The sequence below is a fragment of the Coenobita brevimanus genome, chromosome 63, assembly GCF_032717465.1.
Source record: "Coenobita brevimanus isolate Jiangsu-jjx chromosome 63, ASM3271746v2, whole genome shotgun sequence".
Lineage (NCBI taxonomy): Eukaryota > Metazoa > Arthropoda > Malacostraca > Decapoda > Coenobitidae > Coenobita > Coenobita brevimanus.
The window spans coordinates 45,637,948-45,769,682 of NC_137016.1; the positions used below are offsets into that span (position 1 = coordinate 45,637,948).

The 131,735-nt window shown below is 41.9% G+C and overlaps 2 protein-coding genes across 2 annotated transcripts in view; one reads left to right on the top strand and one right to left on the bottom strand.

Annotated features, from left to right (window-relative positions):
• LOC145404454 (uncharacterized) overlaps window positions 1-12,490 on the top strand; it is a 36,062-nt gene extending 23,572 nt beyond the window's left edge. Inside the window, exon 7 of the mRNA XM_080275972.1 lies at window positions 7,432-12,490. Within this exon, the coding sequence (XP_080132098.1) occupies window positions 7,432-7,614 (183 nt within the window). The 3' untranslated portion in view covers window positions 7,615-12,490. The remainder of the gene's footprint in view (window positions 1-7,431) is intronic.
• Window positions 12,491-57,597: 45,107 nt separating this feature from the next.
• LOC145404364 (mediator of RNA polymerase II transcription subunit 24-like) lies at window positions 57,598-103,179 on the bottom strand. The gene is made up of 21 exons (XM_080275887.1): window positions 103,059-103,179; window positions 102,690-102,815; window positions 102,049-102,150; window positions 99,795-99,878; window positions 98,105-98,255; window positions 95,945-96,047; window positions 95,559-95,733; window positions 90,551-90,713; window positions 88,785-88,977; window positions 82,906-83,041; window positions 79,842-79,973; window positions 79,486-79,590; window positions 77,673-77,839; window positions 69,676-69,853; window positions 67,932-68,041; window positions 66,366-66,455; window positions 65,164-65,356; window positions 64,697-64,838; window positions 62,650-62,753; window positions 60,760-60,975; window positions 57,598-58,199 (listed from the first exon to the last, which is right to left on the bottom strand). Exons 1-21 carry the CDS (start codon window positions 103,167-103,169, stop codon window positions 57,846-57,848), a joined length of 3,135 nt encoding a protein of 1,044 aa, XP_080132013.1. The 5' UTR covers window positions 103,170-103,179; the 3' UTR covers window positions 57,598-57,845.
• Between the last annotated feature and the right edge of the window lie 28,556 nt (window positions 103,180-131,735).

Below are 131,735 nucleotides of genomic sequence, written 5' to 3' on the forward strand. Positions count from 1 at the left end.
ACAAAGATGTAAAACAGATGGAGAATTTTACCCATTTTGGAAGTGTGGTTACAAATAAACATAGCATTGATGCAGAAGTCCTTGCACGAATCAGCCAAGCCTCCCTCTTTTGGATGACTCAGATCCTGAGTTTTTGAAAATACCAATTTAAAATCGAGACGAGGGTATCAGTATATATGGCCTCTCCACACTCTTATGCGTGCTACCAGCTTCACATTAAACAGCTTGAGTTTTACATCCAGTGCTTACAGTGCATCCCTCACTCACAAATTCTCCAGCAGGCGAAGTTGATAGCATAGCAACTATGCAGGCTAAAAAGCAGCTGATATGGGATGGACACGTGTTCTGCGTGCCTGAGCACTGCCTTCCGCACCAGGTTCTGTATGACCAACTTGCCCTGTAGCACACTGCAATCCACGGGGACAAAAGAAGAGATATATAGATCATATAAGGACAACTCTGAAGATAAACATCATACCAAAAGATCTTGAATCCAATGCCTCAGACAGAAAACAAAGGCAAACCCTATGCAGTGAAGGAGCCATTCATCTCGAAGAAGCTCAGAACCTGGCCAGGGAAGAGCGTAGACACAGAGGCGCAACGGAATCAGAGTTCTTCCTGCAAACTCAGGCGTGACATGCCAACTGTGTGGCTAAGTTTGCAGATTTAGTACTGGTCTGCACAATTACACACGTTGGCACCAAAGATAATAAGAAACCCACCATACTTGTGGGTATAGTAAACGTCGTCTTCTGTAGCAGAAGGACAACTTTCAGTGTGTGTGTGTGTGTGTGTGTGTGTGTGTGTGTGCGCGCGCACTTTTAAGTGCAAGACTTTGACAGTGGCAAGTTTAGGGCAGTGACTATATTATACTGTAAATATGTATGAATGTCACAGTTGATGGGTAGTTAAGTACAGAACTGGACATGTGGAATGGTTGTGGGAATGGGTGTGTATATCTAGATATGAATGTAGGTGAATGATTGGGTGTCTTTGTTACTGTAGGTGCAGTGCAGGGACATGGATGGAAGTATTGGGTATTGAGATGTGGATAATAAACATGGAAGAAACGTAAGCAGTACTGAAAATATAAAAATGAATACTGAAGAGTGAAGGAAGTCACAGGAATAAATGTGGGGACAGTTTGGGAATTAAACTGGCATGCTGTCACTGATCATGTACCATGGATGAGTATTTGGTGAGCAAGACTAACACATGAAAACATGTACTGCACTATACATCTTTCAATAAGAACAAATGAATAAGGGTGTGAGGTAATGCACAAAACTACGACAGTAGTGTGCGTAAGGATGATGATGCTGTAGGTGAGAATATGCAGAGGCAGATCAGAGGTGGAAATGTGTAGGGTGGAGTTGCCTTGGGTAAATGCAATATTTCCAGCATACTGAAAATAAGAAGGGGGGGCGGGCAGCATTCTGTACGAACCTCTATACAGACCTAGGGGCACTACCAAAACAATATGAAGCAGGCATATAAACACATAAATCAGTTTACTTTCTCATGTCTTGGAAAACAGGAAGAAAATATTATACTGGAAAATCGTGTTTCTAAATCATAGTCCTGGACATCAATGAATATTGAAATGAGAAAGAGCGAGGAGAAATTTTTATTAAGCCAGCAATTCTTTTGGGTGCTCGTCTGGTAGGTGTGAGCAGAACTTTCTCCTTACTGCCTGTAATTACTCCTTACTCTGAAATAGATGGGAATACAAAGGTGTCCTTTCCCCCCCGACCTCTTGCTGAACCTGAGATACGTCATCATTCACGACAGGCTTCTTTTGCCCACGCCATTTTCATTTTTTATTCTTCCAGATTCATTATGTCAAAGCACACGATTAACTATCTTTCTTCCCTTCGCCTGCACATTTATTCTGGTATAATTAGTGCACTACATTACCTATATTTAAATATGTATCACGAAGAACAGAGAGGTTTTTGGAAGGGAAGAGGTTGTGTAGATCAAATATTCATCCGAGGGTGTTTAGTGGAATGGTTTCTAGAGTAGGGAAAGAAGTTGTATGCAGCCTTCTTGTATTTGGAGAAAGCATATGACAGAATGCATTGACAAGAAATGTTGAAAATAGTAAGAATACATGGAGTAAATGAGGTGGTTAATGCTGTGAAGGGGATGTGTCAGGGCGTTAGGGCTGCAGTTCATATGGATGGTGAACTGAGTTAATTTTTCCTATCTGAATGTTGGATTGAAACAGGAATGTGTCATGCCTCCATGGCTGTTCAGTCTGTATATAGGTGGGGTTATAGGGCAATGGATGTTGGAGCGGCCTTTATGAGAGAGGGCAGCGTTTGGAAACTTCCTGTTCCGTTGTTTGCAGATGATACTGTATTGTTAAGTCAAAACACTGGGAACTGCAAGGCTTGGTGAATGAGTTTAGTTGAGCGTGTAAGAAACAGAATCTAAAGGTGAATTTAGGGAAGAGTAAAGTTGTGGTCTTCGAGAGAAATGAAGTCAATGAATGCACAGCGAGGCTGGATGGTAAGGATACGAGAAATGTGAGTGCATTTTAGTGCTTGGGTAGTGTGATGAGTATGGATGGAAGTTTTGAGCATGAAAGGGTACAACAGGGAAGGAAGGTTGCTGGTTCACATGGAGAGGATGGAGAGTGAGATATTAATGGGAAGAGTATATGTGAGTGGGATGAAGGGGTGGAGAAGGAGGGGGAGATCGAGGTTGAGATGGAGGAATGGAGTGTAGAGGTACATGAGAGTGGGGGTGTGAGTTGGGAAGAGGACAGTATAATGGAAGGGGGCAGGGCGACATGGTGGCGATTGGTTTGTGGCCACCCCTTACGGGATTAAGGCATCTGGCAATAGATTGATAGGCAGATGTATCAAGTGATAATAAATAAATAGTCATGAGTCTTCATACAACTACACAAAGAACACAAAGATAATCATAGACACAAGTTAAGTGTAGATGTGATGTACCATATATGGGTCCAATCTACCGTCCACGACTAAATTGTCACGTGCCAATCATGACTCACATTTTTTTATGCAAGGGAGAAGGAACCAAAGGTCAGGGGCCTGCAAATTGCTTCCTCCAAGAAAAAACAAAAACATTATAACTGAGAGCCAAATTCAAATACAATTCATTTCGAGATGCCTGGACACATTCCGTTTGAAAAACTGGATATCATTGGCAGTAGGATAAACAGACAGAGGGAGATAGTTCCAGAGTTGACTTGTTGCATACATGAAGGACCGAGAGTAGCAGTTTACTCTTGCATTAGAGAGTTGGACAGAAAAGGGATGAGAGTTTGTTGCTGGATGGGTGCTATGTGCCCGCCATACTGGTGGAGGGATTCAAGCAGACAGTTCAGAGGAGTAGTGACCATTGAAGTAGCGATAGAAAAGAGATAAAGATGCAACAGTGCGGCGAAGAGACAGAGGTTGAAGGGAGCCAGTAAGAGGAGAAGAGTTAATGAGACGAAAAACCTTTGACTCCTCCCTGTTGAGAAGAGCTGTGTGAGGGGAGCCTCTCCAAACTTTGAACTTTGAGAGTTCTACTCTACACGGGCAAATAAAACCCGTGTACAAAGTCAACAACTGTGCAGGAATGGTGGTGCGAGGAAGTAAGTATGGTTGTGGCCGAGAAGAGACGTGTATATGAAGTGTGGCTGCAGTGGAAGGATGAGGTGTCATATGAGAGGTATAAGGAAAAGAGAAATAGAACGAGAAGGACATTGCGTTATGCTAAAGTGGCAGCAGATGAAAGGTGGGGTAGGCAGTTGACTGAGAATTTTCAACAGAATGAGCATTTGTTTTGCGAAAGGGGGAGTCTAAGAAGGAAGAGCGAGTAAAAGCAGAGGATGGAAGGATGTTGATTGAGATGGATGCAATAAGGAAGAGGTGGGCTGAGTATTTTGAAAGACTGTTAAATGTAGAGGAGGAAAGGGAGGCTGAGATTGTGACAGATGAAAGGGTGCAAGGAATAAATGTGTTGGGAGAGTTGAATGATTCTTTGATCACGATGAAGGAAGTGCAGGAGGCAGTAAAGGAGATGAAAGCAGGGAAAGCCGCAGGTATGGATGGGAGTGCTGCAGAATGCCTGAAAAGTATTGGAGTGACAATTGTTGAGTGGTTAGTAAGATTGTTGAATGTGTGTTTTGTGAGAGATGGTGCCAGTTGACTGGGCAAGTGCTTGTGTGGTTCCGTTGTATGAAGGTAAGGATGATAAGTATGAATGTACTAACTTTTGGGGTATAAGTCTGTTGAGTGTTGTAGGTAAGGTGTATGGTAGTGTTAATTATGAAAGTTAGAGAGGGTACAGAGGGACTGATTGGTGATGAGCAGTGTGACTTTAGGAGATTGAGGGGATGCGTGGATCAGGTGTTTGCTGTGAGACAGGTGTGTGAATAGTATTTAGCAAAAGGTAAGGGTGTGTTTTGGGCATACATGGATTTAGGGAAAGCATATGATAGAACTGATGAGGAGGCATTGTGGACTGTTTTGAGATTGTATGGACTTAGATTGTGGGTTGCTAAGAGGAGTGAAAAGTTTTTATGTAATTAGTAGAACGTGTGTAAGAGTGGAAAATTCTGTGAGTGATTGGTTTCCTGTGAGGGTAAGGCTGCGGCAGGGATGTGTGATGTCGCCTTTGTTGTTTAATATTTATATGGATGATGTTGTAAGGGAGGTGAATATGAGAGTGTTAGGTGGAGGTTTGAGTCTGGTGAATTTTGATGGTAGAGAGTGGACTCTGAAGCACCTGCTGTTTGCAGATGATATTGCATTGGTGGATGATTTGGAGGAGAGATTGAGAGAGTTGGTAGAGGAGTTTGGAAGGGTGTGTGAAGGGAGGAAATTGAGAGTAAATGAGACTAAGAGTAAAGTGATGAAGTGTACGTGGTTGGTAGATCGTAGGAGGACAAACCTAGTTTTGAATGGTGAATTGCATGAGAGTTAGAGTGTTTTAAGTATTTAGGGTCACATGTTGTTGTGGATGGAAGAATTGATGTAGAAGTGATGTTTATAATGAATGCAGTAGGAAAGGTGCTGGGAGGAATGAAAAAAGTGTTTATATGTCGTTCACTTAGAATGGATGTAGAGGGCTGTATGACAGTGTAGTGGTACCGACTGCATTATATGGGGCTGAAACATGGAATATGGATATAGCAGAGAGGAAAAGTTTGAATGTGATGGAGATGAAGTGTCTGAGGACTCAGTGTGGAGTGATGCATATGGATCGAGTGGGAAATGATGAAGTGCGAAGGAGAACTGGAGTTATGCGGGAGATGGCTGATGGAGTTGAGCAGAGTGTTGCGATGGTTTGGGCATTTGGAGAGAATGGATGATGAACGATTGGTGAAAAAGATAGCTGGATTGGATGTGAGAGGTATAAGGTTGAGAGGAAGACAACGAGTAGGATGGATGGACATTGTGAAGAGAGCATTAGATGCGAGAGGGATGTCTGTTGAGCAGGGAAGAGTGACTGCTCGTGATAAGAATGATTGGAGAGAAATTGTGAGTGAATAAATGGTGACAGGGCCCCAAGGGAATATTCTCCCACATTTGATCTGACCAGCTGATCGGGTCAGGTGCGGGTAAGGGGATGGGTCCAGTCTGATGTGGCAGGGGTGAACCAGCTCTGTTGTCGGGCCCTGCCGCGGATGTCACTGATTCCACTGAGCAGTTGACCCTCGTGCGGTGTAGTGCAGTGAGAGTCTGTTCTTTCTCCCCTTGGGGCTAAGATATGAATTAATAAATGTGTGTGTGTGGTTGAGTGAATTGGGAGTGTGTCGTCTCATCATGGCAACCCTCCTTTCTTTGGAGGAGGCAGCCTAGGTATATGTGTATATATATATTATGGCGCAGACTTCTGTGGCACGGTTTTCTATGAAATGGCAAGGTGCCAGACCCCCCCAAAACGAACCACACACATAAACTACCTATGGCGCAAGCGCAGCTAGGTTTGAAACACCTGGGCAAATTCCCTTTGCGGTCGGCGCGCTGCCCTGTTTGTAAACAAAGAAAATGGCAACCACTTAAGCTCCACCTGTGGACTTTTTTCTCTCATATGAAGAGGTTAAACTTCACCAGATTCATTGTGTTAAGTAAGTGTTTGGAAACTCCCTGTACTGTTGTTTGCAGGTGATACTGTGTTGTTGAGTGAAGACGAAGGGGAGCTGCAAGGCTTGGTGGATGAGTTTGGGAGAGTAAGAAACGGAATCTACCGGTAAAGGTGAATGCAGGGAAGAGTAAAGTGATGGTCTTTGAGAGAGGTGAAGTCAGTGAATGTACAGCGAGGTTGGATGGTGAGGAATTGGAAAATGTGAGTACGTTTAAGTACTTGGGTAGTGTGATGAGTAAGGATGGAGGTTTGGAGGGTGAAGTGCTTGAAAGGGTACAGCAGAGAAGAAAGGTTGCTGGTTCCTTGAAAGCAGTGATAAGAAACAGGGAAGTGAGCATGGAAGTGAAAAAGTTACTACATGACAGTATTGTGATGCCAACTCTAATGTACGGAAGTGAAGCTTGGACGTTGTTGGAAGGACACAAGTCAAGAGTGAGAGCAGTGGCAATGAGTTATTTAAGAGGAGCCTGTGGAGTATATGAGAGAGGGGTGTGTGAGTTGGGATCAGGGCAGTGAATTGGCAGGGGACAGGGCGACTTGGAGGCGATTTGTTTGTGGCCACTCCAAACGGGATTGAGGCGTCTGGCAATAGATAGATAGACACACACACACACACACACAATATATAGTGGTAGGTGGGGGTGCTCAAAACCACTCACTCAGTGCAGTGCTGCTCTTGGGTGCCTGCCCTTTCCTCTCTTCTTTCCACTTCTTTCTTTCATTCTTTCTTCCTCTTTCTGTTTACGGGTGACACTACACTGAGTGACAGGCCAAATGGTTTCCTGTACACCAGGAAACCATTTACCACACTGGGTGGCAACCACATAGCCTAACCAAATTATGGCACCAGGTGGTTTACTGTAGTGGGTAATTAAGACACTCCATTCGGATTGAGCCAGTGAAGGTTTATATCCAAGGGGTGGTTGGGGTTTATTGCTCATGTAATGCCACTCAGGGATGAATGAAGCTGGTCACTCTCATTTTAAATGTCAAGACCCAGGCTCCTACACTTCTCATGGGGCAACATAGGATTGGATGATGGGTGGATGGATATATGCTGTGTATATGTATTTACTTATGTTTTTCATTATTTATTTATTAGTCCAGTATAGACTTAAGTTATGCTTTGCTAGTTTTAAATTATCTTCATGGAAAACTGGGTAGGAAGGTGCTTCTTTGTTTGTATATATTATACCTGTCAATACCAAATTGAAGCATTATTATTACTACCTATTATTTTAATCAGAGTGAGGGAACAGTGTTTGTTGTTATACATTCAGTCTGTGCAAAAACACAACTGTTGTTCATGTAATTATACAGAGTGTGGTGAAGAGCAGTGCAGTGGACCGACTGACAGACACCAAGAAGTTCACTGGCTCACACAAACTACGATTTGATAACACTGGGAAAGGGAAAGGTATTGCAGGCCGCAAAGATGTGGTTGACGCCTCAGGATACGTCAGTGGCTACAAGAACAAGAATACTTACGACAAAAGTCACTAGGTGATGATGTTGCCAGCCCCATTAAAGCCTGTTTGAAGAAGACAGTACTGGAAACTTAAACTCCTGGTATCTGACATCTATTTTAAAGTTTAACTGTACTCAGAGTACAACTAACATGACAGGTTTAAAACTACAGTAGTCCGCAGAACACACAGAACAAATTTTTCCTAAAGGGCCACTGTAGTTTGTTTCATATTAACCACATTATATTTTATAGACACAGTAGTCAGCAGTTTTTTAGAGCAAATATAGAAAGCAGCTTTTTTATGGTAACGACAGAATAATAACAAATGCATCGTTAGTGATAACTGATAAACTACCCAACTACTGATTAACAGCTTTTGAAAGTAAGAGTCATTACAGAAGATAGGCTTCGGTGTATTATGTGAGTTTTTCTGAACAAATGAAAATGCAAATAACATGAACACTACAAGCCTTCCTTTATTTTTGTAGGCCTGGATCTGCACTGTTACATTTTGTTTTTGAATATTTGGTAAAGAACAGTCCAGCCAAGACCATTAACTTTCAAGGTCTTTCCACTGATACATTGGAGCCTTTTGGTGATGTAACATTTGGCAGCACTGATTCAATTACTGTAGAATAACAGCTAATTACAGTACAGAGCAGTATCCACATGGAAATTTGTTCATTAAAAAAAAAAAAATGTGACTCATAACACTGCACACCCAGATATTTACAGTATTAGTTGAAATGGTTAAATCAGTGCAAACAGAATTATTGCTGTTATTATTATTATTGTTATTATTGACATCAACACAGGAAATATCTTCTTACACAGTAGTAGACTGAAACAAATTACAGTGCTGTAGTGAGGCAGGGTGAGAATTAGGTTGTCATTATCTGAGTACCATATGTGTGCTGTAAGAATTTACCTTTTCATTTAAATACTTAGTGATATTTTGACCATTTATAACAGAACAGGGTGCCTCTTGGAGATTTTCCATCAATTAAGTTTTTTATTTAATGTGAAAACAGTACAATACATGAATGGTTAGCATTTCCTCCATCTTAATCAGCTGAAATCTTTAAATTATCTGGTCACAAGTATATCACAGGCAGACTTATAAAAATGCCTTCAGAGTTCATTAACTTAGTGTACAATATATGATAAAAGAAATGTACAAGTCTCTGTATATGTACTGTACCTTCTACATCCATCTGTATAATGTTTCCCTCTTGTCTTGATTACTGTGCTTGTGTCTGTGTGTCCATCTTAACTGTAAAGCAGCTTAATGTAGTTGTGATAAAATTGGTGTGATGGCACAAGTAACATTAACCTCGTTGTTACCAAACATCATCTAGACTTAACATTAACTATAATAAAAATTGATATCAAATAAATAATTATATCTGTAATTAAAACATTACACTACAAATACTGTGCTCTGCTAAGGTTTTCCATAATGCTTTTGCATACCAGTGAATGAAGCACTATAGAGACACTGTACAGTATATTTCAACCATATATAGCAATTGACCTTTCAGCAAAAATCAGTAAGCCTTGCAGGAAATGCAGCTATAGAGCACAAAACATTGATTTCCATGGAAGAAACATGAATAGTGTGGAGAAACTGTGGAATATTATTTAATGGAGAAGTGAAGAATTTGCATGTCACGTTTGACATTAATTTACAATGAAAAATTAGTTAAATGTTCCAGTTCCTTTAAAAGTTCATAAATGATCACATATATAAGAATGTATGATGGAGATGCAAATAATTCATAAAATTCATTATCACTCTTGCATACCTTATAACCATGCTGTTGCACAGTAATTGATAATCCATAAGAAAATACTGTATTTCTACTCGCATTATAATTAAGGAAATTCTTACATCAAACAAAATCTCTCAAGATATCACAGCAAACATGACGATCAGAATGTTTACATTGCAGATAGATGGTTGAGGTAACAAGAGGGTTAACAGTTTAACCTCATCATGACCAGCCTTGCCATACAACCACAACAGTAAACATATGAGAACAAGACAAGCCATACAACCACTACATCCAATAATTTTACAGTAAACATATGAGAGCAAGACAAGTGAACAAGCAGATAACTTGTTAAAAAAAAAAAAAAAAATCTATGACTACCTGCCAATATGCTGAAAATACAATGATCCCTTGGTTATAGCTGTCCTCATGATCACTGTGAGATGAAAATCTGCACTCCTGTTGTTATAGCACAATTTTTTTTTACTAAAAAACATCATTACTGCACACCCGAGCTGGTTTCTGCTGACAATGGTGGTGCAGTGTCTGTACTGGTAGTTTCTGACAGCTTTGAGGAATTTAAAGGTGAGGCCCTACTCAAGGAGTTAATCCCAGGTTGTGGAGACCACTAATTCTCCACCCTTAGCCTCAAGAACCCTTACCTCAAACCTATATCAGGTCTCTCTGTGGTATGTGTTTCTTCCTTACTGTGCCCTTTTCATTGCTTTCTGTTAACCTATGTGTTTCTGGTACAGTACTTATCATTAACAGTATGTATATATTTAGTGGGTCTAAAGTATTATAGAAGAAAAAATTTGGGCTTGCACTTGGGATGTCTGATACCAGTTAGGATTAATGCCATGGATACTGCACTTTCGTTATCATGCTAGTCCTTTATCATGCACCATGTTCATCACCAATACTGCACAGTAACCAAGGGATCACTGTATAAGATTTAAGGGTTTTAATAATACAGGTACATCACATTCAAAATCATCGGTTTTCTAATTTCTAAGTTGGCTGCCTTCAGCATTCCCTCTGTCTATCCTCTTAAATTTTCAAATACATTTCTGCTTGACTAATGCTAAGTATTTTACTCTGTAAGTAACTGTACATTACACTTGCCCCTCAGCCCTCCTCTAACTGCATTAACTGTAGCAACCGCAGTTTACAGTTCATATACAAAAACTTTCAAACATCTATTTATGTGCTCTCAAGTTAACACAAATCGCAATATATGTAAGGAAGAAAATAATTAACTGTAATCTTTAGTAGAAATATATTTTAAAAATTCCAGTTGACAGTAGCTTATATTGTATATACAGTTTAAGGAGAAAGAGTCTGTCCTGATTTTTTTTTTTTTTTTTTTTTTTTAAAGACAGGCACCCTTTCCATATTTTCTTATTCTGAAAAATATGTAATATATGTCATTGTATAACATGGATGGGTTCAGCAGCTAAATCTTCAAATATTGTGCTACTAAGATGGGTTATTAGTTACAATATTTTTACTCAAGCAGCACAAATTTTTCTCCATTCTTGTACTTATATTTCACCATGTACTATACATGTTATTCCGTTCAAATTTAAGTATGATCATGGCATCTAATGATTTCCAAGTGTACACATGATATAAAATGTCCCTACTGAATAAACTGACTGTAAATGGCAGAAACAGTTCATTTATATGCAATGGTCCACTAAGAATAGAAGTGCAAAACCAGATTAGATCTTTTTACCAGTTTCACTGAGAAAAGTTAAACATGAAGCCTTTTTGGAAACTAAATATTGCATGGCACTCAACCACTGTTATCTGTGAAATTATGACCCAAACTCAAAGTAGATTAAATAAACCAACTAACTTGCAACCAAGAAGAAACAATGCAACAAGCTGCCATTTGTATCATTTCCTTGTCTAGCTTTGCTAAACATCATAAGAGAGAAATGAACACTAATGAATAATTATTATATGTGATATTCATTTGATCTCATAACTGGTAGCTGCCATGCTGTATTTCATACTTAAAAAAAAAAAAAAATCAAACTGCCAGTTATTACACATGAAGAATTAATGCATAGTAAAGTACCTTATAATAAAACTGCTTAGCACCACATCTTTCTCTTTAAAAACGGATAAGCCACCATTAACACCTTCGGGCTCATGAAACCTAAACTTGCCAAAAGTGTCCTGACCACTTTTCCTCCACATATATATTACAGTATCTCTTTTTTATTTTTATTTATTTATTTTATTTTTCCACCCAAAGAATTGTTCATCCACATAATTCTGGCATCATTTACCCCTTCTCTTGAGGCAAGAAAATGTGGGCAAAACTACAATACGGCACAACACCATTGTACGTCATAACACTAAAAATAATCAATAGAAAGCCTCCTTACTTCATAGTTCAGCAAATTTTCTTATAATGATATGGCATGCCTCCATGGTCTTAGATGTGGAAAATCACAAGCATTCCACTGGTGCAAACCATTTCTTTTTGCAGCTAATAATTTTGGCATTATTAACAAGAAATAAAAATTGACTGGCAACAGTCAGTCCTCATATAACCTTTTTCAGGGTGCAGGGGACCCAAAGGAATAATTTTCTGTGGAAAAACCATATATAACCTTGTCTTCCTAACCACACTTCCCACTTATGTATGGAAGGAATCCAGAAATAAGTATAGGAGAGCATAAAAAATATGAGACTCATTAATAAAGATTCCAGTAAAATTAACCACACATCCAATAACGTATCATCCACGCCATCAAAATCCTTAATTCAACCTCAGAGGAAAGTAAGAATTGAATAAAAATAAAATGATGACCATTTCTTCGAGTAACATGCTATGAACAGTATAAAATTTAGATGCCATAAATAGCTTATGACCAGAGGAAGAGAACAGCCAAGGCTTGCTGTTTTATGAATTTTGAAGGGAAAAGAAAATTACACTTGTCACTTTCCATACAACCCCGCATCTCAATTTTGTCAATGGATTCCACAGTACCTCAATTCAATATAATTATTTCTTACCTACAACATGCAGAAAAACACACTTTTCACCTGTGCAATGTGTTTCATGCTATCAGTAGTTTTGCTGTCATTACTGTTGTTAACCCGTCTGTCTGGTCAAGCACCTCACCACAGCGAGGTGCAAGAAAGAGCGTGAAGGTTTGGTTCCTAGATGAATGACGCATTTGTGTCTATCCACCCAGTTAACATGGGCACCATGGTAGGCTCCACCTCACCCACGTATTTGGTAACATGTTTACCATCCAGCATTGTAAATAGTTTCCTGCATTATAGGAAACCATTAGGCTTGCCATAATGCAGTCACCTGAAGTGGAAGGTAATAAGGGGTAACAGGAAGGATGAGAGAAAATAGGACGAGTGCAAACACAGACAAGGAATTATAAATGTCAAAGATGAAGTAGGCAGCACTACATCGAGTGAGTGGATGATGAATTAGTGCTGAAAATAGAAAACTAGACAGATTTTCATATTTCTAAGTAACTGTTTTACAAACAATATCAAAATTTGTTGCCATGCCGAGTGTGATTTAAAGAAGAAAAATGTGTCACTGGTAATTTCATGATCACAAGATTTAAATCCTGGCAAGGGTGGACAGGTGGCAGGAAGTTTTAAAGGGGCCCAAGTGTGACATTTACAGCTTGACTGTTGGGTCCATATTCTCATTGGTTAAGGAGGCTCCTAGCACCTTTTCCTTACCAGCTGACTTTTGTATCTGGTATCTTTAATATATTCCTGTGTTATTTTTACAAATCCTGTTGATATAAATGGGGATGTTAACAATATAACAATTAGTATATATCTATATCAGTATCTGTCTACCTATCAAGATAGATAGATAGATGGACAGCCAGATGATATAATCCTGAAAGGGGTGGCCACTTGTGTTTTAGTTGATTGTTTTACAGGCAGGGGCACTAACCTTCCACCAACCCACTTGTTGACACATAGGGTACATGTGTGGGTTGGTTATATGGTTACCGTCCAGCACTGTAAATGGTTTCCTGACTCTCAGGAAACCATTAGGCTTGTCACTCAATGTAAAACCACCTGGGAAAAAAAAAATAATAAAAAGTGACAGGAAAGATGGGAAAAATAGGTAGAGAGGAGGGCAGACACAGAAAAAGAATGATAAAGGTGAAGGAAGAAATAGGCAGGACTACATCAAGTAAGTGGATAGTGGTTGCTACAACCTACCACTAACATGATGTGCAAAATAAGTCACTAAGGAAGAGGTATAATAAAGCCTTCCTAAGCGCATGAAAATATGGGCCTTAAGGACAGACTGGCAATTCTGGCCTCTGTTCTCAAAAACTCGTTGCAGTGGAAGCTATCTAGCAACTTACCTATGAAGACTTACTCTTCCTCCAAGACACAACTAACTTTAATGCAAACTGAATACCAATTATATATATATATATATATTTTTTAGTAGCTCTTTTTTTTAACATCACTCATACAAGCGTCACTGTAAGTTTCAATTAAAGCAATTACCATACTTCTCAGCAACATGTGCATGAAGGTGTTAATATTTTGGATACAAGATCACTGATCACGAACAGTACAGTAGCAAATATATTTGCGCAGTACCCTAGAAATAAACTAAAATAGGCACAAAAAAGTACTTCCACATCAGCATATTACTTGAAGTCATTGTACTACCAGGTGGCAACCAGTTGTTTGATGCATCATTGCAGTTTCTGATGCCATATTATACTGTTCTCTATCATGAAACACTGCATACAATTTGTTAAAATCACCTGGTTAATATAGTTCAGACTGGTGATACAGTACATGTAGAATTACAGTACAGTACTTCAATAATAATGTAAATGACATCTAAACTGGCAGTTTGTGTAGTTCTAAGTTACAGTTTAAAAGTGTGCATATGTACTATTTCTACAAGTACACCAAAGCAATTAATGTATAGTAGTCAGTCCATACAGTCTGACCTGAAACTGAGAACACAAACCTTACCGACAGCTAGCTGGCCACCCAACTGTTGATGACCTGTTTCTGAGGCTGGACAACTTACTGAGGCTTTTCATCTATAAATGCATGTTTAATACCTGAATGAAGCTGTTGGTGATTTATGTTGCATGGTGCAGCAGTCTTACAAACTTAAAGATAAATATATATCTACATGTACTGTAAACAAAGTCTCAGCAAGGCAAAAAGAATGACATTAAAACTGACAAAGTTGTCAAGTCTCACATTACTGGGTCACTGGCACAGGTAAACTGATGGCTTTTCATACTTTTGCACTCAGTTAGATCTGCTAGCTGTTGTCACTCTGTGAATTATAAAATGTCTATGGTTTACATTACATTAAGACTGGATTGAGGTTTATATGTATGCATATACATACATGTGTACTGATACACTGTATGTATGTACTGTAACTACAAAAAATAAATAAATAAATAAAATATTCAGTCTTCTGTTTGAACTGTTCTTATTAAAGTACAGTAATGAAGTGATAACATTACCATTGTACTTTTTAAAAACAAAAGTGTTAATATCATTTACAGCAATGAGAAATTTATTGACTGTCTGCTACCATTTTACTAGATAAAAAGTGTCTGCTTTTGCTCACAAAAAAACCTTGTTCTAACATACAGACTGTGGAGAAAGGCAGTCCAGTAGAAGTGACTGTCCATTAGATCCCGTTGTTGCCAAAACACCCTACGTAGTACTATTGAATAAGTAATATCATTCACACTGCATAAACACTGTTATGAAAGAATTTACAGGATATACAGTACTATAGAACATTGTATACATATCACAATACTGAGCATTGACTCTACCAGACATCTGTAAAATCATTAATATCTATCTATCTATCTATTGCCAGATGCCACACTCCCATAAGGAGTGGCCATTTGACTTTTAGTTATTGGTTTTACGGGGAGGGGCACTAACCCTCCACCAACCCACTTGTTGACACATAGGGAGCACGTATTGGTTGGTTATATGGTTATCACCCAGCATTGTAAGTGATTTCTTGGCTTACAGGAAACCATTTGGCTTGTCACTCAATGTTTTGCCACCTGTAAAGGGAAGAAGAGCAGTAAGAAGTGACCGGAAAGATGGGAGATATAGGAAGAGAGGAGGGCAGGCACAGAAAAAGAATGATAAAGGCTAAGGAAGAAGTAGCCAGCACTACATCTAGTGAGTGGATGGTGGTCACCACCACCTATAGTCGGCCTTGCGCCCGTTTGCGCGTGTGGTGTGGCCCGCACCTGTGTACAATGGTGCCACGTTTCCCCAACTTGCGATGTGAAACGGAAGCTATTTATGTACAAGGCATCACAAATTCAATAAATTCAGATGAATAAAACTTACACTTGTGTATTTTGATGGATGAATCAACAGTAATCTTATTATGCATAGAATATTTATACAGTAACACAGAAACATGGCATACATATTGTACAGTGTTGCTAAAAGAAATAGCAGTCACTTTTAATGTTTTTTAGCGTAGTTTTAGGGTGGTTAATAATATTACAGTTATGGATATAATAGAATGAGCCTGAAAAAAGAAGAAATATGCCAATATCCAAAGTAAAAGAAATAATTCATATAATTCTTGTGAGTGGCAGCACTGACAGATAGCTTCCCTACAGAGAGAGAGAGAGAGAGAGAGAGAGGCAGGAGAGGGGCATGCATTGAATGCATTGTCGGCATCACTAAATATAACAAAACCAAATTAACAAATGAAAGCACAATTATAAATAACTTATAAAAGAATCAAAAGTACTCAGGGTGGCTCACATTTCCCGCCAGGAGAGAGAGAGAGGTGTGTCACTGCCTTCTTTGTATTCATTTGTTCCTTTGTACATACTGCACACACTGATATACATTGTTCCTATTGATGCACATATATCTATACACGTAATTTCTCTCTCTCTCTCTCTCTCTCTTCTAATACTGACCACGTGGTAGGTGAATCCAGCCCCCCCTTCCCCTTCCCTCCCTTCTTAATCCCTCCTGGGTGTCTCAGGTCAAATCCCCCTTCACACTTCCCCTACCCCCTGGACCACCACCCCAACAAACCCACATCCACACTCCCACCCACACCTACACCCACACCCCACTACGTCGGGGTGTATGAATCAGTAACGTAACAAACCTCTCAGCAGACAGTAACTTTGACACTCCATCTACTACTAAATATAACAAAACCAAATTAACAGATGAAAGCACAATTATAAATAACTTATAAAAGAATCAAAAGTACTCAGGGTGGCTCACATTTCCCGCCAGGAGAGAGAGAGAGAGAGAGATAACGGTATAGAAAACGTGGCAACACTGTACACAGGTGCGAGCCACACCACAGCCGCAAACGTGCGCGAGTCCTACTATACCACCTGTAAAATCATTAATAACGGAAAAAATTTCACCTTAACAGACCACAATTTCTCTCTCATCTCCTTGTCTCTCTTTCTTCCACTCTGCTGCACATGTCCATACATCTTCCTTCTTTTGCATTTCCTGTTTCTTTCCTTCTTCTGTTACTTGTCCCTCTCTCTTGTTCCTTTTCTTAAGTCACATCTGTTAGAAGAAAGCGATAAAAGAAGAGTATATGATGAAATTTAATAAAACAGGAGAATTAGAACAACCCAAGTCCCTCTCCTTATCAGTTGGAAATGTCACATGTTTACACAGGCACATACACACTCAGTACTGGCCCTTATGTGACTAATGGAAGGGTTTCTCTCTCTCTCTCTGTAAATAACCTGTAGCTATTTTTGCTTCAGTTTTTACGTTAGAAGGTACTCACAACATGGCAAGACTAGCACTGGCCCATCAGATGTACACCTGAGGAGGTGGCAAGAAGAACTGACACATCTAATCTGGATACACACCTTCCAAGGACTCTTGAGATGCATGACCAGGTAGCTCCTTTACTTGCAGAAATCTTAAACAAGTCACTGCCGAAGACTGGAAACTAGCAAATGTGACCCCAGACTTGAAATGAGGAGATCAAAAATGTCCTGAGAATTATTGTCCAATTAGCCTGACCTCTACCATAGTAAAAACTGTTAAAAGGAATAATTTTAGACAAGATAGTCAAACATCTGGAAAATCACAACCTGATATGGATTCCCAGCATGGGTTCAGGTGACAGATCATTCTTAATCAACCTGCTCAAATTTTTCCACAATATTAAGCGAATATGATGGGAATAAACAGTATACATTCTTGACTGTCAAAAGGCATCCAACAAACTGCCCTATCTCAGAATAATGTCAAAACTGTGCGCTCAGTACAGTATTAATAGGGAGGTTACACTCTGAATAGGAAACTGGTTAATGGATAGGAAGCAGCAAATAGTGATCAATGGAGTTTCATCTGATTGGGCTTCAGTCATTTGTGGAGTTGCACATGTTATATATATATATATATATTTGGTATGTAAATGTATAGTATAGTCTATCTATCTATCTATAGCCCGACGCCCTAATCCCGCAAAGGGTGGCCGCAGACAAAACGCCTCCAAGTCACTCTGTCACCCACCAGTTGACTCCCCTCCCCCCAACTCACCCCCCCCTCCCTCATATACCTCTCAGCTCCATCCCTCCACCTCATCCTCGGTCTACCCCTCCCTCTCCCTCCCTCCACCTCACCTACATACACCCTCTTAGTCAGTCTTTCATTCTCCATCCTCCCCACATGTCCAAACCACCTCAGTGTATTTCTCCTAATCTTTTCAACCACATCCATATCTACCCCACAACGTTCCTTCACTTCTTCATTCGTCAACCTGTCCCTCTATGTCACTCCACATGCTCCTCTCAAGTAACTCATTTCCACTGCTCTCACTCTTGACTTGTTCCCCTCTTGCAAGGTCCACGCCTCGCTTCCATACGTCAGGGTAGGGTATAGTGCCTTCATTAATTATGTTTATTAATTATGCTATTTTTACCAAGGATAATATGTTTGGGCTTGTTAAGTCAATAATGTACTTAGGCTCGTGGTTAGCAAGACAGTAGAGATGGAAAACTCGATTCACTTTGGTGACTCGAGTTTTTATGAGTCACTCACCGAAGAGAATCGGGTAGTAGAGTCACTCGATTCACCAAGTCAGTAACCTGGCTGCAGCTACCGCTACTTCTGCCAGCCGACTGGCCGAGCAAGTCGGCGTTGGGTGAGGGAGTTTATCTCGCTCGCTCAACACTCGGTTAATCATTGAATGTTGCCAACTCCCTCCTGTTCATTATTGACTAGCGTTTAACTATGGACCTGATGCAAGAAAATTTTAATTATCGGGGTAAAGAATGAAACACCTATATTACATAATTAAAAAAAAAAACTTTACTATTCTGTTAATGAAATTGAATAAATGACGTATTTAGAGCAAAAACAAACATAATCCATTAAACTGTGGCAGTTAAATTCTATCTATCTATTGGCCGACGCCATTATCCTCGATGGGGTTACTAAGACTGAATCGTCTCTAAACCAACCTTTCTCCCGCCAGACATGACCTTCCTCCCACTCAAACCCACTCGCCCTCATATTCCTCCTCACTCCATCCATCCACCTCATTCTTGGTCTCCCCATACCACTAATCCCTCACACCTCACTCTCAATCTTTCACTCTCCATACATTTCATATACTCTCTTTACAAATTAGCATTTAAAAAAACAAGTTCACGGACCTTTATTGCTAGAATAAAACAGAAATGAAAAACACAGCGACCTGTTATTTAAAATCCTTCCCAATTCGTGAGTCACCAGTGACTCGATGAGCCGGTCCTTGGCCGGGCTCCACCGCATCTGTCCGGGGTGGCCTGAGTCATGTAATTCGAGTTCTACGAAATCTTGTTCACACTCAATAATCGAGGCTGGAACACGCTGCCTGCAAGTGGTCCTGTGCTATGAGTGGTGATGTGTGCTCACACTACTGTTCATACCAAGCAGTGGTGTGAACACTGAGCAATACTTATACCGCGACCGGGTATTTCAAACTCGTGAGTGGTGAGCCGGGTCGGGCCCCGCCACATTTGCCCGGAGCGGCCGAGTCAGTCGAGTTCTAAAGTTATGTCACTCGTGACACTCGTGTCCATAACTCGAGGCTGAAACCCGCAGCCTGCCACGAGCTGAAGGTCTGGTCACTTAGTCAGTGTACAGCCAGTGATGGTGTGGTATGAGTGGTGGTGTGTCCTCATGCCAGGCAGTGATATGAGCAGTGATATCGCACATACCACTCTCGAGTCTCAACCGAAATATAATGTTAGAATATAAACTAATACTAAGTGAACTAGTTAATGAAAACAATGACTCGATACACCCGATTCAGCGAAATGAATCGTTCGATTTGAACGATTGACTCGCGAGTCTCACATCACTACAAGACAGTCAGAATAAATCCACCCAAGAGCAAGCGTGTTGGTGGCTTCCCTCCCTCCATAGAATCCCTAAGGATACTACACTGGCGACGAGGATGGGATTGAAAAGGTGCTGTTGACGTCATTTATGAGAGGGTGACTACAACAGGAGGGAAAGCTTCTCTGGAGGTGAAGGACTGCAGTGAATAGGGCGACCATGACTGGTGTGGGTGGATACATCGGACGTGTGGGGGAGTACGACGCAGTCACGTCATATTGTGAGAGAATGGACCTTTTCTTTATGGCAAACGAATTAATGGACGATGGTGGTGATGCTGAAAAGAAGAACGCCCTTGAAGAGAAGAGGAAAGCAATCTTTTTGACAGAGGTGGGGGTTACTGTTTATTCTACTCTGGTAAACTTACTTGTACTCTGTGACTGATCTGTGACTACCACATCTTCACGGCAGTCAGTTGACGCATTGAGTGGATGCTGGAGAACATCATCTTTGACCTCATCACCTTGACAATCATCCACAGCTGTATCAAGATCATCAGGTTCTGCTGCCACACTGATCTCATCATGTGCATGAATGATGTGATCTACATGAACATATCTTACTGAATTACTACACTTTACCAAATATGTCCTATCTCCACACACTTTTTCAATAACACCAGTTATCCATTTGGCATGTGCAGTACCAAAACCTCTGGTCATGTTCCTAATCCTCACTCTATCATTTACCTTGAACACTCTTTCATGGGAACTTTTGTCATGATGCATCTTTTGTTGGTCTTGTTTCCTTTCTACAACTGCAAGCAGACTTGGCTTGACTAAACTTAATCTTGTTCTCAATTGTCTCTCATCATTAACTCTGCAGGAGTACATCCTGTCACACTATGTGGGGTAGTTCTGTATCTGAGTAAGAAATTTGCTAGTCTGTGTTTCACTGATCTTCCAACTGTTCCTTGAATTACTTGCTTATACAGGGCTTCCTTTACAATTCTAACTGACCTCTCTGCAGCACCATTAGAGGCAGGATGATAGGGTGGGGTCAGTACATGTTTTATACCACTGAGCCTCATGAAGTTTTTAAACTCTGATGAATGAAATGGAGGTCCATTGTCTGACACTACCACCTCAGGTAATCCATGTTCAGCGAATATTAACCTTAATTCATCAATGGTTCTACAAGCATTGGTACTGTACATGTGTTTAACATCAATCCACTTTGAATGACTGTCAATCAATACCAAAAACTTGTCTGTTCCCTTATCACAGAAGTCAATATGTACTCTTTGAAAGGGGTGGGTAGGCCATTTCCGATCTTTCAAAGGTGCACTGGGTGGCATACTCCTAGCATTCTGACATACACAGCACTCCCATACCAGTCTTTCTATTTCATCATCCAGTTTAGGCCACCACACAAAACTTCTGGCCAGAGCTTTCATAGCACATATACCTGGGTGTTCAAAATGCAGTTCATTCAAAATTTGCCCTCTAAAACATGGTGGAATTAACACTCTCATACCCCACAGCACACACCCCATTTCTACAGATAATTCACATCTCCTTAAATGATATGGTTGAAAGTCTGAGGATGGACAGACCTCTGGCCATCCATTAAGTGTATACTCAAGGACTCTTCCCAACACAACATCTTTCTTAGTCTCATGAGCGATCATTCTGGAAGTGACTGGAAAATCTTCTGTTACCATGGTTACAGCATAAACCTTAGGCTCTACTCCATCATTTGATCCACTGCAAGGCAACCTAGACAAAGCATCAGCATTACCATGATCCTCAGAACGTCTGTACTGTATTTCATAGACATATGCAGACAATATCACAGCCCATCTCTGCATTCTTGCTGCAGCAAGTGTAGGAACAGGTGATTTAGGACCCAATATTGCCAAAAGAGGCTTGTGATCAGTTACTAAGACAAATTTCCTACCATATAAATACTGGTGAAATTTCTTTACTCCAAATATAATAGACAAAGCCTCTTTCTCTATCTGAGCATAGTTTTTCTCGCTTTGGGTTAGTGTTCTGGAGGCATATGCAATGGGTCTTTCTTCACCGTTATCCATTACATGGCTTATGACAGCACCTATCCCATAGCCTGAAGCATCACAAGCAAGCTTTAGTGTTCTACAAGTATCATAATGGACCAAAACATCAGTACTAGACAAAGCAGCTTTACAATCCTCAAATGACTTCTGAGTTACACTGCTCCATTTCCAAGGAATACCTTTCTTTAACAGTTCATGCAAAGGGGCCAAAACTGATGAAAGTCCTTTAAGGAACCTTGAATAATACTGTATCATTCCCAAGAAGGCTTTCAATTCACTGACATTTTTTGGAGCAGGTAAATTTACTATGTCTCTTACTTTATCTTTAACTGGTCTCAGCCCTTCTGCATTGACCTTGTATCCAAGGTAAGTTACTTCTTTAGCTAAAAATGAGCATTTGCTCTTATTAAGCCTGACATTGTGAGCCAGTAATCTTTCAAATACTGTAGCTAGGGTTTTAACATGATTTTGGGAGTCACTGTCAACAATGAGGACATCATCCTGAAAACATAGTACATTTGGAAGACCCACAAGAATTTTGTCCATGATGCACTGAAACAACTTGGGTGCACTTTTGACCCCATAAGACAACCTTTTGAATTTATAGAGTCCCTTATGAGTGTTGATGGTGAGGTACTGTTGACTTTCAGCATCAACACTGACTTGAGCTTATGCCTGAGACAAGTCTAACTTAGTGAAAATGGTTCCACCTGTCAGTGCAGCAAAGAAATCTTGAGAGGTGGGTAAGGGATACTGCTCATCCTCAACAGCTTGATTGATGGTAACTTTATAATCACCACATATTCTAACCGATTTATCAGCTTTAGGTACAACTACTATAGGAGCAGCCCAACTGCTTTTGGCAGTTTTCTCAAGAACTCCCTTGCTCACAAGTCTGTCTAATTCTTTCTCCACCTCCCCTTTCAAGGCATAAGGAACGGGTCTAGCCTTAACATACATGGGTGTAACACCTTTGTCAACAGTGACATGAGCCTCAAAGCCCTTTATAGCTCCCTGTCCCTTATCAAATAACCTCTTGTAGTGTTCAAGTAGTTTCTCAAGGTCAGGAACACTGTTACATGTCTTAATACTAAATATCTCCTTCCAGTCCATCTTAAGCTCACACAACCAGTTCTTGCCTAACATAGTTGGTCTATCCACATAACTAGCTACAATTAATGGCAACTTCAAGTTCTGATTTTTGTACTTGACGTCACACTCCAGCTTCCCTTCTGTGTCCAAAATCTCTCCAGTATATGTTTTCAACTTAACCACTGAGTCTTCCAAAGGAACATGTGCAAATAACCTCTCATATGTATCTCTACTCATTATAGAAAAGTCATCTGCAGTATCTACTTCCATAGTTACTGGAGTATTGTTAATACGCAAGTCCACACTATACTTATGTCCATGTTTTCCTGCACTACTATTGCAAATAGTGAACACATGCGCACTCTCATCATTATGAGGTTCAGAACTGCTGATACTCTCATTAATAATGTTTTCTGTTTCCTTTTCAGCACTTTCAACGACATTTACTCTACCTTTACCACTTCTGATAGGGGCTGTGCAGACAGAAGCAATGTGCCCAACACGCTGGCAATTGTAACATCTTAAGTTTTTGAACTTACAATGAGAACTCTCATGTTTCCCTAAGCATCTCCTACATTTCAAATCAGAATGTATGCCTTGTTTGGTGGCTAGGTTCTTCTTTCTGGCCACAGTCACTTTGCACACAGAGCCACTACTACTAACATATTCACCACCAGTATTTGGAACAAATTCTCTGGTATTTTTCTCAGCTAGTTCCATGCTAGTGGCTATCTGACATGCCTTTTCAAAAGTTAGATCCTTGTTGTGGCATTGAGAAGTGTAAATGTAGTCAGGCAGCCCTCCCCCCCCATCCAGCACCAATACACTAGGGGTTAATTAAGATCCATATTGAACTCCTCCACAGACAAAAGGATTAAGTTTGAACACACTTGAGATTATCTCCTAAAACCTTGCCTTATTTTCAGGGTCCGTCTGTGTTACTCAGGCTGCTGTTCCTGCGATTGCTGAGTTGGTGCTGCTGTGCTGGCATTGATCCTGGTGGTGCTGCCGTGCTGGCGTTGATCCTGGTGGTGCTGCCGTGCTGGCGTTGATCCTGGTGGTGCTGCCGTGCTGGCGTTGATCCTGGTGGTGCTGCCGTGCTGGCGTTGATCCTGGTGGTGCTGCCGTGCTGGCGTTGATCCTGGTGGTGCTGCCGTGCTGGCGTTGATCCTGGTGGTGCTGCCTGCTGCAGTTGATCCTGGTGGTGCTGCCTGCTGCAGTTGATCCTGGTGGTGCTGCCTGCTGCAGTTGATCCTGGTGGTGCTGCCTGTTGGAGCCGGCGGTGCTGGCTCAATTTTTCTCATCAATGCAGTGGCTATACCCAAGGGTGGTTGGGGTTTATCGTTAACGTAATGCCACTCGGGGATGAGCGTGGCTGGTTACTCTCATCTTGAATGTCGGGGCCAACTTGCCCAGCCCTGGGGTCTTTCGCTGCTCATAGAGTGATACAAGATTGTGTGGTGAATGTTGAAAAATACTCAGTGGCCTCAAAACTCGGGAAATACCTGTGATAGATATAGAGGTTCCGTTGATCCTGAAAACCTTTCTACATCTCAGTTCCTTCTACTACAACTACAGCTACAACCACCCGTCTGAAATGTGAGTTAGAAAATTTTTGGATGGTCCACCTTGACTTGGCAGAGAGGTTTGTCTTTGGCAGCCTAATTTCATCGGCCAGAAGCAGAGTAAGACAAGGCTAGCAATACTGTGGCTCTGCATCCTTTCCAGATCACTTTTAAGCCAAGTTGAGATGGACAGAGTATAACAGTTGCTTCCCTACTTACGATATTTTAATAGAGAACTCCTGACCTCATCGTTGGGTGGGAAGAGGAGTCAGGAATGATGATGATAATGCCTAATGATGATTTTAATTATGATCAGTGGCAGTGCTGGGCTGCATAACTAGATCATTCCACCACTAGGGTATACAAGCCCAGTTAACTTAGTCAAGGTACTGAATTTACTTGCCTATTGATGACGACGACGATGATTGATGATAGAATAGTTAGTGCTAGGCTCCATAACTGGATCATTCCACCACTAGATATAGAAGGCCAGTTAACTTAGTCTAGGTGCTGATTTTACTGGCCAATCAACGACGACGATGATTGATGATAAGCTAGGATGATGCAGTGCCAGGAGTCAATCCCTGGCACTATCAGGCTGGCAACCACACAGCCGAATGAAATCTCAAGCCGGTAAGTGTTTAATCTCAACAGCAATTCTTCTTAGCTCTTGTTCGTAAGTGGGAGAGCAACTGTCTTTATTCCAACTAACACCAGATGGTTTTATTCAACTGAGAGTGATGCATTGGGGGTCTAAGGATAATAATGAGCTTTATTTTTAACTTATTTTCATCTTAAATGTCAGGACCAACTTCCCTAGCCCCGGGTTCCTACGCTTCTCTGTGGGGCGACGTGGGATTGGATGATGTCTGATTGGATGGATTTTTAACTTATTTATATTCGTGTATGCTCAATTATCATACTTCTTGCACTGTAACGTGGCCTGGGATTTGTCCATTCACCTGCTTTTTTAATATATCTCTGTGGTAGAATAACACAGTACTACATGTCTACATCCATCCCACTGCACTTCTTCATGACTAGCATTCTGCTTGATAAACTATTGCTAAGATGCTTATTTTATGCCTGGGTAGAGTAACAAGAGTACAGTAAGTAAATTCCCCAGGTTTACCAGTAGCAGATAGTTTTGAAACCTTTCCCCTGCACTTCATGATTAGCATGTCTCCTTGCTAAGGTGTTGCCTCAGCTCAGCAATATTTCAAGCTGATTGATAAAGTACACAGATAGGTAAACACTACACAGATACACATAGATAGTAGATATATTGCAGTAAGTGTTAGCTAGGTAGATACCCGGTATACTGCAAGAATTTTGTGATGGAAAGGTTCCTCATGTTATTTTTGATGCTTTTGACTACTAGTAGTGTTTCTCTCAATTGAACAGTGTCTGGTGTTAGTTCAGTCAAAGTGGCTTGTCTTCTTTGTGGCTGGGGTGATTTCCTAACGTGATTTCTTAGCAAGCCTCCTGAGCCACCTAGAAGACACCCAAGTGAAATATGCATATGATTATTGCTTGATTATTATGTTGATGTTTGTATTGTAATTGATGCACAGTGAACAGATTTTTTTATGGCCATGGCCAGTTGTTTGTGTATATTGTCGCTATGTTGTCCGTTTAAATCACCCACACCAATCAACCCTGCAGTTCTGGCGTTACTCATTGTTTACGTACCTCGGCCCGTCGATTCCCCTGTGTGGAAGTTGGAACGCTAAGTACCGGTATGCTTTTTAAAAAAATTAGCGCCAAGTCAAACTGAGGAGATTAAAGTTTTGCGCCGGCAGTAAATGATCAAAAAGTCTGCATTGTAAAGATAAACTTTAAAAATTGTGCGCCGAATTAGTTGCCATAATACTGTCGTGTAGCGTGGCCCCAAGTCCCTTTGCTACTAGTGGGGTTTTGGGGGATTGGGGATGCCTGGGGGGTTGGGTCAATACTTTTACGGCACACACAACCCACCATTGTGTGCCATGACATATGTTCGTTTTGACGTGGGTAATGAGGGCTGTCGGACAGTGAGAAGGAGTCCAACTGGCCAGCCGTACACAACCATTGGCCATGAAATGTTTTGCATAAATCCTGTCCTGAGCATGAGCAAAGTATGTAGACACTTCTCTGCCAGCTGTAGGAATGGAAGGTGTTGTTTGAAATATTTTATGTGGTAAGGACTGCACATCAACGTTACTATTCTTTCCTAGTCCACCATTCTCCTGTATGGGGATAGTAAAGGAACTGAAGGCTGTTATTTTAATCTGACATGCAATATCTGATCATTGCCATATGAAGGTGTCTGTTCCAGGCATCAGGAAAACAGGCAACAGAAGGAATGTTACCCTCTAGTCATTTGGGGAAGAGTGGTAAATATGAAATACAAGTTAGTGCTGGCAGAGTATTGTTGGCATACTTTTGCACATGCCTGTACATCACAAACAGATGCAGTTAAGTCCTGGTTATGTGCCAATGCTAAAAAATACAGGGTGATTCATATATAACATGTCTGATCCCATGTGTTTTGTTGTTGCATTTTGAACCATACCGTACCTTACCCCATCCTTAGGTGGGAAGAAGAGGCTGGGATGATGATGATGATGATGATTGCAGTGATGATTTTAATAATAATGAATGATGATTATTATATTGATTTTGATTATTTGATGATTGATATGGTGGAGGCTCAGTCGGCTTTACCATCACTACCCTGCATCATTTTCTGTTTCCCATAACCCTTTCTTACTTGACAGTGATTGCTTGTTTGCATCCATTGGTTGCATTTTTTTATCAAGTAATTTAATATCTCCTCTTGCATTTTCTTCAGTAATTGCTTAAGGTTCACTCATTTTTGTAAGAAGAGATTTTTACCCTCCACTGACTTTTATCTATTGCCAGACATCTCAGTCGCATAAGGGGAGGCCACAAACAAATTAACTCCATGTCATTCTGTTATCTGCTATTTAACTGCCCTCTATCCAACTCACACCTCCCTCCCTTGTATCTCTCCACTCCAGTCTTCCGTCTCTGCCATGGTCTCTCCTCCTCTTCACATCATACACATACCTTCTAGTCATTCTCTCATTCCCCATTCTCTACATGGCCAAACTATCTCAAAGTATTTCTCCTAATAGCACCACAGCACTCTTCCACTTCCTCTTTTGTATATCTGTCTGTCCATAAAATTCCACACATTCCTCAGGTCATTTCCACTGCTCTCACTCTTGTGCCCTTCCAACAGGATCTAAGCCTCATTTCTCAACGTCTTATCACAGCTTTCAGTGATCCAGCAACCTTTGTACCCTGCTGTACCCATTCAAGCACATCCTTCCATCCTCACTCATCACTCTAAAGTACTTGGATGCACCTTCATTATCTATTTCCTCACCATCCAGTCTCACTTTGTATGCTGTGATTTCCCTCAAGACCATAACTTTACCCATATGTATATTCTCTTTAGGATTCTGTTTCTTACATCCTCAGACTCATGTTCACATTCATCACAATACAGTATCATCAGCAAGCAACAGCTCAGGAAGTTTCCACATCTTACCCTCCCTCACTAGATACCAATATATTCACATTCCTTCCTATTACCGCTCTTATAATTCATCCATATACAAATTGAACAGCCACTGAGACATGACATGCAGAAACACGACACACTCAGACATGACACACAAAAGCATGGCACAAGGTATGACAGAGACAAGATTTTTGTCCTTATGCAGATTTATTTCCCTCACGTCACTGGCAGAATAAGATAGCACTGTGGCCCAACATCCTTTCCATAGAACTTCTTCATGACTAGCGCCATATTAGTCATGTTTCAACTAGCATTTACAAAGGAATGATGGTAATTTAATACCCAGTTAAACGGAGCATAATTAAGTTGTCAAAATACGTGCTTCCCCCATACCCGTAGACTGAGCCAACAACATCAGATATATATGGACAGCCCTGTATTTTGGTGTAGTAAATTGTGGGCTGCTGTTGCTGTGGTCCTGTATTCCTGGCTAAGTAGGACAGTGGCAGGTGTTTGGATATGCCTGTGTAGTAGTGCTGTAATCAAACCACTTCTCTGAACCAACATAAGCATCAATTTCAGCATTTTTGCCAGTACAGTATTTGCTGCCTAAGTAAAACAGTGTCAGTTGGTTGTAGCTTATCTGTGTGTGCTGATCATCTACCTTCTTGAATCAGATGTGGCTAAATGAGCTATGAAACTTTGCTAAGGATATATGCATGTCATTTTCCAGAGTAAACTCCTGAAAGATGCACACACATGTCTGAAGAATATTAGAGGATAATCTTGGTTGTAAGAATTTTGGAGCTCCTATTGCCTCTTTTCTTTGATTAAATTCGAGTATTTAGGTTCTCCAGCATTGACTCTGATTCTTAGTAATTAAAATGAGCCAGGGACCACCACAACAGCAGGTATTATCAGCCCAAAAGATCGTAAATAACTGTGGCAAATAAAAGGACTCTGCAAAAAAGCCATAGTGCTTGTTTACCCAGCAATAAAAATGGATGTTTTGTACCGTATATATTATCCCTCCTGAACTGTTGATGTTGGCTATTGTATTTGTACGCCAATTGTTATGCCCATTTTCTTGTTATATTTGCATTATTATTATTACCATGTCATTGTGATGTAGTGCACAGTCAGCCACAGATGCTGAAAAAAATATGTACTCTTGTCCTTCTTTGGTTGATTGTAATTGGCAACAGGTCAACTTGAATTTATATTTCTCAATCTCTATTTCCCTCTGCTTGTGACCTCCAGTCTTGTAAATGCAATGTGTGCAGGAATTTCAGATGTAAGATATCTTGCATTTGGCTCTCTTTTGTGTATTATTTCTTGCACTCTTCAGTTTCTGCTTCTGTGCATTAAAAAGAAAAATGTATTGTCCTAATTAGCACTGAGATTTTAAAACTAAGAAGCATCCTTAGTTAACGACCATTTATGTTAAAGGTTGATGAGCAACTTGAGTCGTTTCCCTTCATTTATATCCAAGAATAACGATCATTCTGAGTTTATTCCCCTCATTAAACATAGCAGTTGATTCCCTTCATTTAGGTGAGAGATTAACGAGATTTTTCCCTGCATATATACGAACATTTATCGTTAATACGGTTTATGTTTTTTATATCTTTTTTCCTGTGGCTGACTATGTTTTATATATTGATGTGGGTGTGTTTTTTTGGTGTCTTTATTTCTGTTGATTTATTCTATAGTCAGTTTGCTTCACCTGACAGAGATAACCGTTAGCTTTATGGCCAAGTGTAGTCAGACTTTGACTAGTAATCAAGGAGACTCATCCGTACCCCATCACTAAGGCATACTGAATTTTGTACATTAATGATTTAGTACTGAAGTGATAAAAGTTGCCTTGTTTTGTCAGATGGAAATAAACTGACTATAGTTATATGTTGAATTGGAATATGTTATACTCATCGATTTGGTGGAAAATGTGCCACGTGTTTGAAATTTTATAACTATATGGATTAGGGCGTCAGGCTATAGATAGATTGATAGATAGGTAGGGAGAGATCCTAGGGTGCCCATAGACTAAAGTATTTTGATATATCTCTTCCTATCACACAGTCATTTGCCATATTTTCCTAAGCATGAGCAAGAACCAATTTGCCTGTCAGGTCTCTATCGTCTTTCAACCCAGGGCATCTCAGAAATCAGCAGTATTATGTGTTGAGCAGATAATTTTGTGCAGTATGCCTAGCCCTGGCTTCCTACGCTTCATGTGGGGTGACATAGGATTGGATGATGGCAAATGATGTATAAAGTTGCAAAGTCTCCAACATCACAGCCAATGGTTGATACGTTTTTAGAATTACTATCGTTGTGCTGATTCTTAGGCTATGCTGTTGATATTTCTCCTTCATTGTTGCATTTTCTTGGTCTGTGTATCGTTTGGGTGTTTGTGATGGTGTTGATGTCTGTTGGGTTGGGTTGTCGTGGTTTATGATTAGAGAGAGCAAGGATGTGTGATGTCCCCATGGTTTTGTGTGTGTGTGTAAGATACTAGGATTTGAATGGTAAGTGAATGAGTGTATGAGCCATTTCATTGGGCTTGCAGTTAGTTTCACTCTCTCTTGGGTTTCCTCTTTGCTTTATGGGCCCTATGCATTTTATCCATGTGTACAAAAAATAAATAAACAGAATAGGAGTGACTGCTTGAAAAAGAAAAAAAAATGGTTACGATGATTGAAAAATAATTGGTTACGAAGATGATGATGATGATGATGATGATTAGTCCACATCACTAGGCATGGTACTAATAGTTGGCCCCCTTAATGCTTGTTTATTCTTTGTTCTTTGCTCCCACCTCAAATACTTCTGTCATGAGAGATAGAGAGACCCTGTTGTTGTAGTGCTAAAATCATTACATGCCTCTGACCCTCCTATCACCTGTATTGGCCGTCATAATCTTCCCTTCCAGCAAATTAATTTTCATGATAAATTGAATTCCTTTGTCAGTGGATGATAAACCTATTATATCAAAATTATGCTGTTTTGAAGAATATTTGCTATTTATTAGTAAATTTTGGCTTGTAATCCCACTTGACTGACTACAGAAACCCTGGCAGCCCCAAAGGTATATGTTGAAGGATTGTCTGTTGTGGTAGTGTGGTGTGGTGTGTGGGAGGAGGCCTACACTGTGGTACATGTGGTGAGTGTTTGTAGTACTGTGTTGTGGTGAGGGGGGGGAGGCCTTACACAGTGGTAAATGTGAGTGTGGTGTGGTGTGGCAGGAAGCATTACACTGTGGGCATAGTGCATTGTGTGTGAGTTGTGTATTGTGTTGGCAATGAAGTAGAGAAAGATGATGATTGTGTTGAAGTCTGGGTATACTCATTTCACTCTAACTTGGCACAAATTTTCATGTTTTGGTAGTTTTTTTTTTAACCTGTCCCACTGGCAGCAACAAAACATTAGACCTGCATTCACTCCATAGCTTTTCATTGTGACAGGCTTTTTTTTTTTAATGCCTGTTTACTGTATTCCTACAATTCAGCATTCATGAGAGAGCATGAGCCATTTTTAGACCAAGTTAGAGTTGTGTTTCTCTGGGTATGGTTGAGTCTGAAGGGTGGGTGTCTGGTGATGGTTTTTGAAGGTTTCTGTTGTATATCTAGGTAGTAGCTATGTACCGTCTGAAATAGTAGAAATAAAGTTTAAAAAGAAAGAAAAAAAGTGGATGACGGCCACAGCCACTTGGCGGACTGCCCTTGGGCAACTGGACTGCACTTAGGCCACCGGTATTGCAGATGGTCGGAGCCAGTGACCTGTACTGTGAAATTCCATATGCTTTTCACAGCACAGTTCCTTTGGAATGGGGGCCGTTTTAAGGGGGTAGGAAAAAATATGTATCCTTCTGAAAAATAGTGTTGGGTATAGGATGAGAAGAGGTAAGTACTCTTTGTAATGTAAGTTCTTATTACATGCTTTCCATAGCTGTTCTTCAAAACCAGCATCATATTTTAGTGCTTATATACTGTATTCTTACAATACAGCATCCATGAGAGAGAGCACAGGGCATTTTTAGATCAAGTTAGAGTAAAAAGAGAGAGAGAGTATAGGTTGTGTTTTTCTGGATGTGGTTGTGTCTGAAGGGTGGGTGTCTCATGATGGTTTTTGAAGGCTTCTGTTTGGCTGTAGTGGCCATGTATATCTAGATAGTTGCTATGTACCATCTGAAGTAGTAGAAATAAAGTTAGAAAAGAAAAAAAAAAGTGGATGACGGCCACAGCCACTGGTGGATCTGCACTTCGGCTACAGGTATTGCAGGTGGACGGAGCCGGTGACCTGTACTATGAAATTCCATATGCTTTTCACTGTATGGTTCTGTTGGAATGGGGGCCGTTTTAAGGGGGTAGTAAAGAAAATATGTATCCTTGTGAATTTTAGTGTTGGGTATAGGATGTGAATATCTATCTATCTGTCTGCCTTCTGCCAGCTGCCATAATCCCATAAGGGGGGGGGGGGCATTTGACTCTTATTTATGGGGAGGGGCACTATCCCTTCACCAACCCACTTGTTGACACATAGGGAGCACATATGGTTTGATTATATGGTTACCACCCAGCATTGTAAACAGTTTCTTGGCTTGTAGATTTTTTAAAAGTACTTTTTGTAATGCAAGTTTTTATTACATGCCTTCCATAGCTCTTCTTCATAACCAGCATCGTATTTTAGTGTTTATATACTATGCTTACAACCCAGCATCCATGAGAGAGGCGATACGTTTGTGGCCATCCCGTACGGGATTAAGGCGTCTGGCAATAGATAGATAGATAGATCCATGAGAGAGAGCACAAGGCATTTTTAGACAAAGTTAGAGTAAAGAGAGGGTGAGAGAGAGTAGGTGTATTCATGTTTCTCTGGGTAGGGTTGTTTGTGAAGGGTGGGTGTCTGGTGATGGTTTTTGAAGGGTCCTGTTTGGCTGCAGATTTGTGGATGTCTGTAGTGGCCTTGTGTGTATAGGTAGCTAGGTACAGTGTGAAATAATAAAAATAAAGTACTGTATATATATATTTATTTATTTATAAAAAAAGCTGTGTACAACTCTGAAATAATTAAGTACTGGAGTTAAAAAAAAGATAAAAAAAAAAGAGGTTGACGGCCACAGCCATCGGCGGACTGCGACAAGTGCAGGTGGTCGGAGCCGATGACCTGTACTGTGAAATTCCATGTATTTTCACAGCACAGTTCCTTCTGAATGGGGGCCGTTTTAGGGGCGAGAAAAAAATATTGACTATATCTTGTGAAATGTAGTGCTGGCGTGCAGTGTTATAGGCTTTGAATGGCTGTAGTGGCTAGGTAGGCAGTATGTACAGGATAAATTATTAACAGAAAAAAAAGGAAATAAGAAAAAAAGGAGGAAAAATAAAAATGGTTGCACATTTTATTTGGATTTAGGTAACTTTCTAATTTGGGGCAGTGGTCAAGTAATAGGTCTAGTACACTTCCTTGGTGGTTTAAATGGCCGTAATGCTTTTATGTTCCTCTGACAAAGTGGGGCCCGACTGGAGGGTCAGTTGAACTAGTAATCAAGGAGACTCATTCCTGTCTCAGTACTAAAAATTTCACCGTTTCATGGGATTAGTTATTATGAAGAGGTACATAGTGAGGCTGGGGGGAGGAGGCAGCCTTATAACTCTTTGTGGAGGTGTTGTTGGGTTGTGGTGGTGGTTTATGTGTTCGTGTTTTTCTGCATTGAGAGTCCCCTTGTTTTCCTGTGTCTGTGTGTTTAGCCACGGGGGATTTTTGGCACTGAGAACACCAGCTGGTATTGTAGTGGTGTTGGTGTGGAATAGGAAAGTCCTGGAGTTGATAATTTTGAAGCACTTATGTAGGGATAAATATGTGAGGTAGTCAGGATTCCAGGGGCTTAAATGGTCAGTGAGTGAGCATCTGGCCCTTTTCATTGGACATGGCCTGGTTATATCAGTGCCACCACCTGAAGGTGTCTGCCCTGCACCGCAATTTTATAACATTTGGGTGCGTAAGGTGAGAAGTGTGAATTTCGGGGGTAGGGTTGTGAGGCAGACTGGAAAAAAAATACGAGACAAGGTCATAGGGTGGCTGCCAGAGATTGAGCAGCATAGGCAGCCACCATTAGGTGACTATGGCCAATGAATGCATGTTGAAGCCTTCAAGAATGGTACGCTACAAATGATATAAAAATACTGAACTGTTTCTACAGGCCCATCATGTACACCTCAGTATATATAGGCATAGCTTTGAAATAATGTATATATAAACACATCATCTGAGATCTAGTGGCACATTTTCCACACAGTTAAAAACAGAATGTGTAAATTGTGAGTTTTGTTTGTGTATAATGCCAGCAGTAAGTAATTCCTCATTTAATAATTGATATATATTCCCGTAAATTGCTGATTGCGTGAAGTTAGGGTCGGGTCCCAGCAAGAGGGACTTTTTCTCCAGCATTTAAGGATCATATGCAAGATAGAACTAACTAGCAAGATTTATTTGTGTTAAATTAAAAAAAATTATATTTTTAGATGAATTAACATTGATCTTTCACAGCACACCTTTGAGATTAATTAAGAAGTTTGTGAAAAGTGTATTTTTGAGTGACATTAAGTGAGAGACTGTGCTTAGTGAAAGTATCTTAAATGAGGAATTACTGATAGGGGTTTGCCAGTAAATTATTATTATTATTATTATTATTATTATTATTATTATTTGACCCACAAGCAGTTTTTGAAGCATAAACTAATGATACCCCTTGCTGGCATTAATATTACAAAGGAAAACAAAGTTGAGTGTTTATTCTCTGTGTGTTTTAGTACTTCATATAGTTAAGTATTGTATTAGGCTTCCTCTTCTCCTCCTCGTTGTTCATCTCTTACTTCCTCTTCCTCCCCATATTGTATTAGGCTTCCTCATCTCCTCCTTGTTGTTCTTTTCCTCTTCTTCCTTCCTCTTCCCTCTTCTTCCTTCCTCTTCCCCTCCTCCTCCTCATTGTTTTCTTCCTTCCTCCTCCTCCTCCTCATTGTTTTCTTCCTTCCTCCTCCTCCTCCTCCTCATTCTTTTCTTCCTTCCTCCTCCTCCTCCTCATTCTTTTCTTCCTTCCTTCCTCCTCCTCCTCCTCCTCCTCATTCTTTTCTTCCTTCCTCCTCCTCATTCTTTTCTTCCTTCCTCCTCCTCATTCTTTTCTTCCTTCCTCCTCCTCCTCCTCATTCTTTTCTTCCTTCCTCTTCCTCCTCATTCTTTTCTTCCTTCCTCCTCCTCCTCCTCATTCTTTTCTTCCTTCCTCCTCCTCCTCCTCATTCTTTTCTTTTCTTCCTCCTCCTCCTCATTCTTTTCTTCCTTCCTCCTCCTTCTCATTCTTTTCTTCCTTCCTCCTCCTTCTCATTCTTTTCTTCCTCCTCCTCATTCTTTTCTTCCTTCCTCCTCCTTCTCCTCATTCTTTTCTTCCTTCCTCCTCCTCCTCCTCATTCTTTTCTTCCTTCCTTCTCTTCATTCTTTTCTTCCTTCCTCCTCCTCCTCCTCATTCTTTTCTTTTCTTCCTCCTCCTCCTCCTCCCCTTTTTGTATTAGGCTTCCTCTCCTCCTCTTATTGTATTAGGCCTCCTCTTCTCCTCGTTCTTCTCTCCCATTTCTTCTTTCCTCTTCCTCCCCTCTTTCTTCCTCTTCCTAACCTTACCACCCTGCAACCCACCGTACCACCCCCACCCTTGCATTGCCTTACCAAGTGTCCCTTGCTGTTCCTGCCATCCTTGTCCTGTCGTTCCATCCCTGTTCTGTCAACCATGTCCTTTCCTTCCATCCCTGTTCTGTCAACCATGTCCTGTCCTTCCACCCCTGTCCTGCCCTTCCACCCCTGTCCTGCCATCACTTACCTGCCCTGCACCCTTGCACTTTCCTTCCCTCCCCTCCCCTACACCCTTGCAATATGCAGCCATGCCCTGCCTTGCCTTGCTACCCCTGTCCTGCCCTACACCCATGCACTGTCATCTGCACTCTTGCTGTTCTTACCCTGTGTCCTGCTGTTCTTGCCTGTGTCCTGCTTGTCTTCCATATCTGCTACGACCTGCCTTGTGTGTCCTGCCCTTCCATCATCTGCTATGCTCTGTCCTTCCATCATCTGTGTCATGTCCTGCTGTTCTTGCCCTGTCATCTGTGCTGTGTCATTCCCTGTCATCTGTGCTGTGTCATTCCCTGTCATGTTCTATGTCCTGCTGTGTCCTTCCCTGTCATGTTCTATGTCCTGCTCCATGTGTCTTGTTTTGTTTGTTTTTAATATATGTTTCTTTTATTCTTTAATGTCTTTGTATATTGTCCTTTTAAGTTCATAATTTTTTCTAAGTGCTAAATTTTGAATATGTTATAAGTTACTTATATATGTATAGTACTTATATATGTATAGTACTTTGAAAAATATCAGAAAAAGAATACCAATAGACATGAATAGTATGAAGTGATGTCTCCTTCATACTATTCATGTCTATTGGTATTCTCTTTCTGATATTTTTCAAAGTACTATACATATATATACTATACATATATAAGTAATATTCAAAAAAGGTATATGTATATAATAAAGACATGGTAATAATACATTGGTTTTATTTCCACTAAGATACATTTAAGTGAAGAAGGTGGAAAAATGGAAAAAAAAACTATCTCGATAAATCGGCCAGAGAAATAAGGACTGGGAACCCCAAGGGAGGTTGCCAGTCCGTATTTTCGTGGCCGATTTATCGAGATAGGTCCTGCGCCCTACCCCAAGATGCTTCCAAGAGCGTGCCCTTCAAATCACTGTGTAGATGCCATGTCTTGTATTGCTCTGCCCAGCTAATGCCAGGCAGAGCTATACAAGAACACATGGCATACAACAGTGATCAAAAGGGCTACTTAACATGCATTGCTAAACACGGTGTGCACCACGCAACGTGTGTTTGCTAAGGCATGTTAAACAGGAAGCAATGTACCATTAATCAACATGACATACAGTATACCAAAGACATGAGCCAATTAACCCCTTCAGTATGAGGACATTTTATTCCTGCTGATGCCACACGATTTTATTCAGCTTGGAGTGCGATCTCATACTGGAGGAGACAGCCTCCCTTCAGTATGAGACCCCCTTCCTAAGCTGAGTAAAATCGTCTGGCAGCAGCAAGAATAAAATCATCTGGGACACTGCGACAATACACAGAAAAGATGTAACAGTACTGAAGAGGTTCAAAAATACCAACATGGACTGGTTGTGATGCATGTTAAATAACAAAATCACATTCCACTGAACAATATTTACTCTTCACTAACTTGGCCCAATTTTTCAGTCTTTTCCAGCTGTGTCACATAAGAGTAACTCGAGGCACAGAAAGGCAATGCTATTACTCATAATCCTTTTCACACTGTGCCTACTATCCTGTTTTAAGAAAGTTACAACTCATAATTCAGGCTGGAAAGATTTAAAATTTTAGGCCAAGCTAAAGTTCAGAGTATAATCTCAAGCAAACAAATAAAACAAAATATAATGGCCATATCACTATAACAATGTGAAAGTGTGGACATGCTATATCTACCTATAGCCAGACACCTTGACCCTGTGAGGGTACATATCTCCTCCCTGTCCACTGCCATCTACCTGCCCTCCCCCCAGATTACACCCCCTGCCTCTCCCCCCACCTCACTCACATACACCCTCCTGATTATGTTTCCTACTCTCCATTCCACCAACTTACACCCCCTCCCCTATCCCTCCATTTTGTTCACATACACTCGCCTAGTTAGTCTTTCACACTCCAACTTACACACACCTCTCCATCTCTATCTCATCCTCAGCTCCCACCACCTCACTCACATACACTCTCCTGATTATGTTTCCTACTCTTCATTCCCCCAACTTACACCCCCCTCTCATATATCTCTCCACTCCATCCCATCCTCAGTCTCCACCTCACTCACATACTCTCTCAGAATTAATCTTCCTACACCCTCCTCTCTCATGGTCTCCACTCCATCTCATCCTCAGTCTCCCCCTGCCACTTTCCCCACCCCACCTCACTCACACAAACCCCTACTTAGTCTCACTCTCCATCCCCCCCCACTTACACCTCACTCTCATACTCCACCCCCAACTTACACCCTCCTCTCCTATATACCTCCACTCATCCCTCCATCTCATCCTCAGTCTCCCCCTCCCTCTTACCCCACATCCACCTTACTCACATACACTCCTAGTTAGTTTCCCTCTCCATCCCATTTCAATTTACAACATCCTCTACTCAATCCCTCAGTTTCCCTCTCCCCCCCCCTCCACCCCACACATTAGGGCCGATTCACACTACACGGTTCGTCTCCGTGCGGCTTTTACTCGTACGGATCGCCTACGTTTGGAAGAAATCTCTAACGAACGAAACGTATACGTATGGAAACGCTCCGTACCTCCACCGATCAGTGTGAACATCGATACATATCAGACACGGTGTGTTTACAGACGACAGAGGACAACTTTAGCCTGTCACTGCTTTTGGCCATGAACAGTACTATAAGCAGTCATGAGTGACGAGAAGTTATTAGAACTGGTCAGAGGCTACAAGGAACTATATGACACGGGCAACAGAAAATACAATGATAACCATGTGAAAGAAAAAATATGGAAATTAATAGGAGAGGGATTGGAAAAGTTGGGTAAGATATTCAAATATTTCACTATTTTATTATAACTGTGACAAATAGCATTTTATCCTTCATCCTATTCATTACCATTCATAGGGTATCTCTTAACACCCTATCCATTACCATTCACAGGTTCTCCCAACATCCTGTTCATAACCATTGGTAGGTTCTCTCTCAACCCTCTTTACGCCCATGGAAGAGAACCAGTGGGACTTCAAGAATCTTTTAAATTTCTTTTACAAGGAATGCACCTTGTGGAGCATTTCCTCCCTGTCCAGTTATGTCTACTAAAGAGCTTGCATTGTTCGTGACATGGTTGTAACATCAGTGGCATTGTCACCTAAGTAGTTGTGCAAAAATGATTGTTGCAGCAAGCTGCTTTACACTAATTTCTGAGGCTTCTTGTCGGAGCCACAGCTGCACGCAGACTGACGAGATCATGGACATATAGTGTGAACAGTGACATAGCAAATGAACCGTAACCCTACGAAGACGAACCATATAGTGTGAATTGGCCGTTAGTCTCTCACTCCAGCCCTCCATCACATCCTTGGTCTTCCCTCCTACCTCACTCACATACACTCCTAGTTAATTCTCTCCCACTCCACTCCATCCCTCAGTCTCCCAATTCTAATTTTTGGAGCATAGACAACCAAATGACATATGATTTCTTACTAAACTTGTGGAATGTTGCCATAACCTACCTACCAATAACAGATCTTTGAAAAAAAAAAAAAAAAAAAAGTGATGTGGCCACATATTTTTAAAAGTAATGAAGTAACATTTCTCGCCTTTTAAGACTTCGTTCCCTTAAAAAACCTTGGAACAGCACTTCTAAAAAATTACAAGGTTACTTATGAACTGGCTGCTACAGTTTATATAACCCTTGTTAATTTCTTGGTCATAAACAAACACACATCTTAACCAAGACTGGCTGAAGTTTAAATCTATTGCTCATGGTCTGGTGCAAGTAAGCAACTAATAAAGTACTGTATGTATATAGTCAGTAATGCTGTTCCTGGCCTACCTAGCCATTCATACCCAGGCAACAGGTCTTTTAGTCCAACATGACAGATGAACACTACAGCAGGTAATTTTTAGGCAACGTTGTTCCCACAACAATTTAAATCATTATTTTATGCAAGGAAGAAGGAACCAAATGCTAGAAAATCTGAACGACTGTTCCCTCCAACAAAAAACTAAGTTAAGGGCCAAATTCAAGATCGTTCATCTTGAGATGCCTGGACACAGCATTAAAAAGACTGGAGGGTCACAGGCAGTAGGAAAAGTGAAAAGCAGTTCCAGAGTTGACCTATTGCGTACATGAAGGTTAACTCCTGCATTTGATAGCTGGACAGAAAAGGGATGAGAGTTTGCTGCTAGACAGGTGCTACGCACCCGCCAGGGTGGTGGAGTGATGCAAGCAGACGTTTCGGAGGGGCAGTGACCATTGACACAGCAGTACAAATGAGATAAACATGCAACAGTTGTAATCAGATGGAATAAAAATTGGCAAGCTGCATCACTATGTACCACTGATGCAATATGTCCAGATGTTTCAAATAATTTTTGGCCTGCACCAGGAGCATGCATTTTTTTTTTTTTTAGCTGCAGTTCTTTGGTTGTGTGTTTAGTATTTTTCTTAAAAGTTGCAGCAATATTTCACTCATTGGCAAAGCAACTGACGTTAGATTTAAAAAGCACAATTAATTTTACTACCTCTCAAATATTGGAAATTATAAGACTGCCTTGTCAAAATCAAGATTTTTTCATTAGTCTTAAAAGGCGATAAACTCTACTCCACTACACAAAATATTGAAACATTTATATTAAAGAAGCATTTACATTAAAGATGCATTTATTGTAATAAAGAAAATATGGTCAGCACATATAAATATATAAGTAATGGATGTGGGATCATGAAGGGCCGCAATATATTAAAATCTACACGAGTGAAGTTCTGCTGAAAAATCATATGGTCTGACTGACTGGCCAAGAGATGCTCCCACATCCACAAATACTGTACAGTGCATATACAGATGTCCTCGTTTAGCCACAGGTATGGCCTAAACTAACAGTATTCCCACCATACAACTGGTAATGGCAAATTCTGCACCCTGACTAAGCTTTACAGAAACACTTATCAACTGACAGGAAAAAAAAAAAAAAAAAAAAAAGGAAGACACTGAGGAAGGAGAGGGGTTGCATAAAAAAAAGGGGGGGAAGGTTACAAAAAAAAAAAAAAAAAAATGGGGGGATAGGGGTTGCATTGTTTGAAAAAATAAATAGATAGAGGGGTTGCACCGATTTAAAAAAAAAATGGAGAGGGCCGAGAGAGGGGTTGCATTGTTTGATGGTCCTTAACTATGGGGTATGACTGTCTCCTTGGTTACTTCGTTTATTTTCCTATCGCTTATAAAGGCTTCAACATGCCTCCAGAAGTTAGCCTTGGTCACCTAATGGCATCTCTCCATACTACTTGATCTCTGGCAGTCTCCCTGTCCAGTCCCGTATCCCTGAGGTCTCACTCTGACTTCATCCCAGGTCTTTTTTTTAGTCTGCCTCTCACAACTCGACCCTAAACAATCACAGCTCTCACCCTCCATCCTCTCCACATGTCCATACCATCTCAACCTACCCCTCCTCATCACTGCATCAATACATTCAAGTCCCATTCTTCTTCTCAACTCTTCAACTGCAGTCCTAACACCCTTCCCAAGGCCTGTCATTCAAGGATGCACTACAAACAAATCTAATCATTGTCATTACTATGTTTAAGCCTATGAACATCCTCATCCTTCACTGCCCAGGTCTCACGTGCCACATACAAAGATCCCTTAGCACTGAGGGAGAGCCCTCTCAATGTCAGGAGGCAACAGCTCCCTGAACTTCCTCCAGCCACTCCTTATCCTAGCCACACAGCTAACACCAGCTCCACCTCCAGCACATAGCATGTCAAAAAAAAAAAAAAAAAAAAAAAAATTACACACTCAACAGCAAGACTAATCCTTTCATGCCTGAAATCTCCATATGCTCCCCCCCACACACTGCACACACCATGTCAGCATTTTTCACAGTCTACCTCTAACACCACATACACAGCCTCTCACCAACACTGAACAAGTTGTAATTCCTTCCCACACCCTAGTGGTAATCCACACATGGCCACACTCCCTCAGCTTTGACAGTACCACCACCAGCCCTAGATACCATCACCCTTGGTTACTAGTCGTATCAACCCTCCAATCACAGTACACACTGCCATCACCTGAGACAAAAGGGAACAGGGATCTGTCAGGTTTGATAACATGCTATAACAAATTTAACAGACAATGGAGAACGTTGCCTTCATGAGGTGGCAGTCTCCTTGGTTATGGCTACTAGTCATATCAATGTGCTATAGCAATACGCTTTACAGGTACAGGAGGCTTGCTTTCATGTGTCTCCTAGGTTAATAGTCCTGCAGGTGGTAGGTGACTGTGATCATCCACTCACTTGATATACAGTGCAACCTCTTAAATTCGAAGTTCTTGTGTCCTTTTGATACTTTTGAAAAATTTGAACTTTTAATAAAGCATTTCTGTGGCTGTCTTAATTCCCATGGTTTAGACATGCTTTTGACACAAGCTTTGTTGTCTGGGCTAACTAGCTGGCTTCAGGCATCCTATTTTCCATTGTTAACACTACCATTTATCTTATCTCTTAACTCAAGGATCAGTACAATAATCGCTACAAACCATGAAGTGTTTCTTTCACATTTCCTTTCCTCATCTTGTGTATGTGCCCTTGTTCTAAAACACATTGCAGTTGTATTCATATTTAACATCAATCAGTAAGTTGTAAGGGACAGTAATTATGCATTCATTTATTTACGTTAAAAGTACACTGCTGAACATGAATATTTACATCTTTCAGCAACCACCATCCACTCCTTGATGTAGCACTGCCCACTATCTCCATTATTTTTGTTTCTGTCCTCCTCTCCCTATTTCTCACATCTTTCCTGTCAATTTTTATTACTCCTTCCTTTTCAGGTGGCTTTACATTGAGTAAATGCCTAATGGTTTCCTGTAAGCCAGAAAACCATTTACAATGCTGGGTGGTAACCATATAACCAACCCATACGTGATGCTACACTTCATATATTGTGCACTGATTACACAGTTTATTTTATGACATTTTATGATACGTACAATTACTGCCAGTCTGCATTACTATAATCTTGCAGAAATATTGCAATCTCAGTGATGAAATACTTAAGTACGTGTGTGTGTGTGAAAAAAAATGGATGATGGTGGTGGTTTATATCTGCTCAAAAATAGATTGCACAGTGGTTTAACACTGATCCAAATGATCTATTAGAATTACACTAAGACTGCTGCCTACCAACAATCATGCTTCAGTCAATACTGATTAAAATCAGTTGACGTCTGACAAGTGGTGTTGCATGGTGTTGTGTGATAAAGGAATATTTACCATAATTCCAATCAAAAACTTAAACACCTTATCACACTGCTTTGTAATGTCATACACTGTCAGGTTTAACACCACCGCTATCTTTGACAACACCTGCAATGAGTTATTTACTCTAGTTTCAGTTGGTACAGCACTGAGAACTGTCAAATTTGTCATACATGGTAGTCTTCATCACCAATCATTTCACAACACACACACTACGTACTTGTGGCTGCATTCTTATACTGCATCATTTTGGTTCCCAGCACTGCACTAATTGGTAAAGCCAGACACTGTTTGAAGCCACAATTATGGTCAAATTTGGATATGATAAAACTGACTCAAATAATAAAGAGCTTACCCAAGAGGAGGAAAGGAAATTATTATTATTATGGGTGACCACACACTTTATGGTGAGGTCATCAGCACCAGATGGGTGTAGCTGGGTATTTTTTTTCTTTTAATACTCTCTGGCTATTTCTGAGCTAAGTTTGGGAAATAAAAATGACATTTTTCATAAATTATGGCAATTGAACTTTAGAGGTTTGCAAATTTTTGAGGTTGCACTGTAGTACTACCTATTCTTCCTTCAACTTTATCATTCTGTTTGTCCTCACTCCCTACTTCTCCCTTTCCTTCCTGTCACTTTTTCTCTTCTTTCCACTTCATGTGGTTTTACACCAGGTGACAGGCCTAATGGTTCCCTGCAGCCCAGGAAACCATTTACAATGTTGGGTGGTAACCATATCACCAAATAATGGGGTGATGTGGGGCCTGCTATGGTGCTCACGTTAACTGGATTATGCAAATGCAGCATCCATCCAGGAACCAAACCTCCACACTATTCAACGCACCTTGCCGTTGCGGGGCTCTGTCTGGCACAGGGGAACACTGGTTCACTAAATGAGGTGGCAAGGCTGTTGCTTGCCTGTGGTTGATGGGTCTGCTTGGCCAGGCGACTGGGGTTGATCAACAATGTACTTCAATTCACAATGCCATCAAACAAAACATGCCCCAATGCCCTCCCTTATCCTCCAAGGATGGTGGAGTACACGAGTCTCCTTGGTTACTAGTCTAATACCTCCCTATCATCCCATAAAGGAAAATGGTGGACTACAGGATAAGGGCCAATGCAGCCAGCAGACCAACATGTTCCTGTTCAGATAAGCCTGGCCACAAAATACATCACTTCAGCACTACCATATAAATCAGCCAGGGAACACAATGACAATTACTTGGATTTAACGTACATGAAAACAGCACTTCTTCATGACTAGCATAAACGAGGACTTTCTGTACACACAACTACAGTTCTTTCACTTAAACTTGGCCAAGGCATATCCTTTGACAGCTGACTTAACTTAGTTCAAAGACACAATCACTGGCTCTACAACCTTTCCACTGCACTGCATGACTAAGATCACTAATTCTGATCTAATACATTATAGCTAAACATGATTCAAAGATGGTAATTATAGGTCATTGAAACCTTTCCACAGCACTACTTCGTGACTAGCAAGGTATTTTAAGGCCAAGTTAAAGCAAAATGATTGAGATGCAGTTTTAACACATTACCAATAGCATATTCCACTACCCAGCTGGCTTCTTTACCCAGCTGGCTTCATCTTGCCATCTTGATATCTTCATAGATCTTGTTGGACGCCATCTGTTTCCTGCAAATACAACAACACATTAGCTGTGCTTTTATCTACACCAACACCCACTGACCTAACCTACAACACCCACTAACCTACTCTACACCTACACCCACTGACCTAATCACACACACACACACACACACACACACACACACACACACACACACACACCGCTCGCTGGTGCAGTGGTAACGCTCTCGCCTAGCATCTGCTAAGACGGGGGTTCGCGCCTTGCTCGGGATGCGAAAAAGTTTCACTGACAAAGCGGGTGGTCACTGTCCTCCTTGAGCAAGAGGATGGGTGTGTGCGTGTGTGAAGGTCAAGGCTTTGCCCTTAGATCGGACCATATGAGCTCTCAGCTCTCTTCCGGGATGGTAAAATGCCGATGATCACAAAACCATCACGTGATCCTGACCGACCCGGTGAATTACGCACACACACACACACACAGTAAACACAGCAGCACAACCACCTGACACAAAGCATCAGCCAACACCACCTTAACCCACTACACCACCAGGCACCTACAGTAAACACAGCAGCACAACCACCTGACACATTCAAAGCATCAGCCAGCACCACCTTAACCCACTACACCACCAGGCACCTACAGTAAACACAGCAGCACAACCACCTGACACATTCAAAGTATCAGCCAACACCACCTTAACCCACCACACCACCAGGCACCTACAGTAAACACAGCAGCACAACCACCTGACACATTTAAAGCATCACACACCACCACCTTAACCCACTGAACGACTTAGACGATGGCCAGATTTAGAAAAATGGCAGAAACTGTAACCACTGCTAATACACCTAAAGATAATTCACCATACTCCCTGAGTGCTTTATCCATCTATATCTATTTATCTATATCTACTGAAGTAATTCCGGAGACTATTTCAAAGTCTGGATTACATGAGGAAGCTACTACAGTTCAAAAAAATCTTCCCAAACAAGAAATGAACAAAGTAGGGGAACCATTCAGTGCAAGATGCCTGGCCACTGCATTTAATAGCATGTCACAGTAGGAAGCACCAATGAACCAGCACCAGGGAACCAGCACCAGGGAACCAGCACCAATGAACCAGCACCAAGTCACACTGGCTACATGGCACCAAGACTGGCATGGGAGCAGCTTTGGCCATGAAGACGCTTGGTTATGAAACAGTTTGGTGTTAATGCACAAGGAGGAAGGGGAGGAAGGGGAGGATAGGGAGGAAGGGAAGGATAGGGAGGAAGGCAGGATAGGGAGGAAGGGGAGGGTAGGGAGGAAGGGGAGGGTAGGGAGGAAGGAAGGATGGGGCAGTGTTAATGGCAGGGCCTTAAACTATCCATGGCATAATACCAAATGTCTAGCCTGATAGTAGGGGGGAAATGTAGGGCCAAAAGAATTATGGAACTATCAAGAAAAGGTGGACCAGTAGAGAGAGGACAGGAAGGGGAGAGAAAGGAGATACAGTCACTGGTAAAAGGAAAAGAAGTCACAGGCAGAAGAAGAAAGTCACAGGCAGGAGGAGAAAGTCACAGGCAGAAGGAGAAAGACGCAGGCAGAAGGAGAAAGACGCAGGCAGAAGGAGAAAGACGCAGGCAGAAGGAGAAAGACGCAGGCAGAAGGAGAAAGACGCAGGCAGAAGGAGAAAGACGCAGGCAGAAGGAGAAAGACGCAGGCAGAAGGAGAAAGACGCAGGCACAAGGAGAAAGACACAGGCAGGAGGAGAAAGACGCAGGCAGAAGGAGAAAGACACAGGCAGAAGGAGAAAGACGCAGGCAGAAGGAGAAAGACGCAGGCAGAAGGAGAAAGACGCAGGCAGAAGGAGAAAGACGCAGGCAGAAGGAGAAAGACGCAGGCAGAAGGAGAAAGACGCAGGCAGAAGGAGAAAGACACAGGCATTTTGTAAAAAAAAATGTCAGATTAATTCAAACTTACACAGTACTTCCAATTCCCTGACTCCCCCAACATCTCTTCCTTAGTGATATATTTTTGGTTTTATTCTTCATACCAGGTCTTTCAGTCGGCCTCTCAACTTTACCCTCCATGTTCACACCTCTCACCCTCCGCACCCAAATGTCATCCCCCATCATCTCCACATGCCCAAACCATCTCACTCTACCCCTCCTAATCACAACACCACTACACTCCAGTCCCATCCTTCTTCCCAAACCATCTCAGTCTACCCCCTTCACATCACAACACCAATACACTCCAGCCTCATCCTGCCTCCCAAAACCATCTCAATTACCCCTTAACTCTACCCTCAACACTCACACCTCTCCCCCGCTGCATCCATTTGCCATCCTTCATTCTCTCCACATGCCCAATGCAATGGACAGTAAATTTCTATGATTGCACCTCTGTAGATATATACTTTACCAATGCCTTCACCCACACTGGATAAAACTTAGGTCATAACGTACCAACTGTTCCCTAATCTTTCTTGCATAGTCTACTGTATAGTCTGTTAACTGCTCTAACAGTATCTAAATGACTTGTTAATTATGCTAAAGAAGAGCTATGGCAGAGGTCGGCAACCTGCGGCTCAGAAGCCGCGTGTAACACCTGTATCTAAATGACTTGCTAATTATGCTAAAGAAGGGCTATGGCAGAGGTCAGCAACCTGCGGCTCAGAAGCCGCACGCGGCTCTTAGGACACTTTTGTGGCTTCAGGAGCTTCATAAATAACCATTTATTGTTTCAGAACAAAGGCATCATATTACACATGCAAGGCAACATTAGATTTTCCATTCAGCTTTGATAAGATCTATACTATATGCAGATCAACAATATCACCGTAATGTTTTGTTTAGATTTAGAATACTACAGATTTCGGTTTATGAGAATTTTCTGTATTGCGGCTCCAAGAGTACTACATTTATATGAAACAAAAGATCTATACTACAAGTAGATCAAACAGTATCACCGTAATGTTCTGTTTAGAATAATGCAGATTTCAGTTTGAACATCTTTTGTATTGCGGCTCCAAGAGTACTACATTTTTTGAAACTTTAAACTAAATGGCTCTTGTAGCTTTAAGGGTTGCTGACCTTTGGGCTATGGGAAAGGTGTACAGGCAAGGTAATGTCAATCTGGCATTAAGCTGTATCCCTCCACAAAAAGACAAAAAGCTATACCAATTTATGGGCTAAAATCGGTGCTTCCATCTCACTTAGATTTCTTAACCAAGGAAAAAATAATCTTGTCACTTAGCTATACTGTAGTCTGTCCTTCACCTGATGGAACTGGCCCATTCTCACAAATTTAGTACCTAATTGATTACCGTTTCATTAATTTTATAGTTATGGAGGTAGGAATGAGTCTCCTTGGTTACTATATGTTTTCACTGGACATTACCACTCCCACATCAATACAGTGTGCTTGATGGAAATTCAGTTATATATCTATCTAATCTATCTATTGCCAGACATCTTAATCCTGTAAGGTGTGGCCACAAATATCCTCCACACTGTCCTGTCCTCTGCCATCCCTCGACCTCACCCCCCCCCTCTCATCTCCATCCCTCCAACTCACCCCCCCCTCTCATCTCCATCCCTCCAACTCACCCCCCCTCTCATCTCCATCCCTCCAACTCACCCCCCCTCTCATCTCCATCCCTCCAACTCACCCCCCCCTCTCATCTCCATCCCTCCAACTCACCCCCCCCTCTCATCTCCATCCCTCCAACTCACACCCCCCCTCTCATCTCCATTCCTCCAACTCACACCCTCTCTCCACCATATCTACCCACACTCCTCCCTCTTACACATTCTCTCCCATATCTACTTGTATCTACTCTCCATCCCTCCAACTAACACCCCCTCCCATCTCTCCACTCCATCCCTCCATCTCATCCTTGGCTATAATGTAAGAATGAGTGTCCTTGCTCAATTCAACCCTCCATAGTTACCTGCCTACACCAACAGACAAACAGGAGTGACAGAAAAGAGAAAGACAGAAAAGAGACAGATAAGACAGACAGACATGAGAGACAAACATGAGAAGTGACATGAGAGAGAGACAGACAAGAGACAGACAAGAGAGACAGACAAAAGGGAGACAAGAGGGACAAAGACAAGAGACAGGAAAAACAGACGGGAGAGACAGGAGACAGTACCATACCCATCACAACAGATTTCAACCTCTCCAAGCAGTCGTGGCCCCTCTGCTACTCTGAGTTCTCCAGGCAGTCTCCCTTCACTCCTCTTCAACCGCCATCACGCTGCCATCTCTCTGGACCCCTGCTTTCTTGTACTTCACTTACACCCACACGAACCCAAGGCCGCCACAGGAACACCACTGCAATGATTGTAGGAATATAATACAAATTATTCACATTTAGAGTAGACAGTTATACAGTATATAGCACTACTTCTACCTTCTACTTGGCCTATATTTTGCCTTACGCAGTCCATCTCACACAGTTCAGTGGCAGAACAAGGTAATGCTATAGAGTACCCTTTCCACAGCACTTCTCCATGACTACCAACATTCTACTCACCTACAGTTACAATTCAAAATTCATGATGCTATGATATTTTAAACCAAAAAAGGGCATAGCATCATTCTAATAAAATTTTCTTACAGCCAGGTATTCAAAGTGAAAGTTGTTTTTATACCTATAGCCACTTCTGAATCAGTCACTCCTGAAAAAGAATACCAAGATGTGTTTGGATTTGACAAGCTGTAGTTATGAGTTAGGAATGAGTCTCCTTGGTTACTATTCCAATTTACAACTACTAAAATCTGACTGGTCACTCCCACACAAAATACGAATATGTGGTTGCATCTGACGAGTTGTGGTTTTGAGTCAGGGATGAGTCTCCTTGGTTACTATTCCAATTTACAACAAATTTGATGCTAGTCCTGAACAAGTGCTATGAGTCTCCTTGGTTACTAGCTTGCTTTTACTCTACCTTGGCCTAAAATTGCCATCTCTCCATCCTGAATGCTGAATTGTTATCAGATAAACACTAGAACATGATGCTAGTCACAAAGAAGTGCTATGGGATGAATGTACAGCCATACCATTACTTTTTTTCTGCCAATGCGCTATGTGAAATAATATACAAAGGAATGAACACCTGGGCAAAGCTATTGTGACAGTCTCCTTGGTTATTAGTCAAAACTGCCCTCCCAATCTGACTACACCTGGCCATCAATTAACTGAAAAGGGGCTAGGGATCTTTCCAAAGCCTTGGTCATGAGTCAAGAATGAGTCTCCTTGGTTACTAGCCAGAATTACCCCCCAAATCTGACAGCTTTGCCATAAACTAACTGAAAATTATGAACAGCCTCCTTGGTCATGAGTAAGGAATGAGTCTCCTTGGTTACTAGTCAAAATTACCATCAATCTGACTACTACTTGCCATCAGCTTATTGAAAAGGGGAGAGGGATCTTTACATAGTTCCTGTATGGAATACCAGCCTAAGTTAGGGAATGAGTCTCCCTGGTTACTAGTCAAAATTACCATTCCTATCTGCCTACACTTAGCCAAAAAGTAACTGAAATTAGGCTAAGGATCAATACATAGGGCCTTGGTTGTGTCTCCTTGGTTACTAGTCAAAATTACCCTACCAATCTGACTACACTTGTCCATAAAGTAACTGAAATCAGGCTAGGGATCATTACACAGGGCCTTGGTCATGAGTCTCCTTGGTTACTAGTCAAAATTATCTTTCCAATCTAGCTACACCTGGCCAACCACTGACTGAAAAGGAGTTAGATCTCTGAATAGTTGCTGCATGGAATTTGAGCCTTGGTTAGAGAATGAGTCTCCTTGGTTACTAGTCAAAATATGCATCAAAAGCATCAGTCTGACTACACCTGGCATTAACTGAAAAGGAGTTAGAAGTCAGGGATCTTTGGAAAGTTGTCGCATGAAATTTGAGTCATAGGGAATGAGTCTCCTTGGTTACTAGTCAAAATTACCTTTCCAATCTGACAACACTTGGCCAAGAAGTAACTGAATAAAAGGGTCAGAAATACAGTATATAAAGAGCATTGGTCATGAGTCTCCTTGGTTAATAGTCAAAATTACTTTTCCAATCTCTACACTTGGCCATAAATTAACTGAAAAAAGGCATAAGGATCTTTACATTATTCTAGACTGGGATTTTAGCCTTAGTTAAAGAATAAGTCTCCTTGGTTACTAGCCCAAATTACCATCTCAATCTGACTACACAGCCATAAAGTAACTAAAAGGGAGTTAGAAATCTTTACGTAGTCTTTGCATGGAATTTTATGAACCTTAGTTATGGAATGATTTAGTCTGACTACACCTGGCCAAAAAGTAACTGAAATGGGGTTAGGGATCTTTAAGAACAGCCTTGGTCATGAAGCTCCTTGGTTACTAGTCAAAATTACCCTTCCAATATGACTACACTTGGCCATAAAGTAACCGAAATGAGGTTAGGGATCTTTACGAACAGCCTTGGTCATGAGTCTCCTTGGTTATTAGTCAAAATTACCCTCCCAATCTGACTACACCTGGCCATTAACAGAAAAGGGGTTAGAGATTTTACAGAGCCCTGGTCATGAGTATGGAATGTCTCCTTGGTTACTAGTCAAAATTACCCTCCCAATCAGGCTACACTTGGCCATAAACTGTGAAGGATGGGGGTCTGTCATTAAAAACTCAAATTATTTTTATAAATTAGCTGGGAAAGTTATATACCTAACCCCTCCAGGTAGCATGCATAAAATAATAATAATAACAATAATAATAAAACTGAGAAGGTTCTGGCATATTCACCTAGTAAGTATCCAATTAAATGTCCCCCAAAGATGGTTGTGGTTGTGGTAGGGGGTAGTTGTGGTTGTGGTAGCAGTCTCTACAGCTACATGGCCAATTACTGAACCCTCCAGATCTTTTTTTCTCTTCTTCATTATCAAGCTGCCTTCTCCCCAACTCACACTCCTGAAAAAGAATATTCCTTATAAGCCATCACAAGAAAAAAAAAAAAATCAAAATATCCATACACAAACATAACCACAATTCCACACACACAGATACCCCAAACTCCACATAGTAACCCCCAAATCTACACACACACACACACACACACAAATCTCCACATACACCCCCAATCTAAACACCCCCCCCCCCAGATCCATACACATACACAATCCAAACTCCACACATACACACTCCAATTTACACACACCCAAAATCTACACACATACACACCCAAAAAACTACACCCCCCCAAAAAAAAACTACACATACACACCCCAAGCTCCACATACATACACCCCACCCCAGAGTTCACACCCAGCTCTGTCATGATACTTTCTTAGCCTTTCAATCATGAGTATGCTTTAGAAACACTCAGGCCTGTTTACAATACACATTAAAATCAATATCATCACCACAGAAGCAATTAATGGAGAGAGAAAGGTAATTACTGGAAAAAGAAAGGAAAAATATCTTACCAAAATTGCAGCCCCTTCCCCTGTGACTGCTGGAGCCTGAGTGATTGACCAAAAGCCGGCACATTCCATCCACCCCCACATTCCTTCCCTCCCTCCCTCCCCCCCACTAGTTTCCTCCCCCCCTCCACCACCTCCTCCCTCCCTTCATAGCCCCTCTTTCCTCCACCTCTCTCTCTCTCTCCTTCCTTCTCCTTTTTCCTTTCACCTCTTCCTCCTCCCTGAAAAGCACTATTCTTCCAATTCTCCTCCCTTCCCTCCACCCCCACTAGTTCTCCCCCCCCCTCTTTCCTCCAACTCTCTCTCCTTTGTCTTCCTTCTTCCTTCCATCTCTTCCTCCTCCCTGAAAAGCACTCTTCCTCCTGTCCCTCTCCCTCCTTACATCCTCCCTTCCCTCCACCCCCACTAGTTCCCCCCCATCTTTCCTCCACCTCTCCTTTCATTTTCTTTTTTTTTTTCCTTCCTCTCTCCTCCTTCTCTTGTCATCAATCTTCCTTCCCTCTTCCTCCTCCTTGAAAAACACTTTTCCTCCATCCCCCCTTACCTCCTCTCTCCCCTCCATCCCTCCTTACCTCCTCTCTCCCCTCCATCCCCCCCCCTTTCCTCCCCCTCCTCTCTCATTAGACACACACACACACACACACACAAAGTAAAAAATAAAATACAATCCATTACGGACAAGGGAATCACCTATACACAAGAACATAAGAACATAAGAGAGGATAACCGCAGTAGGGCGGTTGGCCCATGCTGGGCAGCTCCTAGAAGAGTAACTGAACTACTAGAATGAGATAAGGGTAGCAAAGAAGAAGGCTCTCCCCCGCCCTCCAAACCCTCCAGCCGAAGCCGGCAGGAAAAAGTCAGAACACCACGCCGTATAGACAAACTGGCGTGAACATTTTACAGGAAAGTGTGAAGGGAGAGAAGGATATTTGTGAAGCACTAAAGAATTATACACTATATCAACCAACTCCAAGTCTCCATAAAGGCACCAGATACTAATAAATATACAGACATGATAATTACCGTAAAAATAAGCGAAGAAACACCATAAATAAATAATAATAAATGCAGTCATCGCTCACCTTCGACATCCCCAGCTGCTCCGTCTCATCTCCCACAATGCTCCTGTGACCTCACCCTCCACCCGTAAAATTATATACTTTTCAATGGCAAATTTTATGCACAGAAGCTCTTGAATATATTATCAGCTGTTCAAATAATAATTATTGTGCAAACTTTGTAATGAAGAAAGTAGGAAGGGTTCTACAAAGCCTCCCAGGCCACGTAGATTCAGGTTCACCCGATGACGTAGCAATGTCTTCAGAAACGGAGGAATCAAGTCTTAATCCGGGCTGGGATCTGGAAGGCCTTACTACACAGTGTACACAGAAAAAAAATAAATTGAAATTTCAAATGGAGAGACAATAGGGGGCCAGTGGGGGGCTAAGGATCACAACCTCTTCCCTTCCTAAAGCCTCCCTGTTCTTCTCCAACTAATTTCTCTGTTCTTTCTCTAACTCTGTCAATAAGTATCCTACCATACACTTTTCCTATTATACTAAGACAAATGCCCCTATGATGACCACACACTTGTTTTTCCCCTTTTCCTTTGTACAAGGGAATAATTATACCTGACTTCCAATCCTCCGGGACTCTACCTTCCTCCCAGGCCAATCTGCACATCTTCCACATCCATTCTACTACTATCTCTCCCCCATGCTTCAGCATTTCACCACACACTCCATCAATTCCTGGGGCTTTCCCCAGTTTAACTTTCTTCATTGCTTCCACAACTTCTATCCTACTGATTTCTTCCTGTCTTCTCACCTCCCTCCTTCTCCCAGCCATTCCCCAGCCACTTATACTCGCATTACTTCCATCCTCTACATTCAACAATTCCTTAGTGTTCTCTCCATCTGCTCACTTTTTCTCCCTTCTCCACTAGTAATCTACCATTTTTATCTTTCACTCTCCTGCTAACTTCACTTCCACCCTGTCTTACTCTTTTCACCTCTTTCCAGAACATTTTCTTACAGTCCCTCCACTTTACACTCAAATTCCTTCCAAATTCCTCATCAACTCTCTTACTAATCTTTTCACATCTCTCTTTCTTTCTACATATAACTCTCTCTTCCGCCTCTCAACTTCTTCCACTCCCCTATTTCTCATCCATTCATTGTATGCTTTCTTCTTTTGTGCCACAGCCTGTTTCACCTCTTCAGTCCACCACACTGTTCCTTGCACCCCCCTCCGTCTTCTCTTCCTTCCACACACCACATCACATGCTGCATATACTTCTTTTGTAAATATCCTACACACACCTTCCACGTCTCCCATCTGCTCCAATTCATATTTGCCCAATCGTTCCTCCACTTCTCTCATATACTCTGCCTTTTTCTCATCCTCTTGTAACCTTTCCACTCTCCTTGCAACTACTCCTTCCTCTCGTCTTTCCCTTCTTCTATTCCTCCATCTTACTTGAATTCTAATTCTGGCCACCACCAAGTAGTGGTCAGAAAGTCCACTCCCTCAACCTCTATAAACTCTTGCATCCATTACACATCTTCGCATCCTTTCATCTACACACACATAATCAATCATTGCCTTCCTTTCATTCAGTTCACCACCCACCCTTCTCATCACTCGCCATGTATACCTGTGGATCATTTTATGCCTGAAGAGGGTATTGGTTATCACCAACCCCCTCCCAGCACAAATGTCCACTAACGCACTCCCATTCTCATCTATCTCAGCAGGCACACCCCACTCACCAACTATTCCATCCTCCTTCACATTCCCAAATTTACCATTCATATCACCAATCAAAAACACTCTCTCGTTCCTTCCAAACTTTTCCATGCACACTTCTACATTTGTCCAGAACTCTTCTCTCACTCTTCTAGCACGATCTTTGCGTTGGCGCATACACACACACAATCGCCCACATTTGTATTCCAACTTTCAACTTTACCCACACAATCCTTGACCCAACTGATCCATACTGTCTTATACTCCTCTTCCATCTTTTACTCACAACTATACATACTCCTTCCTTTGCCCTCTCATTTTCACCTACTCCTGCACATATACCCCGTCCATACTCCCATTCTCTCACACTTTCTCCTCACCATTTTGTTTCAGTTATTCCACATACATCCACTTTCGCACCCTCAAGCACCTGGACAATCTTTCTCTCTTTCACCTCATCATTCGCTCCCCTTACATTCCATGTTCCGATAACCATGTCCTTTGTCCGGTCCTTGGTCGTCATTGTTTGGTCAGTCCTTGTCCGAGGCTTATTGTTTGTTTTTTTAGTTAGCTCTTTTCCGGGGAGGGGCACTAACCCTCCGCCAACCCTTTTAGTCGCCTTTTACGACAAGCAGGGATACTGGGGGAGTATTCTTGAAAAAAAACCCTACACCCAGGGGTAAGAAGGACTTACTGTACAGATTTTACTGCACCTATACAGTACAGAACAGGAAAATACTTTCATACATATTCCTCAGTAATACTGTATTCCTTTTTCAAATGGAGAGCATTACCTCCATCCATCTGCTACATTTCTACCGTATAAACTTGTTCCTGGACAATACATCATAATTTGTTTTATCACTTTCCATAAGTGTAAAAGAAACATCTGCCCAGGATCCATTTTATCTGAATACTACACAATACATACAAATTAATCTAGAATGGTATGCTCCTGCTATGCACTACAAGTAGCAACATTCTCTGGTACTGTACATCCACAATACAATGAAACATTATATACCCCTTGGGGCCAGATTCATCAATGTATTTACCACCACACTGGGTGGTAAAGGTGATGGCCCAGATTCAACAATACCATCCCATCAGCTTACCAGCATGTTTACCCCAAATCATTTCCATCCCATCAACTTACCAGCATATTTACTCCATCCCATTACCATCCCATCAGCTTACCAGCACATTTACCTAATCCCATTAGCTTACCATCAAGTTTACCATCTCTTTGTTTTGATATTCCCATGTGAATATACCATGGTACAGCACAACAGAGTTACCACTACCACTACCAGTCATTGCAGTGGTAACTGCTGTCACAACCCAGTACAGTATACTATACTATCATCTGGTATGCGATTGATCATTATAATAATGAAATCTTATACCCAGTTTCAGGTTAACAATAGGGATAATCGATAACAGGATTTTTGCAATGGCCATGTACAATGATCCCTTGTGGATGCATGCCACCTGTGCAAGTCAACAGTCATACATTTGAGCACAGATGGCCATCCTGTGTTTACATGCACATCGAAACACCATCACTATCACAAAGTAACAGCGTAAATGCACAACGAATAGTACAGTGTGTGATATTATAGGGAGAGGCAAGTTTGTTTTGCATGATAAATACTGAAATTTTTGACTTGGAAAACATTTCAGCACTCTCCTGCCACTCACTGCATCGCTCTTCTGCTGTCTCATTGCACTGCACCCCACCCATCACACAGCTAGAGTCTCCCTAGGTCTCAATGCTTTGCCCTCCTCATCGCTCATCATCACCTCCTGATAACCTGGAATGATTGCCCAGGCTCTCCAGTTGTCTCCCGGCCTCAGGAAGGAAACCTTGGTGATGACTCGGACTGACCTACAACAGAACTTCAGGTGGGTGGCATATTTATTTATTTATTTATTTTTACCTATTTGTTTTTAACGTTATGTCACCCCTGGCCTCCAATGTATTCCCACTGAACTGTTAAATTGGTATCATTTTAAGGGGGTATCACATGGTACCTGAAATCATGGTTTGCCGATGAAATCATGGTAATCGTCCATGAAACCATGGTAGCCGCTGAGGATTTCGTCGGCAAGGCTGAATTCCATCCAAACCCATTCCTGCCCACGGAATCAGGAACAAGATGTTTTCTCTGATAGCACAGCCAAGCTGAATGGAGAACTAGAAGGCTATACTGCAGTACCTGTATTTTGTTTATTTTTTAAAAGTTATAATTCCCTCCTAGAATGCCTATTACTTTCCATTATATATATTGTTAATTATGAAAGCTTAAATAACCTTTTATATCGTGCATGCGTGAAATAACAATGTCAGTAAATCTTTTAGGGATAATTCTTGAACCAGATCCCTATACCGGCTGCCCTCCTCTCTTCTCATCAACCATTCTCGACTCCATACCCGCATTCTCGTGGTTTTGGCTGCTACCGCTTCTTTCTCCTCCTCCTTCCTCCTGAAGTGCCACCACTGCAAGAGCCATTGCAGCAATCACTCTCTTCTCAGCAAATTCAAGAAAAGCTATGTTGCCTCTGATACGTGTGACTCATGTGAGACAGTGGGATAGACTACGGTGTGCTTTGTTTACATTTTTGTCAACCGTCGGCGGCTTTCGAGGAATGTGTGTGATATGGTTTGTGCCTGGTTCCACCAAACCAGGAACGCGTTCCATCGGCAAACCATGATTTCAGGTACCGTGTGATACCCCCTTTACAATTTATCAGTATGCCATCGGTTCTTACCTGACATAACCCAATTGCAAATCGAATTGTGACTGTATGAAGGAAGTTACTCCAGGTGGGGTCACATTGCTTTGGGATGTCGTTGTGCATACCTGATACAGATCTATATAAAAATGGCATCCAGAATATGGGGAATGCATTATGGAAGTGCAAGGAGAGCGGCTTCATTAGCGAGGGAAAGGTTACGGTGGACACAGAGCAGCTTGGCTGCTGCCCTCCTGGCCCCAGCTGCCTGAGCTGGTGTCTGGGCTCCTATTAGGTCTCCTGCAAACTCACGGGAAGGATCCGAGTATGAGGGTGGTCTGGGGGCAGTGATGGCCAGCAACTCCGCATATGTAAATGCATCAGGGGGTGATAACAAAGGCACTAAATTTGGAAGAAGGGCTGGAGGAGTGAGAGTGAGAAGGGTGTGGCTATGTGGAGCTGCCACAAGCTCATGAAGAATATTGACCACCAACTGTGTCACAGGACTCACCACACCAGCACGACTCACCTGAAAGACAATTTCCAGGTTACTCATCAACAAGCAGTTTGACAACTGATTTACAGCTATTCACCATCATATAATGAAAAGTAACCTTAATACCAATTAAACTAATACATGTAATGATTTTCATCATCATCATCATCCTAACCTTAACACCCATAAAAAACATGTGAATGAAGTATTGCTAAGCAATACAAAGTCCCTTACTGGATAATAACATATACTGTATACATATTGTGTATACAATGTGGGTATAATAGCACTGTGTACACAATATGGGTATGTAATGACCTTGACCTTGGGAGCAGATGGCTGGTTGTTGTGCGCGACAAACCGTTATGGTATGGGGAACAAGTGAAGTTACAGGAAAATCTGTCCATGTATGTGGAAGTTAATGAGTAGTTACGAATGTAGGTATGGGTGTTAAGTATGGCAGTACCCGAACTTGTCTGAGCCCCAAGAGTGACCTTGACCTTGGGAGCATATGGCTAGTTGTTGTGCACAACACACTGTCATGGTATGGGGAACAACTGTGTGAAGTTATATGAAAATCTGTCCGTGTGTGTGTGGAAGTTACAGAGCGGACACAAAATTGCAGACAGACTGAAAGATGTACAGTGCCCTCGCACAGGGGATGAGCTTTTGGGTGGCAGATGAGCTCATTCACTGTGAACAACGTATCTTTTTTCCTAACAATTTTCAGTAACTCCTGGAAAGTAGCTAGGTGGTTTCAGGACTTGGCTAAGTTTCCAGTCCACAGAAAATATCAAGAGTCAACTGGTCAACATCAGTATGAAAATTCAGTACCGCTCTTCGCCCTGTATCCTTACTTACTTCTACCACCAGATTCAGTAACTTTGTTTGTTCATTCATTCATTTCACTTATAAAGGCTCCAACATGCTTGCATGCGTCGGCAATGGCCACTTAATGACGACTCTCAATGCTGCTCAATCTTTGGCGGCCTCCCTATTCAGTCCATATCCCTGAAGCCACATTCCATGACCTCATCTCAGGTCTTTTTAGGTCTGTCTCTCTCACCCACAACATTCTAACTTCTCACTTTCTGCACCCAACTCTCATCCCCCATCCTCTCTACATGCCCAAATCATCTCAATCTACCCCTCTTCATCACAACACTAATACTCTCCAGTCCCATTCTTCTTCTCAACTCTTCCATTGAAAATCTAGCCTCCCAGGCTAAAGTCTACGAATATCCTCTTCCTTTACTGCCCTGGTTTCATTACTATACAGCATTACGCTCCTAATATATGCTACATACAAAGATCCCTTAGCATGGAGGGAAAGCCCTCTCAATGTCAGGAGGGACAACAGCTCCCTAAACTTCTTCGAACCACTCCTCACTCTAACCACAAAGCTATCTCCAGTCCCATCTCCAACACACAATATGTCTCCCAAGTTCACAAGTAGCAAAACTCCACCACACACTCAAGAGACTCACCAGCAAGATCAATGCTTTCATACCTGACAATCTCCACATGCTCTCCCCAACATACTGCACACGTGAAATCAGCATTATCTTGCAGTCTACCTCTAATATCACTACATCTCTTATGCACTCACTTATCACAAATGCTGCACAAGACGGGATTACTTCCCACATCCTTGTGACCAACCGCACATGGCCAATCTCCCTCTTCTTTGACATTACCGTCATCAGTCCTAGATACCATCACTGTTGTTTTATCTGCATTTACTCTCAAGCCCTTGTGCCCCATACCATCTCTCCACTTCCTAAATTTTCCTCCGCCTCCCTTTCATTCTCTGCAATCAACACCAAATCATCGACATACAGCACCTCCCACAGAAGTCCATTTCTGAAGTAACATGAGAAGGCTTCAAGTACTATGATAAATGATATGGGGCTCAAAACTGACCCCTATGGCACACCAACATTCACAGATAACTCATCACTCAACTCTCCATTCACTCTCACCCAAATGTGAGTACCAACATACATAACACCCTGTCGCCCTGCCTAAATTAACTGTCTTTAAATGTCACACATTACTAGACCAAATTGACTGTCATTTTATGAAAATGGAAATCAATTAACTGAAAAATACTCTAGATGGAAAAGAATAAACAACAGCTGGGGTTACTTGATATAATGTGATACAGGATGAGATACTGGTTTTCTCATAAGGCTGCCCAGTCACCATTTTAAAACATTCAAATATATCACTAATCCTTACGGTCAGAAAGCTGGCAGGTCCCTGATAATTTGATGGATGTTAAATAACAAAAGTCTGGTTTTCCAGTGGGTTGTTGCAGCATCAGAAAAAACACTACAATTCTTCCTGGGCACCACAGAGATAATCCATGTACAAAAACATCATAAAAGACAGAGTATTTGCATTCCATGCACAATACAATTTTTCGGTTTTAATCCAGTTATTCGTAATTCTGTGTGACAAAAGGTGGCTAATGGTATCCATTACATAATCATGATATTATTATATACCTTATTACTTAAAGCACAAATGATTCAACTGCTACCTTTTCTAACCAAATGTAATGAGTGGTAGTAAGAAGTGTATTGCATACTTGTGTCATGAGGGTAAGGAGTGACTGAACTGCCACCAGGAGTGCAGTGACATCCTTGGTGAGACCCGGGGTGCCACGTGGGATTGCTAAATCTGATGAATGAACCTGAAGGTTCACTTCTAGATCCTCCAGTTCTCGGTCGTGATAGTTCCGCTTCCTGCCCCGACACCCACTACCACCACCACCACTCGTTCCAACATTCACTGTAGATCCAGTCTGAAATAAACATGTCAGATAGGAGTCAGGTCCAATGTAAGCTAACTGTGTCATATGTCAGCTAAGAATACAAAAATTATTGCAACAAATATGGTATAAGGGACATTAGATGGCCCAAATCAGTTTGCTGGTGTGAGAAAAATACAAGGGCAAATGAAACATAAGTACTGCAGGTATAATGAACAAAAGAGGACCTGAATAATGATAGAGGTATAGCATGGTTTGTTGTGACATCATGATCTGTGGGCAGAGCACATTTTGGTGCAGTGGAACTACTCTGCTTAGCCTTTCTTTGGAAAATATAACAGAAGGGGTTACTCCTCGAGATTCACACATACTTGTTGATATCTGACAGAACATTTGAGGTCAGTTTACTATATAAATATATATGCATCAATACTAGGTAAGCCACTCAAAAAAATATTTGCCAAGATAGTTAAAAGGAAATAACTGCAGTACTTGGTGAAATAATTTTGCTTCACCCCAAATATGTAATGGCACTGGAGAGAAGCCTACTCGTGGTAAAGCTATACAGCCCAGGCTAGGAGGAGCAGCTATAATTTCAGTCTGGAAGCATAACCTCCCAACCACCTCTGCAACCTACAAGGGGAAATGGCTCTGTCAGTTTAGCAGGGTGCTGTTTCTTACATGGGAGGAACCAATCCTTACGCCACTTGCACACAAAGGGAAATGGCTCTCTATCAGTCATTTCCCTCTTCCCCATACTTGCTGGAGACACTGAGAGCAATCCCAGGCCCCAAACATAATACATTTGCTCAGTTTCCTCCCTGCACATCACAAGCACTAGATAATCATGCAAATCTGTTCAGTGCAATCTTTGGAGAGAACTGACCAACACCACATGCACAATGCTTACAAATGTCAGATATCACAGCACATGGGTAATAGGTTCCATGCCAACCCATTAGCTGGCTATAAGGTCACCACCCAATGTTGTAAATGGTTTCCTGAGTTGCAGGAAACCATCTGGCTTGTCACTAAGTGTAGAACCACATGATGTGGAAAGAAGAGTGGTAAACAGTGACAGGATGGATGAAAGAAACAGGAAGAGAGAAGAATATACACAGAAAAAGAATGACAGACATGATGAAATAGGCAGCACTTGAGTGGATGATGGGTGCCCCACCTACCACCTGGAGTGAAAGTGTGAGTATATATGTAGGAAGGATGAAGGGCTCGAAAACATCTCCTAATCAAGACATGGTTACAAATTACTTTTTAAAAGTACCTTACATGAGATAGTGGGGTTTGGCAACAAGCATCAGACATACAAATAGAAATATACTGTAGGTGGATACATATGTACAGAAATTATCCTCACAAGTAGGCAGACAGATGGACAAGGGCACACAAATTATCACCAGCTAAGTATTTCCACATGGTTAAACATTATCTTAAAACCACTTCATACACCTAGCCTCTGTTATTATTATTACTATGTGTATTATTATTATTATTATTATTATTACGATTATTGTTATTACTATTATTATTATTATTATTAATACTGTTTATGACTATTCTTCACCTCTTTTTCATCAAGACTTCCATTTATATTACCACTGGATGTTGTAGCCATGAACTAAATTTTGCAGGCTTTATGCTGCAAAATCCAAACCACTGATTCAATATACAATATTGCTACAAACCAACCTCTGACTTAACAGGTTGCTGCTGGACTGCTAGCCAAGCTGAGATAATCATACTGACAGTGAGGCGAGCTAAGGCCTCTGTTCTAGGTTTGCTGATCAATTCACCTGGAAATAAGACAACAGATTAACTTCCTGTACAATAAATACTTCTTAACTGAATGTAACAACACTGAATAACAAATGGAAGTGACATGCTTTCTGGGCTTCACATTTTTTTTTTTTTTCAGTAGCTCATTTGCACTTCTGAAAACATGACAATGAACACATCAGACCAACAAGTAATCCATCCATCCATCATCCAATCCTACATTGCCCCATGAGGAGTGTAGGAGCCAGGGGCTAGGCAAGTTGGTCCTGACATTTAAGATGAGAGTGATCAGCCTCACTCATCCCTGAGTGGCATTACATGAGCAGTATACCCCAACCATCCCTTGGATATAAACCTTCACCAGCTCAATCTGACTGAAGTGCCATTACCCACTAAACCACCAGGCACCATGATTTGGTTATATGGATACCACCCAGCATAGTAAACGGTTTCCTACTGTACAGGAAACCATTTGGTTTGTCACTCAGTGCAGTCACCCACAGGCAGAAGGAAGAGGAAAGACTGAACGAAAGAAAGACAGAAGAGGAAGTGTAAAGTTACCCATAGACAGAAGGGCGAAGAAAGAATGAAGTAAAGAAAGACAGAAGAGGAAGGATGGAAAGAAGGACGGAAAGAAGGAAGGGGCAGATACCCGAGAGCAGCACTACTGTATATTGAGTGATAGATCTTTTAGTTCTGAACTTGAATTTCATTTCCAGCCACAGTACATGTTTTAAACAATTTATTGGTGTGAGAGTTAGCATCAGAAAAAAGCTGTAACTGAGAACGCAAAAGTTGTATATGGACGTAACTGCCTACAGATTCTTCTGCCATGGCTTTTCTCAGTGGGGAAGTTCATTACCCGGATGTTGTGATCTGGTTGTACAAAACCATTGTTCACACATTATTCCATTTATCCAGACAAAATGCATGTGTCCGGGTGGAAATTATGGCCGTGTGAACATTTTCACCCGGCCAGGCAGGAATAGCCCAGTGGCACTGCCCTGTCTGGTTGGGTAGTTCACCCAGCATACACTAAAGACCCCCTCAGTTGTTCTCAGTTCCCGCTCAGCAACAGTGATGTGAAGAGCTCCTTTTCGACAGTTGTCATGGCGGTGCATGTGGTGCCTTTTGTGGTTGTTCCCTACCTGCTTCAGGCCTTGCTATTCCTTGCATACCCCTTCCTAGGATGTGTGATGATGGCCCCTCCACCAAGGAAGAGGGCAGTGCTGACTCTGAAGAAGCAGGACATCCTGGGTACTGATGCGGGATGGTTAAACTGTGAGTGTTGATGCTGATTTTAATCTAGCTTACTGTACTGTACCATGATTTTATTCCGTTTTACCATTATGTTTTGTGTGCCCATTGCATTTTTCTTGTGCAGCCATTTTTATCTTGTTTCTTCTATGTCACTGCAGGGTATGGCCTTGCAGTGGTGATTGTCTGTGGTTGATGGGTCTGCTTGACCATGGTAATTGCTTGGCTGTGGTTTATAGGTCTGCTTGACCAGACAGGGTAGTGTTAAACAACAGGAACAAGTGTTGTACAATGTGCTATAGTAGTCTTTTACACTGGCTTTCAAAGTTAGGTTCTGTATGAAGGGGAGCAAGGGGAGAAGTCCATTATCCAGATGGAGCCATTACCTGGACATGCCTTTGGCTCTATTACATCGGATAATTAAGGGATTACTGTAGCTACATACTCATCAATAACATGTGAATCAATGAGTGATAACATGTGAGATGAACTGACTGCTTGAGTGCCTGGGATGGTAGAGTAGGTTCATGTAAACATATCATTGACCTTCATTCCCTTCCAAAAAACGTTCAGTTTTTCACAGACTGCTCTAATTTGACACCTGTGGCACTTGTACAGTATGGCGTTGTTTGACGCCAGGGACCATTAAGGAGTTAAATCATCATCGTTTATAAATATATGTTAATACACCATAACAAATTACCAGTGCAAGGTCCTGAGATGTACATGGGAAGGGCATGCATAAGCAGGCTGAGGGTGCAGCCAACAACATCCTGGTGAAGCAGCCCATAGATCAGGTCCATGGCTCGGGTAAGATCTGAGTGAAATACTTGTTGCATTCCTGCCTGTATAACAAAGAATCAATGTATTACTACATGCAAAACTCTCACAGACCCCCATCTTTAACCAAGAAATATTACATCTTAAATTGACACATCATGACATTATTTTTTTTTATAATATAGTTACATAATACTTAAAACTAACACTGAGTACCGTATCTCTGTGCTACACAAGATTGTACTGGAATGCACAAAAGAAATATGTACAAATGTACGAAAAGCATTTATATAGTGTATCTGAATGTTTTGCAGTAACTAAATCAGAAAAAGCACATGGAGTGGACTAAACTGTTATGTGGGGAAAAAAATAGCAATTATAAAGTCTTACCTTAACTAGGTCACAGACAAACCATCTGGTACCCCCAAGCCTCAGGAGGTTTCTGAAGGTGGCAAGGGCTTTGTGTGATATGACTCCACCCGGAAACACTTGGTTCCATGTTTCACGCAGGAGATGAGAGAGAGGCTCCTGGGATGACAAGAGAGGATCATTGCTGGCCTCACCAACACTGCTACTGCTGCTCCTGTATTAAAGTGAACATTGTTCAAAATTACATAGTCAGTCCTCAGGGATGTGTTCTAAAATACTGCAGTTTCTTCCAAACAACCGGTACTATAAACTGGATGTTGCTCTGCCATGGTTTATTTGGCCGAGCAGACCCATCAACCAAAGGCATGCAGCTGCCTTGATATGGCAGACAGTGTCCCACCAGAGTCAGAACAGGGTTCTTTCACATGGTGACGTGTAGGGAAAATGAAGGAGCCACAGACCCAACAAGGATAAGCTGTGTCTACATGGGACAGTGGTGCTCAATGTGAGGCCAACCCCCTAGGAGAGCACAAGCACTTTCCTGGGGGGGGTGCGAGGAAGCCAAAGAAAAGTAATTATTGGCCAGAATAAGTGTGTCTATCACAATGAACCGTTGATTTATATTCAATCCTTATTTTGTCTCTGCTTCAACCTGTGAAGCATGCCTGTTTCTGTACCAATGTGAAATAGGCGGGCTCAACTGGGGCAGGAAAACTCAGTGGACCATGATGACACCCAGCGCAGACAATTGATTGCAATACGTCATAGGCTGATGCAACTCACACTATGACTATCACTGGCCGCATTGTGTCTGTTCCCACCTCCCACCACATTATGACCCTAGTTTGCCACATTATGACTGTCAGAACCATAGTTTGGGGCCTCTGGCCACGTTATGTCTATCGTTGTCACACAGCATGGTGTTCAAAAAAAAAATGGGCAACTTCCTCTACTCACATAATGTCTATCACTTTCGCATTGTGACTATAATTAGACATAAAATTTGCCTCCCGCATTATTTGAATTTTGTGCTGTAAGATCGCGAGTTATGTGAGAGCTGCCTGTACAGACAATAGTATGGCCCTAAATCCTTTCCTCAGCATTTCACCAAAACCAGCATCAAATTCTAATGTTAATCTACTGTTATAACTTAGCATTCAAGATTAAAAGATGGCAACTTTAAGCCAAGTTAAAATGAAAAGGGTGTACCAATTTGTACTTACCTGGACATGGTAGTTGGAGATGATGATGACTGGACACCACCCTTCATCACCTGGATCATGTTTTCCACGATTTGTACCATCAATGTCGACCTGTGGCACCCAATGTGTAGTTGTGGTAATAAATATCACTCTACTTTATAGTCGAACAATTATGAAAATCTTACAAAATACTCTGTAAAACACTGGAGCCTCCATTCATACAGTCCCCTTGAAGTCACTTGGATTCCAAAGCCATTCACCACTATCACATTACTTATCACAATGAAGCAAATCAATATTCATGTTTGTACCTGTACTTCAATAAACTGTTTATCAACTGTACGACAATTTCTTCTTACCATGAATATACCTCATAAAGGAAAATACTAATTGTACCCATAAACATATTACTGTATCAGTAAAAGCAAAAACTACAGATATATGACAACATCAAAATTAAAATATTTGCCTGAAGAATCCAGGAAGATTAATATTTAACATAAAATAGCATCCTGAATATTTTTATTATCATTTTTTTTTAACCTATGGATGGGTTAAGGATAAACAGTACCTTGGTAATCATTATTACCATAACTTATTTGCTTAATACAACACATTTCTCATCCACCACTTAACTAATTTTATAGTTGTCCTCACAATCAGGCTGTCACTGGTCAGATATTTTCAATCTTGAAATCATTAGTGGTGGGTGGGGGCACCCATCATCCACCCACTTAGAGTAGTCGTGTTTGGTTTTTAGGGTATCCCCACGTTGAGTGGCAAGCCAAATGATTTCTTGTAAACCAGGAAAGCATTTACAACGCTGGGCGGTAACCTTATAACAAACCAACACATGTTCCCCACGTGACAACAAGTGGGATGGCAGAGGGTTAGTGCCTCTCCCCAGAAAACAACTAACTAAAAATACGAACAAGAAGCCTCGGACCTGGACTGACCAAAAGATGACGACCAAGGACCGAACAAAGGACATGGTACAGATGGCTACATGGAATGTAAGGGAAGCGAATGATGAGGTGAAAGAAAGAGAGATTGTCCAGGTGCTTGAGGATGTGCAAGTGGACGTATGTGGTTTAATCAATCAACAATCATAAGGTTATGATATGTTCTAAACATCCTCTTCTTTGACTGACATCCTGCCTGTTCTCTGAACGGTACAACCCAACGTGTTAGCCTAGTACAGTGTACCATATCATACAGCTTTGCTATACTTTTCAATACACTAATTCCTCTGTGATTACTGACTGCTGCTCTATCACCATGTTTAAAAATGGTAAACGTGGGTAGCAGAATTACCCAGTAATACTGGTACCATCACAAAGATGGCATCCCTCTCTAACATCGTTTAAATTGGCGCACAAGCAAAATACAAACTGTAATACAGAATGCTGTGGCACACCACTGCTATCACTAAGGTATACCAAGTCTGAATCATGAAGGCAAAGTACCATATGAAGAGCAAGCCAGTGTGCCTTCGTGAAGTTATCAAAAAACAAATCTGCAGACAACAAAAGTTTATTATATAATTACTGTACACTTACCTGGTTAGGAAAGCATTAAGTACTGTACCTGTCTTTGAAGTTGTCTAGAGTGAGTACTGATGGATCATGGTCACTGAGGGAGGACTGGAGATACTGTAGGAAACTCAAAGGTTCTGCAGCCTGTTCTGAATCCACAACCTAGGTATAAGAAAACAAAACTAAAGAAAGCTTTGTTTTACAACCATTATATTAAAAATGTACATTGTATTAATTCAACAATTATGGCAAATAAGGCAAATTATCATACTGCATGAGTTTGATTCATTTAGCCTCTTCATCCTGAGGAAATATTTTCTACATACTACTCTAGGTGGTGGGTCAAGGATAACTGATTTTGGATAGTGATTTTTCTAATACCAAATGCCTGTGGTATCATCAGCAATTTTACCATGTTACCGTTCCGATTAACCATCGTATCCTCGGCAAACCTCGTATGAAGGGCCGTGTGAATAAGTTTCGCTTAGCCTGTCTTCAAACTCGACGCGTGATAGCTGTCTTGGGGTGCATGATAGCATGTATGGTTGCGCATTTGATGTGAGCGCGATGGCAGATAACCGCGATAGCTGAATGCGTGATAGCAGGGGGTTGAGTGTGTGTGTGTGTGTGTGTGTGTGTGTGTGTGTGTGTGTGTGTGTGTGTGTGTGTGTATATATATTCTTTCACAAAAGAACAGGGAGAAAGTGGACTTGGAGAAGCCCAAATGGAGAAACCAAGAATGAAATCGACTTCATTATAGCATGTAGAGAGGTGTATGGTATGTAGGAGGACTACTGGGCCTTGAGAGCAGGCTGTGAAGTCTATGCCCAGAGTCGGACACATTAAAAAAAAAAAAAAATAAAAAATAAAAAAAATAAGAACAACACAATCACAAATGTCACAGTTATCAACAAAGTAAATATTGGAAGTGACCATAGAATGGTGGGTTGCACAGCAAGATTTAATTTCAAAAGTGAAAGAAAGAAGATGATTAAAGACAAAAGGACATACCCAATAAAAGTCAGCGAAAACAAAGCAGCTTTTCAGTTGGAAATAAGGAACAGATTTCAGGCTTTCAGTAATGCTGAATGTGACATTGATGAGCTGAATGACAAACTAACAAAAGTGCTAAAAGAATCAGCGGAGGTAGTAGGAAAACCTAATACAACCAAAGCCTGTGGACGTAAACAAGCATGCTGGTTTTGTGGGCCTTAGTAGCCCACTAAACCACCAGGCACCATAATTTGGTTATACAGTAACCACCCAGCATAGTAAATGGTTTTCTGCTGTACGGGAAACCATTTGGCTTGTCACTCAGTGTACAGTCACCTATAGGCAGAAAGAGGAGGAATTTAGCAAGACAGAGGAGGAAGTGTAAAGTCACCCATAGGCAGAAGGAGGAGGATAGAATGAAGGAAATAAAGACAGAAGGGGAAGGAAGGAAGGAAGGAAGAGAGGAAAGGGCAGTCACCCGAGAGCAGCACTACATCGAGTAAGTGGATGATGAGTGCCCCCACCTATCATGTTATTAATAACAAGAAATAAATTAATTGTCAATAGCATGTAAAGTGAAATAAGGAAATGTGTCACCTCATTAATCCTTTGTAATTCTCAGATCCTCCTACAATTGTTATTTGTGGAACTTTTGATAATGCCATAAATATTTAAATCTTCAAATGGAACACTTCATGAAAGCTGATGTCTGACTACAGTAAACTGTATCTGAAACTTGTAATAGCTCTTGCATGTCATGCAAAAATCAATTCAATAAGACTATCATCCCAGACCAGACCGACCTGGACATGAGAGCAGAGCCAAGTGGCAACACATATGGGGAGGCAGCAGAGGTGGTATCGGAGGCGGTCTAAGAGTTCTCGCACATGCTGCAGTGGAAGTGCTCCTTGCTGTGCTGCTGTCACTACCTCACGCAATGCCACACCTGCCACCTGGCACACTTCACTCCATCGCATCATGCTGAAAAATGATAAACACAAATTTTTATTCAGGTACAGTATAACTCTGAAATTATTTTACACTAAGGCTGCAACTGTTCTTTCCTTCAATACCTCTGTCATCAGAAGGAGCATATGTGACAGCTTCAATTATAATCATTAATCATCTTAAATCATCATTCAACAAACTCCTCTACTGTCCAACTCATCCATGAGTGCACGAACCTGACACTGTGCATATCATAGCTTTCCCATCATTCACTTACTGACAATTTCTTCCTTTCATGAATACTTCCTCTTATTTATTCTCTTATAATTTTCATTCACACTGCTCATTACACACAGCCATACAAGCTTGCCCAGTTTAATTAGGCTCCCAAGTAGGCATGAAGCCCAGCTGTGAAACTTCTGCAGGAGTGAGGAGTAGACTGTAGCACCAGTCGAACAGGGCAGTACTCCCGAGGTTGATGGCAAGCTGGTGACAGGGAGAGCTGGAGCTCCCGTTTCACCAGCCCTCAGGACTTGATCCTGACCATCTCCCTTTTCTGAACATTTTCAGTGCATTCATTTACACAGAGAGTAGGCCAGCATGCTCTCATGATACCTCTACCTTCAACTGTCTACACCACACTACATGCGCATAACATATCACACCTTCTATTCACATCTTTAGTAATGGCCGCTGCAATCTCACAATCAAATGAGGTGGTATCTCGGATTGCCACTACCGGCAGGGTAGGGCTGGAGGCACAGGGTCCTCCCGGTCGCTATCAAGCGACTGTGCCAGCAGCGACTGTTGCTATTTCCGGGAATGCTCGTCGGCGAAGAGGTGACGGTGCGGCCTTATTCTTTACCAACATCCGCGGCCTTACCACAAACTTAAACTCAGTTCATTTTTTCCTTCAGTCCATATCCCCTTTGGCCCTTTTCCTCACAGAACCACAAATCTCACCCTCTACCGATATATCTCCATTTTGTTTTCCCGGTTACCATCTCCTTACAAACTTTCGAAACAAGGGCGGCACCTGTTGTTATATCAAATCCCAATATGCAGTTGATACTATTTTAAACTTCACTTCATCCAGTTTTGATTACTCATTATATAAATTGAATTGCCAAAACATTACCAAATATATCTGTGTAGTTTATCGTTCCCCCAATGCTTCTTCGGAACCCAGTGTATTTGATTCCATATCCACTCAGTTGAGTAACCTTGACCTTACCCTTGGCAATGAAATTACCATTTTGGGTGATTTTAACATACACAATGTTGAATGGTTATTGCATTCTGCCCGGACTGACGACGCTGGTCTAGAATGCGAGCTGTTTGCGGAATCGTTTAATCTCACCCAGTTGGTAAAGCAACCAACCAGAATACCTGATAATCCTGATCATAATGCCCATCTCTTGGATTTATTCTTGACAAATAATCCAGATCAATACAGGATAGAGGTACTGTCACCACTTGGATCCTCTGACCACAATCTCATCAAAGCCTCATTAGTTAACCCTCCTACACCTCCCCATTCCGAACCTGTCAGGGTGACCCGATGGCACTTGACAGGGCAGACTGGGATGGATTTAGAAATGAACTTGCTGATGTTCCATGGCAGTCTTTCTTCTCTAGTGATCCCAATTCTACCCAGTCCCACATTTGTGACTTAATACTAGCTGGTATGGATTTATTCATACCAAGTCAACAATTCACTAAAAGATCAAACTCTCCAAAATGGTTTGATGGCAATTGTGCCAGAGCAACAGCCCAAAAGTCATTAGCATATAACTCTTACTTAAAATCAAAAACACCTGAATCACTCTCCCAATTTAAAATTGCTAGAAATCATGCAAAAGCTGTATTAAATCTATCTAAATCAAACTTTCTTCAAAAGCAAGCATCAAAACTACTTAACAACCCTAATGACAATAGATTATTCTGGTCAACTCTTAATTCTTTCAATAATAACTTTAACAAGTCATCTTCCATTCCCCCACTAAAATCTTCAGATGGCAATATTACAAATGACCCACGTGGGAAAGCAGATATCTTTGCTAGTACCTTTGCAAGAAACTCTACAATAGATGATACCAGCCAGAATGTCTCAGTACTGGAACTTGATTCTCCGAAATTGCCCCACTTAAAATACAGACAAGATTTGTAAAATCCATCCTAGACAATTTACCTACCAACAAAGCTCCAGGTCCAGATGGAATTCCGCCAATTGTTTTGAAAAGTGTTCCCCTGAACTTGCCTCTGTCCTAGCTAAATTATTCAGACTATGCATACGTACTTCTTTATTCCCAAATTCATGGAAAGAAGCCAATATCCACCCAGTTCGAAGAAAGGAAGTTCGTCCTGACCCCTCCAATTACAGACCAATAGCTATCACATCTTCTCTTGGTAAGGTATTTGAAACTTTAATTAATAAGCATATTGTTAAACATCTTGAATCCAACAACTTAATTAATGATAGACAATACGGTTTTCGCCACGAAAGATCCACCATTGACATACTCAATCTCTTAACTCATACCATCCATCAATCAATTGATCTTTTTGGAGAAACTCATGCAGTAGCTCTTGATATCTCTAAAGCTTTCGACAGAGTATGGCACCGTTCCCTGCTGTCCAAACTCACTTGCTATGGACTAACGTCTTTTGTTCCTTTGAATTCTTCTTATCTTAGTGACATGAAATTAAGAGTAAAAGTATATGATGTATATTCGAATTTCCACTCAATTAACGCCGGCGTGCATAGGGATCAGTTCTGGCGCCAACCCTATTTCTGGTTCATATTAATGATCTCTTATCTGTCACTCACAATCCCATTCACTCATATGCAGATGACTCAACACTACATAGTTCATTCACACTCAGACATCCATTTACAAAGTCTAATATCTCTACCTCTCAGCTCAATACAGCCATCTCCATAAATCAAGATCTATCTACAATCAGTGAATGGGGACAAAACAACCTTGTCTCTTTTAATGCTAGTAAACTAAATATATACAGTTTACTAATAGACAGATATTGCCAGATTCGTACATTACCTTCAGTGCTACTAATGTTCCCATCTCCAAAAGTATTGAAATTCTTGGTGTCTCACTTAACAGTGCCCTCAGCTGGACCTCTCATGTCAGATCACTTGCTAAAACCGCCTCAAAGAAACTTGGATTATTGTACAGAGTCCGTAACTTCTTCGCCGATGAGCAGTTAGCTATAATTTATAAGAGTCATGTGCGCTCTCAGCTTGAATATTGCTCACCCTTGTGGAATGGTTGTGGAGAGGTTGCATTAAGACAACTAGACAAAATTCAGAATAAAGCTGTTAGAATCATTAACAACCCTGCCATTACATATAAACTACCTCCCCTGCAAGTAAGAAGGAATGTTGCCTCCCTTGCATTATTTTACAGATATTTTTTTGGCAAATGCTCAGATGAAGTTGCGTCCATGGTGCCACCTCTCCATGCCTTCCCTCGTGCTACACGGGCATCTGGTAGCGCTCATGACTGGAATGTCACTCAACCATATTGCAGAACTTCTGCCTATCAGAATTCTTTCATTCCCCGAACTGCATCTCTCTGGAACTCGCTTCCCCAGAGTTGTTTTCCTCCAAACTTCAACCTACAACTGTTCAAGTCTAACTGTTACAGACATTTTATGAACAGAGGACACCAGTAATCTGGTGTATGGATTATTTTTTTTCTCCATTTGTTTTTCCTTCCTCCGTTCTGTTATTTAAAAAAAAAAAAAAAAAAAAAAAAATCTTTTTTTTTCTTTTTTTTTTCCCCAGATCATTCCTGGGTAGTAGGATTCCTAAGGATTCCTAGTCCATCAACCCCATTCCTTTTTAAGGCATTTTATATAACACAGAATAAGTTAATCTATTTTTTAAAATCCAATTGTCAAATATACTTACAATACACACATGTATACAAAAATTATGTTTCTTAATACAGAATCCACGTATAGGGTTGCCATAGTACACATCAGGCACGGGGCTAAGGACCGGTCTGGAAAGTGGGCGTCCGGATAGTACAGGGATTATTGTATCCCATATGTGGCAGTTTGTATTTAGCAAAAACCACCGTACACAGCAAAATTGCCCAATTTTACCCTACAGAAGTCATCATTTAAAAATACCCATTCCCTGACTCCCAAGCACTGCTCCGTTCTGTCACGGAGTGTGATCACCACTAATTAACCATATGTACACTCTAATTAAGTCTTCTTTATGCACAGTGATGTTCCGAGAAGTTGTATGCGTACTGCAATTAATGTCACATATGATCAGGTGGGGATACAAATTTTTCATGAGAACCAAAGGAGGTACTCTACAAAAATTGGGGGATTTCACCATTACAATATATCATGAGCTTCAATGATGTGATCTCCACATTTCAAGTTGTGCAGTAAAATTTGCAGACACAATAGCAGTGCAAATTAAGTCTGTTGTACTAAACTGTATTTTTCCTTTCAACAAAAAGATGTAATATTGTGCATGAAACATAAAACAAATTAGTAATTCACAAGTCTGCATAATAGTACAGGTCAACCTGGGTTTAACAATGTGATGCATTAAGAAAAACCCCAACGCTAAGTGGGGTATCACATATCGGGGCTGATTTAACATGTAAAGTATAGGGATGCATTTTTGAGCCTTGGGATTCCCCGCAACCAAGTCCTAAACCCACCAAAATGAGTCCAAAAATAAGGTATATAGGCAATCTAAATGGCCTAACGCTGTAAAGCAAGCTAACCTAAGTCTAAAACCTGTTAGTAACTCACTAAAACCAACAAATAAAATCTGAAAATCATAAAAAATAAAAAAATATCATATACCTATCATCACTTACGTCTTGTGAGTCCATGTCTGGTCCTGGTCGTCATCCTTGCTATCTCCCCCAAGGCTAGGGTACATGTGGTGCTCCTTAGCACTCACTCCTCCTCCTCAAAGCCTTCAAACCCCATCTCCAGGGGAGGGTCAGAGGGGAAGGAAGCCTGGCAAGGTGGGATGATGGTAGTGGGAGACTGATGCAATGGCTCTGGGAGTGGCAATGGGGTGCGATGCGAAGACTCACTAGGTGGTGATGGGATGCAATGCAATGGCAGACAAGGTGGCAAGGGAGACAGCTGTGATGACTGTTTGAGGTGGTGAGGCAAAGAGATAGATGCAGTGGCTCACATGGTGGCGAGGGAAACAGAGACAGTGGCCGAAGTGGTGCCAGAGATCGAGGCTAAGGCGAGGAAGATAGTGATGGAGTGGCTGAGTTCAGCAGTGGAAACTCAGGTGACGCGGAAGATGGGGATCGGCTTGAGGTGAGGTCCAGAACCAGGGCCCGTACTTATAAAACACTAAGACTGAGTCATAAGACGAAAGTCTGTCCTAAATTCATAGGAGCGAGTCATAAGTCCTTGTGTTCGACTTAAACTGAGTCATAGCCTGAGACCCCTCCCGAGTGGTTATAGCGCTTCGGACGCGGCTTATGACTCGATCATAACAGTAAAGATGGCCGCCGCACCACAACAACAACAAATTCGCCAGCGCCAACCAAGATGTTTTCGTGAAAGGAAAGATGTGCTTAACGAGCTATGTGATGCAGAACTGGTCAAGAGATATTGTTTGGACCGTGCAGGCATAATTTTTGTGACCGATTTGGTGCGGGAGACCTTAACAAGACCAACGGCAAGAAACAAGGCTTTAACCCCCTTCAGCATGTGTATGTTCTCAAGATACAACTGTGCCAGCTTATATGTGGCATCGGGGTCCAATTTTGCTTTCTGGAACGTTTGCTTGTTACACTGTTGGAGTTCTCCATGCTTGGATGGCAGTGGTGGTGTTTGTTTACAGAGTGGTGTGGAGAGGCAACATGTCCTCGTCCACAACACAAAGTGGTAAATTAATAATTCCTCAAAAATGACATTAATCTGTTTACTTTACCCTGAAAACATTTAAGAAAATATCGTAGTAATTTCTGATTTTTTGTAGCATCTTTTCTCTGTTGTTTTCTTAGATTTTTCTTTATTTTTCGAAACTCTCAAGTGCTACGCAGCGCCAACCGCTAACTCAGCAGCTTGTGACTTCGACCTAACAAAGTCTCAACTTAGTTATGATGAGGTGCTCCTTAAGTCTCACATTTATGACTTTCACCTAACTATGATGTAGTTTTTATAAGTCAAGGCCCAGGGGCTGAGCACAATGTCCTCGGCGGGAGAAAGCCCTCAGTGTTCCTCTGCTGAATGATGACTGGGGAGATTCTCTGCTGGTCAAGGGCTGGAGAGATCCTCTACAGGTCACTGGCATGGTGGGGGCCTGTTTGAAGAAGGCAGTGATGGTAGTCTGCCTGGCTGCCCTCTTCGTTTCCTCCAGCATCATCCAGTATACCTTCATCCCCTCCACCAGCTGATCTGATGTGTCCTTGCTTTGTCCTGAGACAGAGTCGTGAGTATGCACAAGTGCGATGGCCTTGTCAACCTTGGCCATCATCTCCTTCAGAATTTTCATACTAAGGGCTCACACTTCAGGAGTGACTTTCTCCTCCTCTGCCTCCTGGTGCCCCAGCTGAATCCCCACAATGAGGAGCTCCTCGTTGTTGAGCTTCTCCCTGTGGATGTCCAGGACCTCCTCCATCTCCTCCCTGTCGACCTCCCCGAAGCCCACCTTGTCCGACAGCTGCACAATGTCCTACAGCACCCATTCTACCAGCGGTGCTTGCATGCCCTCGGGGAAGCTGATGAAGGAATGTATGCACTCCAGCTATAGCTTGTGCCACACACCACTCATGGTGGGCTGGCCTGCTTCCCTCCATGCAGCTGTGATGTTTTTGATGGCGTCGCATATGTTATAACCCTTCCAGAATGACTGGACCATCATCCTGTCGTCGCTGGCACACACCCTCACCAACTGCTGCAAAGTGCGGCAGCACATGCACCCTCGCCTTTGTCGTGGTGCTCTAGAATGTCTAACTTCACTTCAACCGACAGAGCTTTACGAGGGCGCTTCATGGGAACATCACCAGCTCCAACACTAGCAGGCTGCTTACCACCCCAACTAGGGTTACCACTACCACCACTAGCCCCACCACATGCAATGCCCTTACCAGACATGATCACAATCAATTAGGTCAAAATTAATAAAAAATCGCACTCCACACACAGTTAGTATCATTGTCCTACTCACAGTACTCCTGGGACACAGTTACGAGGCACTACGACAGCGGCTTGCATAATATTGGTGATACAACACGATGTGGGGAAGGCAAGCGTAAGAGAGATCCTCACTCCGTGACGGGCGGTGTAAGAAGAGCAATATGGGTTCATGCGGGGGTGAGCAATGGGTGCGTGGCTGCGGGAGTGTTTCCGCGCATCCTGGCAAGTGGGCGGGCTAAGTCTGCTGCGGAAAAGTGTGTGATTTAAACTTTGAGCCCATCGCTCCTGGACGATACAAAGCAGGACACACTGCAAAACCGGATCTCAGCCATTGTTAGGTGGGGTACGGTGGTATTTCTACCCACATCATTAAGCTTGGGTATCACTTATTGCGGGATCACATATCGGGGTTTGACTACTGCAAACACCGAAGTAAGAGACAAAAGCACAGAAAACACACACATACACATGCTTAACCATATATAAAATACATCAGATGAATTATAAACATACACAGAAAACTGTGTTTGTGATGATATAGGTTTTACCCAACTTGGATCCTCTTCTGATAGGATCAGACTTGGTTGTACCTTCACAATAACCACAGTTTTAGTATGAGTGTGCCTCCTTTGTGGACAATTCAAAGGACTGTGAAATCAGAAAACTTAACACATATGAATCAACTAACTTGTACTTATGCTCCAAATCTGTTACATTGACCTCCCTGATGAACTCTTCAACGGCACTCTGGTCAGTGCGTGTGGCCACAAGAGGTGCCTTGACTCTGCCAGGCTCTGGCATGTTCTCCTTCATCCACTGCTCCACAAAAGTTTCACACTTTTCTGAAACCACCACCTGAAGTAGGAATGAGAAAGGATGATCATTCTACTTGTTATTTCCATCAAGAAAAGCATAAGAAGAAAATAATCTTCTGTCTTAACAAATGTATTCCAATGTCCTTAGATTTTCTCTACAGCATAAACTTATTATTTTAAAGTGGGCTTTACTAAATTTAATATTACACATGTCAGAATGATCCCACACTGCTGAGTGATGGAGGGAGCACAGCCTATGACAAACTCTGGCTGATTGACCCAGATGATTTATTGTCCTAGTTTTTATGGCCATGCAGAATGCTGTCCATAACCCCACATGGCAGGTGGAGATGTCATTATGGCCAAGACTTCATTGTTTCTTATCCTATGCAATCTACAATACTCCACATACCATCCATTCATCCATCATTTAAACCTGTGCTGCCCCATGAGGATTGTAGGAGCCCGGGAAAGGTAAGTTGGGACATTTAAGATGAGAGTGACAAGCCTCACTCTTCCCTGTATGCCATTACGTGAGCAATAAACTCCAACCACCCCTTGGATATGAACTGACACAGGCTCAATCAGGCTGGAGTGCCTTAATTACCCACTACACCACCAGGTGCCATAGTCTAGATATATGGTTACCACCCAGCATAGTAAATGGTTTCCTGGTGTACGGGAAACCATTTGGCTTGTCACTCATAGACAGAAGGAAGAGGAAAGAATGACATACGAGGAAACAATGAAGGAAGAGAGGAAAGGGTAGCCACCCAAGAGCAGCACTACATCGAGTGAGTGGATGTTGAGTGCCCCCACCTACCACCCCAATGCTCCTATTCCTGACTGTTTGTTCTTATGCCGCTAACACATTTTAATGTACTAATAATCCTATTGCAGCCTCCAAATGCAGAATTTTCTTTCAAGTATAACAAATTACAGAACTGTATTGTTATAAAAGATGCTTTTTATGCCAAAAAGGACAAATGAGACCTGGGACATTTAATAATTTTATGCTAGTTGTTACCAATTTCATCCTGCTGATGGAAACATCCCATCTCCAAAGGGTTAAAGCTTATGAATAGATACTACTTTACTACATTATCTCAACCCATTCATCACAATGGGTTTTCCTTAGCAAACTATTATAGTCTAACAGTAACATGAATTAAGTACAAATTGTGTTATTGCATGGAGAAGGTTAATTGGGATTTTTTTTACTCCTTCATGGTAAGGAATCTTTCTTAAGCTGTATAACAATGACTGGTAGTAGCAAAAAATAAAAAATAAATATCATTCATTCATTCATCATCCAATCCTACATTGCCCCATGAGAAGCATATGAACCCGGGGCTAGGCAAATTGGTCCTGACATTTAAGATGGGAGTGACCGGCCTCACTCATCACTAAGTGGCATTACATGAGTAATAAACCCCAACCATCCCTTGGATATAAACCTTCGCCAGCTCAATCCGATTGGAGCACCGTAATTTCCCACTAAATCACCAGGTGCCAAAAGAAAAAATAAATTGAAAAAATAAATATCATAATAATAATAATAATAATAATAATAATAAAGTCTTCTTAGTTAATCATCAGACTGCTGTACAAGTTATGCTTTTGTATTATCAAACAACAAAGATATATAAGACGACCTCTACAGAATAGAGAAGAGAGCTTACTTACATCAATTCCATACAGCTGGACAATGTGACACAACAGCAGGAAGGAGATGTCAAACATAAGAGCACGGTTTGCAGCCATCTTTGAAGTTTCACCAGGCTGTGGATCCTGTGCAGAAGACAGTATTCAATCCTCTATATTTCTACCCAGCTTACAGATACATACACACAAGCGCACACGCATGCACGCACGCATGCACACACACACACACACACACACACATACACACAAAATAAAATAAATTTACACAGGGTCGGATATCCAGCTTTGATCTGATTTCAGATCATGAAAAGAGCTCACTTACTTTTTCAAATTTTCAAGTTCAAAAGAATCTGTGCAAAGAATCTTTAAAATCTTACCATACTAGCTTCATTGAACTTAACAAATTTCTGTGCAAATATGTGTAAGCTTCCTGATGCAGCTGCAGCAGCCAACAGAAGGTCCCGACTCTTGCCACTGATAAGCAGGTTCATCACTGGTAACACTGACTCCTGAAAAAAAAAAAAAAAAAGTCACATACATATATAGATAACATATTTGAAGCACCACATTAAGATAGGAACAAACCCCTCCTCTCCCCATCCCCTCAAAAAAACAAAAAAATGGCAGTTATGGTTTGGTAATACATAATTTACTATATCTTGTGAACCAGACTAATGTGGAGCCTACTATAGTGCCCCTATTAACTGGATGGAGAGATGCAAATATGGCATCCATCCATGAACCAAACCTCCATTCTTCCCTATGCCTTGCTATGGTGTGGCACTGTCTACCAACATGGAACACTGGTTCACCGCACTGGATGAACCTGCAGGAGTACTTGCTTGCCCACAATTCATGGGTTTGTTCAACCAGACAGACTAGGGTTACTCTACTACTACCAGACATATCACTGTTCAAAAATAAATAGCTAATAATGTATTTTGGATTAAAATTTATCATTTGGAGGACTGTTTAGCAATAGGCAAATTCTGACATGAAAGTTCTGATAACCACCAGTTTTAACATTATCTATCTATCCATATCTACCCACAGCCAGACACCATAAACCTGCATGCGGCAGTTGTTAGCAGTGTTGTAGGTCTCAAGACTGGTCTTGGTCTCGAGACCGGTCTCAAAGCCAGTTTGATGTGGTCTTGGTCTTGATCTTGGTCTCGAAGCTTCTGGTCTCGGAGTTTTGGCTCGAGACCAGGTCGAGACCAGCATTACAAAATGCATCGCGGCGTGGGGAAGGTCGGAATTTATGATCATACACGGAGAAAAATCATGGCTGATTCAATTCGTGGCACACCATACAGCATTGTACTGTCTATAGATACTGCCTGGCTAGCGCTACGGTGATGATGGATGAGCTGAGCCCTGCAAGCGCCAATAGAGTGCATGCGAGTCGAGAGAGCATGCATTACCTGGCCATTCTCACAATGATAATCTCCGTTTGCATGCACGCATGTTTGCAGCTCTGTTCACCTCCGTGTACTTCATATATGTGTATGGTGTATGCAATCCTCGCACCCTTCATACATGTACACCACAGGTTTAGCTAGTTCACTTGGATAACGTAACCACAAAAATGTCTATTTTCATATGTTTGTTTCTTCATGACAATGAAGCAATGAAAGCAGAAATATTTTACCTAGATTTTCAGTTGTTCACATATATTAAACTCTAAATATATTTCCTCCCTTACACAGACGTAGCCAGATTTTGGAGTGATGGGGACTAAGTCAGACATAAGTGGCTTTCAACCTTTCAAGTTATGATCTTTCAGAGCTTTCAAATGTCTATTACGGAGGCCTGCAGTGACTTCTGTGACCTTTTTAGAAGAAATCAGAATATTTTCTAGTGTTTCACAGTCATCCTCGTATTTCATACAACTTATTCACCTATGAGCGGGGGGCCATGACCATGTGGCCCAGTGGCGTTTCTAGCCCCACTAAAGTGGAGGGGCCACCTGGGGGCCAATAAATCATCTGTAGTAGTAAGAAGGGCAGTGACCAGACTCGAATGAGGACCCCTTTCAAGAGGGAAAGTTAGTGAAAACTGTTCTCTTAAACAATTAGTAGGTACAACCGTAAGAAGTATTTGGAGCACTTCTATCTATCTATCTATTGCCAGATGCCTCAATCCCATTCTGGGTGGCCACAAACAAATCACCTCTACGTCACCCTATCTCCCACCATTTCACTGCCCTGCTCTCAACTCACACCCCCCTCTCTCATATACCTCTCCACCCCATCCCTCCATCTCATCCTCGGCCTCCCCCTACCTCTCCTCCCCTCCACCTCACATACACTCTCTTCGTCAGTCTTTCACCCTCCATCCTCTCCACATGGCCAAACCAACTCAGTGTAATCTTCCTAACGATTCCTATCACATCCACATCCACACCACAACGCTCCTTTACATCCTTATTTGTCAGCCTGTCTCTCCATGTGACTCCACAGGCTCCTCTTAAATAACTCATTTCCACTGCTCTCACTCTTGACTTGTGTCCTTCCAACAACGTCCAAGCTTCACTTCCATACGTTAGAGTTGGTATCACAATACTGTCATGTAATAACTTTTTCACTTCCATGCTCACTTCCCTGTTTCTTATCACTGCTTTCAAGGAACCAGCAACCTTTCTTCCCTGCTGTACCCTTTCAAGCACTTCACCCTCCAAACCTCCATCCTTACTCATCACACTACCCAAGTACTTAAACGTACTCACATTTTCCAATTCCTCACCATCCAACCTCGTTATACATTCACTGACTTCACCTCTCTCAAAGACCATCACTTTACTCTTCCCTACATTCACCTTTAGATTCCGTTTCTTACACACTCTCTCAAACTCATCCACCAAGCCTTGCAGCTCCCCTTCATCTTCACTCAACAACACAGTATCATCTGCAAACAACAGTACAGGGAGTTTCCAAACACTATCCTCTCTCACCAAGGCCACTCCAACATCCACTACCCTACCTTGTACCTCTTTTATTACCCCATCCATGTACAGATTGAACAACCATGGAGACATGACACATCCCTGTTTCAAACCAACTTTCAAAGAGAAAAATTCACTTAGTTCACCATCCACACGCACTGCAGCCTTCGCACCATCGTACATACTTTTCACAGCATTCAACAACTTCCCATCTACAGTAATGCATACGAAAAAAGAGGGGCTCGGAGCTACGGGAACATATACTCCCACTCTCCTTTCTGGGCAAGCACTGACATGCTGAGTGTTTCACCACCTCCTGCCAACACCAGAGGAATTGCCAGTTACTTCTTGCACCAAAAATTCACTTGGTAGAGGTGGAAACACAAAGTAAAGACAAACAACTCTTCCATAGCAATTCGATGTGTAGGTCCTAAGTCAATTTGCGGTGGGTGTATGATCTTACTGTTTAGAGACTTAAGACACTACAAGTGACTGACCTGATTTTTGTTGCTTAGAGTCTTCAGAATGCTAGTTACGGTGGGCTGGGCACGAAGGATGAGGTTTGGGTTACCAATATGGGACCCCTGCCCTTCGTTGTTCTGGATGTTTGCCAGGACGTTAGATTCTTGCACTCTGTAAAAATCAACATACAATTTACAGTTATGATTAGTAAGTTTAATACACCATGCTGAAGGGGCTCAGAATATGTGCTTATTATCAAAACAGAAACTTCTGAAGTGACTTCCTTCATATGAATTACACTCCTTTTCCAACAAAAACACAATGACAGATGAAAAAGATAATAACGAGAGGGAATAAAAATGGTATTAAAAACGAGATCAATTTAACCCTTTTGGCTGCCGATTTTGATTTAACCCTTTAACCGCGGGTGTCATTCCAGAATGACGTTGCAAAAACTGGACCAAACCGCGGGTGTCATTCTCGAATGTTTGTGAATATTTTGAATACCCCGCGTTTTTTCCGTGCGCCAATTGTTTCAAGGGAGAGTAGCTATTAAGTTCTTTCACTCCAGCCGACCCCCACCTCCCTCTTCCCCCCCCTGGGGCCCCACCTCCCACCCCCTGGGCCCCTCACCCCACCCCTGACCAAGCGCGCATCAGTATCTGTCCAGCTGTGTGAGTGACAACACATGTTGATGTGGCAGTGAAGTGCAGGCAATTACAGTGCCTTTTACCTGTCTCAGTGAACACAGAGTGGGTGTTTATCGTATGTGCAGTGTTCATATATGTTTATAGTATTATTATCAGAATGTGATTGGCATTTGGTAATGGTGTGTGAGCGAAAAATAGTGATTACAACACCGCTGATGTGGCAGTGAAGTGCAGGCAATTACAGTGCCTTTTACCTGCCTCAGTGAACACAGAGTGGGTGTTTATCGTATGTGCAGTGTTCATATATGTTTATAGTATTATTATCAGAATGAGGTTGGCATTTGGTAATGGTGTGTGAGCGAAAAATAGTGATTACAACACCGCTGATGTGGCAGTGAAGTGCAGGTAATTACAGTGCCTTTTACCTGCCTCAGTGAACACAGAGTGGGTGTTTATCGTATCTGCAGTGTTCATATATGTTTATAGTATTATTATCAGAATGAGGTTGGCATTTGGTAATGGTGTATGAGCGAAGGTAATGATGTGTGAGCGAAAAATAGTGATTTTACACCCCTCACTTCTAACGGCACTGCCCGTCCTGTGAAAGTCAACAAAGTCATGAAACCTACATCAATGGAAAGCTGAAGGTTAGTACTTTCTAATGGTACCTTATTTTTTCTCTAGCTTTATTCTGTGCAGAGTTATTAAGGTTTAAAGGTTTGTTTACATTTGGCTGAAACCCCCGCGGGAGAGGACAGTCAGACCAAAACAATACCCGCGGTTAAAGGGTTAAGGCATTCCAAAAATTTGCCATTTTGCCGTGAAAATTTGGAATTCAGTTAATGAAAATTTTAAATGCTTTAATCTAATAATAAAACCATGACAAATTCATTTCTGACATTTATTTTCCAAGCATTTTAGGAAAAGAGAGAGTAGGTTGATTACATACGAGTCTGGGGGAAATAATAGCCAGATAGACAAACTCCTGGTCAAGAGGACTGATAGCAGGTTGGAGAGGGATGTTAAAGTTATAGGGAGCGAAGAGTGTATGCAGCAACACAGATTACTGAAATGTGACATGGTGCTAAAAGAGCAGGTAATGAAGAAGAGGACCTATGCACCTAGGAGAAAAATATGGAAACTAAAAGAAAGACCAAGCAGTAAGAAATCCCTTCTATAGAATGGTGAGTAGAGTGGTGGTTGAACAGGGAGCTGTTGATGTAAGTGTTAATGAACTGTGCAGAGCTCTCAAGAACAACCTCCTGTGAGCTACTGATTCAGTGTGTGGGTAGCGTCACTGGCGTAGTTACCCCAGTAGTGAATGGGTGAAACAGAAGTCTATCTATCTATCTATTGCCAGACACCATAATCCCGTAAAGGGTAGCCATTTGAGTTATTTGTTTTACGGGGAGGGGCACTAACCCTCCACCAACCCACTTGTAGACACGTATGGTTTGGTTATATGGTTACCACCCAGCGTTGTAAATGGTTTCTTGGCTTACAAGAAACCATTTGGCTTGTCACTCAATGTAAAGCCACTTGTAAAGGAAAGAAAAGCAATAAGAAGTGACAGGAAAGATGGGAGAAATAGGAAGAGAGGAGGGCAGGCAGAGAAAAAGAATGATAAAGGCTAAGGAAGTAGGCAGCACTACATCAAGTGAGTGGATGATGGTCGCCACCACCTACCACTATACAAATGTAAAACGAGGTATTTCTCTTACCTAACTAGATTACAATCAGTGGAGGCAAGGAGAACTCGTCGATGATATAATCCAGATATAATCCACACACTAGTGTCATATGAAGTGAACCAAAAATGGGAAATAGTGCACAAACAGTGTGTTTTGTAATCTTAGTAATGTTTGAAAATACTGTATGTTGAAAAGTGCAGCAGAATGTGTCTCTCTCACTAGGTCCTCAAGCTTTATAGTAGCCTTACTCCGCCTCTCCTGGCCAACTAGCCACTAAGCTGTCTTAAGTGTAATCTGCAGCCAGTATTAAACAACGGAGGGCACCGGCTATCAATTACAAGTTAACATATGCCAAACATAGCCAATAAGTAGCTGTCGAGAAAGATGGAACTGAACTGTTATTGGAACACACTCTCACTTTTTGTCCCTCCCACACTATATGTCACTCCCACTTATGGTCAAGGACAAAGGTCTCTGTGTAGTCCTGGGAAAAACATTTACTGATATTCTGCCTAGAAGCAGAAAAACTGACTGCTGAGTAACAGAAGGAAAATAGCAAGGTCTTAAATTCATCAACTACAGGCAGCACAACTGATGAGGAAAAGATTTAACATTCTTGACAGCTCGCCTTATCTCTCATGGCCTCAAGCACTTCACCCTCCAAACCTCCATCCTTACTCATCACACTACCCAAGTACTTAAACGTAAGTGCTAACTATGACTGTTTAAAAGATGCCATTCTCAAAGCATATGAACTTATGCCAGAGGCATATAGGGTTAAATTTTTATCTACTTTTAACCCATAAACCGCGGGGTTGTTTTGTCTTGACTTGCGTGTCTTGCGGGCATATTCGCGCTCCGACAGACTCTCTAAAAATATTTGCCAAAAATCAGTTATTAGTCCTAGAATATTAAAATTAGATAAGCATATGGCACATACCTTCAGCTTTCTCCTGGGATGTTTGTTGAGCCTTCGTCGAGTACCGTAGGACTTGTGGAGACCTCTGAACTTGGGTAACGAAGTCTCCATTTTACACTTCCTGACAACCCGTAATATGATTACCACAGCCTGATATTATCACTAGAAACACTATTCTATGATTTTCAAATAGTTTGGAATCCATACTCGGAAAAAAAAAAACACTGTGAAAGCAATGAAAATTATGAGCGCATATGTCCTTCCCACTTGCGCTCGTTCACCGCTGCTGTTCTATCATTTGTTATTCATAAAAACACTCACACTTTATATTTCTATTACTATATAACACTTATATATATCTGCAGTCTTTATCCATATATTTCTATTACTATATAACACTTATATATATCTGCAGTCTTTATCCATATATTTCTATTACTATATAACACTTATATATATCTGCAGTCTTTATCCATAAGTTTCCTTCAGTAATATTAGTTTATTGTCACTGTAGGCATTCAATTTCTCTTTCAGTAAAATACGTAGCATTCACATTCTCGTCCTGTATACTAGCGCTGAGAGCGAATCTGTTACTTTCACTTCCACTTTCATAACTCATAGTATTTATACATGCTAGAGTGAAACTTTCACTTTCATTACTCCTAGTATATATACTCGTATTCTTATATTACTACTCATTTACATTTCTATTTACATTCTCTATTTTATTTACATGTCTATTTTATTTATGCTGTGTTATGCACTGTCACTTGCAGTAACTTATAAAACTATTTTCCACTGTTCACTTATATTTACATTCATTGCTTTCACTTGCTGTTTACACATTATTTACATATTATTTACATTTCCACTTGCACTGTTTTACTCACCAGAAAGATCGTAGTCACTGTCCATCATTTTCATTGATAAATTAGCCAGTTCACGTTCCACACCACTCACTTAACCCTTTACCCCTTTCCACACGAGGTTTAGTAGGGGGTAGAGGTCACAGGGCCCTTTGCATGGGGCTAAAAAGCGGTGGAATAGGACAGGCGCGAATCCAACGTGGTTTCACCTTGAAAGACGACAGTAAACTGAATACAGTGTGGTGGCCTAGGGGGAGTGCAATGCTGCCAATGTCAGCGTGGTGACAGCTGCTAATATATAAGCTATGAAATGATCGGCAGGTAATCTAGACAATACATAATAAATTAGGCAGTTCCAGGTGAATGTAAATATCACTTTGGCTTCTCCCTACCTTTCTTATATATATTTTTATTACGAGAATAGATTATACGGCATATTTCAAGGGGAAATAAAGAGCGAAAATTAGCGAATGAGTGCATGGGAGGTGTTGTCAGGTGATAATTAGCCAATTCCAGGTGTATGGCACTATCACTTACCTTATTTCTATTTTGTATATATTATTTGGTATAAAAATAGGGCATAGGGCTTATTTCAATGGATAAAATCAGTGGAAAAATCCAGGGATGATTTACTTAGCGCAGCATGGCCGGGCAGGAGAGAGGAGAGGGTAATGGAGGGAAGGTAGGGAGGGGAGTCAAGAATGGGGAGAAATGGCTAAACTGTCAACAAAGGATGGGAGTACAGATGAGATTAGGAGTGCTGACTAATGTTGGACATTGGCAGTACTGATAGATGATACAAGCCACCACTTGAAAGCCCGGGCGAATTCAAAATAACAGAATCACAAAAGCGACGCCCTGTGGTATGATCCCTTGCTCCCAAGCGTGGTCTTTCTGGAGTAGAGAGAATGATTGAACCAGAACAAATAAGATTAGAGTGTTCGCCTTTTTTTTGGCCCGGCAACACCGGGTACCTTTGCTGGCAAGTTATAGCTCTTTCAATGTTTTACCTGATGATGGGTATAAGTAGGGGGTAATATATATGGGACTGGGTGGTAAGAAGAGGTAAAAATAAGAGCTTTGGTAAGACGTCATACTACACTGAACCATTAAATAAACAAACATATTGTCTGAGTGACACAGGCTTGAGCACCACGGTCCTTGTCCAGTGTACAGTATGTCGTCCGTGTTACTCGAAGACTGAGTGTAATTGCTTGTCAACTATTATCAGCAATTCTTTCTGATAGCCAAAGCTCACACCTGCCAGCATCTGTAGAGTCCTCAGTTCATGTAGGAGCACTACACCAATGTTGTTTGCATGCTAAGAAAAAGTCACATGTGTATCCAGTAAGTCCCAAGATTCTGCGGTCTGCTGAACTGGAGGGGCTGGCCAGAGAATGTGACTTGTGGGTAACTCTGAGACTCATACAGACTGAATACTGACAGCTTATTCTGTTGATGAAGCAGCTAGTTTGTTCTATATAAACCAATTTTTCTCATAAATGCCAGTGAGGGAGTGATAACATTTTTAAGTGAGTACAGTATATCTGAGTGATTTGGATAGGAGGAAGAAACATATCCTTCAGCTGACTCAAAAGAATAGCATTCAGGTGAATATGCTGGAAGACAATTACTGTATATTATACACAAATGAAGAGAGGATTCAAGATGAGGAAGAAGTGTTGCATTTAGTTTTTCGACACAAAAAAGAAAGTGGTATATACCTACTGTATACAAGTACTGTACATGGTTCAAGTTACCTTTAATGAGCAGAAGTTATGAACCTACCTGATAGCAACAATTGCTTGGGCATCCCTTTCTGGGATGAGGTTTTTATTGACATGGATCAGCTCATTGAGAAGGTATTCTAAGCAATTGCAATTGATACGAGAATCCACCTGATCCATCAAAAGGGTCATCTGAGAGAGCCGCTGTACTGCTTTTGCAAGGTCTTCACACTCGCCTCCACTACCAGAGTCACCTATGGTACACCAGCAAGAATACATGCATTACTGTACTATAAGTGTGAATATCATCTTTGTAAACAGGAGAGAAGAAAAGAGATAGGACACTAATCAAAATGATGTTAATAACTTATTAATGCTTGTTCCACACTAACTACTGCTGAGCACAACATACAAATCAGCAGAGCACATAATTCACATGTGCATTTCTTTGTTTTGCTCTGTCTGTTTCATCCAGTTATATTTGGCAATGGGATGCAGTGCTGCAGTAACCATGGAAATTACCATCCGGGACAATTAAATGGCAGATCTTCCATTTCCAAACCCTACAAGTTTCTGCTCTTCACATCATACAAAGGTATAATGCAAAGAGCAGAAGCTCTTCACAGAGTAAACTGAGTCTCACTCTCTACTGTAATTAACCTTTGATCAAAATTTACTGCTTCAGCATTTGCAAAACTGCAATAAATTTAAACACCATGTTCAGCACTGGCTCAATAGTATACAGAAATATCACCCAGTTCAACAGTATATATATATGTAACTGAGAAGTGAATGAATCTGTTATCACTATAACACTTGTAAATCATCTTGAACTACAAGCTATGACTGGTAACTCCAATCTACAACTTATAAGCCCATACTGTATATAATATGTTTAACAGGTGAAAAACAAACCTAAGAACATCAAACAGAAGTAAGAGGTTGAATAATGACTGTATAGAAGGACAAAAAAATAAAAAAAAAAAAAATGAGGGGAAGAGGTACCAGCATTAGTGAGAGAGAGAGAGAGAGAGAGAGAGAGAGAGAGAGAGAGAGAGAGACAGAGAGACAGACAAACAGACAGACAGACAGACAGACAGACAGACACACACACACACACACACACACACACACACACACACACACACACACACACACACACACACACACACACACACAAATGTAACGGAACGTGTATACACTGCTTGCAAATATGAGAATAGCATTCACATACATAGATGAAGACATGCTGAGAAAGATACTAACATCACTCATCAGACCAACGCTTGCGTATGCGTCAGTAGTCTGGAATTCTCATCTCAAAAAACACAGAGATAAGATTGAAAAAGTTCAAAGGGCTGCTACAAGATGGGTACCAAGCTTTAGAGATCTAAGTTATGAAGAAAGACTAGAAAAACTGAATCTACCTACACTACATGAGAGAAGGAAAAGAGGAGACATGATTATGCAATAAAAATGCATATTAGGAAAGGAGAAAATCGACATAAATTATTACATAACCTATAGGGATGTATCAGCAAGAGGACACTGCAAAAAACTGCATAAAAAGAGAGGCGATAAAGACGTAAGAAAATTTAGTTTCCTAAATAGGGCAATTGATCAGTGGAATGCACTACCAAATGAAATAGTGTGTGCCAAGACAATTCATAAATTTAAGGATATGTACGATAAAAGTGGCTTAAGACATGGGACAGTATGAGCTTGACTCATTACTGTAAAGATACAATTAGGTAAGAACAATTATGTAAGAACACAAACACACACACACACGAACCAAAGCAGAGCTGATGGTAAGAGAGGGCTAACCTGGTCCGTTTAACGTAAGGTGGATAGTATTGAGGATGGAGGGGACCTTGATGAAGGTGAAGCCCACCCACTTCAGCTCCTGGTAGGGCTGATACTCTGGGCAACTCAGACCCAGAAAACTACTCCGCAATAATTCCAGGAACAATTCTTCAGTGCTCAGACCCTGAAAGTGACAAAAAAGGTATTATTACAATACTATCAGACTGGTGATTGCAGAATACTGTCAGGTACAGCACAATAACAAATAATCAAGATCATCATCAGTGAAATTCAATTTTTCCTCCACTTACTATGAAGTGGGAAAGATTCTGAAACAGGAGAGAAAAGTACAAAACCTGGAAAATCTATCAACACAGTCTATCAGTTTATCTATCCATATATCTATTGCCAGACACCTTAATCCCATAAGAGGTGGACACAAATTAATCACATCCATGTCACTGTTCTCTGCCATCATGCTGCCTTCACTCCAACTTACACCCCCTCTCATATACAGTAGGCCTACAGTACCTCTCCACTCCATCTCTCCATCTCATCCTCAGTCTCCCCCTCCTTTCCCCCCTCCACCTCACTCACACTCTCAGAGTTAATCTCTCATTCTTCAACCTCTCCATGTGACCATCCTCTCAACGGTGCTCAGTGAAACTGGACACACATCAATGTGCTTCACACTGAAGTCAACTACCTTAACCCCTTCTTTCCCTCCCCCTCCCCCCAGTGTAAACATTACGTTTACCCCCCATACCGACCTGACAGCTCCCCCTCCCGTAGTGTGAGGGGTAGTGTATATTTTTTGCCACGTCGAAACCATTCACTCTTTTTTTATTTGTTTGTATACTGATGATCACATAAACCCAGCATGATGCTGGTAATAAAAAAATATTATAAAATAAATCATTACAATATATAAGTTTACATATCTTATGCTAAAGTACTGTTACCCAGGTAAGTACTGTACAAACTGGCTTGAAAAAAATGTCCTGCACAGATTGATGGCTTATTTATTTACCTTGTAAGCTAAGCATGAAGTGTGTGGACACACGTGATGGTGATGGCAACCTTGACCCACTTGTTGCCGAGAATGCAGCGTCACTAAGCTCGCTACTAATTTCCTCCTCCTCCTCACTCACATCAACTTTGCTATCATTTTCAGGATCACAGTCATCTACTGACACATCAGACACTGCTGCATCATCATCTGATACATCTAAATAAGTATCCTCATGAGGAATAAAGTCGTCACTATCGGAATCTGCCAGAGACGCCATGAGAGAAAAATATCCTATACACTCTCTCTCGTGGTCAAGTGCGTGGTAACTGACTCTCTCAGGCAGGCCAAGGGGTGTAAACTTTGCCGTATGTCAGCAGAAAATATAGTACGATATCTGTAGTAGAAATTATAAATAAAATAATGATTGGTCTAAAAGAGGTTACATCACAGATGAGTGAGCAAGCCATTGGTGCCACCGTAACTCAGTCATGACGTATCTTATGATGTCAAAATTCGTCAGAACTTCGTCACAGTCTTTGTTGTCAAAACACTGAGCTGTTGCTAACCCGAGGTCCTCAGAAACAGCCTTACCGGGCTCCCCTGAGGCCCATAAGCTGCCATTCATTAGAGGGTGTACCAGCGTACAACGGTAGCAGTTCCGGTGTCTCACAGGTGTTTACTGGTGATGTACGGGGGTACATCAAAACACATTTTTGGTAAAGAAGGGGTTAAAATGGTGATGGAGCTCGAAGCATGGTCATCGACAACCTTTCTTTTGGTGGCCTAGTTGTGGCAACTGGATTAATCTTCATCAATCTTGTGAACCAAGTGCTCCCCCTTCATCACCAGGTAAGGGAGCCAGCTAATGTTGATGATGTTCCCTGCCCTAGTCGTCTTAGGAAACGGATGTAGCCCCCCCCCCCCCACATGTCTGCTGTAAGTGGCCTCCTATACTGGGCAGCTAAAGAGACAAGTTGCCTAGTGTTTTAGCAATGCTTCACACTGCACCCTGTGGCAAGCAACATACTGTACATCTTTGGTTGCCTGGCCAAGCAAAACAGGTGGCCTGGTGAAACCCAACCAAGTCAACCAGCTGGTCATTTTTTACTACAGTGCTCATCAGAAGTATCGAGCGCCCTGCGTCCCTCCAACGAAACAAACCTTTCAACAATCAAAAAACATATAAATAATGCATTTTATTTACCTTTAGTGCTTCGTAGGGTATCCTTTACTCCAGGTAAACATCCTGATTCACTCTTATGTTCTTCGGAAGCACAACAAGCTTCCCCAAACCTTGACCAGAAAAACAAGCCCATACCATGAGTGAATCAGGATGTTGAACTGTGCTTTCTACATACCGAGGGTCAAGTGGGTCACTACCTTTGCGTCGGTACACACGTGCTCCTCTGTTACAGGTGACACTAAACGTTGCCTCATCAGACCACAACATTGACAACCATTGCTCCTCACCCCAGTTAAGATATTTATTAGCAAAGGCAAGCCTACGAAGTCACTGGTTTTTTGTGAGAAGAGGCTTCTTCACAGGCCTGTGACTTGTGTAACCAAGTTCATGGACCCTACGAGACACTGTTCTCACAGACACCTCACCAAACACTTCCGGGTTGCTCTCCTTTATTTTCCTTGCACTCACACGAGGATTAAACTCCACTGCATGTTTTAAAAAATTAACAGACCTTGGGGAAGTTTTCCTAGGCCTACCAGACCGCGGTTTCTTTGTGGGAACTTCACCACTGTTTTCCACTCGAAACCACGTGCACCACCGACGCACTGTCAATCGAGCCACACCACCCAATTCACTAATTTCCTTTGTCTGGTGGCCTGCCTCCTTTAGAGCAATGATCTGGGATATGATTTCACTCGATAGTTTACGGGTAGGTGCCATAACAAAGTGGTGAAAGCCAAAACACTGCGGGACACTCGGTAAAAAATGGCGCCAAAAGAGAGGGAGACGCAGCAGAGTTCCTCTCTCTCAGGCAGCCCGTGGGCAACTGAGGCGAGAACCAACCAGCGCGTCGGAAGGCCTCAGGGTACCGTGACGTCATGCTAGCGCACAAACTTGTGGCTCAATTTTTACCCCCAGAAATGGGTGATTTTTTTTTTGGCCATAAGTATTGTGCACCCGGCGGTAGGCGCTCTACCCAAGACCACCTACCCACACTCCAAAGAAGGCACCTCAAGGATCTCTAGAAGAAGCAGGTAGTCCTAAGCTGATGCTTGAGGACGATGAGTGAAAGTGACAAACAAAGTGAAATACAGTATACTGTACCGTATGTTTAAGGAATTTTCCACAGTAATACATATTAAGTTCTTGTGCTTTTACAATACGTGCATATTATTAATAATCCTGGACTTACTCTCTCTACTTGGATTTACCTGCCTGCAACTGCTGTTTTCAACACTATACATTACAGGTGCTTTAACAAACCCATAACATCTCTTAATTTACCAATTACAGTTCGTGTCTTCAGTAAACATTATTAAGTACAAAATTTGTGTATTACATAATGTTAATATGTGTCATATTGTATTATGAATGAATGAAAAGTGATCCATTAGGTAAAATTTCAGTTTAAACATGAAATTGTCTCTGGGGTCCCACCCCAAAATTAGAAAAATCTGATAATCCAAATGATTCTCGGTCCACTGCCATTCGGATTAATGGACTTTTACTGTATATGTATACATATAGATAGATAGATAGACATATGTTTGGGTGGCAAAAATAAGGCCAGAATACATGTTTTCATAGTTGCGCAGGGGAGCTGGCGGAGAGGGGGGTGGAATAAAATCATGAGCCAGAAAACTCACCGAAACTTACCGTGCGCAAAAGGGTTCATTTGAATTAGGAACAGGGTTGAAGCCAAAATTTATCCTTGTGGCACAGCAGCATTAATCAAGTGGAAATGGGAATATACATCAACTACTTAAACTGTTATCTTTCTGTTACTCAGATATGTGGAAATCAGAGGAACAAAAGATGTTAGGCCATAGCAAGGGAGTCTCGATAGGAAGGAACGGTGCCACACTCCGTCAAAAGCTTTAGAAATATCAAGGGCTACTGCAAAAGTTTCTTCACGTTGGTCAACTGACTGATGGATCACATGAGTCAGGAAATTATGTATATCAATAGCGGATCTTTTGTGGTGAAAACCATACTGTCTATCAATAATCAAGCTGCTGGATTCAAGATGTTTACCTATGTGCTTATCAATTACAATTTCAAACACTTTACCAAGAGAAAACATGATAGCCCTTGGTCTGTAATCAGGGGGGTTAGAGGAATTTCCTTTTTTCGTAATTGGGTGGATATTGGCTTCTTTCCAAGAATCTGGGAATGAAGAGGTACGTATGCATAGTCTGAATAATTTAGCTACAGCAGGAGCAAGTTCAGGGAACAGTTTTTCTAAACAATTGGAGGAATTCCATCTGGACTTGGAGCTTTGTTAGCTGGTAAGGTGTCTAGGATGGATTTTACATATCCAAATAACATCATCCAATCAGATGTGAGAGGTGTAAGGCTGAGAGGAAAACCATGAATAGTGTGAAGAGAGTGTTGGATGCGAGAGGGATGTCTGTTGAGCATGGAAGAGTGGCTGCACGTGATAGAAATGATTGGAGAGAAATTGTGGAAGAATAAATGACGACGCACCTGAGGGGATATTCTCCCACATTTGGTCTGATCAGCTGATCAGGTCAGGTGCGGGTACGGGGATGGACACCGATTGAACTGTGCAGTTGACCCTTGTGTGGTGTGGTACGGTGAGAATCTGTCCCTCCTCCCCTTTGGGCTAAGATGCAAATGAGTGTGTTTGTGTGGATGAGTAAATTGGGAGTGTGTCGTCCTGTCTCAGCTACCTCCCTTTCTTTGGGGGTAGCAACCTGAGTATATAGAGATATACAGAAATAACATCATCTGCAAGTAGCAAGATGATCAATAAAACAAATCAACAGACTGAAAGGGTTAATGAACAGTAATAAAAGAAACAGTGAGCATACCTGGAGCTGCTGAAGAAGAAGTAGTTGTTGTGCAAAAGTTGAGGCATGGCGGGTGGTGTGAGAGAGGACCTCCAACATGACCAGGCTATGCATGGCGTGGCAAAGAGGCACCTTCATGCTATCAAATTTGTGCTTTTTCCCCACACTGTCTAAAGGTTGGTGATCACGTAGTTGGCTGTACACAACACCATTCATATTAATGAAAAAGAGTGTAATCATTAAAGCTCAGTTACATCAGAATACATGTGTTGCATACATTACAAGACCAGTATTTCATACACGTTTCCTTATGCAAATTATGTAATCTTGACATATTCTTTACAACTATATATCCATGCATTAATTCAGCAGATACTTCTGTCATAAAGTAAGCAACTGCAACTTACCAGACAGTCTTAATAAGATTATCTTTGTTCTCAACAATACCACCAGCACCTGCTAGCAATGTCTCAACTTCTACCATTTTCTTAACACAGCTGCCCCAGGTACCTGAACAAAAGTATTGCATATTTTAGTTTTACTTCTGAATCATCATCATCATCATCATCATCATCACATCCTAATTTTCTGAATGATATATGGGTGGGTACGATCAAAAAAAAAAAAAAAAAAAAATGCACAGGAATATGCTAACAATGTCCAGTTTAATGGAACATATATCTGTTTGCTTGTCATTTACGTCTTCAAAACTCTCAGCTGTCTGACATCTGTTTACTTGTCGTTTATGTCTTCAAAACTCTCAGCTGTCTGACAAAATACAGTATATCAATCACAAACAGCTTCAGTCTCTCTTTGTCATAACAAGCAAACATCCAACTGGCTATCAAACTACAGAGTAACATGGCTGGAACAGTTCAGCATACAACAGTTACCTTCACCAGAGATATTCATCAATGATACATCTTTTTCAAGGCTGTAAGAAAGGAATAAAAACTTTAAAATGTATCAACCTGAATTGCATTTATGTCAAATTTGCACTCAAGAAGCAGTGATCATTGCATATGCACTTTGTAATGATACAGGTTAGGAAGAGAAAGCAAGGTTTTGGGACCAACTGCTGCATATAAGGTGACAGGACAGATGCCTAAGAGTTGTTGCATGTTTGTAATGAGAGACCTGAATAGGAGAGCTGAAAGTATTACCATGAAGTGAAATCCAGTTACGAGCCTGGTAACCAGAGTCACCATTCATATGCAGGAAAAACACCCACAAACAGAGACAAAATCCATGCTGGGATTTTCATAATCTTGTAAATGTTATTACATATGACCAAATAATGGGGTGATGTGAAGCCTACTATGGTGCCCATAAACTGTGTGGAGACGTAAATGAGGCATCCATCCAGGAACCAAATTTCCACCCCCTTTCCTGCACCTTCCTGTGATGAGGCACTGTCCAGTGTCCACTGCAAGAGAATATTAGTTCACTGAATGGGGCAACTCTGCAGAGGCAGTTTTGCTTGTGGCTGGTGGGTCTGCTCAGCCAGACAGACCAAGGTTACTCAATAACCACCACCACCACACCATTGCTTTGTTTTTCAAATTCTCCACCTGCAAAAAAAAAAAAAAAAAAAAAAAAAAAAAAAAAAAAAAAAAACTCAATTTACTACTACAATAATTGAGGCACTTGGAGGGAAAACCAGGTAAGCACCACCCCGGCCAGAAACGGAGTTACATATACAGTAGGCTCGCACAGTCCACATCATCGCAGTGCGCGATTCGCCTTGTGCACGAGTGACCAAAAATCATAACCAAAAACCCTTCAATGCGCGAGTTTACCGCATAGAACGCGAGGCAGAGGCAAGGAGTGGCTCAAAAATGCCATTTTCTGCTCAACCATACTGCATGAAACAGCCAGAGCATTTACTTCTCAAAGTGCAATTACCCATAACTGTGATATCAAGTGCAAATATAAATCCCTTAGTAGAGGGAAATGATTATATTTGACGCAAGAACTAAGTACAGAAAATCAAAAAGCTGTTCTTTTCCCACACACCTACAGGGCACAGTGACACTATGAAATGGGCAGAAAACTCTATGGGGAGCCACATGAACAGAGTGATGACTCATCCTTACGATGGTGAGCAATGAAAAGTCAAAGACTGAGTGGAAAATTCCAGTTTTCCTCAAAGGAAGTCTGGACAGTGTTACAATCACCACAACAGTCAGTGCTGCCAAAGCTGGCCAGCGAGTCCAAGGTCACTGCTAGTGGCACGCACTTGGAAACAGCCAGCCAAAACACAGAAAACCAGTCATCTTTAACTTATCCTTACTCATCGATGGGACCACCTGGAGACCTGAAGGTACTTTCATTTGAAAGGGTTGGTGAGTCTTATGTATCTTTAATTTTTTCTCTAGCTAATATAGTTTGGCAGATAACAGGGTTTCATGTAAGGGTATATTTCCCAAAATCATGGAAATCCCCTGTTGGGAGGAGTGGGTAAAGTCGGAAAACCCCTGGCGTCTAGGGGTTAAGGAAAGTTTTGACATACATAAAACAATCTTTACAGTCCTGTAATATCTCCATTAGTAAACTTCCATTCTTACTTGGTTCTTCTCGGCGTCCAATTTCAAGCATACAGGTGAGGAAAGGTGAGCTGAGAATGTGGACAAGAATAGAAGCAGCCAAGCTGAGATTTGTCGAATGTTCAGGGGCTGTGCGCAGGTCCACCAGCTGTTGTATAGTCCATGCCATCACCTGTACAAAGTACAAAGCTCTCTTATATACACACTACCATTTCCTTTCCTTAGCACACTACAGGTGTTCATATATGATTATACAAAAGAAATTTCTGCTACATTTAGAATTTTTCATGTGAATGGCTTTAGCTACTGTTCATATGCAGTACTTAGCAATAATCCTTCCCTGCACACATACTCTTTAGATAGGTGTATGTACGTGCTGTTGCTTAATAATATTCAGTGATATAAGCAAGACGACCTGCCATTCGCACCTTGCACAAGCTGATTAGCAGGAAGGGAAGGAAATTCTTTTCACCCACAAAAGCATCACGTGAACACAGAAAACTATCCTGTTATGCTTGTGAAAGGCAAAGAATGTGTAAAATGATTCAAAACAGTGCAACAAACCTGACCAAATCGGTAAAGATACCGAACAAAAATGAATTTTTCTTTTATTTTCATGTCTTTTTTTGTTTATGCCTGTGTTTATTTATAACCGTAAACAGAGAGGTTGTGTGTTTTGCAAGGGAGGAAAAAGATGATATTTTCTGTCTGTGTCGAGATAATGGGTGTAACTATGTGTGTTTAGGCATGGCCACGAGCGAAAAAATCGCACATCCACTCGTCACAGCAGCAGGTGGCGAACTGGCAGCAACAGATGAGGTGTGAGAGTGTGAAGGTCAGTCTCATGTCCCAGATGTTTGTTCACTTCCCGAAAGTTTTCACAGTTTTCTACAAGTCGTGCTGCATTGAATGATCCAAACCAGTACAACAAACCTAAGCAAATAGGTAAAGATACCAAGACAAAATTGTATTTTTCGCATATTATCAAGTAATTTTTGTTTGTGCCTGTATTAATTCATAATCGTAAACAGATGGTTGTGTGTGATTTGCAAGAGAGGACAAAGATGATATTTTTTGCCTGGGTCGAGATAATGGGTGCAGTTCTGCTTGTTTAAGAATGGCCAGGAGCAGAAAAATTGAAAATCCACTCATTACAGCACCAGGCTCTGAACTGGTCGATGAGGTATATGGGAGTGTATTGTAGGTCAGTCCGAAGACGTTCAGAATGTTCGTTCACTTCCCAAAAATGTTTGCAGTTTTTTATAGGCCGCGCTCAAATGACGCCTGTGGCCATTTATCAGCTAAACATCATTTGACCCCGGCAGCCATGAAGGCGTTAAGTTTACTGTGTGGTGGGTGGAGGAAGGTATAAAATGGGTGGGATGGGCGGTGAGGAAAAGGTAGGTTAAGGTGAGACGGTAATGGGCAGTGGGATAGGCCTACCATGGATAAAAGTTTTGTAGGTCTGTTGGTATGGATGTGGCAAAAATTGAATGCAAAGTTTTCTCCACGTAACACTAAATATAAGCATATGCTACTCTCCCATACTGAACCTGATGGTTCACACATGCATAAGTAAAATACAAGAAGAACTACTAGCATAACAAGGAAGTAACTCAGAAAACTAAATTTTCTACATTATAAATAAAGGAGACAGTTAAAAGTACAGGTACCAGTACTGGATATGACACTTTACTGTACGTCCACTCACCTGTGCCAACCATTTTACACCACCAACAATGGAAGTAGCTAGCATCAGACAATCCTCAGGTTTTCCTCTGCATGACACGCTTTTCTGAAACCATTACATTACTTTACTAATTTTTTGTAAGTACTGTAACAATAATGACTAAAAATCATCTCTATCATCAAATCTAATAATAATAATAAGTGGTAGGTGTGGGCCCTCACCATCCACTCACTCAATGTAGTGCTGCTCTCAGGTGACTACCCTTTCCTCTCTTCCCTCCTTTTTTTCCTTCCTTCCTCTTCTGTCTTTCTTTCCTTCATTCTATCTTCTTCCTTCCTTCTACAGGTGACTCTGCACTGAGTGACAATTCCAACGGGTTCCTGTACACCAAGAAACCATTTACTATGCTGGGTGATAACCATACAACCCAATTACGGCACCTGGTGGTTTAGTGGGTAAATAAGGTGCTCCAATCAGATTGAGCCTGTGCAGGTTTATATCCAAGAGGTAACTGGGGTTTACTGCTCACGTAATGCCACTTAGGGATGAGTGAGGCTGGGCACTCTCATTTTAAATGTCAAGACCAACTTGCCAAGCCCTGGGCTCCTACACTCCTCATGGGACAGCATAGGACTGGATGATGGATGGATGGATAAGAATAATGACTAATAATAATCGTGTGACATGATCAGGAAAAATGCCGCAATGGCAGCCTGGACTTACGCACAAAAAAAACATTCCCAAGGATTTTATTTACCCCCCAAATTGGTTATATTGGTATAAACTGTATACTATCATTTTCAATGATGTTTATATTATACAATACACTACTAAAAACAGACAAAGTTGATGAATAAAAAACCACCAGGCACCATAGTCTGATTATATGGTTACCACCCAGCATAATAAATGGTTTCCTGGTGTTCAGGAAACCATTTGCCTTGTCACTCAGTGTAAACTCACCCACAGACAGAAGGAAGAGGAAAGAATGGACAAAAGTAGGACAGAACAGGAAATGTAAAGTCACCAGCAGGCAGGAGGAGGAGGAAAGAATGAAGGAATGAAAGACAGAAGATGAAGGAGGGAAGAGAGGAAAAGGCAGACACCCAAAGCAGCACTACACTGAGTGAATGGATGGTAAGCATCCCTACCTTCCACAATAATAATAATAATGATAATAATCTATCTATCTATCTATTGCCAGATGCCTCAATCCTGTTCAGGGTGGCCACAAACAAACTGCCTCCACGTCGCCCTGTCCCACGCCATTTCACTGCCCTGCTCCCAACTCACACCCCCCTCTCTCATATACCTCTCCACCCCATCCTTCCATCTCATCCTCAGCCTCCCTCTCCCCCCTCCCCCCCTCCACCTCACTCACATACACTCTTCGTCAGGACCAACTTGCCTAGCCCTGGGCTCCTATGCTTCCAATGGGGCAACAAACGATCGATGATGAAGATAATAATAATAACAGCAAACAACAACAATAATAATAAAAATAATAATAATTCAAACTGTATTAACAAATACAATTTTCAAATGAAATGAATGTCTGAATGCTACATATTCCATTATGGTTATACACAATGGCTTACAGTACTGTATCCATCCATCCATCATCTAATCCTACAATGCCCCACGAGGAGCGTAGGAGCTCAGGGCTAGGCAGTTGGTCCCGACATTTAAGATGAGAGTGACCAGCCTCACTCATCCCTGAGTGGCATTACATGAGCAATCAACACCAACCATCCCTTGGATATAAACCTTCACCGCCTCAATCCGACTGAAGTGCAATAATTACCCACTAAACCACCAGGCGCCAAAATTTGGTTATATGGTTACCACCCAGCATAGAAAATGGTTTCCTGGTGTACAGGAAACCATTTGGTTTGTCACTCAGTGTAGAGTCACCCACAGGCTGATGGAAGTGGAAAGAATGAAGGAAAGAAAGACAGATGAGGGAGTGTAAAGTCACCCGTAGGCAGAAGGATAATGAAAGAATGAAGGAAAGAAAGACAGATGAGGGAGTGTAAAGTCACCCGTAGGCAGAAGGATAATGAAAGAATGAAGGAAAGAAAGACAGAAGAGAATGGAAGGAAAGAAGGATGGAGAGGAAAGGGCAGACACCTGAGAGCAGCACTACATCGAGTGAGTACTGTATATCATTAAAATTCATCATTCTTCTATCAAAACATTTAGCAATAACTCAAGTACTGAGTAACTGAACAGTTCTATGCAAAACACATGAGATACACAAACACTAATGGAGTACCATCATTGACTGCAGAAGGGTGAGTAAAGCATGAATACAGTGTGGTTTGTGTAGCCCATCATACTTGCTGATGCTCTCAATCACACCACCATACGAAACAATCTGAGAAAAAAAATATAAACTACAGTATAATATTGCAATAACAGCAATTCAATACTTTGCTAATGTGTGAATTAGATAAGAAATAATTTCACATAACCAGTAAGAAATTCAAAAGAATAATATCCAGCATTTCAGAAAGAGCTTCCCATGAAATCCATAAACACTCAGTCTTGCCATTATTCTCCCACAGAGTTAGTTAAACCCAAAAACCAAAAGAAAAATACAGTATTGCAAGTTAAAAACTTACCATACTGGTGAAATTTCATACACATGAACAAACATAAACATGACCATAAGCAATCATCATAGCATATTTCATTCAATTATAAACTGTGATATCCCAAAACTTTTTAGGTTCAAAATTCAATCATATTACTGTACAATGAAATCTAACATAATATAGTACTGGATGGAAATGTTCATACTTTCATACAAACCATAACTGTACAAAAACCTCTCAGTTTTATGACAGCATCATAAAATTTTAATTATGACACACCACATCACTCAACCTACCGGAGGAACGTCACTCAACCTACCTGAGAACTAAGAGAGTGTCTGAGGTAGGACAGGATAAGGGTATTTGGCAGGGGTCCCATTAGAGCCTGCTGCAGAATGTAATCAGCTAAGTGGTAGATGTCTCCACTCACACCCCAAGGCAACACCTGAAAAAACAAAACTTCTTGGAAACTATCATAAGTGTCCTCTAGTTGTATTATTCATACAAGAATGGTGTTTGGCGGCATTTCTAAAGTTCTCACAGCGCTGACACATAAGCCACACTTTTCTTCTCAATCAATAACATTTTTCATCCTGAATTACTATAATCATGGTACCGTACTCACAGCAAGGTTTTAGTTTGCTATATAAAACTCCTAAACATAAAATAGTGACTGTTTCCTTCTCACCGTCTTTATATGTATTCCCCACTGCAGGTCTGACCATCGTTCCCGCCAAGCTCTGATAAGCAGGGAGCGAATAGTGCCCGCCTTACTGCTGGTGACTGGTTCTAGGACCATGGTGATCAATGTTCACCTCAACCCTCTACACAGCCAACAGGCTATGCACTCAGGATTAAAATCAGGCCTTCATCTCCTCTTCTGGAAAAAAAAATATATATATATATACAGTAATCCCTCCACTATCCGATGTAACAGAGCCAAAGGCATGTCCCAAAAGTGGTCCTGTCTGGATAGTGGGCCCCAGCCTCCTGGACTTGTACTTATGGACTCTAACTCAGACAAACACCTATACAACTCCTTCTGGACATGCATACCCGGTAGCATCTATTTAAGACCCAAATCACACCAATAAGGGACATAAAAGACTGAAATAAATGCAAAAGAACCAGAGAATGAGGTTTTAGCGGTGAGTTTATACAATATTTAACATTCTGGGTACTTACAACAAGCCTCTGGCTCCTGGACTGGTAGTTATGGACCCTAACCTAGCCTAACTCAGTAAAACACCTCCCTACTGCACATGTATAGCACCCAAGACCCTATTCACACCAATAAGGGACATAAAAGAGTGAAATGAGGTTTTAGAGGTAAGTATGGAAAATACAGTACAATATGAAACATTCTGGGTACTTACAACAAGTCCCTGGCTCCTGGACTGGTATTTATGGACCCTAACCCAGCCTAATTTTGAAAGTCACCTAAATAACTCCCTACCGGACATGCACAGCACATATTTAAACCTATTTAAGACCCTATTCACGCCAATAATGGACATAAAGCTTGAAATAAATGAAAAGGAACCAAAGAATGAGGAATTAGAAGTGTCTGTACCTCAGCCAGGGTACTTACAGCACGTTTATCCTTCTCTAAGGCTTTGGCAGTGGTGAAAATGCTCATGAAGCACACACAGTAATCCAGTGTTGTGCTGCACTTACAGTAATTTCTTGCACTGTGAGTTATAACTGTTTAACACTGCACATTGTTAATTGCACAATGCCAGTTTCAACCACCAGTTTCAATCGCCAGTTTGCACTCCACTGTTAATCCTTTGCACTTCAATTCTAATTTCTTAACATTGCACAACACTATAAATTCTCATGTGGTCTACTGGCTAGGTATTGTAGTTTATTCACTGTTTATTCACAAAAAACGAGCACGTGTGGCATCCACTGTAATAAACACCCACTCGCAATCGAAGTAAAGCAGTAACTGTTGGAGTGTTGGTGACGGGGAAACAGAGTTGCCAGATCGCAACGGCCACATTACCAAACTCCTCAATTTTCATTACCAAATTTAACTTTTCATTGCCAAATTCGTAAAGCTAGCATTTATTCCTCGCTAATTATATATACAAGTGGAAATACAGTACATGCAATCACTCTTCTTATAATTAACAGCATATTGATTATTTTCATGCTATGTAGGCTAGTAGATTACTCAGAAAGAGCAGACAATCCTCCATCTCCATCCTGTGTATCCTCATACATGTGAAAAATCCATATGGTAATGCATTATTCTAATTCATTACCAAATGAATTTTTCATTACCAAATTGGCCAACATTTGGTAATGAAAAATATCAAACGGCAATACTGAGAGGAGAGGGGGGAGGGGGGAGGAAGGAAGGGAGGAAGAGGCCATGGTGTAAACAGCTGTTCGGTGCCGCGCGGCAATTTCAAATTACAGGAGGGAGAAAAAATTGGATTGGGGAGGGATTTTTTTTGTTTTTTGGCCATTTTTGGGTTCTGAAGGTCCAGGCCCACAATGTCCGGTAAATGGGGTGTCCGGAAAGTGGGCGTCCGGATAGTATAGGGATTACTGTATATCACACTACAGTATGATCATGGTGAAACCATAGACCTCATTCTGTTTAACTTCCAAGAGACTTTCTACGAGGTTTATCATCAGATACTGTTGGACAACCAGCAAACCATATGAATTTCTGGAAATCTTTTTGCATGGATTAAGAGCTAGTGGGGAATGGGAAACAAAATCCACCTTTACCGTATGTGGTTTCTTCCATTATGCCGGAAACAAACAACCTCAGGTACTGCTTGAGGAAGGTGATGATAATAACAGGAAAAAATTTTCAGCAGGAAAAGGTCATTTACCACCCTGAAAGCAGCCAGGAAAAAACTGAAACCAAGCTTGAGGAATGTGAATGTTAATTGGTAATGTCTTTCTGCTGCTTAAAGCGTACATTCACCAAAAATCCTTCATATAGAAAGGAAATCAAAATGAACATACATGAATTAGGTATGTAACAAACATGCCACGCTCTCCTACAATTCTATTTTGACCAGTTTTTCCTATAAGCCCTCAGTTCTGAAATTTAACATTAGGCTTACCCACAGAGTAACTTACGTCTGCACGTCTCACAAAATGTATCTTGATTCTGATGCCACAACCAGATAAATGAGCCGGTCTTAATAAAGTAAAAACAAAAATGGTCAAAGTTTCAACAACCCCCCACTCACAACAAGTCTAACTCACTAGATGTTTACTGTTTGTGTTGTGATGTGATGCTGTTGAGGAATTGCCTTTACAACGGCACCTCTAAACGATTCCCTTCTTTCTCTTTTCTCTTTCATATATGTCTTTCTGTGGTCACATCTCCTCTTCTCTTACTACGTGTAAGCTATAATCAGTCGCCTGAATTTCTGAGCTCCTTCACTTTCCTTTCTCTTTTTTTCCAGCATTTAAATATTATTAATTTCTTTTCTTCAATACCACTTGTATTAAATAGGAGATTCCCAAGTATATTATTTCTTTCCTCTATATATGGCTGTTGTAATTCTACCAGTTGTGTTCTTTCTTCCATATATCCTGTGCAGTCTAATAAAAAATGTATCAAGTCTTCTGTCTCTACATTACACATTGGACAATTTGTCTCAGTTCCCTTGAATCTATTTCTATTTGCTAAATTTAGTGTATTAGATCTGCATTTAAACAGAATTATGGAGGCTGGTGAATTATCATATATTTCATCTACTCCACCTATTTCTTTCTTCCATTTTTTATATACTTCTAAGCTTGATTTATTTTCCATGTCTTTTCTCCACCTTTTTATGTCCTCATCATATATTTTCCTGGTTAGTTCATCTTTTGTTATATTTTTTAACCCTTCTGTCTTTTAGTGCCTTCTCACATTCCCTCATCCACTTACTCTTGCGTTCCCTCAGCTCTTCTACAATTTCAGTTAATAGTGCATTATTTCTTCTCTTTAAAATGCCTTGGAGATATTGAAGCTTTGCCCTCTTTATTTTCGTTTCCATTAGACATGCATGGAGTCTGTTTTGGAGCTGTCTGTTTTGCAGGATGGTCCCCTGGGAGACCCCGACCCACCCCCCCGTCACCCCACCACATCACCGACACCTCAAATAACCCGCCACAACCCCTACACCCACCAAATTTTCCCCCAAGCACACCCACTCCCCAACCACCTCCGATGCCAAACCACACACCAGCCCCTTGCCCATCACTGCCACCACAACTTCACACTCCACCACCTAGACAATCAACCCACCGCCCACACCTGCCGGTACACCACGTGGACCCACCACATCACCACCTGCCACCACCCCTATGCCCACACAATCTCCCCACATGCACACTACACTCACCAACCTCGCTCCCACCACCACCCCACATACTCCAACACCAGGATGTTCAACCATCCACCCATGACAAGCCACTGCACCACCTGGCCGCACCACCTCACCACCCACGCCCGTCCTCACCACCCACACAACCAGATCCGACCGCCTCTCCCGCCCACCAGCCAGGTATGCAGCCACACCCTCACCCACATCCCCAGCATCACCACAACCACCCCCAACAAACCCCACCACACCCGACACAGCCCCCATCACACTGAGAATACACCAGGCACAATGGAAATTTCCACCAATCCAATCCTCCAGAGAGGAAATTTGCACCTGCCCTAGGAGCTCAAAAAAAAAAAAAAAAAAAAAACAGTCACCTCACCTGTCACCAACATTCAGCCAGAAGAACTCATCCACTCATCGCCACTGGAGATGAAAATACGATGCGTCACCTGGTCCTCTGTGTTGTTGAGTGAAGACGAAGGGGAGCTGCAAGGCTTGGTGGATGACTTTGGGAGAGTGTGTAAGAAACGGAATCTAAAGGTGAATGCAGGGAAGAGTAAAGTGATGGTCTTTGAGAGAGGTGAAGTCAGTGAATGTACAGTGAGGTTGGATGAGGAGGAATTGGAAAATGTGAGTACGTTTAAGTACTTGGGTAGTGTGATGAGTAAGGATGGAGGTTTGGAGGGTGAAGTGCTTGAAAGGGTACAGCAGAGAAGAAAGGTTGCTGGTTCCTTGAAAGCAGTGATAAGAAACAGGGAAGTGAGCATGGAAGTGAAAAAGTTACTACATGACAGTATTGTGATACCAACTCTAACGTACGGAAGTGAAGCTTGGACGTTGTTGGAAGGACACAAGTCAAGAGTGAGAGCAGTGGAAATGAGTTATTTAAGAGGAGCCTGTGGAATCACATGGAGAGACAGGCTGACGAATGAGGATATAAAGGAGCGTTGTGGTGTGGATGTGGATGTGATAGGAAGCGTTATGAGGAACACACTGAGGTGGTTTGGCCATGTGGAGAGGATGGAGGGTGAAAGACTGACGAAGAGAGTGTATGTGAGTGGGATGGATGGGGGAGGAGGGAGGGGGAGGCCGAGGATGAGCTGGAGGGATGGGATGGAGAGGTATATGAGAGAGGGGGGTGTGAGCTGGGAGCAGGGCAGTGAAATGGCGGGGGATAGGGCGACTTGGAAGCGATTTGTTTGTGGCCACCCCAAACGGGATTGAGGCGTCCGGCAATAGATAGATAAATAGATTCTTTGTGTTGGTAACACTTCATGGTAGCAGCGAAATTACTACTACGAGTCCTCCTAGGAGGAACTTTTAGAAGCAACTCTCATCTACAACCACATTTAGTAATAATTTTAGGAGTACTCCTAGAAGTTTTTATTAATACCGGCCCTGCTCTACACAACCTCTTCCCTTCCTAAAGCCTCCCTGTTCTTCTCCAACTAATTCCTCTGTTCTTTCTCTAACTCACACATCTTATATCTGCATACACATGCAGTAATACACGCATGGGCACACATGTTGTAGTCATATGATGGGTAATCTAATAATAACGGTGATAAGATGATGATTATGATGATGATGATGATGAGCCAAGATGATGTGTGGGATACTGAGAGGATCTTATGGGTAGTGTAAACGCACCTAAATACTTACTAAGATTATTTCATTCAGCTGAGATATATTCTGGCAGTCAGATGTTAATATGCATGTCATAATAAAAAATCTCTCTCTCACTCTATATATATATTAATATCTTGAGACTCGGTGGCAGATATAATTAAAAAGACGCATCTTACGTAGAGGTGAATGGATGATGATGCTGTAAGCGATCATTTTCGACAGGTTTTACTCTAGATAATTAAAATCGTCTGACAGTAATATGAACAGAGGCAAAGAGACGTTCTCAAAGTGAAGTGGTTAATGTAAAGATAATGATAATGTTTAAGTATATAACACATAAGTGAAAAGAGTATAGTTAAAATGAAATATACAGTAAAGCAAATGTTACCGAGCATGATTGAAATGAGTCTTCTGTCTCGAACTGGAACTCTGTGAACCCTTGAAGCTCCGAATCCCATCAGTCACCCTCTAACCGAGAAAGGGGGAGGACGCAGGTGCTGTGTATATATTAACTCGGTGATAGAATTATAGTGTGTAAACAGCTTCCCCGTCTTCTTGAGGTACAGAAGGGTAAGCGAGGATACTGTTCATTCGTTCTTTGATAGCTACGAGTTCTCTCTGCTGCGCCAAATCGTCTGTATTAATCTGAAAAAGTAAAGATGCGCTGTGGTGTTGATGTGGATGCGCTGGAGGGTGTTGGGAGAGGTACACCTTGAGATGGTTTGGCCATGTGGAATGAAGACTGGGAGATTACCTATAGTTCTTCCACCTTAACTTGGCCTAGGTTTTCGTCCCTTTGTAGCTTATTTCATGTAGCTCAGTGGCAGGAAAATATAATACAGTACTACGGTTCTACGTACGTTCTTACCATGATGCTTGTTATTTATTTATTTATTTTACGCGTCATATTCTGGTATTCGTATTGCTACAGCTCAGAACTGAAGACAGAGACAGTAATATTAGGACAAGTTAGAGTGAAAGGAGTATAAGAGAGTGTATGTGAGTTAGGTGGAGAGACGAGTAGTGGGAGACCGAGAATAATGAGATGGAGGGATGCGGTGGAGAGGTATATGAACGATGCTGGTGTGAGTTGAAGGAGAGGCAGCCTGATGATGCATGACAGGGTAACATGGAGGCAGTTTGTTTGTGGTCACCCCTCCAGAGATTAGTTTTAGATATAAGAAAGAGCACCGAGATATAAATACATCCATAGTAGCGAGTCAATTGATTTTTCTTTTCTGTTGCTCTGTAAGGTCTTCTCTCAGCTTAACATAATCCTGGAGTTTTTGCTTGAATATATATCTTTATTAATCTATGCTACGTTCAGTGTAGGGTCGGACCTTACAGTCGGAGGGAGAGTGATAGCCAGAATTAACTCCCATGCTGACGAGGTGCCAGTGGGAGATGGGTGTCAGTAGGAGGGATGATGCATATGAATGTGGAGAAATATGAGGGAGAGTGAAAGGCAGAATTAACTACCACATGCTGGCAAAGTACATCTGGGAATGGGATGGGTGTGTAGAGAGTGTGATGTTTGTGAAAGTGGAAATATTGTAAAGTATTGGTTATGTTTATGTGTCAGAGTGTGTGTATGTCATTGGTAGAAGTAATATGGTGTGAATATATGTAAGTATATATTATCTTTATTGATAGACAGTGGGTGATTCTGTACTTAGGAAATAAGAGGCTTTACGAAATGTTGATATACATATTTAGACACCACGTTATGGAGATGGTTTGTGTAATATCCTACAGAGACACACAGCCACACCTCCATACACAGGCACACCTTCATACACAGCCACACCTCCACGTACACACACACACACACACACACACACACACACACACACACACACACACACACACACACACACACACACACACACACACACACACACACACACACACATTACATTAACCCTTCCACTACAGTGAGGAGATGGAAGGAGCACTTTGAGAATCTGATCACTGCTAGTCTTACATTAGTGACCGTCAAAAACTGAGGTCTTTAATTCTCCTTTGGTCTCATAGTTTTAAGATTAAGGACTAAATTAAGACGAAGTATTGAAGGAGTCTGTATTATTTCTGTGTATTTTTTTTTTTTCATGCAAGGAAGAATGAACCCAAGGCCATTTTTTCTGGATACCTCTATGACAGGTTTCCCTCATTTATTTATACAGTTTTCTTATTTTTTTTTATTTTCATTACTTTTTTCCTGATGTTCTCTGCGTGTTCCTCTCCGCCAAATTCCTAACAGTAAGTGCCAGCAATACAATATACTAACACTATTTCATTTTTCAGAGAGAAGGAACCAAAGGCTGAACACCAACGCAAGATAGTCAAACAAGCAAGCCAACGTCAAGACCATGCTGTACCTGGACACACAGCGTTAGAAAAATGGAGGTCGAAGACAGGGGGAGATGCACACCAAGTAAGAATGCTCAAGAGATAGAATTTTGGCAATGCAGGTGAGTGATTTCAAGACACGTAGTATTTTTCCACATCATTTCATCAACTCCCCCACCTCTCTCTCTCTCTCTCTCTCCCACACATACACACACACACACACACACACACACACACACACACACACACACACACACACACACACACACACACAGAAAAAGTAATACAGGAGGAGTTAAGTAGATTAGACAGAGGAAAAGCAAGTGGTCCTGATGAAATTTCATGTTGGGTACTACGAGAATGTGCAAAGGAGTTCAGTAAACCATTATTTTTAATTTTCGAGAAATCCTTGAGTCAAGGCAAACTACCTGATATTTGGAAAAAAGCAAATATTGTCTCCTTATTCAAGAAAGGAAATAGACAAAATCCACTCAACTACCGACCAGTATCACTGACCAGTGTTGTAAGCAAGGTATTAGAAAAGCTTATAAGAAAAGCTTGGGTAAACCATCTAGAAGAACACAGTATGATAACAGAAAGACAGTTTGGTTTCACAAAAGGAAAATCATGTGTTACTAATCTGCTGAGCTACTATGACAGAGTAACAAACACAATACAGGAAAGGGAAGGATGGGTGGACAGTATCTATTTAGATTTCAAGAAAGCTTTTGACACAGTACCACACCAAAGACTTTTATGGAAACTGTACCATCAAGGAGGAATTCGATGCAAACTGTTTTGTTGGATGCAAGACTTTCTCATAAAAAGAGAAATGAGAACAGTACTAAGAGGGACAGTACGAGCTTGACTCATTCCTGTAAAGATACAATTAGGTAAGAACAATTAGGTAAGAACACACACACACACACACACACACACACACACACACACACACACACACACACACACACACACACACACACACACACACACACACACACACACACACACACACACACACACACACACACACACACACACACACACACACACACACACACACACACACACACACATTACATTAACCCTTCCACTACAGTGAGGAGATGGAAGGAGCACTTTGAGGATTTGTTGAATGTAGAGGGTGACAACAGTGCGAGTATAAGTGGTTGGGGAATGGCTGGGAGAAGGAGAGATGAGAGGAGGGAGGAAGAGATCAGTAGGGCGGAAGTAGTGGAAGCAATGAAGAAGATCAAGATGGGAAAGGCCCCAGGGATTGATGAGGTGTGTGGTGAAATGCTGAGGTATGGGGGTGAGATTATTGTGGAATGGATATGGAAGTTGTGTAGATTGGTTTGGGAAGAGGGAAGAGTTCCAGAGGACTGGAAATCAGGTATAATTGTTCCTTTATACAGAGGAAAAGGGGAGAGAGAAGTATGTGGTAACCATAGGGGTATTTGCCTTCTTAGTGTGACTGGTAAAATATATGGTAGAATACTCATTGATAGGGTTAGGCATTTGACAGAGGAGCTAGTTGGAGAAGAACAAGGGGGATTTAGGAAGGGAAAAGGGTGTGTAGATCAGATATTTGTTCTAAGATGTTTAGTGGAGAAGTATCTAGAGAAGGGAAAGAAAGTGTATGCTGCCTTCATGGACTTGGAGATAGCTTATGACAGAATAGATAGGCAAGGTATGTGGAAGGTATTAAGAATGTATGGAGTGGATGGGAAATTGTTGAGTGCTGTGAAGAGTATGTACGAAGGAGCTAGGGCTACGGTGCGAGTGGATGGTGAGCTGAGTGAGTTCTTTGATCTCAATGTGGGACTGAAACAGGGTTGTGTGATGTCTCCATGGTTGTTTAATATATACATGGATGGGGTTGTAAAGGAGGTGCAGGGTAGGGCAGTGGATGTGGGGGTGGCTCTAATGAATGAGGGTGAGATTTGGAAGATTACGGTGTTGCTGTTTGCTGATGATACAGTATTGTTGAGTGAAGATGAATGGGAGTTGCAAGGTTTGGTGAATGAATTTGGGACAGTGTGTAGGAGGAGGACGCTGAAAGTTAATGTAAACAAAAGTAAAGTTATGGTGTTTGAGAGGAATGAAGTCACAATATGTACAGTGATGTTGGATGGTGAGGATATGGAGAATGTGAGTGCATTCAAGTACTTGGGTAGTGTGATGAGTAAGGATGGAACTTTGGGGGATGAAGTGCGTGAAAGGGTACAGCAGGGAGGGAAGGTTGTTGGTTCACTGAAAGCAGTGATGAGAAATGGGGAGGTGAGTATGGAAGTTAAGAAGTCACTGCATGATAGTATTGTGATCCCTACCCTGACGTATGGAAGCGAGGCGTGGACCTTGCAAGATGGGAACAAGTCAAGGAGTGAGAGCAGTGGAAATGAGTTACTTGAGAGGAGCGTGTGGAGTGACATGGAGGGACAGGTTGACGAATGAAGAGGTGAAGGAACGTTGTGGGGTGGATATGGATGTGGTTGAGAAGATTAGGAGAAATACACTGAGGTGGTTTGGACATGTGGAGAGAATGGAGAATGGAAGACTGACTAAGAGGGTGTATGTAGGTGAAGTGGAGGGAGGGAGAGGGAGGGGTAGACCGAGGATGAGGTGGAGAGATGGAGTTGAGAGGTACATGAGGGGGGGTGAGCTGGGGGAAGGGTAGTCAAATGGTGGGTGACAGAGCGACTTGGAGGCGTTTTGTCTCCGGCCACTCTTTGCGGGATTAGGGCGTCGGGCTATGGATAGATAGATAGATCCATCGGTGGATAAATCAATAATTATATGGTGTCACGGTAGAGTCAGGCTCCATATTACCTCACCCTTACCAGCTTACTTCGGCATTTGTCAGGTTATTATACATAATACATTCACTGTTATGTCCATCCATCTCTCTCATTCTCCTCATCTCACCTTGTTTACTCCTCTCTCATCATCATCATCATCATCATATTTCCCAGTTCTGCATTATATAACCATCTTTTTTTTTTTTTTTTTTTTTTTTTTACATACTACATAAATGTAAGATGTGTTGTACTTCATGAATATAGGATATGGCTGTATGATAGGCCAGCCAGTTGCAAGTAATGGTGTGTGTGTGTGTGTGTGTGTGTGTGTGTGTGTGTGTGTGTGTGTGTGTGTGTAATTCACCGGGTCGGTCAGGATCACTTGATGGTCGTGATCGTCAGCTTTTACCCTCTCGGAAGGGAGCTGAGAGCTCATATAGTCCGATCTAAGGGCAAGGCTGTGACCACACACGCACACACCAGTCCCCTTGCTCCAGGGGGACAGTAACCACCCACTTCGTCAGTGAAACTTTTCGCAACGTGTGTGTGTGTGTGTGTGTGTGTGTGTGTGTGTGTGTGTGTGTGTGTGTGTGTGTAAACTTAACCCATTAGCTGTGGTGGCTTCTCTTCAGTTAACATAAAATCGCTTACTGTATGCTGAAGTATATATACATATATTTTTATTTTCCGGTCACAGCGTTCATCTAGCACGTCATATACTGTTCAGTTCTGCCGAGTTGCTTTTAGCTGAACGTATCGATGTAACGTTAGCCAAAACAAAATACCGTCTTTGTAAGTAATTCGCATCTTACAGTTTCGATATCTAATCTCATTGTTCGTACATCACGATACTTTAGGCAGACAAGAAAATAATCTACCGAAATAGAAAACGCTAGTTACATGGATAACTGATATATTTTTCGTTCCTGGACTAGGCACATTTTACCCCTCTCCTATTCTGTCCTACTTTAGCCTAAACCAACCCATCCTAACCTACTTTTCTCTGCCCTACACTACCCTACCCCAGCCTACCCTGCCCTAGCGTTCCCTACCCTATCCTACCGCTGAGGTCTCCTGTAGGGATACTCGTTCTTCGGTTTTTGCCAGGCTTAGGGAGGTGGAGGAGATTAAGGTGTTGGACATCCGTTCTGGGGGCGGAGAGACTTACAACATCCCTTTGTCTTGTTGTAAACTTTGGTCTACCCTTTCCCTGTCATGACACTTCTCCGGAGTCGATAATATTCCCCATGCAGTGCTGAGGTACCTGGATGATGAAGCAGTGTTTTTTTTTTTTCTTTTTTAAGGAAAGGGGGGGAAGGAAGGTTGTGTGGAGGGGAAGGGAAAGTGGGAAAGGAGGAAGGAAGGAGGAGTGGAAAGATGGTGGGCTGGCCACCTTGCTTTTTTTTTTTAATGGTTTGTTTAATGGTTTGTTTGTTTATTTATTTATTCATTTAATTGTTCATTTGTTTAATAATTTCATTTGTATTTTTATTTGTTGTATTTATAATTTTGTTTTATTTATTTGTTTGTATAACTAGCCAGCTAGCTAAATGTTTCGTTGTTTTTTGTGGTTGATGTCGGGTGGTTTGTTGGCGACTAGCAACAGTATTGCAGTCTTTTGTGGACACTTGTCAGTGTTTGTTGGTAGATGCGGGTACTGTTTGGGTAACTGGTTTGAGTTCGTTTCATTCCCGTAGAGTTTCATAGGGAGTGTATGGGATGTGGGTCGTTGTGAGATGCGGGACTCGCTAGCGGGAGTTAGGTCGGGCTGGGATTGTAGTTCTGGTGGGAGTTTTAGTAGATGGGGACAGGGTCTGGGTTTTCTGCTATGGTTTTTAGGCTGCTTGGGAACCATTTGTGTAAGATGAGGTTCCTTTCCTCAGTGATGTTTTTTAAGGTGTTGTACGTTTCGTTATCAAATTCTTCGATTTTTTCCCATATTTTTTGGCTTGGTTGTGTACTTTAATATTCAAGGGTTTGGTTTTGGTGATTGTATGTATTTGTTCTGTAGTTAAGGTGTAGGGGTAGTGTTGGTTGGTTGCAAATCGGAGAGCCTTATTTTGGATTGTTTGTAGTTTCCTTAGTTGAGTGTGGCTGAAGGTGTGTGTAGGGATGGGTGGATATTCGAGGATGGGAAGAACAAGTGCTTTGACTAGGTGGGTTTTAATTTTTATTGGCATGTCTTTGAATCTGTATAATCGACTCAGTGCTCCAGTGGCTTTTTATCTCCTGTCATTTGTGCTAGCGAGGTAGCCTGTTGAGTTGATCTTGAAACCTAGTATTTTCCCTTCCTCTTTAAATTCAATTAATTCGTCATTAATTATTAGTGGCTCTTTTCTTTTGTTTGCTAGTTGAATTACTGAAAATTTATTAATGTTTGTTCGTATTTTCCACTGATTTTCATAATCGTTTATTTTCTCAGCTTCTTGTTTGGTTCTGGAATTCATAACGTTCCTTGATGGGCCTGGGTAGTTTACGATCTGGGTAATATCGTCGGCATAACTGATATTTATGCCGTGTGTTGCTTGAGGGGTGTTACTTGTGAAGATGGTGAAAAGAGTTGGGGACAAGACACTTCCCTGGGGGACACCACAACCCAGGGCAAAGCTGGCACCAGTGTAATTATTTATCTTAATATTGGCTTTCCTATCATCTAAAAAATCGCATAGGATTTTCTCAGTTATTGTAGGGAGGTTAAGGTGGAGGAGTTTGTGTTTAAGACCGAGGTGCCACACCTTGTCGAAGGCTTTCGTGATGTCCCTGAGGACCACGTGACACTGACCCTTGTTGGCTTTGTTTATTGCAATATGTTCTGTTGCGACGGCGATTGCATGTGTGGTGCCTCTGTGGAATCGGAACCCGTATTGGTTTGTGTTGTATAAGTCATTGCTTTCTAGGTGTATTCTTAGTCTATTGTTAATTATTCGTTCTAGGATTTTTCCAGGGACTTCTAATAGAGATATTGGTCTGTGGTTTTCTACTAGATGAGGATTTTTATTCTTTTTAGGGATTAACTTTATTGTTGCTTCTTTAAACTTGTCTGGGAAATATCCAGCTGAGATGGTTGCATTAAATATGTGTCTTAGAGTTTCTTTGGCTATGCTGGGGAGGTTGGATAGAATAGTTTTGTTGACTCCGGTTTCTCCTGGGCAGGTTTTTCTCATGTTTTTTATGATGGCAGTAATTTCTCCTTCCGTGATGGGGGAGGTAAAGATTGTGTCAGAATCTAGTCTGGCTGGGTCTGCTGAATGATATGGAGTGAGTCTGTCGTGGTTGTTGATTAGATATTCTCTTACGTTGTTTTCGTGTGTTTGGTCGTTTTGTTCTTCGTCCTGTTTTTGAAAAATGGATTCCCAGTGTGATCTGTGCGTGTTTTCTTTTTCTGAGGGGGAGTGTTTTCTTTCTCCGTGGGGGTCAAGTATGTAGTGTGGGTCGGGGTTAGAGTAGCCTGAGAGAGTTTTTATTTTTCGCCAGAAGATGGTGGGGTCGTTGTATGAGTTGGCGGTGTTGGTAATGATGCTGGCCCAGTGTGTGTTATGTTCTGTCATTAAGGATGTGTGCAGCTGGGCTTGGAGCGCTTTGTATTGTGTGAAGTGTGCTCTTGTCCAGCCGTGTGTTTGGGAGTGTGATCTAAGTGCATTGTATTGTTGGATGAGAATCTGTGTGTCTCTGCTGTGTTTTGGATGTGTTATTGTTCTGTAAGAAGTTGTGGGGATGTTGTTATTGATTGCAGATTTGATTGAGGAGTACCAACTCTCGAGGGACTGATCTATGTCTTCGAGTGTGCCTTCTTCAGGGTTAGGGAAGTTTGTAAAAGCTGTACATAATTCTTGTTTGAAATCTTCCCAGTTGGCCAAGGAGAAATTGGGTCTGGGTGGAGTGGGGACAAGTATTGGGGCAGAGGAGATTGTAGCAATGATAGGGGTGTGGTCGCTGGTAGTGAGAGGCCCAGGGGAGAAGTAGATGTTGTGATGTGCATTCATGTTACTTAATGCTATGTCTGGGGTGGTGGTGGAGTTGTGGGAATAGTATGTGGGGAAATGGGGTCCTATAAATCTTATTGTGGTGTCAGAGATTAGTCTGGCTAGTTGTCTCCCGACGATGTTCGAGTTCCTATTACCCAGGAGATGGTGTCTGGCGTTGAGATCTCCTATAAGATATACAGGAGTGTTCCTTCTGAATAGGTTTATGAAATCCGGGGTTGGGAGGTATGGTCGGCTAGGAGGGAGGTATGCTGTGGCAATGATGATTTTGCCCGTGTGTGTTTGGATTTCTGCAGTGTCCTTCCTCCTGAGTCTTATAAATAGAATTTGGAGAGATTCGTCCACTCCTGCTTCTTGGCGGGGGGCTGTTGTCCTACCGTTTCACAAGCCAGGTATTGCAGGTCACCATCTTGGTTTGCGTGGTAGGTTGCCTTTACTGATTATGGAATTTTTCCGTATTGGTGCCACCTTGTTTCCCTCATATCCTCAAGAGGAGGGAGTGCCTCAAACTAGTGTCCTTAGTGTCACCGTCTTTGCTAAAGTTCAGGAAGATTTTGTTGGCTCTGTTCCGGAGGGAGTGTCTGCCTCGCCATATCCTCGCTATCCACATCCGTTTGGGTACAGGGTGAAGGCTGCCATGGGGGATGTGGATGTTCCAACCTTTCTTGTTTGTCCTGTGCGTGTACTAAGGATGGCTCCCTGGCTCCTCTCAGGGGTGCAACCGTGTGTTTACTTTCCTGAGAGAGGGGCCTTTCTTTCCTCACAGGCGGCTCTTTGCTATTTTTTTAGAACATGCTTCCTCTCACAGTGTCTCGATTCTCGTATGTACTGATGGATTGAAATCCCGTGAGGGGACAGGCTTGGGTGTTATATTTCCCGATTTCATTCGTGGTAGGAGTCTTCCCCCCATCGTATCTACTTTTATCGCAGATCTTACTGCTATTTTACTCGCAGTCAAATTGATATTTAGCTTCCCTCCTGTTTGTTATACAGTTTTTAGCGACTCTGCCGATCTCCATTTTGTGTTTTCCCGTCCAATCCTCTTTTGTTGTCTACAGTGTTTTAGAATGGCTGTGCTTGCTAGGGACTGCTTTGTGGTTTTGTACCATTGTGGGCAATGAGCATGCTGACGCTCTGGCAAAGGCTGCTGCCTCTCGCCCATCCTCACCTCTCCCCTGCCTCGCTCAGTGATATTCATCTAACCACTCACTGTTTGCTCCCACTGGCAGAGTAGGTGGGATGCGGTGGGGGCCAACAAAATGTGTGATATTTGTGGGTAAACGGGCCCCTTCATTTGCCGAGGTCTGAATGCAGGTGGGAGACGGCTTTATGCTGGCTCCGAATGGGCCATTCCTGGTTCTCTCATTGATTTTTAATGGAGGACTCTCCCCTACTTTCTGTGTGGAATGCTTCGTCCCCCTGACTCTTCGGCTTTTGCTGATGGTGTCCACTGTTGGGGAATTGCGCCATCGTTACCTCTCTGAGCACCGGGCAGGAGAGGGATTGTAGTCTTCTGTTGGTACTTGGAGAGGATGCTTGTTGTGGTGGAGGGGAAACCTTTGCTTGGTGTAGGCAGCTGCACTGCCGTGTAAAATTTAGTATACAGTGGTTTTAGTGTTCTTAGTGTTTTAGTGTTTTTCTTGTTTTAATTATGAATTGTATTGTGTGTGTGTGTGTGTGTGTGTGTGTGTGTGTGTGTGTGTGTGTGTGTGTGTGTGTGTGTGTGTGTGTGTGTGTGTGTGTATTTCATCTTTTCGAGTGCTTTTATTCTCGTTGTCGTCCGGCGGCATATGACCCTGGTTGTTGTATCGCCAGATTTTATTGTATATACTTATTCAGTTCAATTTACCCTACCCTACTCTTCTCAACCCTACACTAGCCTACCTCAGCCTACCCTACCCTACCCTGCCATTGCCGACCCAACTCTACCCTACTTTAACCTACCCTCCCCTGTACAGCCCTTTCACCACTACATTACTTTTCCTGTTTTCTTCTCTCTACCTTCGGATGATTTTCTTCACCTCTACAGTAGAGAGAAATTTCGAACTGGAAGGGTTAAATACTGCCATCATCAACCCCATCTCTATCAGGGGATCTCCTAAGCTGAATAAAATCATGCGGTCAGCTAGGACAATGTAAATAAGTTGTTCTCGGCTTGAAAGATTAAATGATTCTGTCCCGTCATCCTAAGAGGGTTTTCTGAAGCTGTAGGATATCGTCAGAAGCTAGCAAAGAGTAAAAGTGACATCCGCAAACCGAGAGCTCTGCGTCCAGCGCTCCGCGGTTCAAGTCCCAGAGGTGGACAGATGTTTTGACGTGTAGACGTTACCAGGGCGTAGCTTGGTGGCCTACCCTTTAATATTCTGGACTAATGGTGGTCTAGCCTCGTGCACCTGCGCTCCACCACATAAAAAAAAAAAAATAAAAAGGAAAGCCAAGGGTCATGAATGAACTAAAGGACTGAACTAAGCGGAGAAGAACAAAAATCGTAGAGAAGATCGCCCCAAATTTGATGAGACAGTGTAGTATAACTGAGTGAAATAGGCGTTGGATATGACGGAACTAAACGGCAGTTATACCCACCTCTCTTCTGTACCCTACACTACCCTGATTCAGCCTACCCTACCCTACCCAGCCCTACACTACCCTACCCAGCCCAACCCATCACCACCCAGCCCTATCCTACCCTGCCATAACCTATCCTACCCTCCCCAACGCAACCATAACCTACCCATGCTTACCCTCGCCTGCCCTAATCGACCCAACTCTATTCAACCCTGCCATAACCGACCCATCCCTACCCTACCTCGGCATAATCAGCCCAATCTAACCTCACTCTGTCAAAACCGACCCGATCCTACCCCACCCTGCCAAAACCAACCCTGTCCTACTCCACCCTGCCAAACACGACCAACCCTTCCCCATCCTGCCAAAACTGACCCAATCCTACCCCACCCTGCCAAAACCGACCCAGTCCTACCCCACCCTGCCAAAACCGACCCAGTCCTACCCTACCCTGCCAAAACCGGCCCAATCCTACGCCGTCCTGCCAAAACTAACCCAACCTTACCCCACCTGGCCATAACCGACCCAACGCTACCCCACCCTGCCACAACAATCCCATCCCTACCGTACCTTAACCAAACCAGTCTTATCTAACACAGATCGAGTCCCGGAGGTGAACAAAGGTTTTTATATCATATAGACGTTTTATATTTTATATTTTGCAACTTTCAGAGGCATTTACTCAGTTTTAGGAGTCTTATGGATAGGCTCAATCAAACGTATCGAACCTCCCATGTTAGAAAAAATAGCTTAGAGAAATGCGTCTCGTACTAAAGGGGCGGAATGGACAGATCGAGTGACTAAGATATTGAATTATGTATAAGACTGGTTTTGTTGTTATTTCTATTATTATTATTATTATTATTATTATTATTATTATTATTTCAGGCAAATGTCCCAGGCTTCTAGACTGGCTGACTAGCGAATATTATTAAGTCTCCCGTGGCTCCGTGCTCCTTCCACTCAAGAGCCTGCACTTCACGCATTCCACGCACAAGATGGCGCCACCGCTGCATTCCTGCGAAGACGAGAGGTCAAGAGGACGACACTTGCTTTTTGTTTGTTTGTTTACTGTAATTGCTTAAAGTTGTGATCCCTCCAACTTGAATGCTCAGTTGTAACTATAGATAACTAGAATACGATGCTAGTCACGAAGAAGGGCTATGAAAAGATACAGAGCTCGTAGTATTGGCTGGATGAATCACTCTTGCATGATAATCAAAGACGGTGAATAAAACCCACACTTGTAGACGAAGAATATAATTACCAAACAGTTTCGGTGGACACTGCCACCATTTTCAGTGGTCAAGATAGTGAGAGGGAGTGACGTACTGACTATACAAGGGTTCCTTTTTATGCGTGTGTGTGTGGAAGGGTGGGGTAAAGGTGAGGTGGGGTGGGGTAGATTGTAAACGGGGATTAACCCAAGGGGGATTTTGGGGGGGACATTACCGGACAGGTCAGGTGTAATTCCTATCTGACCTTACCTGTGTCGTAGCAGGAAGAGACAGTCTCTTCCTGCTACGACACAGGTAAGGTCAGATAGGAATTACACCTGACCTGTCCGGTAATGTGCCCCCAAAATCCCTGGGTTAATCCCCGTTTACAATCTACCCCACCCCACCTCACCTTTACCTCACCCTTCCACACACACAGGCATAAAAAGGAACCCTTGTAGTGTCAGTATGTCACTCCCTCTCACTATCTTGACCACTGAAGATGGTGGCAGTGTCCACCGAAACTGTTTGGTAATTATAGTCTTCGTCTACACGTGTTGGTTTTATTCACCGGCTCGTAGTATTTTTTTCTTTTAACTAAGATACATGAAATAAGCTGCAAAAATACGAAAATACGAGCTTACTTAATGTAAATGAATTATAGTACGTTCAGGATGGAGGGAAGGCATTTTGTATTTTGTTTGTGATGTTATAGTGCAGTGGTTCCCAACCTTTTTGGTCCTGTGGCCCCCGAGAAAATTATGAGAAGCTCCATGGCCCCTATATAACTCAGATCGTATATTTATATATTTTTAATATTTGATATTGTGCAGAAAACGGTAATTACCCCAATATACTTAAGGCTAAACTAGCACAGTAAGGTATATTTCATACTTGATTTCTGTCAGGTTTTACCCAGACCAAATAACTTATAATATCTTATATTACCAATAAGGCCCATGACCCCCAGTCAATGTCCCATGGCCCCCTTGGGGGCCATGGCTCCCAGGTTGGGAACCGCTGTTATAGTGTCTCTCAGGATCCTAGGATCCTGTCTCGGCTGAACCAAATTGTCTGGCGTCGGCTGGAACATGATGCTAGAGTTATGTCGGTCGTGAGGGGGTTAATGGTGACGGTATTGACACTGTCAGGCTCCTATGACTCACTGAGTCGAATAAAATCGTCTGAGTCAGCTGAAATGGGGTACTAGAGTTGTCCCGAGCATCACTCGGGGTTAAAATCCTAACCCTCTGGTGCTTGGGACAACTCTAGTATTCCATTCCAGCTGACAGACGATTTTGTTCGGCTGAGTGAGTCATAGGAGCCTGACAGTTACTACACTGTCACCATTAACCCCCACATGACCGGCATAACTCTGGTATATCATGTTCCAGCTGACGCCAGACAATTTGGTTGAACCAGCTGGAACATGATGCTAGAGTTATGTCGGTCGTGAGGGGGTTAATGGTGACAGTATTGACACTGTCAGGCTCCTATGACTCACTCAGTCGAATAAAATCGTCTGAGTCAGCTGAAATGGGGTACTAGAGTTGTCTCAAGCAACAGAGGGGGGTTAAGATTCTTAACCCTCTGGTGCTTGAGACAACTCTAGTACCCCATTTCAGCTGACTCAGACGATTTTATTCGACTGAGTGAGTCATAGGAGCCTGACAGTGTCAATACTGTCACCATTAACCCCCTCACGACCGACATAACTCTAGCATCATGTTCCAGCTGACGCCAGACAATTTGGTTCAGCCGAGTGGGTCTGGGGCCTGGGGGGCACTAAATGAAAATATCCAAAAAATATTTAAAGGGGGGGCTATATCAATTTTGCCACAGGAGGTATACCAAAATTGGACTTTTTAATAAAACCCCCTCCTCTCTCACTCCCTGTGTTTTGTATATACCCTTCTCTGTCTGCCTGTGGTGTGTCTGCTGTCTGCCTGTCCCACCCTGTGTGTGTGTGTGGTGTGTCTACTGTGTGAAGGTGGCTGTGTACGTGTCTTGTGTGTGTGGTGGGTCTACTGTGTGAAGGTGGCTGTGTACGTGTCTTGTGTGTGTGGTGTGTCTACTGTGTGAAGGTGGCTGTGTACGTGTCTTGTGTGTGTGGTGTGTCTACTGTGTGAAGGTGGCTGTGTACGTGTCTTGTGTGTGTGGTGTGTCTACTGTGTGAAGGTGGCTGTGTACGTGTCTTGTGTGTGTGGTGTGTCTACTGTGTGAAGGTGGCTGTGTACGTGTCGTGTGTGTGGTGGGTCTGCTGTGTGAAGGTGGCTGTGTACGTGTCGTGTGTGTGTGTCTTGATGTGCGTATGTATGTATGTAGTAGTGTGTGTCTTGATGTGTGTATGTATGTAGTAGTGTGTGTAAGTGTCTTAAGTGTGTGAGCTGAAGTTTAAGTATGGGGCCTTGTGGTTTTAAGGAAAGCCTGCTACGCAAACTTCCCTCAGCCACATTTTAAAGAAACCTCTATCACACCGGGACTTGAACCCGGGTCTTCCTGATTAGCAAGCCAGCACCATCCTGACCATGCTACCGCGGCCCCACAAGGGTAGCGGCTAAAACTTCTACTGTATTTTATTTCTTTACATGTTACAAAAAATGGGAAATTGGACAACATGCATAGACTTAACTAAATTTTCATGTACCTATTAATGTCGCTTTAGGAGGAGATATCTCGAAATTTCCTGAGCTACTTGGAATACCTAAGCCTGCAGTTTAATGCTAATCATGAACAAGTGCTATGGAAAGAATATAGAGCAGTAGCTACTTATATAAAGGGAGAAAGTAAAAACTGCAACTTAGACTGCTATCCTACGGCAGGACTTAAACGATTAACCATATATTACATAAACTTAACACACTGAGTGACACAGAAACTAAACATATGATACAAATTCTTTAATGAAACTTATAATGAGAGTACAAATGACAAAATATACACTGCACAGGAAGACAGTACAGTACTCATTGGTCATACCTTCTGTCAGAACTCTGAGAATGAAAGCCTATCTGTTGTACCGATTTATAAACGGAAGAGATGAATCGCTAAATTTGATCCACAGTAAAAAAATAATAATAATAATAATAATAATGAATACATAAAACAATAAAGACAAACCATATAGACTACATGTCCACCCTAAACTGACAAAAACCTGGCATCTCTCCACCTTGAATGCTGAGCTGTTTCTAGAGATAAAGACTAGATTATCATGCAAATCACAATGAAGATCTATGGGGAGGATGCAAAACCATAATACTGTCTTATTCTGCCACTTAGATACAGGAACTAAGCAGCAGAAGGACTAAAATTTGTCAAGGTGAGCCAACTACAATGACACAGATGAAGTCTGAGATTATATAATGTGTAATCATGAACTGATTGCATCATTCAGTAAAGATTACAAAAGGAAAAGCTATCAAATCTGAAAGTGTAAGTACTATACAAGATATGATTAACCTTGTACATCCATATTCTGAGATATGCTTCCTATATCATAGCCTACACACAAATTCATCCCCCTCAACAGTAATGGTATATTCCTGCTGTCTCCTGACTTCCAATCAACTTATGAAACCTCTCTCCTAATTACAGTACAGTAATATGTTAATGAAGGCTGCTAGTAATTACCTTCAGTATGATAATTCTTATTTAAAGGTAGCAGCAATGGCTAATGAAGGATGTAAGGTATGCAGTCCTTCCAGTTCAATATACTATATCTCCAATCAGGCTTTATCCAGTGTCTCTCCTACACATGTTAATACCTTCAGTCTTCACTAGTTTAACTCACAGAGCAGGGATTTTTTTTTTTTTTTTTTTTATGCCATCTCATGATTATATTTAGCTTTGTATAGACTTCTGGAAGTGTAGGGGTTAGGCACAGCCTCACTGAACTCCTGCAATAGCAGAGACTTTGCATAAGTTGAATAAAATTGCCTTCTGGCACTATGAATAAACTGAAAAGGGCATCACAGGGATTGCAAGAGTTAAAGGGACTCGCGGAGTTTATATCCCCGATGTAAACAAACTACCCATTAGTTTTTACACACATCCCCTCATTTTTTCCAGCCAATTATTTATTTTTTCCAGCCAATTAACCTACTATGCCTGCCCATGTACAGGATCACATTCGACCTTAAAACCTAAACAGATGGTGTGAATATCAGGGGATTTAAGTAGCACTGCTTACTCGAGTTTAAAGGGACATCTTGGTCACCTGGAGATACACACCGCCGTATATCATCCTTATAGCTAATAATTACAACTTACATCAGCCGACTACACCTCTCGATAATGACAGCAAACACTGATAAACACATGGGCATAAGAATTACCATAATAAGAAGTAGACTAACACCGTAAAGAATAAAATCTTCACTCATCTCCAGCATCTCTCAACGTTGCTCCCATAATGCACCAGTGACGTCACACTTCAAATTAAACATTTACTTATTAAATTTTAAGAAGAAAATTTCGTGAATATATTATCAGTCTTTTAAACATTAATTTTCGTGCAAACTGAATAGAGAGGTAAGTAACGTGTTTCTTGTTAAATTAAAGATAACCCCATGAATCAGTGGCATCATCATCTCCCTCTCTGAAATTCCATACAGAGTACCAGAGTAGGATCACTATTTACTGTCCTGCCGATATATCTCTACAGTTTTACAAGGGGATTTAAAAATAAACGGCCTGGTGGTGGTGGTGGCAGGGGATAAAATTTTGCGATACCAGTCTCTAATCTGCTGCCATTCCCTACAGAACCTGAGCATAATAGACGAGAAATTAGCCCAGGTTGATGCAGCAATTCTTAACTCAAAATTGTCCCAAGAACAACTTTCTGAAGATTGTCAAACATTTCATGGAACACCCTGTATGGGAAATTTGGATAAAATATTGGTGAAAGAGAGAGAGATTGTCCAGGTGCTTGAGGGTGCGAAAGTGGATGTATGTGGAATAACTGAAACAAAATGGTGAGGAGAAAGTGTGAGAGAATGGGAGTATGGATGGGGTATTGCAGGAGTAGGTGAGAATGAGAGGGCAAAGGAAGGAGTATGTATAGTTGTGAGTAAAAGATGGAAGAGTAGCATAAGACAGTATGGATCAGTTGGGTCAAGGATTGTGTGGGTAAAGTTGAAAGTTGGAATACAAATGTGGGCGATTGTGTGTGTGTATGCACCAACGCAAGATCGTGCTAGAAGAGTGAGAGAAGAGTTCTAGACAAATGTGGAAGTGTGCATGGAAAAGTTTGGAAGGAATGAGAGAGTGTTTTTGATTGGTGATATGAATGGTAAAGTTGGGAATGTGAAGGTGGATGGAATAGTTGGTGAGTGGGGTGTGCCTGCTGAGATAGATGAGAATGGGAGTGCGTTAGTGGACATTTGTGCTGGGAGGGGGTTGGTGATAGCCAATACCCTCTTCAGGCATAAAATGATCCACAGGTATACATGGCGAGTGATGAGAAGGGTGGGTGGTGAACTGAATGAAAGGAAGGCAATGATTGATTATGTGTGTGTGTGGATGAAAGGATGCGAAGATGTGTAAAGGATGGAAGAGTGTATAGAGGTTGGGGGAGTGGACTTTCTGACCACTACTTGGTGGTGGCCAGAATTAGGATTCAAGTAAGATGGAGGAACAGAAGAAGGGAAAGACGAGAGGAAGGAGTAGTTGCAAGGAGAGTGGAAAGGTTACAAGAGGATGAGAAAAAGGCAGAGTATAAGAGAGAAGTGGAGGAACGATTGGGCAAATATAAATTGGAGCAGATGGGAGACGTGGAAGGTGTGTGTAGGATATTTACAGAAGAAATATGTGCAGCATGTGATGTGGTGTGTGGAAGGAAGAGAAGACGGAGGGGGGTGCAAGAAACGGCGTGGTGGACTGAAGAGGTGAGACAGGCTGTGGCACAAAATAAGAAAGCATACAATGAATGGATGAGAAATAGGGGCGTGGAAGAAGTTGAGAGGCGGAAGAGAGAGTTATATGTAGAAAGAAAGAAAGAGGTTAAAATATTAGTAAGAGAGAGTAAGAAGAGAGTGGATGAGGAATTTGGAAGGAATTTGAGTGTAAAGTGGAGGGACTGTAAGAAAATGTTCTGGAAAGAGGTGAAAAGAGTAAGACAGGGTGGAAGTGAAGTTACCAGGGGAGTGAAAGATAAAAATGGTAGATTACTAGTGGAGAAGGGAGAAAAAATGAGCAGATGGAGAGAACACTTTAAGGAATTGTTGAACATAGAGGATGGAAGTAATGCGAGTATAAGTGGCTGGGGAATGGCTGGGAGGAGGAGGGAGGTGAGAAGACAGGAAGAAATCAGTAGGATAGAAGTTGTGGAAGCAATGAAGAAAGTTAAATCTGGGAAAGCCCCAGGAATTGATGGAGAGTGTGGTGAAATGCTGAAGCATGGGGGAGAGATAGTAGTAGAATGGATGTGGAAGATGTGCAGATTGGCCTGGGAGGAAGGTAGAGTCCCGGAGGATTGGAAGTCAGGTATAATTATTCCCTTGTACAAAGGAAAAGGGGAAAAAGAAGTGTGTGGTAATCAAAGGGGCATTTGTCTTCTTAGTATAATAGGAAAAGTGTATGGTAGGATACTTATTGACAGAGTTAGAGAAAGAACAGAGAAATTAGTTGGAGAAGAACAGAGAGGCTTTAGGAAGGGAAGAGGTTGTGTAGATCAGATATTCATTCTTAGATCTTTAGTGGAAAAGTTTCTAGAGAAGGGAAAGAAGTTGTATGCGGCTTTCATGGATTTGGAGAAAGCATATGACAGGGTGGATAGACAAGCATTGTGGAAAGTGTTAAGAATATATGGAGTAGATGGGAAGTTGTTGAATGCTGTGAAGAGTATGTACGATGGTGCGAAGGCTGCAGTGCGTGTGGATGGTGAACTAAGTGAATTTTTCTCTTTGAAAGTTGGGTTGAAACAGGGATGTGTCATGTCTCCATGGTTGTTCAATCTGTACATGGATGGGGTAATAAAAGAGGTACAAGGTAGGGTAGTGGATGTTGGAGTGGCCCTGGTGAAAGAGGATAGTGTCTGGAAACTCCCTGTACTGTTGTTTGCAGATGATACTGTGTTGTTGAGTGAAGACGAAGGGGAGCTGGAAGGCTTGGTGGATGAGTTTGGGAGAGTGTGCAAGAAACGGAATCTAAAGGTGAATGTAGGGAAGAGTAAAGTGATAGTCTTTGAGAGAGGTGAAGTCAGTGAATGTACAGCGAGGTTGGATGGTGAGGAATTGGAAAATGTGAGTACGTTTAAGTACTTGGGCAGTGTGATGAGTAAGGATGGAGGTTTGGAGGGTGAAGTGCTTGAAAGGGTACAGCAGGGAAGAAAGGTTGCTGGTTCTTTGAAAGCAGTGATAAGAAACAGGGAAGTGAGCATGGAAGTGAAAAAGTTACTACATGGTATTGTGATACCAACTCTAACGTATGGAAGTGAAGCTTGGACGTTGTTTAAAGGACACAAGTCAAGAGTGAGAGCAGTGGAAATGAGTTATTTAAGAGGAGCCTGTGAAGTCACATGGAGAGACAGGCTGACGAATGAGGATATAAAGGAGCGTTGTGGTGTGGATGTGGATGTGATAGGAAGCGTTATGAGAACACACTGAGGTGGTTTGGCTATGTGGAGAGGATGGAGGGTGAAAGACTGACGAAGAGAGTGTATGTGAGTGAGGTGGAGGGGGAGGCCGAGGATGAGATGGAGGGATGGGGTGGAGAGGTATATGAAAGACGGGGGTGTGAGTTGGGAGCAGGGCAGTGAAATGGCGGGGGACAGGGCGACTTGGAGGCGATTTGTTTGTGGCCACCCCAAACGGGATTGAGGCGTCTGGCAATAGATAGAGATAGATAGAAAATTAAATAACTAAAGCTAACACTGATTTGAACTAATACACATCTGGTCCACAGGTCGTGCTGGAGTCTGCTGCCTTGACGCTGCTTCCTTGCCACACTTGTCATACCCTGCTGAAGTTTGATCTGCCCTGCCGTGAGAAGCCTGACGGTGGTGTGGTGTCTTCCCCTACTCTGAGATGCCTGGTGGTGGTGGTGGTGGTGGTGGTGGTGGTGGTGGTGGTGGTGGTGGCGGCGGCGGCGGCGGCGGCGGCGGCAGGGTGTCGTGTCTTCCCCAGCCGTGAGATGACTTGCTGCTGCTGCTGGTGATCTGCCCTGACCTGCCAAGAGAAGCCTGGTGGTGATGGTGTGATCTGCCTTGCAAGTCGGGTCGCTCCCCTCCAGGATGTTCTGTGGACAAATGCTACTTTTGAATGCATATTTTATATTGCTGTCTCTGTTAATGTATTCTATACTGAAGTGTTAATAATGAAAACTTAAATTTTCTGTCTTGTTTCATTACCTTTTAAACTGTGGCTTTGACTTAATATAGGTGATAAGTATATTGCGCTCTGCAGCCTTGTGTGTTCTGGGGACGGCTTTTGTGATGAGCTAAGACATTCTGATCGCTTCACCAAATTACTACTCAGCCTTGTGATCGTGGACATAAAAGATTATACAATACAATGATATACAGGTAAGCATAAAAAAGGTTATGGGAATTCTCCACCATGCAATCAGTGGACCTAAATTAAAGCCTATATTATAAAGCTAAGCCTGAAGAGGGTTGTGGGAAATAGATAATGATGCAGGGTAGACACTGGTAATGTTCACTGAGCCGTGACCGCAACACACAAGAACTGGGTGGCGTAATATATGGACCACCTTGTATAATGAGAGGCCGTAAGTGTGTGCTGACTCACAAACTTGCCACCAATGCCCCGTCATAACTATTACTGTGTCTTGTAGGAAGCACAAAGAAAACAGGCCACAGAATACCTCCTTGTCTCTTGTTCCTCCTACACAAACATACACGCCTTTCACTTTAACTTGGCACAGAGTTTTATTTAAAGCATACCAGAATGTCAGGCAGATCAGTAGCAGAAGTAGACAATACTACAGCCCAACATCCTTTCCACGGCACTCATTCGTGACTAACATCATATTCTAGTGATAACTATCGTTACTACTCGGCAAACTGTATGGAAACTATAAGCTATCTGTCTATCCATCTATCTATAGCCAGACGACTTAATCCCGTAAGAGGTGGCCACAAACAAGTCTCCTCTATGCCACCCTGTCCCCTGTCATTCTGCATCACTCCCCCTAATTCACACACACCCTCTCTCATATACATCCCAACTCCATCCTCCACTTATAAGTAATACATTAAAACAACCGTGAATTACTGCCGCACAAGCTGAGCCCTAATCTTACCCAACACAAACACGAAGAAGCTTTAAAGAACAGAAAACAATACCTTGATAGCAGAAGACACTAAGACCACAAGTACTGACAGCCTACACCAAGAAACATAACTAATTTCAGTCAGAGACCAAGTGAATATGAGAGGCACACAGTTCATCACTTCAGCTCAAGATCCGTCCCACCTTTGTAACCTTATGTTGCATCATCCTCTCCACAAACAAAATCGAACAACCGCCCAACACTACACAGAGTATCTTTGCAACATATCCCCTCCTCCACCCGACTCTACACTTCCCAGACACATTCACAAACTCACAAACACCCCAGCCAGCCAAAACTTTCTGCCAAACACATACATAAACACACAGACACCCCAGCCAGCCAAAACTTTCTATACCAAACACATACATAAACACACACACACCCCAGCCAGCCAAAACTGTCTATACCAAACACATACATAAACACACACACACCCCAGCCAGCCAAAACTTTCTATACCAAACACATACATAAACACACAGACACCCCGGCCAGCCAAAACTTTCTATACCAAACACATACATAAACACACAGACACCCCAGCCAGCCAAAACTTTCTACCAAACAGCATCCTTCATGTGCCACCACCAGACATACACCCTTCAGACACTACCGAACCCAGAGACACGAGTACACCAACCTTCCCTGCTACAATACTAACACAAAATATAACACACATACAATCCCCTGTGATCATACTGCAAAGTGGCACCCCCACACCACAGCACACCCACTCACTTCCTGCACCACACCACCACAACACAGACAATCCTTCAATATAACACAGGGTTCACATCCAGAGGAGCCTAAGATGTAACAAGAACAACAACAACAACTCAGGCCAAGTTAAAGTGAAACGAGTCTAGTTACGAAAGGAAAATTATTTCAAGTTATTTTGTAAGCGCTTCGGGTACACAAAGTTACAAGGCCACAGGAAACGAACTGCATACCGAGGGTGTAATACTACGGCGGCTTAGGGGGCTTTATACCACCTTTTCTTCAGTGATTTATTGTTCAACCGAGCGAGGGTAGAGAGCAAGCAAGCGAGAACACTATATGACATGGTATAATAGGGTGGCAGAGAACAGCGCCAAGACTGTGTTGTCTAGGAAACTATTAAAGCAACAACGGATCTATGGACAGCATTAGAAACCTAGTAAAAAAAATAATAGGAGTTA

Excerpts from the sequence above, each read along its gene's own strand:
- LOC145404364 (XM_080275887.1), bottom strand. The coding sequence starts at position 103,169 with ATGGTCCTAGAACCAGTCACCAGCAGTAAGGCGGGCACTATTCGCTCC. Across the intron at positions 102,816-103,058 it reads GGGGAATACATATAAAGACG|GTGTTGCCTTGGGGTGTGAG; the intron begins GTGAGAAGGAAA and ends TTGTTTTTTCAG. Across the intron at positions 95,734-95,944 it reads AATCTTATTAAGACTGTCTG|CCAACTACGTGATCACCAAC; the intron begins GTAAGTTGCAGT and ends TGTTGTGTACAG.